Source organism: Macrotis lagotis, chromosome 8 (assembly GCF_037893015.1).
Source record: "Macrotis lagotis isolate mMagLag1 chromosome 8, bilby.v1.9.chrom.fasta, whole genome shotgun sequence".
NCBI classification, from domain to species: Eukaryota; Metazoa; Chordata; class Mammalia; order Peramelemorphia; family Peramelidae; genus Macrotis; species Macrotis lagotis.
Window position 1 is genome coordinate 183,267,402 of NC_133665.1, and position 141,763 is coordinate 183,409,164.

Below are 141,763 nucleotides of genomic sequence, written 5' to 3' on the forward strand. Positions count from 1 at the left end.
GGTTTTGGCAAGGCAAACGGGGTGAAGTGGCTTGCCCAAGGCCACACGGCTAGGTCATTATTAAGTGTCTGAAGCCAGATTTGAACCCAGGTCCTCCTGACTCCAGGGCCGGTGCTTTATCCACTACGCCACCTAGCCGCCCCTAAATTATATCATTCTAATTGGATTTATTTCAATACTTGAGATGATCAGATTTTTTTTTTTTTGGCAAGACTTAAGTGACTTGCCCAAGGTCATTCAGCTAAGTAAGAATTAAATGTCTGAGGCTGGATTTGAACGCAGGTCTCCCTGACTCCAGGGCCTGCGCTCTATCCACTGAGATGATCAGAGCTAAGCAAATTTTATGTGGCGTCTTGGATGAGCAATCGTTGGTGAGGAAAGAGGGTTCTCCCACTCTTCATCAGGTGAACTCAATGTCAGTCTCTGTTAGAGGGTTTTTCTCAGTCTCCCTGGGAGACATGCTTTCAGTTATTGTTTTGTCTGATTTAGTTGGACATGTATTCATAATACAATGGAATTTGCTGAAGGAATGGTTTAAAGGAGTCCTGAGTCATTTCTGTGGCAGCAAGATGGTGCTGAAGTCAGCCTCTTCCTGAGTTCAAATCTCGCCTCAGACACTTACTGGCTGTGTGACCCTGGACAAGTCCCAGTCCTCTGAGCTATAAAAATGGGCTTGGGAGCTCTTTGAGACTCTCAGTTCTAGTCCTGTCAAGGGGAATTTCCATGGCTAATATTCCATAAGGAGGAAATCAGAAGTCCCTGGCATGTTGTCCTTGAACCATGGGCAAGTCCCTTCTCCTGAGCCTCAGACAACTCTCTAGGATTTACTCTTTGAGTAATAGAGGGTAATTACCACACATGGGGGTGGAGGAACTGCCCCCATGGAGGACATCACTGATGAATAAACAAGATCACATTAGACCAGAGTTTGGAGAGACTAAGCAGAGCCTGCAGTTGGAATTCACTCCAGAATGCACCTCACACAAGGTCAATCTGCCTTGGTTTCAAGACCCCCAGTGAGGGCAGGCAACTGGGATTGTGGGAAAGTTTGCCTTGATGTCACACCTAAATCTGAAATCGCCCCCTAGTCCTCCAGGTTCTGCCCTAGGAGGTCAAGTAGAAAAGTTTATTTCATTTTGGAGACAAAACCCCTTCAAATACTTGGAGAGCATGAACATGGCCCTGGACCTTTCTCTTCTCAAGACTCACATTCTCTAGTTTCTTTAACCACCCAGCCATTTTCGTGTGGTCTGGGCTTGGGGCTCTCAGCCATCTGGGCTGTCTTCTGGACGCCGTCTGCTTTACCGAACTCCAAGCACATGGTCCCTGAGCTCCCCGCCAGACCGTAATCGCTCTGGACACAAGGGCCCTCTCATGGCTGGGGGAGCCGGACCTAGGTCTTCTCTGAATTTATGAGTCTTCTCTCCTTTGTCAATAAGTCTTCAAACAGGGTCAAAGTTGGCAGAAATTCCGGAACTTCCCGCAGACCTAGAAGGGGACATGGAACAAAAGCACTTTATTTCCTTCTTTGCTGTTTTTAAGTGTTTGGTTCTCCCTTTTTCTTTTCTTGGCAAAGGTAAGATTTTGATCCCTAATTTTTCTGTTTTGATTGGGGTTTTTTTGATAGACAGGAAATTTGTTATAAAATTAAAAAAATAAATCCTAGAAAATTCACTCGTGTAGTCTCAAGTGTGTGGTGACAGGGTTGGAGGCGGAGAGTTTTCTCTTAATCAGGATCATCGCTAACATTCATGAAACCCTTTTGTGGCAGGCGCTCTGCTGGTACTTACAGATAGGCTCTCATTAATAAACATTGATTGAGTGCTAGGCACTGGGCTTACCCAGGCTCACACAGCTAGTAAGAGTGAGGTACGATTTGAACCTAGTCCTTCTGGGGTCAGAACCAGTGTGCTTCCCAGCCCTCTTTCCATTATAGCCTACGACCTGCCTTCCATTGCCTCCAGGGCCACCTCCAGGGACCTTGATCCATAAGTGGACCCTGATGGCCCCAGCGGACAGTGTGAGGCTGGTGACGTGGCACAGCCCCCCCCCCAACTTACATCCAATTCACTTGCACATCCTGGCATCACCTCTCTGGTGTCACAGGCCTCTTTGAATGGACAAACAACATTAACAACAAATAATAATGATGATAATTACTACTACTACTACTACTACTCCTCTTACCAACTACTAGCACACACCACTAACTTGTACTACAACTATAGCCGCTGCTACCGCTGTTAGCTACTATCGCAGCTAGTTACTACGACCGCTAATCATTTCTACTTACTGCTACCTGCTCCGGCAGCAACTACAAGGATTCACTATGAGCACGGCCGACTACGGGCTACTACAGCCACTATAACTATTACTACTACTACTGACTGCTAACTACCACTGCTACTACTACTACCACCACTACTACTACTACTACTACTACTACTACTACTACTACTACTACCACCACTATTACCAATACCATTACCACTACCATTACTACTCCTATTACCTTCCCCGGTAGGCAGGTCCAGGGGCTCTAGCTGCCTCCTTTGTAGTGTTAAAGTCTATATTATCTGGTAGGGTCAGTGTGAGAGCTCAAGGAAGAGCCTAGGGCCCTAGTGGAGACTAACAATAATGTAATGAAAGCAGAGCTGGGAGCATCCTGGGGACCTCTTGACTTTCTCTGAGTGACTTCCCTCTGAGAGGCCCCTTCGGTTTCTACCCGATGACCATGCAGCCCCTGCTAGGGCCATTGGTGAGCCAACACTCTGGACTACCATGAGTGTTGGTTCTAGGGCCGGAGGTCTGGATTCTAATCCTGCACCTGACCTTTGCTAACTAGGTGTCTCTGGGCAAATCTGAGCCTCTATTTTCTCAGCTGCAAAATGGGAAGGATAACTTGGCACCCCCTCCCTCCCAGGGCTGCTTGGAGAGAAGCACTTGGTCTTTCTCAATTCTGAGTTGTCATGATGAGTATGACTTAGGTATCAGGAAATAATAGTTCATGACACGAGAGCTGGTAAAAATAGCATTTTGGTTCCACTGGATGGTGATGATCTCATCTGACCTTCACAGTGACCTTGGGAGGTCATCGCCATTGCCCAGTGGAGGAGCCTGAGGCTTATGAAGTGTCTTGCCCAGAGGAGCCCAATGAATAAGTGTCAGAGGTTGGATCATCACCACCCTGGTCTTCCTGGAGCCCAGTCCAGGCCTCTTCCTTCTCTGCCCTCTCTCTTTGTCAGGTCCTGGCTCCAGGAGTCCTCCCCAGCCTCAGGGCTGGCGTTTCAGGCTAGGCCTGCTCCTGCCCTGGTTTCTTGCCTTCAGGTGCCCTGGCCCATCCAACCCTACCTTGTGGACTGGGCAGCCCTGGCACTGGGAGGGAGCTAAGGATTCTGCGCTCCTAAGGATGAGGATGAGTGAGAGGGCAAGAATCCTTTTGGAAAGGGCAGCAAGGTCAGGTGGGTGTGGAGCCAGCTCCAAGAACTAGGGGAACCTGCCTAGCCAGCTCCTCTGGGGCCAAGCTCCCTAGGTGACTCCAGGGAGGCACGCCTCTTTCCAGTGCAAGTCCTCCTGAGCCCCTGCCCAGGGTCCTGTTCTCTAGGAAGGGAGTTTCTTTGTGAATTTATTTTTCATTTTTCATATTCATTTTTAAATTTTGAATCCCCTAACTCTCTCCTCAGCAGCCCCCTCTCCCCTCCTTTGAGAATGCAAGAAATGTGATATCTAAGGAAAGAAGCTTCTGAGAAACCTCCTGAACTTTGGGTGTTGAAGCTGGAATGTGATAGCAGGTGGCAGATTTTTACAAGTGGAGCCTGGAAACGGACATGGACATGCATTAGCTAAAGGAATGAAGCTCTAATGGGGCAATTTTAGGCCCCAGTGCAGGGAGAGATTTCGGAGAGAGGGGCCTTCTCTGAGCCCTTTAGTGACAGGTCACCCTCAGGAGGCCAGTCAGCTGCCACTAGCCCATAGCCTTGTTGAAGGGATGGGAGAAGTGGATGTGTCATAGGGAGGAATATACTGGGATCTTAGCCCTTGGTCATGTCCATCTTTAATGTTCCCCAGAATAAGTGAGGCTGTGTAGGAGGAGCAAGAGCTGATGCATTTGGACTTTGAAGGGTCCTCAGAGGAGATGGAGTCCACCCCTGATTTCATATGGGAGGAAACAGGCTCAGGGATTTACCCAGGGTCACACAGTTCCTAGGCTGGCTAACAGACTCACAGGGTGCAACAACTTTTTCTTTTTTCTTAATACAAGGAAACACTCAATGGTGGGGTAGAATTTGGGGGTTCAACTGGAACGATGTTCACGAGACAGTCAGATGTCTCAGGGACACTTACAAAAACATAAAAAATAAGTGGACAAGGGGCAGCTAGGTGGCGCAGTGGATAAAGCACCGGCCCTGGAGTCAGGAGGACCTGGGTTCAAATCCGGGCTCAGACACTTAATAATGACCTGGCTGTGTGGCCTTGGGCAAGCCACTTAACCCCATTTGCCTTGCAAAAAGCTAAAAACAAAAATAAGTGGACAGTTCTAGAGGCATGGGAGCTCCCTATTCCAACCTCCAGTGCCCACAGGTGCCCACTCCAACATCCCAGACAAGTATCACTCTACTGAAAGCCCCTTACCCATCGTGCTCTGCACACTTCTGCTCACAATGTTGGGGTGTCTGTCCTCCCAAGGGGACCCCTCATTCTGATGCTGGGGGACCACGCAGATAGCCCTTCATTCCTCTCAAAAATGGCAGCCTTTCAGACCCTACACATGCAACTACTCTTTTCTACATTAAACTAAACCTGCACAGCTCCATGACCTTCACAGATGATCTCAGGAAGGGGTCCAGTTCCCTCCCTCCCCCTCCAGCCCATCTGCCTCCTCTGACTCATGGCCCCATACCCACACCTTTCCTACCATGGGCCACCTGGGCCTGACCCCAACTGACCCGATATGGCCTGACTAGGACAGAATCAATGGGTGGGTGGCCTCCCTGATTCTGGACCCTCTAGATCCTGGGCCTCTCTTCATACAATGAGAAATTCTTAAAGATTTTATTGTTCTCATGGTAAACCAGGGACTCCTCTCAATCTCATTTGCCTTTTTTTAAAGATTTTATTTATTTTGAGTTTTACAATTTTTCCCCTACTCTTGCTTCCCTCCCCCCACCCCCCACAGAAGGCAGTCTGTTAGTCTTTACATTATTTCCATGTTATACATTGATCTCAGTTGAATGTGATGACAGAGAAATCATATCCTGAAGGAAGAAAAATAAAGTATGAGATAGTAAATTTACATAATAATATAATGCTAATCTCATTCACTTTTAAAAACACCTTTATTCACTCACTCATTCATTTGAAAACATTTAATGCACAAGACTCTAGGAAAGAAAGTTAAGTGAATTCTTGGTCCTTGCCTTGTTTAAATCCTGCCTTAGATGCTTATTAGCTGTGTGTGACCTTGGGTAAGTTACTTCACCTCTGTTTACCTCGGTTTCCCATCTATAAAATCTGGATAACAACAGGACCTATTTCTCTGGTTGTTTTGAGGATCACATCTATTTTTCTTGACTATTTAAATTTCTTTCAGCAAAAAAAAAATCTTGAGTGTCTTTACTCTTCATAGGTCCCAAACTTAGGGACAGTATCTCCTGTCTCAGGAGGGCTTCAATGGTGGACTTTCATCTGGAATGGACTGTTCCCTGGGGCAGGGTGTCCTAGGGGAGAGGGGAGGAAGAAGGGAAGAAGAGAAAGACCCAGAAGAAAGCTGTCGACCAAATGAGGCTATATTTGTAGAGTGAGGAGCAGAGTATTTGGCCCATGTAATCACCCAATAAGTGAGATATATATATATATATATATATATATATATATATATATATATATATATATGATATAGCGCTGGTACAATTACAATAGGGGAATGAGATATAAGCTGGGGTAACTAGGAGCCACAGCATTACACGAGGACCGAGAAACTCCTAAGGCCATTGAAAGGTAGGCAGAGCTCATTTCTCACAACTCAGTGAGGAAGATAGTCAGTCATCCAGTCAGACAAAAAACCTACTGTGGGGCGGACACTGCTCTAAAAGAGCTGGGGATGCAGAGAAAGTCACAAAGAGTTCCCAGTCTAATGAGAGGGATCACAAGTCAACAGCTAGGTATGAGCAGAAATAATCAGCAGAGGGAAGGGGAAGCCTGGAATGAAGAAGGCCTTGGAGGAAGCCTGAAGAGCCAGGAGGCTGACATGAGGAGAGAGGCATTCCCGGAGTTCTGGACAGTCTGAGAACATGCCCATAGGGGAGGGGCGGAGTTCTCGGGCTGGAGGCCAATGTCACTGTTCTGAACAGAATGTACATTTTGGGGATTAAGGTATGAGAAGACAGGAAAGGGAGGAGGGGGCTGGCTTCTGAAGGACTGAGTACCAGGCAGAAGATTTGTTATTTGATCCTAGAGGCGGTAGCAAACCATTGGGGTTTATTGAATATGGCCACCCTATACCTTACAGATGAGGAAACTGAGGCAAACAGGGAGGAAGTGATTTTCTCAGAAAGTCTTACAACTCTTGAGAACTTTCTTCATTAGAAGCTTCCAAACAAGTGCTATGGGAGGTTGGATGGGGAAGGTCACCATCTCCCAGAGTTGGAAAGGCTTCGTAAAGGGGGGTGAATTGTAAGGGAAAGAGAAGAATGCTATTGGCCTAATTACAGAGATGAAGACCAATGGGAGCAAAGTCAGGAAAATAAAAGACTATTAGGGTATAGTTTTATTTATTTTCCAGGGTTGAGGGACTTGCCCAGAATCTCACAGCTTCGAAGTATCTGAGATTAGATTTGAACTCAGATCCTCTTGACTCCAGGGCTGGTGTTCTCTCCACTTTACCACTTAGCTGCCCTTAGCCAAGTCGCAGCGGAAGATGTTAAGCAGGTGTAGCACCAGGGCTAGGGAGATAGGAAGACCTGAGTTCATATCACACCTCAGATACTTCCTGACTCCATGACCCTGGGCAAATCACAATGTCTTTGTGCCTCAGTTTCCTCCTCTGTACAATGAGATGGTCTCTAGGAGGGCACTCCAGGAGAGGTCTCCTGCTGACAGGACATCAAGTAGTGGCTGTTCTTTGGGTGGGACCATTCTCTAGCCCAGGACTCTTCATCTTCTCTAGGAGGACAGTGGGAAAGACCTGGCCAAATGCTTCACTACAAATCTAAGGAAGCTGGGGCTGGATTGACAAGTGGGCTAACCCCTACAACAAAAGGCAATGAGGTCAGTCTGGCCCGACCTGTTCTTGAGGAAGCCAGGCCGACTCTCTGACTCGCCCTCCCTTCTGTGTGTGACCCAGTCCTCCCCTGGAGTGATGATGGTGGAAGCCAGGGTGGGTAGTAAAGGAAGTCTGACCTGGTTTTGTAACAAGGTTTTGGAAGCTCCTGGAGGAGATAAAGGCTAAGACCAGGAAAAGAGCTGATTTGGATTTGTGACTCAAAAGGGCTGGTTTGAATTCTGATTCTTTCACTTCCCCCTTTCCTGGTGAAACAGTTAACTTCTCTTGGGCCTGAACTTCATCACCTATAAAGTGGGGAGGGGGTGTTGGGGAAAATCCCTTCCCCTCTGACTTTCTATGATCCCAGGGGTGGGCAATGGGAGAGGAAATCCGAATGAGACCCGTGTGACTGCCCTGGACGGGTCCCATGGTAGAGGGAAGGGTGAGAGAGCACCTGAGAGAAGAACTGGGGGTTGGTGGGCAGTGGTGAGTGGCCCTCATAGGGCTGAAAAGGATAGGGTAAAAGCAGAGTTTTACAGGAAGCAACTCTGTGTGTAGTTGAACCCTAGTTTTTTTGGCTGAAAACTCATCTTGGACATCCTATAATCTAAATTCGGTTCACAAATCAGAAAAGAGGCCTTAATTGACTCAAAGTCTCCTAGGGAGGAGCATCACAGGATAATGGATTCATAAAGTCTAGGTCTCTAAGGGACCTCTTAGAACAACTCCCTCTTTTAGGTGACTTATCCAAGGTCATACAAGTCATAGAATCTTAGATCTGGAAGAGGCCTCACAAGGCCCTCATGGCACAGATGATAAAATTGAGGAATGTTTGTTCTCCCTCCTCATCTGTACTTCCCTACTAGCTGCAGGTCCCAGCTCAAATCCCACCTTCTAAAGGAAATCTTTCCCAATCTCTGTAGTTTTTGTGTCTTCCTGCTATCATTTCCAGTTTGTCCTGCCTATAACATGCCTGTACATCTATTTGCATGTTGTATCCCCCTCTGGACTGTGTCATCCTCAAGGGCAGGCCTTTCACATAGTAGGTGCTTAATGTTTCTTGATTAATGTTTGTCCATTTTCATGTCATCAGGGAGGTGGCTAGGATGGGAGTGGGTGGGGTGGGGGTGGAGGGGCGCTGTGCTAAGTCCCCAGCCTCACTTTCTCCTCCGGAGAATCTAGGTCCAGTGGCCAGATAGGAATCAGGATGACTGAAGAAGACCTTGGGCACGAGGCAATCAGTGATAAGTGGATAACACGGCTAGTAAGAGTCAAGGGTTGGACTCCTGTCCTCTTACTTCAAGGTCAGTGTTCTATTCACTGCACCCCCTAGTTGCCCTTCCCCTAGCGCCTTCCCCAAGGTCATGAAAAATATAAACCAGGACTTTCTGACTCTGATTTCATGGCTCCACAAGGGATTGGAGTGGGAAGAGATCAAAGGTAGAACCATTCCTTTGGAATTTTCTGGACCTGGGTTATGGGGGTGGCGGGGAGAAAATAGCTGAATCCTGGAGATATTTGCAAGAAAGAAATAATAGATCTTTTTTTTTTTTGCAAGGCAATGGGATTAACACAGCTAGGTCATTATTATGTGTCTGAGGCTGGATTTGAACTCAGATCCTCCTGACTCCAGGGCCAGTGCTCTATCCACTGCGCCACCTAGCCACCTCTAATAATAGATCTTTGCTATTGTTTGGTCATTTCCAGGCATAGACTCCATTTGAAGTTTCTCTTGGCAAAGACACTTATTTTCCCAGTCCATTTTACAAATGAAGAAACTGAGGCAAACAGGGTGAAGTGACTTGTCCGGAGTCACATCATTAGTAGGTTTGTGAGACTGGATTCTTCCTGACTACAGGCCCCACGCTCTATCCACTATGGCACTGCCTGGCTGCCCCCAAAGTGGGGGATGAGGAAAAGAAAGCCATGCCTTCTAACATCCTCATCCTCTCCAAATTTCCTCACCCCTCTCAACATAGACATTTTCCTATGCTTCTCCACACCCCCTCCGAGCACTCGGAGACATCGGACTCCATCAACAAACATCCTGCCTTTTCTAGACAGGGAGAAGCCGACCAGACAAAACACCAGATGTCCTTAGAACAGAGAGTATTCTGGTGAGAGAGGCACACGGGCCCTGAAGGAGAGACCCAGAGAGACAGAGACAGCACCTGGACACACAGAGACAGGGAGAGAGGGGGCAGATACAAAGGGAACCTGGAGAGAGACAGAGATAAGGCTAGGAGACACAGAGGGAACCTGGAGATGGTGGAGAGATAGGGAGACAATGAAGCTGACACAGAGATTATCTCCAATTTCTCCAGAATGTAGCTTATTTATGCCTATGTTGTCCCCCGCTTTAGACCAAATTACTACAGACTGAATATAGCAACACATCGGAGAATCCAGATGTCTTCTCATGTCAGATTTTTAAAGAGATTTACAAAAATATGCAAAACAATGCCACTTGCTAATTTTTTTGAAAATGTATTTTTTACAGAACCATGTTTTTGTTAACATGTGAAGGGTGTTATTTTTAAATGAATAAATATTTTTAAATGGGCCAGTTTTAATTGCCAATATGGTAAATATTGATAGTTATAACTTCTATAAACAAAAGGTTTTTGAGATGCTCTGTAATGTTTAAGAGTTGAGATCTTGAGACCAAACAGTTCCAGAATCCCTGCCGGAAGGCTTGAAGGGACCCCAGGGTCCTTATTTTACAGATAGACAAAGACATTAAGGTCCAGGCAAAGCAAGATGAATTTATTAAGGTCTTCATATGTCCCAACTTTGTGCTAATGCTGAGGACAAATACAAGAAGCGAGGCAGTCTCTGCTCTCCAGGGGCTTACAGTTAAATGTAGGCAGAGGTGGGAAGTCAGTCAGTAAATAAACATTTATCAATGCTTATTAATAAATACTCCCAGGCTTGCTTTTATTACTCTCTTTATAGATGATCTTTTTTTTTTTTTTAAGTTTTTGCAAGGCAATGGGGTGACTTGCCCAAGGCCACACAGCTAGGTCATTATGAAGTGTCTGAGGTCGGATTGGAACTCAGGTCCTCCTGACTCCAGGGCCGGTGCTCTGTCCACTGCACCACCTAGCTGCCCCATAGGTGATCTATTTTATCATTGTATGTTATATTTTATTAATAAACATTACTCCTTTATCAGGAAGGTTAAAGGAAGTTATCTGGTAAAATTTGAACCCAATTCCTTTTGACTCTGGAACTCTTTCCCATTGTACTCCCTCATTTTATTTTCCTTTTTCCTTTCCTTTCACTTTCTTTTTTCCTTCCTTTCCTTTTTCCTTTCTGGGGCCCCTTTCAATTCTACAGCCTACGATTTTACGGTCTTCATTAAAGGAGCTGAGTAAACATACCATGGTCTCTTGGTCTCCTTGGGCCTCAGTTTCCCTCTCTGTGAAGGAGCAGCTGAATGAGCTAGGCTCCGAAGTGCCTGTGGGGCCTTTCTCTACGACCCGTGTCTGACCACATCGGGTGGTTTCTGCAGAGCTGTAAGGGAGGCGCTGTTGGCTTTGGGGATTCATTTCTTCTAAATCCAAACCTTTGCTGGTGGGAAACACTTCTATTTTCATTTTTTATAAAAGTCTCCTCTGACCTATAAACAGAGCTGCCCCAGCCCTGCCCCCACCTCCCCCTCGGACCGGAACTCTTGCACTTTTGTTGGTGGTCTGTTTGCCACAAAGCTGGCCTCCTGACTTACCTCTTTACTCATTTCTTCACTTCCTATTCTCTCTCTCTCTCTCTCTCTCTCTCTCTCTCTCTCTCTCTCTGTCTCTCTCTCTCTCTGTCTCCCTCTCTGTCTCTCTCTCTGTCTCTCTCTCTCTCTCTGTCTCTCTGTCTCTCTCTCTCTCCTCTCTCTTTCCCTCTCTCTGTCTGTCTCTGTCTCCACCCCCCCCCACTTTCCATCTGTTTCCTCTGCTTAATTAGCATTTCCCCGATTAACGGAGAGATCCATCGGATTTCCCACAAGTCAGGGACACTTTCTCTGCATTTGAATCCTATTCCTTACCTGGGGGGCCTAAGGGAAGCCATTCCCCCTCTCCGGGCCTCAGTTTCCCCTTCTGCAAAGCGAGCCAGCTGGCACCCCGGGGTCCCTTCCAGCTAGGATTCGACCTCCAGCCCCTCCTTTTCTAGACGGGGAGGTTGAGGCCCGGAGAGGACGAGTGACTTTGCCGGGGCCCCCACGGGCAGCTCGGGCCAGGGGCAGCCCTTGAACCCAGCTCCAGCGGCGCCGTTGCCGGGAGGGGGCCGGTTCCGGCAGGAATGCGGGGCCGGCTGCCAAGGCAGGGCTCGGCGAGCCGGGCCGGGCCGGGCCAGAACGGCGTGTCCCGGCGCCCGGGGCCAGCGGAAGCGGCGGCGCGGGATGCCTGCCAGGGCCGTCTCCTAGCAACCGGTCCCCAGCCTCCTGTATCACTATGCCTCCGTGACGTCACCGTCTCCATGGCGACTATCGCGCCCGGCCCGCCGCGGCTCCAGTGCCGCCAGCCTCTGGGGGGGGGAGGAAAGTGTGGGGGCACCTGGGGGGTCCTGGCCCGCCCGCAGCCCCCCTAGATGTTGCAATTCCCTCATCCTCGGACCCGCTTCTGAACTTGGTCGGGGAGGAGGGGAGAAAGGGCGGGGAAACCACAGGATTAAATCCCAGACGCTCCAAAGCAGCCTCAGCCCCCCCAAGAAGTGGCCTCGGGGTCACTGAGGCCCAGGGTCACAGGGCCACAGAGCAGAGCTGAAAGGAACCTCCAAGCTCCTTCAGTCCAGCCCTCCCTGCTCACTTTACAGATGGGGAAACTGGGGCTCCAGGACACCTGGGTAAGTGGCTGGACTAGGATTTGAATCCAGGACCCATGCCCAGTCTTCCAGCAATCCTTACGTGGCAGGACACACTCTTCCCCAAAGCATACTCAGCGTGTTCAAGGGCCATTTCCCAGGGGCAGCCAGCATAGTGGATAGGGCACAGACCCTGGAGTCAGGAGGACCTGAGTTCAAATCTGACCTCAGAAACTTAATAACGACCTAGCTGTGTGACCTTAGGCAGTCACTTAACCCCACTGCCTTGCAAAAACCAAAAAAAAAGTGGCTATTTCCCAATTCTGACCTGAATACTAAGGGAGAATAGGACCCCAAATTTGGAACTGATAGGGATTTGAGAGACCATCTGGATGCATCTTTGGGATGGTGGGAAGGAGGCTGATTTGGAAGCAAAGAACCTGGGTTCAAATCTAGGCCTGTCTGACCTTGGGCAAGACTCAACCTCTCTTCCAACCTCTCTCCTGTAAAAGGTGGGGGTTGGGCTAGCTCACTTCCAAGATACCTTCTAGTTCTCAACCCAGGAACCTGTAAACAGGAAACTGAGGCCCCTAGGGCTTGCCAAAAGTCCCCCAGCTTTTTAGTCAATCCAGGCCTTCCAGAGCACTGTTGCATGGTCTCTGGGCCCGGGGGAGCTGTGTCAGGATGCAGTTGTTAGTGGGAATGGGGAATTAGGGCAGAGAAAACCCCCTGGATTCTAGTCAGCACTGTGTGACTCCTTGCAGAGGCCCAGTTAGGTCACCTATAAAGTGGGGATAATGATGCCATTTTTGCCTTAACCAGTGCCAACAACTTTACAACTCAATAACCGTGAGTCATCGGTAAGTCACTTCCCCTCTGTGGATCTCGGTTTCCACTCGTGTAAAGCAGAGGCGTTGGCCTGGGTGATGTCCAAGGTCCCTTCCCTGTCTAGATGCGATGATCTCCTTATGAGCTAGCTTTTCCCCTGCCTCCTCCCTCCTCAGCCATCCCAGGCCTGAGAAGTGAAACCGAAACCGCAGCTGTTTGAGTTACATCTGAGTCATCCGTGGAGTTCAGGGGCCAAAAAAAAGCTAATTGGGGCTGAGGCTGCATTTAGAGAAGTCCAGTGTGTCCCAAGGATGGAGGGAGGTGATGGTTCTGCTGTCCCCTCTGCCCTGGCAGACCCCAGCTGGAGGGCCGTGTTGGCTTCTTGAGAAGGGCCGGGAGTCATCCAGGGTTCAAGTCCCATCTCTGGCAGATGCTAGCGTGGTGACCCTGGGCAAGTCACTCAACCTCCTTGGCCTCAGGCAACTCCCTAAGACTAGACATGGCAGAGAAGGTGCCAATAGGCACTGGCAGATGATTCCCCTCATCCATGCCCCTGACCTTTCCTGATGAAATCGCAAGCCCTGTCCCTCTGCCTATTGGCAACCAAAGGTGTGTGTGGAGGGGGCAGGGTGCTCAGGGAGTCAGAGCTGGAAGGGACCTTAGAGATCATAGGGTTCAACCCACTTCTTTCTCCACACCCAGAGAACTGAAGTCACACAGAAAGTGCCTGAGGCCGGGCTTCCTTGAACCTGGGTCTTCCAGGCTCCAAAGAAAATCCTCTCCCTACTAAATCACATTGCCTCACTAAGTTTTCCCTGAAGGAACTGAGTGTTGACCCTTTAGGAGAAGACAAGACTGAGACCCAGGAAGGAAGGGCTGCCTGGCTCAGAGAACTAGCCCCCTCCCCACCCCTGACTCCCACCCAGGCCCCTCCCCCCTCCTGCTTGAACCCAGGGGGCAGACCCAGGAACAAGGATTCAGAGAACCAGGTTGCTCCATGGACACTTCAGGTTCACCCAGCAATTTGAATTAGAGAAGCTCCAGAGTGGGAATGCACTGCCTGGAGGGGGGCTTCCCGAGGACTGGGGAAGGAGCTGGCTGCTCGGGGTGGCCTCTGCCCCCCAGAGTCCCTGCTTCCCCCTCCCCCACTCTCATGAATCTCAGAGGGCTAATAATAAGAATGACAAGGAGAGCTGAACTTGATGTAGACTTTGATGTCAGTGAGTCAAGAAACCATTTAAAAACTCGCTGTGTCCCAGGCTCACGGTCCCTGCCCTCGGGGCCTCCCAATCTGATGGGGAAGAATCCATTAATTTACCAACTTCATATATGAAAAGTAAGTTTTCAAAGAACCTGCCATCAATTTTCTCATTTAAATCCATTTTGTTTTGTTTTGTTTTTTGCAAGGCAGTGGGGTGAAGTGACTTGACCAAAGTCACACAGCTACATTATTGAGTGTCTGAGGTCAAATTTGAACTGGGGTCCTCCTGGCTCCGGGGTCAGTGCTCTGTCCTAGCTGCCCTTCTCCACTATTTTCCCACCACCCAGGATATCACTCTCTTCTAAGTCACCCAGGCTCCCTAAGCGTGTTCTCCTGAATGCCTACGCCCCTCTCCTTCCATTTTTGTTACCATCTTGTTTCTTTGGGGTTTTTTTGGCAAGGCACTGGGGTTAAGTGACCTGCCCAAGGTCACACAGCTACTTTATTAAGTGTCCGAGGCCAGATTTGAACTCAGGTCCTCCTGACTCCACGGCTGGTGCTCTATCCCCTGCGCCACCTCCCCGCCTCACACCATCCTGTTTCTAGCTTTGTAGCATCTGTCTTCTTGGTTGTAGGCCTTCATCATCTCATGCCTTGGCCATTACACACCCTTCGGGTGAATCTCCTTGCCTCGCCTCCCCTTCCTGTCTGTCCTTGGCTGGGTGAATCCAAACGATAATCTCAAGGCTCCAGTCTGACCGTGTCACTTCCAGTAAACTCCCCTGTCTCTCACCTCCAGGATCAACTGTAAAACCTCTGTTTGATTTGTAAAGTAAGCCATTTATAACCTGCCTGCCCTCCCAGCCCTTTAGAACCCTCCCACTGCCCCTTTGATCCTGCGACCCTGGCCTCTCCCCAACTTCAAACATTTTCTTGGTGTCCCCCGCGTCTCCCTGCCTCCTTCCAGCTTCAGCTCCAGTCCTGCGTTCTGCAGGAGACCTTTCCGGGGCTCTTCCCCCTGCTTCTGGTTCCCTTTACTTCCCCTAAGCTCTGGGAAGGCATCTTGCTTTGGCTTTTGCTTTTGTACCCCCGGCTCCCAGCACAGTATCAGGGCCCAGAAATGCTTGCTGTTTGACTCACTGATAAAGCATCTGAGGAGGCTAGTTGAGGCTGGAAGACATTTAGAAACTCTATTGTTCAACCTCCACATTTTCCTGACAGAGAAGCCAAATGATGGACCCAAGGTCATGCAAATAAGCAGCCGCAGGGCCGGGACTCCAGCACCGCAGCTAGAGGTAGGAGTGTAGGCCTTTGTCCCAGGTCACCAACATTGGGGTGGAAATGCGTCTTCTCCCCATGGGAATCCCCTGACCGGCTCTTCGGGTGCTATGGAGACATCCCTGCTCCCTCACTTGGCTCCAGGCTCTGCTCCTCATTAATGCTTCTCTTAAGCCTTCCTTCGCCCCACTTTTCCCTTTTCCCTTTCCTCTCGAGGGTTAGGGGGCTCAGGGTCACTGGGTAGAGTTGGAGGACAGACTGCTGTTATTGGGCCTGGGGACCCATTCCACATCTTTCTGAGACCCAGGATCCACAGGTCATGATGCCTGGGGCTAAGGTGGGCTCCAGTGTCTCTTCCCTGCCTCCTCCCCCACCTGCCACTCAGTTTTGTTTTTGTTTTTCCTACACAATGGGATTAAGTGACTTGGCCAAGGTCTCATAACTAGGTCATTATTAAGTGCCTGAGGTTGATTTGAACTCAGGTCCTCCTGACTCCAGGGCCACTGCACCACCTGGCTGCCCCTCCACTCAGTTTTGAGTTTTGAGGCTATATCTTACAGCTCAGCTGTCCAGGTTAGATAGTTAAGTGACTCCAGACACCCCACCCCATTGGTTCAGTCAGTAAGCATTTATCAAGCACCAGATACTAAGTGAAGTCCCAGAGATACCAAAAAAGGCCAAAGATAGTGCCTGTCCTCGGGGAGCTTGAAATCTAATGGGAGAAGACAACAAATAAGCAACTATCTACAAAGTGAAGGGTGCAAGTCCAGCTCTTCTGGGCCTCATGGGCCTCAAGGGTCACCTATAGAGTTGCACATTTATTTAGGACTACATGTAAGCCATACTACCAAGGAGCAGAATAATCCAATCTAATAATGCTACGTGAATGGGGTTTGCAGTCCTTGGGCCCTGATTGGACGGCTGGGTCTAGGAGCTGGCTTTTGAACCGGGAAGCCAAGGAGGTCATAGGGGGTGGAGAACGGGTGAGCCAGGAGGCTCATCCCTTGGCAGTGGGATGTGGGGGAGAGCACTAATGGAAGGCAGAAGAAGATTGGTTGCTGTTGAGTCTTTTTTTAGTCCTGTCTGAGACTTTTCTTGGCAAAGTAGATGAAGTGATTGGTCATTTCCTTCTCCAGTCCATTTTACAGATGAGAAAATTGAGGCAGGCAGGGTAGAGTGACTTGCCTAGGGTCCTAGCTAATGAGTGCCCGGGGCCAGATCTGAACTCTCTTGCAGAACCCCAATCTTATGTCTTAAGCTATTTGGTGCTTCTCTGAACAAATCACTTAACTTCTTCAGGCCTCAGTTTCCTGGACTATAAAATGAGGCAGCAGGACCAGCCCGGAGGCCCCTTGCAGCTCTGATCAGTGAGCCTTCCAGTCATCAGGGCAAGGCCTAGGGAATGTGGGCCTCTAGCCCAGCCTCCCCAGCCCCTCCCAGGTCCTCTTTCTCGAGAAACAATAATCCAATCAAAATTCCCGTGCCTCCTGGAAAGCGTGCGCACACCCTTTGGCCCTGTGGCTGCCGCCATCCTTGCTCATCACTTGCTCCCTAGACATGGAGTATAAGGTCTCTGAAGGCAGGAGCTTCACTTCGGGGGAGCCCAGGACCTGGCCCAGGGCAGGCCCATCTTCCCGGTTTTGGGTCTCCCCGACTTCCAATAGTCATCCTTGATGGGACAGTGTCCTCTCATTGCTCCATGGGTAAACCAGGAGAATTTTTGCTTTCTTAACTTCAGCCCTTGGAATTTTTTGAGGGGCTGGGCCATTCTTAGAGGGGGGGCGGGGACCAAGCTAATTAGCACCTGGGACTTTTCTTCCTTATCCATGGCTGGTGATTTGTATCCTGGGGCTCCCAGGAGGGGCAGGAGGGAGGAGCCCTGGACCAAGTGGCCCTCAGGGGGAGGCTACTGTCTAGTGAACAGCAGGATCAGCCTGGGAGGGCCATCAGGGTCTGGCCTCCTCCGGCCTCCTGGTCCCTGGGGAAGGGTCCCAGCAGCCTCCCCTTCCCCCTCTCCTGCTCACCAAGGGAATGCGTGGGGAATTCTGGGGAACAGAGAAGGGGTGGGGTGAAGAAGCCCAAATCAACAGATACCTATCTGAGCCCCAGCAGCAGCTCCTGGCTGTGTGGGAGGAGAGGAAGACATCTACTTTACTTTCACTTGAAATTTGACTCATATTAAACTACAGGAACCTCACCATTTCCTGCCTGGATTCATTGGGATTATGGGCCTGGCCCTGGGCTGGGGGCAGGGAAGAGAAACAGGCTGATTCCGAGGGAAGCAAAAGCCGGTGATTGACTGAGGCAAGATCTCTGAAGCAATTACTATTGAAAATATTCTTTAATATTAATACTAACAGGCAACCTTAGACGTGAGCTCCGGAAGCAGCAGGTTGGAATGGGGGTGGGGGGACAGCTCTCCAGTGACCCAAAGGGAAAGGCGAATTGGCCCGCGGCCACTGAAAGGAGCAGGTTGGACTCAGAGCGTCCTCTGGTGGCTAGAAGGGACAGAGCACGCTCATGGAAGGACAGGAATTGTTGAGTCGGTTTCAGTGGGGGCCGATTCTTCATGACCCCCATTGGGGTTTTCTTGGCAATGATACTGGGAAGCATTGCTATTTCCTTCTGTAGCTGATTTTTTTATAGATGAGGAAACTGAGGCAACCAAGGGGAAGTGACTTGCCCAGGGTCACAAAGCTACGTTTCTGAGGTCACATTTGGCGCCGGGTCTGGTACTCTATCCTCTCTACCACCTGGCTGCCCTTATGGAGCCATTCCCCAATGGACTGGTAGTCGAAGGATCTGATCGAACGTTATAAAAAAAAGGGTCTAAATCATTGGTAATCAGCAAAACTGAGGTTCCACTTCAGACTCACCAGGTTGCCAAAGATCACACAAGGTTAACAAGAGGCATATCAAGATCTGCTTGGTGCTGGGCAGCTAGTGACAGAGTGGAGAGAGCACCTACCCTGGAGTCAAGTCCGGCCTCAGACACTTCATAATTGCCTAGCTGTGTGACCTTGGACAAGTCACTTAACCCCATGACCTTGCAAACACACACACACACACACACACACACACAAAAGATACTGATGGAGCTGTAATGTGGGAATTGTGCTGAAAAGTGATCACAAAGCGAGTGTTCTCTGACCCCACCCAGCGATCCACTCCTGCACATAGAACCCAAGACAAAACAAGATCTCACGTACATTAAATAGGGATAGTGGCACGTTTTGTAATAGAAAAATTGGAGACAAAGGAGGTGCCCATCAGCCGAGGAGTGACTAAGAAAATGACTGGGCTGGAGTATCCTCTTTATTGAGCAAGACTTTAGAGCTACGTGCGTGGGGTGTGAACTGAGGCAGAGGCAAGTCAACAGAACCAGCAAAGCACCACCTGTAATGATTGTAACAATGCAAATGGACCGCAGCATCTCACACTGAAGGCTCTGCAATTTACCATGCTCGAGCCCGGCCTCAGAGAAGAGATGAGAAAATGCAGCTCCCCCTTGCCCCTTGCCCTGATTTATCATAGATTACGGGGAGGGAAAGTTAGGCGCGCTCTCATGGGATGGCTGGTTGGTTGGGCTTTTAAAGCCTGTGTTACAAGGGATGGATGGCTCAGTAGGAGAGAGGACAAGGACACAATTGGGAATAAAGATGGTCTGAAACCAAAAGGACTCAATGAAACAGATTTAGAAGAAATCTTCACCGTCCCCACAGATGGACAGGCGAGGAAGGGAACAGTGCGGCAGAGTGCCACCTGGTGGCCAAATCATGTATGACGGACTGAGTCACTAGAATTTATTTTTTATTTTTATTTGATTTTTTTTTGTTTGTTTTTGCAAGGCAATGGGGTTAAGTGACTTGTCCAAGATCACACAGCTAGGTAATTACTAAGTGTCTGGGGCTGGATTTGAACTCAGGTACTCCTGACTCCAGGGCCGGTGCACTATCCACTGTGCCACCTAGCTGCCCCCTTTGGCTTTATTCTAACTCAAGGGGGTCAGCTGCCCCCCTGGGTGTTTGAGAGAGACTGGATCAGTGTCAAACTTGTATCTGAGTAAGGATCATCTCCCCAATCATGCTTGGATTTCCCTGAGGACAAGGGCTGTGCTTTCTCCTCCTGTCTTCTCCCCTGTCCTGTATTTTATTTGTGGAGGGGGGCAGGGGGAGAAAGAGATTCTCATATGGCAGAATGTCCCCTGAAGGGCAGGATGCAACTCCCCTGTTTTTCAATCCATCTTCTACTCCAAGGCCAGCCGACTTATATTCTCATTTTTCTGCTCCCATAAAGCTAGAAGCATGGGGATGGGAAGGCTTGGGACCAGAACAAATGCTTCAATTTGGCTGAACATTCAGCCCATCCTTGGAGCTGTCCCCACAAGCCATTCTCCTCATTCCCTGCCCAAGTCCCAGAACTTTTTGCTTCCAGGAGGCCCCTGCTTCCACCTTGGGGCTTTTCATCTGGTCCCAGAATCTGGTCCTAGCTCTGTCACTAACCTTCTGTGTGACCTTCCACCAATCTGGTTACTTCTCTGGGCCTTTGATCCTCCCTTGTCAAGTGAAGGGGTTGCCCTAGATGGCCTCAGAGGTTCCATCCAATTCAAAGGATCTGAGTTTGGAGGCCAAGGAGCGCGGGTCTTTTTCAGGAGCAAAAGGACATTGGATGGAGAAAGGCAACAACAATGAGTCACAGACTTAGAGATGGGTGGAGGTACCTGTTCTACCTGGCCAGGAGCCTGAAAACTGCCCTCGGTCAGAGGTCGGGGTCAGGAAGAGAAGGGGCTGCCCTGAAGCTGTGGCATCTTGGTCTTTGGAAAGCCAGGTATGTCAGTAGACTGGCTCCCTGACAGGGGGTTACCCAGATGGGCCTGGGGCAGCTTTAGAGGAAGTGTTTGGGATTTCCCAGGAGCTGGGCTCCAAACTAACTCCCTTTCTTAGGAATCCCCCATAACCCAATTTCCCCTTTCTGGGAAATCTCCCCTCTCCTAAGCCCTGTGTGGGCCCCTACCATCATGCCTTAGTAGTTTCATCTAACAGTTTATAACTTAAAATTGAGTTTATGATTATTAGTGCTGGGGTCATACATTTTGTTGAAAAAGGTTTGTTTATAGTGGAAAATTATTCCATTATTCAGTTTGTGAGGATTTTTTAATAAAGTTTTTTAAATGTTCAAACACAAAAATGACAACCCCCAAATAGTTCAGTAATTCAGAAGATCCCTCACTCAGTCCCTCCTGTCCCTAAGGAGCTCTAGACTCTTCTATGTCTTAGTAGACTGATCACGAGATGCTCTGGGTACCCCGATTCCAAGCCCAATAATAGAGCACCCTCTTTATTTTTAGAACCAACCAAGGACTTGTAAAATGGTCCAGGAAATTCTGGATTCAGAAATCACCAAAATGCTCTTTGGATAGTTCTTTGGAACTATGATCTCATCACTCTGGAAGCTCCCTTCCCTCCACATCTGTCCAACCTGGGGGACTCTTCCAATCATAGCTTCCTGTGGGATCTCCCAGAGATCCACCCAAAGTGCTGGAGGCCTTCCTCTATTTCCCCTGAGATTGTGGGGGGAACAGCGGGGCACTCTGGCTTTCTGCCCGTCATTCTTTGCTCATGCTCTGTGGCCAGCCCATCTTTTCTGCCTATAGCAGGATTCCTTGATAAGAAATCTTTGTTGTTGGCCCGCTCACTGGGTACCTCCCCTTGCCATTTTGTGCTTGCCCTTTCCCACTCTTCTGAAACTCTCCAATTTCATGTCTTCCTTTACCAGTACAACCAAAGTTATACTGATTGGAGATGGAAGTCAATTAACAATCCAAACCAACCCACATTTATGCAGGTATGCCCAACCCACTGTGAGCAAGGCAGTGTGCCAGGCTCTGGGGATATGAAACCTGCCTGGGCAGGGAGAGAGCCCATCATGGGCCCCACACACGAAGCCTAGGGATAAATCCATGTAAGTTGGGAAGATGAAGCTATCTAAGTAGAGATGGGGTACGGACTGCCCAGAGGGACCCTTGGGAAAATGGTGACTGGCTCCTTGGACAAGACTGAGAAATCTGGTCCATTATGCAGCATCCTTCCATCTTTGTGACCAGTGATAAGGGTTGAGGTCCCTGCAGGAGGGGGTCACAGGGCAAACTGGTTGAAAACTGAAGAAGAAAGATTTGGGGGGAAACTGACCATCGTCCAATGGAAGAACTCCAATATTTTGTCTTCTTATCTATAGCATGCTGGGATGAAGGACTGAGAGCTCATGGAGGAGGTGTGGGTGGAAGGAGAGTTAATGTGAGGAGGGATTGAAGTGGGGGAAGAGGAGACCCTCCATTGCTCCCATCCTGGTCCAGGGACCTCAGGAGGAGGTGAGGTAGGAATGTTGCTTTTCATATTTAATCTATCCTTAGAGAGTTTTCAAATGTGACATCTTCTACTCATAGCCCTCTATTCCCCAGTCCCAGCATTCCTTTCACCCTTTTCCTCCAAATGTCCTGAGACACTCAAGAATTCATTCTCCATTGGGGAGGGGTCCAGAGTTTGGGTATACCAGAATTAGGTATGATGGGACAATGGCAGGGAGGGTCTGGAAACAAGGGAGTCCCAGGTGGCTCTTGGGTGTTATAGAGGGACAGATTCACTCTATGAGGTACAAAGAAAGTAGCTATAAAGGGGTAGAGAGAAGTTTTGAAGCATCCATGTTCCTCAGAGGAGCCAAGACTTTAAATGAACGCCATGGAACAACTGGGCCTTCAAGAGAAGTCTGGGTGTTTGAATAGAAGAGAAGGAGCCCAACCCCTCACGCATGACTCTGGCTAGCATTGGGACAGACAAGGCCTATGATTTCCCAGCAGGTAGAGGAAGGGAGGCTGAGAAGGGGGGATGCTGAGGATTGGGGCTCAGAAGAAATGTTGGGAGGGAGAGGAGAAAGGAGAAAAATCAGGTGGCAGACCCTGAGGGGCCTCCCCATTCCTGGAGATCTTAGTTCAGAGGGACATTGCGCAGATCCAGAAATGGTGGAGATGGTGATGTCAGTGATGGTGATGGTGTTGGCAGGGACCACACTTCTGCCCGGATCCTCCCCTCCAATCCATCCACAGCCAAACAAATGCAAACCCACCTCTTTCTACTCCCTCCCCCAGTGATACCTACTGACCATCAGAGATGGAAGGACAAAGTTCTACCCAAGGACAGAAAGATATGAAACATGTTTATGGAGAGGGAGTGCAGACTAGACTCGGTGGCCTGTGGGGCACCTTCTAACCTGGAGATTCTGTAACGGATGATGAGCTTGCTTCCTGTGGGTAACTGAAGCTGAGGGATATCACTACCTGGCAGCTGCAGGACTGGCCTTGGGACCTCCAAGTGGGAGCAGAGGATCGCTGACTTCAAGCCTGATTTTGAGGTCAATTCCCTCATTTTACAGATGAGAGAAACTGAAGCTGATACACCTAGAGTCAGCCAACTAGTAAGTGTCTAAGGCAGGATTTCAACCCAGATCTCCTTAACTCCAAACCCACTGCCTTATCTAGCTACTTGCAGCCTGCAGATGCAGGATGGGGCCAGGAATTAAACAAAATGTATGTTGGTAACTTCCTGTGTGAGAAGGGGGGAATCAGGGGAACCTTCTTCTGGGAGTGGCCACAGACCCGGGCTAGCCAGCGGCCCGAACTTAGGCTCCTTTGTGGTCTTGCTTGTAAGAAAAATAGGAAGAGGGTGGGAAGGGGACAAGAGGGGTTGATGGTACTTTTGAGCACAGACTCGGAATCTGAAAACATCATCAGTGACTAGAAAAGGGCCTGAATCTAAGAAGTTGGAACCTAATAGGTCCAGGCTAGGGAAGGGGTGGCAAGACACAGCTAATTTGGGTGAAAAAATATCCAGTGGTTTTAGCAGCTTGCAATCTCACAGCAGTGCCCTGGTCAGCTTGACTGTCAACAAGGAAATCCACTTAAGACTTCCTAGAGAAAGTTCCAGTAACTTAGAGATCCCTGATGGCTGGTTAACTGGGGGACTCCATGTGAAAACCAGAGGGAGGCCCTCTAATGTCTCAAAAGCCACAGACAAGAACAGTATGGGTGAGCAGGAGCTCTCGGCCTCATTGAACATTCCCATCGGTTTTTGGGGGTGTGGGGGTGCTCAGTGCAAGAGAAGCATTGACCCTAGTGCCTCGGCCTGATTATGATGACAAATAATTAATAACTGGAATTTATATGGAGCTTTAAGACTTGAAAAACTACAGATTTTGGTTGTTCAATCCCACCAGTTTATGGCTACCCCCCTTTAGGAAGGATGTGGGATGAAGTGGAGAGAAGAGTGGTGGGGCCCCAAGAGCGGCCGTTTGAGGATTGGTGGATACCTGGAGAAAGGGGAGACTTAGTCAGCCTAGGATGCTGCCTTTAGCCATCATGGGGGGCTGTTGGTTTATTCTGCCTGGCACCAGAAGGCAAGACCGAGAAGGATGGGTAGAAGGCACAGCGGGAGTCCCATGTTAGTTTGATGTCAGGACAAACTAGGCCACCAGGTGGTGCCATAGTGCACGGAGCAGGGGGCCTGGAAGATTCCATAGCTGGGTGACCCTGGACAAGTCTTTTCCCCCTGTTTGCCTCAGTTTCCTCATCTGTAAAATGAGTTGGAGAAGGAAGTGGTGAACCACTCCCATATCTCTGCCAAGAAAACCTCACATGGAGTCATGAAGAGTTGGACGCAACAGGACAGACTTCCTAACCACTGAAGCTATCCCAATGGAGAATGAGTTACTTCAGGGGGTGGTGGGTTGCCCTCCCTGGAGGTCTTTATACAAAGGCTGGATGGTCATTGGCGGAGAAGGGATCCTGAGTCAGGTGGGGGTTGGATTGTGCGGCCATTCAGAGATGATGGAGATAGTGGTGTCAGTGGTGATGCTTTGGGCAGAGAGACCATCCCTATGCTGGGGATCTGTGCAACTCCCTTCCCCTCCCCAATGCATCCAAACAAATGCACATCTTCCTCTTTCCACCCACCCCCAGGATCACCGCTCTCCATCAGAGATGGAGATGTAAGGAAAAAGTGGTACCCAAGGACAGAAAGCCGACAGCAGATGACATACAAAACATGTTTATAAAGAGTAAGAAAAGGGCCGTGACAGCATGGGGGGCTGGGGGGGAAGGATTTGGAGAGTTCGGTTTGGGGAAGGCTGAGCAGATGGGGAGGGTGGTGGGTAGACAGGCCTCCTGAAGCCTGGAGAGACAGCCAGACCCGAGCTGACCCCAGAGCAGGCAGATCCAACCTGCTAGGTTGGACCCATTCCTCTCTCCCTCCCTTTTCCCTTGGGGAGGGAGAAAACTCTTCAAATGAGGGGGCTTCCCTCAGAGAGAAGGTGTGAAGGAAAGAAAAAGATCATATAGGTGTGGGTATGTTGGGGGGACCCCTTCAAGAGGATGGGTGCCTAGGCCTATGTAGACATTTGTGTGAGTTCATGGGGATATATCTGGAAGAATACCAGGATTTGTATCTGTCAGTGTGTGTGCATGCGTGTGTGTGCGTGTGTGTGTGTGTGCGTGTGTGTGTGTGTGTGTGTGTGTGAGCTGGATGTGGGTGTATGAGGGTGGGAGGGTGGAGTGGACTGTCCAGAGCAGCCTCTGGTACTGCAGAGAGCCCTTCCTGACCTCTCCTCACCCAGTGGGGAAAAAGTCATCTCCCCCCCACCCCCACCTAGCAGAGAGTGAAAGACTGGAAAGAGGAGGAAAGGGAGACACCAAAGAACGTCCAAGAATCAACATTTCTCTTTGGTCTTTGGGCCCTGCCCGTCACCCATGTTAGCCTCAATCCCTCCTGAGGTGGTGGCTGGGAATCAAGGCATGATCTAGGTTGGGGTGACTTCTGGATACTCCCAGAGTGGCCTGGGGGCTCCCCTTGGTGGCGTAGGGTGGAAGGACCAAGGAAGGCATCACTTGGCCGTGGGTCGGGAATTTCCAAAGGTCACACACACCATGCCAGCCTCATGCAGGGTCCCGTTGGCCCTGGAGATGTTCTGCAGGTAGCGGCGGAGCAGAGGGGAGGCGCTGGCCTCGTAACTATGGCTCCTGCTGACCGGGTCGGCCTGCTTCGTGACTGTGGTGGAGGACGTGATGATCTTGTTCCCAAATGGGTCCACTTCTTCATATTGCTCCGTCACAGTCCGCGTGGCTCCATATAGCTGAGAGCCTCGTGGGCCCGTCTGCAGCTCCAAGACACTTTTCTGCCTCCTTGGGAACAGGGGACTGGCCCCGGGGCTGGGCTGAGACTGACCAAGGCCCGACCTGGCCTCCCTCTGACCGCGATCGGCTGGGGGGCCTTCAGGGGCCTCATCGGTCAGCTCCGGGGGTCTTCGGGGTGAAGAGTGGGCCATGTCCCAGGACCGGTGGGAGATGTCAGGACTGTCCCCAGGACTGGGAGACTCCGTCGGCTTCCTGGCTGCCGACTCGATGGTGATGAAGGACGGGGAGGAGGGGGAACTGACCCGGGATGGCAGGATTCTGGGGCTGCCCAGCTCCCGTTTCAGATTCTCTGACAGTCCTCTGGTCTGAACTCTCCCTGATTCTTGGTTTTCTACCTTCGGGAGACCCTGGGCCTTTGTCTGAAGCTTGACCTCAGTCTGACTCTTGACCTCAGCTTGCTCCCTGGCCTCTGGTCTAGTCTGCTCTGATTTGCCCTTACTACTAGATTGGATGGTGACCTTGCCAGGGCTGCTTTCCTTTGGAGTTGGAGGTGAAGGTCCGGCCTGTAGCGACTCCTCGAGGAGTCCTGAGAGCCCCGGGATGTCAGCCTCTGGCTTGAGGCTGGACACCGAGCTGAGGGCCTTTCGAATAGCCTTCTCGATGTCCAGTAGCCGGGCCAGGGTCTGCTCCTTCAGACAGGCCACTTCGGCACTGGCCCGGGCCAGGTCTCCGAAGGCCAGCTCCACCGAGGACACCCCTTTGGGGTCTGGAGGTGAGGTTTGCCCGGGACAGGTCCCCGGGGGATCAGAAGTCGGGGGCCTTTGTCCCACCCACTCAGGAACAGCCTCAAAGAGGCTCTGGAGGGCCTTCACGTCCACCCCACGCACAGCGTCCTCCTCGATGGCCTTCACACGACTCAAGATGGCCTGGAGCTCCTGCTGCTTCTTTAGGTTTTCAAAGATCTCTTTGGCTCCCTGCACGTGGCCCTGAGGAATCTCTTCTAGAGGCTTTTGCTGATCAGCCATGGGCTCCGGTTGGGGTTCCTGCCTGGGAGGTCCCCATGACCCCTGCAATGGGGCAGGGTCATCCTTAAGTGGAGTTGGGGTGCAGGGAGACCTTTTCAGACCCACTGTCTGCTTCTCAGAGGTCTTGGAGGTAGAGGTGACTGGGCTGGGGGGCTGCCTCTCATGGAGGCCATCTGGATGTCTGCTTGTTTGGCGTGGTGAGGTTAGGGTTATCGCCTCCCCTGGAGCCCCAGGGCCTCCTGGGCTGGTGGGGAGGGCTGGATACTTAGGGGGCAGGATCGGGGCTGGACCTCCGAGGTGTGCAGGTTTGGGGGGCAGAGTGGGCTTCTTCCTGGTGACCATCGCTGTGGTCTCCTGTTTGGGGGCCTCTGCCTCTGGTCTCTCTGGGTGTCTCTGGCCAGAGACAGGGCTGAGATGAACATTGGGCTTCAGAGGGGCAGCAGCACAGGAAGGGGTGTTGTCTTCAGGGCCAGGTGGGGGTGAGAACACGGGTCCAGTTACAGCAGCTGGGGGAGGAGGAGAGTCATTAAGGGGCTGCTGGCCAGGGCCAGCGACTTGACTTGGGGGGGGTCCCGAGACCCTGCGGGCTGCATCCTGGTAGATAAGAGCTGCTCGGATATCTCCTTTGCATACATTCACATTGGCCTTGCCCAAAGACTCCAGGGCGGCCTGCACACAGCCCTTGGTCCCTTCCCTCCCTGGGCCTGAGCCTACTTCCAGGCCCCCCGTACTTGGAGGGGTGGGGGCCTTTGGTGGGAAAGTCTCTGGCTCCCCCTTAGCCGGTGGGGGCCCAGTGGGGGGCATGAAGGTCCTCACAGGCTTAGCTGTGTAGACGCCATCCTGAATCGCCACCCTCCCCCTGGGCGACCCTGCAGTTGGCTCTTCCTGACTGACACTGACCTTACTGCGGACTATGGAGGACATGTGGATGTCAGGCATCACCACCCTGGAGATCCTGGGGGCCGGACTAGTCTGCGGGACCGGCTCCAGGTTCTGGCCATTCTGGAGGGGCTTCTGGGCTGGGGGGGTGTCCCTTGGCTTGTGTTTGTTCTGCACTTGGTGTTGGAGGCTCTGAGCCTCTGCAGTGGCCTGGCGGAGGTTCTGCAAGGCTACCTGGAGGTCAGGGCCTGGCTCCCCTGGCATCACAGATGGGGCTCCCTTGAGGTCTCTGGAGGCCCCTGGGGACTTCTGAGGTCCTCCGGGCTTCACCTGGTCCTGCGGCTCTGGGGAGACCCAAGCCTCCCTGGTCAGGACAGTGGTGGAGGTGGGTCCCACACTCCTCGGACAGGTTATCCCACCATCTGGCAAGGCCACATGGATGACCTTATTCGCTGAAGACGCCATCATGGGGGTTTGGCTTGGGGTGGCAGTCTCCTCTGCTAAACCATGGTTCTCGGTTGGCGGCTCCCATTGCAGGTTCTTCAAGGAATCAAGATCCCCCTTCTCGATACAACTGGCTAACAGCTGGACGCTGCCCCTCTCTGCAGTCCCGGTGGTCACCTGGGACCCCAGACGGAGCCGGAGTGAGTAGACGAGCAGCTTCACCAAGCCCTGCCCAGTCTCTTGGATCACCAGCCCAGTTCTGGTTCCGGCTGTGGTGTGGCTCCACCTCAGCAAGTCCCAGACCTTGTGTCCACGGCCATCTGTGAGGGCCGAGAGGGTCAGTGGCTCCGGCTTCAGGAGGCCGGTCTCATCCTCCAGCACCAGAAGGCCCTGGAGGTCCATGTCTGGCCCTTGCATTATGCGGCGGAGAATCCTTGGCAGCTCCCCCAGGACCACCTCCTCCTTTTGCACCTGAGGCTGCTCCTTGCCAGGACTGGGCAGCTGGTACTTGGCCATGCGGACAGTGCGGGCTGTGTGGGCTTCGATGAGGATGCCTCCCCTCTGCAGGACCCCAGGGGTGCTGTGCAGCCTCCTCAGGATCTCCCCCGCCTCTGGCTCTCCATCCTGCCGGTCGTTTAGGTGGTCCAGGGGCTTGCTCTCAAAAAGGCGGGTGGTAGCCTTCACATCTGCCTGGGGCACTGGCTCCTGAGTGGGTTCCTCCTGGGGGGCAGGGTCATGGAGCTGGTCTAGGGGGGTGCTCTCAAAGAGCCATGTGGTGCTCTTCACATCAGCCCGGGGCAGCTTCTCCCTGGGCACATCCTCTTGGGGTACTGGCTCCCTCAGCTGGTCCAGGGGCTGGCTCTCAAAGAGCCAGGTACAACGTTTGACGTCCCCCCGGCAACTGTCCTGCCTCTGTACTGCCAGGGTGGGTGTGGGGGTGCCCGAAACCTCTGGGTCCCCTTCCGAGGACTCGCTGCCCTTCAGGGAGTCCAAGGGGCGATTTTCAAAGAGCCAGGTGGAGGTGCGGACGCTCCCCTGTTGGACATCGCTCAGGCTCACTGTCCGCAGGTAGCGTGGGGTCTTGTTGGCAGGCTCGCCCTTGGCCATCTGACTGCCAGGCTTGCCTGCCATCAGCTCCAGAGGCTCTGTCTCAAACTTCCAACGGGCGGCCTTCAGTTCACCTTGACGGATGTCCTCCTGAGTCACGGCCCGAATGACAAAGATCTCCTCCCCAGCTCCCAGCCTGGGCATCAGCGGCCTGGTCTCAAAGATCCAGCGGGCCCCACAGCCATCTGCCTTCTGTACCTCTTCCTTCCTCACTGCTGTGACCTCGTGGAGCTGGCCCCGATGGTCCGTCAGCACATACAGGGGCTGGCTCTCAAAGCGGAGGGTCTGGGCAGAGCCGGGACTTCTCTCTGGGGCCTTCTTCTCAATTCTCTGCAGCGCAGTCTCGTCCACATCATCGGACAGCTCCCCCAGTGAGCAGGTCTCAAAGACAAACCTCTTTCCTGAGGCGGCACCTTTCTCTGGGGGCATCTCCTGGATGCCCCCACTTGTGGCCTTCTCTAGGCTGTCCATTGGACAGTTCTCAAAGAGCCAGGTGAATTTGCGGACAGAGCCTTCCCCTCCAGACTCAGTGGGCACCACTGGCCCCGGTAGTTTCTGGCCCGCAGTCTCAGCTGGGGCCTCAAAGGCCTCCTTCCTTCGTGAGACCTGCCCCACTGGAATCTCCACCCGGCTGCAGTAGTGAACGGGGTCCTTTCCCCCAGGGTGGTGAGGGGGGTGCAGGGGCTCTGTTTCAAAGACGTGAGCCTCCATCTGTTGGTCTTTGGTCTGGAGGGAGGCCTGTCTGACCCGGAGGTGCTGCTCTCCAGGGCCCACTGGGCCCTCTCGGGGCTGGGCCTCAAACATCCAAGTATATGACCGGACATCAGCCTGAGGACTGGTTCCTGGGACTTCTGGCCTTGATTCCTGAGCCAATGCGTGGATGGGGTGTGTCTCAAAGAGCCAGCGGATGGTCTGCACAGTACACTTAGGGGGCACCGCTGATGGGGGCTCATCCTCTTTAACCTTTTCCTCATTCTTCTGTCGGTGGATGACCTCCAGGGGCTGCGTCTCAAATAGCCAGCGAGCTCTGCCCACATCGCCGGCCACAACCTCCTGACGCGTGATGCCTCGGATGACGTCCACCTTCTCCGGATCCTGGCCCAGCCGGTCCAGGGGCTGGGTCTCAAACATCCACCTGGAGCCCTGAACATCCCCACCGACCACCTGCTCCCGGACGACTGAAGTCAGAGCGTGGAGGCCACCTTGGCCGTCCTGAATGGCGTACAGTGGCCATTTTTCAAACAGGGTCTGGTTGGCTTGGACTTGTCCAGCAGACACCACCCCCTTTAGCTCACTCTCATCTGGAGGGGCAGGGGACTTCTCCTGTCCAATGCTGTCCAGAGGAAGGGTCTCAAACAGCTTCTTGAAAGCCTTCACATCTCCCTTTTCCTCCTTAGCCCCAACAGGAAACTGACTGGGCGCCGTTTTGGAGGTGCACTTCTCCATCTCACGGCTGGTGTTCTCTGTGTCTCCCTTCTCACCCTCTGGCTGCCTCACCTGCTGTAGGCGCCCCACCTGCACCTCACTGCTGGGGGTGCCCAGCGCCTGCGTCTCAAACAGCCACAGGGTCGAACGGACATCTCCTCCGATCACCTCCTCCTTGGCCACGGCATCTTCTTCTGGCTCCTCCTCACCCTTCAGTGTGTCCAGGGCCCTGGTCTCAAACAGCATTCGCTGTTGTTGGACATCCGGGCCGGGGGGAATGAGGTCTGGGGAAGGCTGAAAGTCCTTCTCATCAATGGTAACTTCTCGGATGGCATCTAGCGGCTGGGTCTCAAAGAGCCAGCGGGTGTTGCTGACATCAGGCCGGGCTACCTCCTCCAGGGAGATCCCTCTGATCACTCGGACTTGGCTTGGGTCCCGATTGATGGCATCCAGCGGCTTGGTCTCAAACAGCCACCGGGCTGTCCTCACTGCTGTGCTCTGGATCTCCTCTCGGCAGGCAGCCTTGACCTCATGGATACCGCCCTCAGCATCCTGAATGGCACAGAGGGGCTCTGTCTGGAAGAGTTTCACGGTCTTCTTCACATCCCCCTTCAACTCTTGGATCTCTGAACGCAGCTGCAGGGGGCTTTGCTCCTGGGCAGAGACTTGGCCACCCAGGCTGTCCAGTGGCCTTGTCTCAAAGAGAGTCCTGGTGCCCCGGACGTCTCCGCCTGGTGGGGGTTCTCGTAGCACAGCTTTCTGTATATCAGTCTGACTGGTCAGTGCATCCATCGGTTGAGTCTCAAACAACCACCGGACTGTTCGAACATCCCCTTGGATTGGACCTGGCTTGGCTGGCGCCTGGCCCGTGGGACTAAAGGATCCATCTTCAAACTTTTTAGATGTGGCCCGCACATCCCCGCCAGGTACCGCCTCGCCATCTGTCAGCTTCTGAGGGGGCTGGTGGTCACCAATGGCGTCCAGACTCCAGTTCTCAAAGATCCAGCGCATGGACTGGACATCACCATCTGTGGACTCCTCCCCCTCCAGGACCTCAGCCAAGTCCTTGGCCACCTCTTCCTCTAGATTCTTGCGGAGTTCGGGGTGGATGTGGCGATAGAGCCTCCTGAGCTCATTGGCCTGGCGCTGCTGGTAGAATTTGGAGAAGGCCTCCTTGGGGGGAGGCAGGGGCAACTCATCCTGGGCAGGGGGTGGTGGCAATGGGAGCGTGTCTTCCTCTGTCTTTGGGAAGGTCATGGCAGATGCCTCCCGGACCTTGCCCTCAGCCATCCTTGTGGGGAAAGAAGGGAAGATAGATGAGGGGGTGGATGGGGGGGCATTAGTGAGGACACCACACACGGTTAAGATTGCCATGCTAGGGCCATAGGTTAAGAGAGATGATGCCCAATCCCAGGCCTGGCTTCACCAATTGTGAAGCTATCTTATGGTGCTTGGGACCACCAAGCTGAAGGCTTCTCCGCCTTCTTTGTGGATCTGGGTCAGCTCTTTACTGTAGTTGAGGGACCACAGTTACAGCTTGGAGTCCCCTGGCCTCTACAATGGGTCTCTCTGGTCCCAGTACTCAGCACATTACACACTTTTACACTTTTGGGAAATCCTCCCTTGCTGGTGCTGGGGTCATAGGGGGTGGTCTCTCTCAGATACTGTTGAAAGAAAGATGAAGAGAAGGCTAAGTACGTCTATCTTTCTTTTTTTTGGTTGGTTTTTGCAAGGCATTGGGGTTAAGTGATTTGCCCAAGGTCACACAGCTAGGTCATTATTAAGTGTCTGAGGCTGGATATGAACTCAGGTCCTCAGGGCTGGTGCTCTGTCCTCTATGCCACCTAGCTGCCCAGGGCTAAGATCCTTTCCTTGTGTTCTTTTCCCTTTCCTTCCAACTCTAGAACCCTCTTTCTTCCCTCAAGGGCCACCCAGTCTTCTCATCTTCCCTCCAACTGTGTGATCTCGGGCATCTTCCTGACCCTCCTTCTCTTTGTCTGCATCTGAGGGAGCTTTGGAAATTTCTCTCAGCCTTCTACATGACTTTCCCTGGGCCTCAGTCTCCTTTCCTATGAATCTCCCCTCCTGAGAAGGCTTCTCTTGGGGTAATGAGATTCTTCCAATGCTTCTCATCCCAGATGACATGACAATCATTCCTATAAAGGATCCTCAGCATTTCCGAAGAGACTGACCTGACCGTCCGGCCTGGAAATCTTCTCCCCACCCCCACTCCCCCCGCCCACCCTGCCATCCCTACTGTGGGTGACAAGTGCGAAAGTAGAAGCCAGAGCTCCCTGGGAAAGAATGAGAGGCATGTCACCTTCCCACCTCCCCCTCCCCACAGACCTTCCCTCGGTCACTAAATATAGTCTGAAACTCAGCCGCCAGGCTCCCATCCTGCCCTGGCACTTGGCTGAGGAATGCTAGGTTCAGATGGGCATCTCCTCCTTCCAACCCTCTCAGACAGAGGGTCCCTGACCCCTGGAGGGCCTGAGTGACTCCCCTCAGGATAGGGCCCCCCTTTTGGCCATAAGGATGGTTCCATTCTCACATCCCCCCAACAGACTTCTGTAAGCTGGCCTAGACAGTGATGGGGCATAGCTGGACAGCCATAGCACAGGTCATAAGGGGCAAGCCGATTACTCCCCCTCCCACCTGTCTCCCCACCCCCACTCCATGCCTCCAGTTCAGCTGGCTCCTCTCATCTCTGGTTTGGAAGCATTGCAATCTTGGAGACGAAGCTGGCGGATGCTGGGCATCCAGCCCCATGGGGCTGGGGGGAGGAGGGAGACATGAGAACAGAACTCAGGGAGTGGAGGGGGAGCTTGGGGCTCTTCTCACTCAACTTACAGAACTATAGCTACCAATCGCTTGTAGGTCTCCTGAAACTGCTTTTCAGAGCGGCTAGTGGATACAGCAACAGCCCTGGAGTCAGGAGGACCTGAGTTCAAATCCGGTCTCAGACACTTAATAATTACCTAGCTGTGTGGCCTTGGGCAAGCCACTTAACCCTGTTTGCCTTGCAAAATCCTAAAAAAAAAAATACTGCTTTTCTAAGGCAGATTCAGACACAGGGAGGACCAGAAAAGACTTTGAGCAAGGCCCTTTGGTGGGGTGGGGGAGACAGAGACCCCAGATTTCTGTGAAGCTGCTACAGAGATGACTGCCCCAGGGAGAGGGAGCAGGTTGGGACTTCTTCCTACTTTCATTGGTCTGAAGAGTTTGACGCCCTAGGACAAAGCACCAACTGTTGAACCCTATTTCCTGCACACCAACCTTAGTCTTGAGTCTTTTCTTTTCTTGTTCAGAAAACACTTCCAAGACCCCAGAATAATACATAAACAATACACATTTGCTGATTGGTTTCTTTAGATGGACATCAGCTTTCTCTATGACCAACAGCCCTAAAGGTCCCATCAAAGGGCCCCTTGGATTGAAAGTAGGTTAGATTTTTTCCTTTTTTTTTGCAAGGCAATGGGGTTAAGTGGCTTGTCCAAGGTCACACAGCTAAGCAATTATTAAGTGTCTGAGGCTGAATTTGAACTCAGGTCCTCCTGACTCCAGGGCTGTTGCCCTATTCACTGCACCACCTAGCCACCCTTGGATTGAAAGCCATCTCCTGGCTTTGAGATCCTCTTCCTCCTCCTCCTCCTCCTCCTCCTCCTCCTCCTCCTCCTCCTCCTCCTCCTCCTCCTCCTCCTCCTCCCCTTTCTCTAGTCTCCAAATACTAGGTAGACATTGAGGTAGATGGGAGGTCAAACAGGCCCTCTGCCATGCTCCAGGTAGACATCCTCATTGGGTTGCCAAGTCATACAATTACTCCCCAATTGTCATTCTAGGAAAATGGAGGAACTGGTCAGGAGCTTAAATACTTTACCTTTCTGGGACTCATTAGCTACAAAAATAGGAGACTTAGGGTCATGGGCTACCTGGTTCTGGAATTGTGGGTCCCCTACACCGGGTCCCCACTTGAGTGGCTAAACAGCCCTTTACATATCATCTACCCCTTCCTCTGCCATGGTCAAATCTGGTATCTGGTGAGTCACTCCAGTGTGGCCACCAGAGCTCCTGTCCTGGCCCACAACCTCTATGAGTCCAGCCTGGCACCAATTCTGCCCCCACTCTGCTGGTTTTCACACTCATTGAGCACTGACAATCACCCAGAAGAGCTTAATTTAGGCTCTAATGGCTGTGAGCTGAGGGTAGGGTCAGGGAGAGGGGGAATTTGCCATCAGAGTGATCCCAGGGGCCCCGAGTCCAGAGGACTGAGGCACCAAGAGGGGGAGCAACTGTCCCAAGGTCACCCAGGTAGTGACATGTGGCACCAGGATTGAATCTGGGTTCTCTGATTCCAAACCTGGCTGATGGTACCTAGAAGGAAGGTTCAGGAAGTTCCCCCTCCCCCATGGCAGCTTCCTTTGGGGTGGAGTAGGGGATACCAAGGGATCTATTCTTGGGGCCAGAAATGTAAAGACTTTTCACCCTGGACAGCTGGGAAGTTTGTGTGGCAGGGGAGGAGCCTGGGCCTAGGAGGGGGGCTTGCCCTTAGGGGACAGACAGCCAGGCCCCTCTGGGGCTGCCTAGACAGAATGGGCAACCTCCCTGCTGCCTCAGCAAATGCTAGGGGGCCCCAAAGCCTGCTCTTCCCCAGTTCCAATGGAGTTCAATGGCCAGGGCTGGAGAGAGATAGACCCTTCCAGGCTATCTTTGCCACTTCTCAGAGCAGGGGACGGCCAGGCCACAGTCCTAGCCAGGACCCCAGGGCTTTCCCCTCCTCATTGCTAATTTATGGAAAAGCCCAGAACACCTCAAGGGCCTAGGTGTCAGCTCATTTCCCCTTTCCTTCCAACTCTCGAACTCTAGGTCATTCCCATAAAGCCGCCCCAGTGGGATCCTCAGCATTCCCCAGTCCTCTGAATTCTTGGAGCATTCCAAAGATGGGAGGCTTCCTTCGGGGAGCTATCCTGGATTACACGGTATCTATCCCCCTCCTGCTCAGCCTCCGACATCCCCCTCTCCCAGCTCCCAAGTTCTTGTCTGCTCTTTAGCTAGCACTGCTGCCTTCTCTGGGGTTCACCCCCAGGGCCACAGCCAACCCATCTCGGTCACCTCTGAGGATAATCCACTTTTAAAAATGAACCAAAGCCCAGTCTATGGACATTGGTTTGCCCCTGGTTCCTCAGCTTCCTTTATGTCTGTGTCTTCTCTGAAACCAATAGAAACCCACACTGCCAATCTGGGCCTTTTGGCTATCTGGGCCTCTTCTCTCTTCATTGTAGGACAGATAATTGAGGCAAGTTACTCTATTTAATGAGAGTCAGAGAGACTAGAACCTGTATGCTGGGTCTGCTGATCCCAAGTCCTTCACTCTGACCTTTAATCCCATGAGCCCCTCACCCCCAAACCCAGGAGTGGAACAAGACTCAGACTGCCCTGCCACCCTCACCTGTCTGGTCCTGGCTTCCTGCTCTCAGTTCTTGAGTTGTTAGTCTCAGAGTCTTGGGGAGAATGAAGCCTTCAGAAGGAGATCAGAGTGGTCTCCCGATATCCCTGCCCCTTTCCCCTATCCCCACCCAGACTGGCACTTAACCTGACAGAACCGTGGCGGCCACCACTGATAGATGAGATACCGACTGGGTTTGCCCAAAGAGATGAAAGAATGGTACACTTACTTGGGGAGCCCTGGCAGCAATAAGGGCAGGGGTTTCTGGAGAGATGTTGGGCTCTTGGAGGGGTTTCTGGGGCCTTGAGCAAAGCCGCTTGTCGTGGATCTCTCCTTCTTCTGCTCTGGTCCCCCTCTGTGTCCTGGGGCTATATGGTCTGTGGCATCTGACAGCTGCTCTTATCTGGTTGGACCAGGCTAAGTTGGGAGCATGAAGCTGCTGGGTTATTTTTAGGGATTGTGGAAGTTGCTATTCCATCCGTCTGAATCAATCACGGGTCCCTGAGCTGGGCTGGGGGCCCAAGCACTGGGGGTGGGGGTGGAGGGCAGAGGGAGAGGGCCTCATTCATAGAAAGCCTAGTCACAGTCTGGTCACTGTCCCTGCCTGTTGGCCACACTCAAGCCAACAGTGACTCAAGTCCAGAAAAAGGGACCTGCTCAGATCCCAGGAGTGTCCCAGACTATTTGAGGGGGATGAATAAGAAGGGGCCTCCTTTGCCCAGGATGACCCATCTCCACCCCTCCCTGGGACAAATCCTAGCGCTCCCTCAGGACCCAGCCCAAACTTCTGCTGTTCAACAACAATTTGAAAAACGTATTTCATGCCTGCTATGTGTGTGGCCTCACTGAGAAAATGAGGATGGTAGCGTGTGGGGGAAGAAGGAAGCATGTGGAGCCTTCTGGGAACCCCAGCCCACGGCCTGCTCCTCCTTTGGTCCTGGCCCTCTTGGGCTGCCCAAAGAGGGGCATTTCTTCCAGGAATAAGAAGGTGATCATTTCACCTCAGGAGGACTGGGGTCAGGGGTGGGTGCCAGACTCAGTGAAGGACAGTGATTAACTGGACAATGTCCACAGAAGGACACTGGAGATGGTGAGGGGTCTGGAGGTGGAGCTGGGAGAAGACCCATGAGATAGGAGCTGTCTTCATGGATGAGAAATGCTGTTGTGGGGAGGAGTTAACTTGGTTCAGTTTGACCCCCGGGGGCAGAGCAAGGCCAAGTTTCAAAGAGCCCATTTAGGGTCAATGCCAGGAAACAAAGAGAGCTTCCCTAAAGTGAACCAGGCCATATTGGTAGGTAGAGAGCTCCCCCTTCACTGAAGTACTCAAGCAGAAGCTGGAGAATCATTCCTTGGGGGGGGGGGTTGTAGAGGGATTCTTAGGGGAGAGGGATCCTGGCTTCCAAGGACCTCAGAGGAAGAGTTCAATCCCTGGAACCCAAATGAGCAGGGATGACACTGAAGGTGACAGTGAGCATGGGACTCATATCTTCCTGCTCTCAGACCCATGTGCCCTGGAGTTGGTCTACTATTAATAACCCCCGGAGTCAGATTAGAGGAGGCTGGCACTAATGTTCCAGGAAATCCAGGCTCAGCCAGATTTGCCAAGGTCACACAGTGAGGCAAAAGAGAGCAGAGTTGGAATCCAGATCTGGGTCTTCTACTTCCTGTCTCCAAACCCTGACCTCCAGAACCTTCCTGGGACTCATCCACTGCATCTCTAACAACCTCAATAGCTGTTCATCATTGGTGGCTTCCCAGGTCATCCCTGAAGGGCCTCTGTGGCCGCTCTCCATGGACGTCCTTAAGCCTAATCTGCTAAATTCCCCAGACCAGGAGAGTGAATTTGGAGGGCTTTGTTCACTCAGGAAAGAGGAGTAACTGAGCACACTGAGGAATGCCAGGGAGGGGAGGGTAGATTGAGGGGAAGGGGAAGATCCTGAAGACAGTAGATTTGGGCTCTGCCCCATGCTGCCTGGGCAAAGTTGGCATCTTCTTGGAGCCACAAAACAAGGGGCCTTGGATTAGTCAGGCTCTGTTTCCTTCCAGCTATGAATGGGCAACCCGGGCAGGGGGGTCCCCAACCTTCCTTAACCTCAAGTTCACTCTTGTCCCCATGATTCATGGAAGGATAGTGGGAAGGGTGTTGGATTTACAGTCAAAACCGAGCTCTGATACTTTCCCCTGAATGATGTCAGCCGTCACCTCATCTCCCTGGGTTGCCACCACTACTGTCTGTAGGCCAATGAGATCACCAAGAAGAGAAAACGACCCATGTCTACAAGAATATCCATAGCAGCTTTTTTTTTTTGGTAGTGGCAGAGAATTGCACATTGGAGTGCTGCCCATCTGCTGGGGAATGGTTGAACAAGGAGTGGTATGAGGATATAATGGAATATTATTGCTCTATAAGAAACAATGAGCAGACTTTTCACAAAAATCTGGCAAGATTTGCCCGAACTGATGCTGGGTGAAAGGAGCAGAACCAGAAGAACATTGGATACATTAATAGCAACATTATTGCTGTGATTTTAGGGTGGATTTAGCTCTTGTTAGCAATCTAATGATCAAAGACAAGTCTAAGAGACCGGGCATGGGAAATACCATTCACACCCAGAGAAAGAATCATGGAATCTGAATGCCCAGAGAAGCATACTGTCTATCTTCACCTTTTTACTTTTTTCTTTCTTTTCCCTTCTTGTGGTTTTTCCTTTTTTGTTCTGATTCTTTATTGGCAGTGGGACAAATATGGAAATATGTGTAACCCGATTGTACACGTCTAAGATATTAGATTATCAGGGTGGGAGGAGGAAAGGGAGGAGGGAGAAAACTTCCCAGAAATGAATGTTGAAAATTATCTCCACATATAACTGGAAAAAGAAATGAATAAATGGGGGAGTGGAATTGGTTTCAAGTGTCACCTCCTATATTTGCTGTGTGACCCTGAGTAAATTAACTTCTCCAAATCTGACTTTCCTCACTGGCAAAATGGAGATATTAATATCTACATCATGGTTTCTGTAATGTAAGTTGCTATTATTCCCTATTGAGCCTGGTGTGGGGAAGAGATGGGGCAGGTGGGACAAAAGGACTTTGTCCTGGGCTCTGGGAAAGGAAGAAATCCACATTTTCCCTGGTGTAGGTGGGAGTCTCTTGATAAGAGACTCAGTGAGTTTCTTCCATCAATAACTGAATCACCTCCATCAGTCATGGGTGAATCAGTAACTCAAGACTTGAGGAAGCAGTGGGGAGCTGGGTAGGGAGAGAAATTGGTGAGGAGCGTTTATCAGAATCTGGCCCCATTTGATTTCATTTCCTCTCTCTTTTTGGTTTGGGTTTTTGGTTTTTTCCAAGGCAATGGGGTTAAGTGGCTTGCCCAAGGCCACACAGTTAGGTAATTATTAAGTGTCTGAGATCGGATTTGAACCCAGGTCCTCCTGACTCCAGGGCTGGTGCTTTATCCACTGCGCCACCTAGCTGCCCCTGCTTTCATTCTCTAAACTAAATCTTGGATAATACAGTGCCAAGGATAATCCCAGATTAATTTCCCAAGGGAGGAAGATGCCAGTTTTAGAGAGGAGACAAAGGATCTCTTCCTCTTCCCTTCCCCTTCCCCTCTCCCCTCAACAGTTCTGGGGGAAGGTGTATGGGAAAAGATTATAAGTTCAGTGCTGGATGTGCTGAGTTCAAGATGTCTGCGAAACCTCTGCACTGAGATGTCCAGTAGAGAGTTGGAGATTGGAGATTGGAGGCTCAATCTGAGAATCACCTGTTTAGAAATGATCATTGAACTCGGGCTGCTGGTGAGATCACCAAACCTGTTTTCCATCCTGAGAGCCTGCATCTTCCTTTCGTTGTCCTTCCTCATTCTCTCCTCCTTCCCTCCAGTCACAAAGGATGAGGTGTCCTTCCTTCTGGGTAAAGCTAACGCTTCCACTCCTCTATATTGTTCCTGTATCTACTCTTGTTTTATCATCTCCTTAGATGACTCATTTACCTCTTATGACCCTTCAAATAAAGGAATCTCCTTAATTCTCCTCCCTTTCCCTTCTCCCCTCCCCTCCCCTCCCCTCCCCTCTCTCCCTACTTCTCTCTCCTCTCTTTTTCCTCTTCTCCTCCTCCTTTTTTCTCCTTTCTCCTCTCCTCTCCTTTCTCCTCTCTCCTTTCCTTCTCTTTTCTCCTCTTTCTCCTCTCCTCTTTCTCCTCTCTCCTTTCCTTCTTTTTCTCCTCTCTCTCCTCTCCTTCTTTTTCTCCTCTCCTCTCCTCTTTCTCCTCTCTTCTCTTTTTCTCCTCTCTCTCCTCTTCTCTTTTTCTCCCCTCTCGCCTCTCCTCTCCTCTTTTTCTCTGACTTTTCAGGTATATGGCTTCCTGAAAAAAAAATGGCAGAAATCTGAAAGTCTGTGTCATCTTTCAAAAAGAAAAATGCTTTTATCTTCTCCTTGGAGGAAAAGCAAGCTGGAGCTGGTAGGGCTCTCCATGTTAATGATTCAAAAGAAGGAAAAAAAAACCACTCCACCAAACCAGAAATAGTTCTACCCATGATGACGAGCTTAGCCTAGCCAGGGTGCAGCCCATTTGCCCCTTCTTCACACACTAGTCTAGGGTGACAGCCTGGAGGGAAGAATCCAGCTGGCCTTTTCTGCTTCTATCCCCAATGTCCTAGCACATAATTTAGAAACACTCATTCATTCATCATTCACACTTTCCTTTCTCTTTCTTATCTTCAAGGGTTCCCTCCCTCTGTTTACAAACAGTCCCCCAAGGATCTTGTCTTTGCCCTGCGTAGTCAGCACCTGGCTAGCATCCTCGGTTTCTCTTTCCTTTCACTGCTCAGCTTCCCAGAAGAGTGACCTCTCCAGATCCCCTCCCCACACCGGTGGCTCCTCAGGCCCTCCCCTTGATCTGTCCTCCACCAGTCAGTTCCTACTGTCACTGCTCCCTCCAGCGTCTCTCTCCAAGGGGATCAGATCCAGGGGCTTTTTCTCCTTCCTCCCTCACACACTCTGATCTCTTGGCCTCATTGAACACTCCTAGGATTTGGCTGAAGGAATTGTGTCTGTAGAATCCCCAGAAGACAAGGGGATGGGGCAGGCATCCACCACATGGGGAGGGGAAGGGGGCACCTCAGGGTGCCAAATACTACTTGAAACTGGAAAGAAAAGTACTTGGAAGATTGAGTTGCATTCATCAGCCCCAGCTTGATATTCTTTGTGACACTGCTTGTTCCTATATCTACTCTTTTTATCATCTCCTTTGACAACTATTTACCTCTTATGACCCCTTAAATAAAGGAATCTCCTTAACTCAACTCCCCTCCCCTCCCTTCCCCTCCCCTCCTCTCCTTTCCTCTCTCCTCTCTTCTGTCCTCTCCTCACTCTTCCATCCTACCCTGTCCTCTCCTCTCTTCTCCTTTTCCTTTCCTCCCCCTTTTAGAGGACCAACATCATCATGAGGGTGATGTCTTGCCTTCTGAATGAAGTGGATTTAAATGAAGCAGAGCTGGCAAAGCCATTAGCCTCACTCTCTCTTCCAGTGGCAAGACAAAAGTCAAAATGACTGGTGATGGCCCAGGATGCAGTGGGTGACCTTGGCTGGTCTTTCCCGGGTCTGTTTTTCTAAGGCCGTGTGTGTGTGTGTGTGTGTGTGTGTTGTGATTGAACCTGTGCTTTATAAAAATCATTTTAATGTCTGAATGTATGGGAGTGGGGAGAGTCTTGAGCTATTTTAATTCAGGTGTGAGGTGATGGGGGCCTCTATCAGGCATGACAGTGTCAAAGGAGAGAAGGAGATACTGTAAAGACAAAATAGGCCTTGGCAATAATTTGGTATATGGGGGTGAGTAGTAGGGTGGAGTCCAGGGTGACTTCCAGCTTGTGATTCTGCCTTCCACAGTGACAGGGTGGTGGTGGTGGTGTTCAGGGGAATATAATGAGCTGTGCTCTGTGCACATTGAGTTTAAGATGTCTACAGGACATCCAGTTTGGAATTTGAAGGACTTGGAGTGAAGGAGGGATTAGCCTTACTCAGTTTGACTTCAGTGACAATCAGTAGAAATTGCAAGGGGGGTGGGTGGGGTGGATGGATGAGTGAGATGGGTTGCAAAGAGGAAGATTTCATTGATGTCAGGAGAAATTTCCTAGAAACCTGAGCTATCCAAAGATGGAATGAAGTCTCCGGCTCAGGCTGAATGAAACATGAATATGCTTTTTTTTGTATAATTGACTTGCCCAAGGTCACATAGCTAATGTCTAAAGTCAAATTTGAACTTGGGTCCTCCTGCCTCCAGTCTGTTCTTTATCCAGTGTGCTACCTAAGTGCCCCATCAAACTTGACTTATAAAGGATACCAAGGGATAGAGGGAAGTCAGCATCTCTAGATGATCCCATACAGACATAGCTACCCCTCCATGGTCTTCAACATACTGGCTGACCCTGACCCAAAGATGTGCCAGCAGATATCTCCACAGAGATCTGGACTTTAGGTTGAACCAATAGACCTGCTGCTTAGGAGAATAGTTTGTGGCCCAAGTATCTCTCAGCAAAGCACCATGTCTGAAGGGGAATTAGGTTCAATGCCTCCTGGTCCAGATTTAGTGGATCCTTGAATGTTTCTCCAACTTCTGACCCAAGGCTGGGGAAACTGGAATGACTGGGGGAGGGGGAATCTGGGTCATTACTTCCACAGGTTATTAGGACAATTCACATGCTGTCCTTCACATAGTAGAGAAGAGTTATGGGACTCATTGCCCAGAGCTTCTAGGCATCATAGTACAATCGTGGAGGTCAGCTGGTGCTAGGGAAGTTCAGAGCCTCTATCTCAACTGGCAATGGGTGTCTTCCCTCAAACTAGCCCCTTGATGTTTCTATCACAAGTGGATATGGTTGGCCTAAAATCTCTTTCCTGGGATCAATCAGCCTTGGTCCTCCATTCTATCAAGGCCAGGTCACATTGTACTTCAACCCAGGAGCTCTGGACCTGGGCTCTTCCTTCTCTGAACACTCGGTCCTGAGAATCTAGACCCCTTCTTTCCCCTTGGGGTAACGTAGGGAACCTCACATCTTTCTCACCTTTCATCCACTGAGGTCTCATTGCCCTAGCTGAATGCCCCTGGGGCAGGTTACATTTCTCTGAGGAGTGCTGGGTAGATAGGTCCCAAGGAAGACATTTTTCTTGATTGGACGATGCCTGAAAGTTTGAGCCTAACCAAGTACTGGGAGTATCCTTGCCCTATAGGCAGCATGGGATAGTGGCTTGGCGGCAGCGGGGTCAAAATTCCCCAGGGTGAGGTCCTCTGACTGAAACTGGTCACACATGTGCTCCTGGGCAAGTCATTTCATCTCTTATGGACCCAGGTAGCTCTTTGGAAAGGTAGGGACTGACCTCCTAGGTAGAACAAATGCCTCCCTGGAATCTGCCTGAATTGAGTACATTTGGGGGGGAGGGTTGCAAGGCAAGTGACTTGCCCAAGCTAGGCAATTATTAAGTGTCTGAGGCTACATTTGAACTCAGGTCATCCTGACTCCAGTGCTCTATTCACTGAGCCTAGTTGACCCTTGAACTGAGGAAATTTAATAAAACATAATAAAGTATATAAAATAAAATAGACTGAATAATAAAATGCCTGTCATTGCCAAGTTAAGATCATGGAATCATAGATTTAGAACTGAAGGAATATGAGATGTCATGTACTTTCATTTTACAGATGGGGCAACTGAGATTCATGGAAATGACCAAAGAGAAGTAAAGGACAGAGCCAAGGCTTCTGCCTTCTGGTCAGAGGGTCCCTGCTAGTATGTTCCTTGTCTCTGAGAATGCCATCTTGCTTGCACCTTGCTGAGGAGTAGGAGTGCTTCCACCTCAGGGCCCACAGCAGGAGCCCAAGTCTCACCCTCCCACTATGTTTGTTATTGGGTACCTTGCATACTTCCAAATAGATTGTGTGGGAAGAGAAGCTTCTCTATATCTCTGGTGGTCCAGTAGGTTGAGGGTGACAGTGGGGAGATGGGTCAGCAAGACAGTTTGGGTGCCTCTTCTGCCTTCCCTGGCCTTTGGGAGCACTAGGAAGCTCTGGTTATCCACCAGGGGGAGATTTCCAAGGATGCCCAGATGACCATGTCCTGGCTGTTTGGAAATCTGCTTATCCCAACCACTTGGCTGTTATGATTTAATAAACTTAGGGACCTTTATTAATATGATTCATCTTGGGATCCCCCTTTGAAGGGCTGCTTTGTAGCACATCTGTATCCTGATACAGGAGTGAAGTCGAGGCTGGTTTGGGTCAGGCTGGCATCCTGGCATGCATCACTTGTACTTCAGGCCCCAGGTGCTCTTGCCAAGGCTCTGGAAAGTGTAGATAGAGGGTTTGTTTTTTGTACAACCTCTGTGGATCCAGTCCTCTGTCTGTCTGTCTGCTAAGCTGAAAGTATTACTTCCGTCTTCCAAGGACCCTTGATCTCCTTTAGCCATCGAAGATTTGTATCACTCCTCGAGTTCTTACCATTGGGTTTGGTGCTTAATCTGTGGGGTAAAGCAAGGCAGACAGCAGGCCAGATCTGATGAATGTGCAACCCACTGCTCTTGAATGACTCCCCCCCCCCCCATATACAACAATCTGCCCTGGAGACAGCAGTGTAATATTCATTTCTATTTCTTACAGAAGGGAACTGGGGTGACTAGGTGGCACAGTGGATAGAGCACCGGCCCTGGAGTCAGGAGGACCTGGGTTCAAATCCAGCCTCAGACACTTAATAATAATCTAGCTGTGTGGCCCTGGGCAAGCCACTTAACCCTATTTGCCTTGCAAAAACCTAAAAAAAAAAAAAACCCAAGAAATCTTATAGAAGGGAACTTGCTCAATCTTCCCCAGGACCTCCCAAGGCCCTCATTCCTTTTCCCAAGATACTCTAGACAATTTGAGGGAAGAAAGAGCACAAATGGCAATTTTCCAAGTCCCCTGGGAGAAAGAAAGCATTCCAACATGGTAAGTTTGGCCTTTTTAGAATCCAAAATGCATTTCTCTTCCAAGAGAAGTCTACTAATTTTATTTTTTTGCAAGGCAATGGGGTTAAGTGATTTGCCTAAGGTCACACAGCTAGGTTGTTATTAAGTGTCTGAGGCTGGATTTGAACTCAGATCCTCCTGACTCCAGGGCTGGTGCTCTATCCACTGTGCCCGCTAGCTGCCCCCCAAGAGAAGTCTAAGGTAGGAAGGTAGTGTTAAGACCAGAGGCCTTGAAAAGATCTTTCATCCCGTGTTGAAAGGTCTCTAGTAACCTTAAGCAAGTTCCCTTCCATGGGAAATAGAAACCATTATTTTTTTGCTGTGAGTCTGGGGCAAGATGGGGACTCACCTTGCAAGGGAGGATTGTATCACATGTTTATGGGTTGCTGGGAGAACCTTATGTTTTCAGAATTCTTTTTGGTAGAGAGAGGAGTGATGGTAAGCTAAAGACTTCACAATATTCATTGTGACCGCAAGTGCTAGTATGAGAGGAACCCTTTTACTTAGATTTGTAGAGTCCTACACTGGAAGAAAAATGGTGCTGTATTCTGAGATTTCTCAGAGAAAAATAAAGTGAGGACAAAAGAAGCTAAAGAGAAAGAAGGTTTGGGTTTACCTGGTCCATATAAACCCTGAGCTTGAGACCCTGGACCAATTTAATTGAAAAACAAATTCCAGTCTATTTTCATACCGTTTCTGAAATGTTGAAAGTGCCCATTGCTGTCTTTGGATCTCTTAAATGTTTCTCTCTCTGAGGTGGAGAGTCCTTGTCTGAGTCGACCAGAGTAGGGACTTTCCATTGGAATCATCTAGAGAATCCCTACAGAGATGTATAAGCCATGCTTACAGCTATTCTCTCCTCATCTCAAGAAACTCAGTTTTAAATCCCAATCCATACATGAAGGGCCATTTGGTCCAATATGGTGACCAGCTCTTGGTCTTTCTAAGCTGTCTTTGCTTATAGGTGAAGAACCGAACTGATACCCAACTGCCAGGCTGGGGTTCTGAATGTCATAGTAAACTATTCTCCTCTTTGTGAGGAAGGCCAAGCCTCCTCATCCCCCTTTCGGCCGCACCCCAGAGACCAAAGGATGTGTATCCACAGGTCACCTACCTTTTCCTTCAGGAGGGTATCCCTTCTCATCAAAGAGTTTCCCATCTTAATTCTGAGGAAATAGGAAGCTGAGGAATCCCCCACTTGTGGCTAATACTCCACAGATGATCCTGAACATTTTTGGATGGTCTGGAACCATATTCTTAACCAGGGAGTAGAAAATGGCTCCAAGACTAAAGAACAGAGACACAAAACAGAAGCCAGGCTGCCTGCAGGAGGAGAAGACCGATGGCAAATCAATCTGGTGACCCATCATAGAGATGACTGCCCCCACATGGTAATTATGGCTAGGGAACTGTTTCAGAGTCTGTAGAAATGATGATGGCTAGTATTTGTATGGAGCAAGTCATCAAATGGAGTCAGGAAGACTCAACTGTGAGTTCAAATTTAGCCTCAGACATTTACTGGCTGTAACACCTGGACAAGTCACTCAACCCTGTTTTGCCTCAGTTTCATGAGAGGAAACTTTGTTGAGAAAAACCCAAATAGGGTCACAAAGAGTCAGACACAACTGGAAAGTGATCGAACAATTAAGTATTCACATGGCATTATAAGGTTTCCAGAGTTTTACAGATATCTTCTCATTTTTAGACTCATAAGAACCCATGAATATTTCCATTTTGTAGAAAGACTGAGACAGATAGGTTGAGTGAGTTGCCCAGGGTCACACAGTCTTCCTGATTGTAGGTCCCAGCACCATAAAACTACAGAGGATCTACAAAGGGGGGGGGTCTTAAGTTTAAAGACTTTGACTGGGTTTCTTGACCCTACCCAAAGATTTTTCCAGAACTTTGTTCTGCCATCCTGTGGTGCTGATCCTCATCACCTTCTGCTAGGATCACTGGAACAGCTGCTAGTGGGTCTCTCTAGCTTAGCTCCAGTCCTTCTCTAATGGATAATCTGACCATATCATTCCTCTCCCTCCCTTTAAATAACCTCCAAGGTCTCTCTGTCGCTCCAAAATCAAATAGAAAGTTCTTTGCTGGATGGTCAACACTCTCCGTAACCTCCCCACCAACTTCCCAGGCTTCTTTCCCTGGCTGCAGACACACAACCCTATCGGGGATCTTCTCCCATACTCTTGGTTGGGATCTAGGCCCATCAGCTTCATGGGACCCCCAATTCACAGAATGTCCCTAATTCTCACAAAGCAACAATTTGGTTCCATTGAGCAAGTATTCCTTAAGACCCTACCATGTCCTAGCCCTGAGGACACCCAAGTTGGGGTCATTGCTGAATCCTTTTCATCCATGTCCAACTACTCATGAGTCCATTTGGGAGGGTTTTTGGGTGGGGATGGAGTCTTGTGCTCATCCCAGTGACCTTGGCCTCCCAGCTCTTTTGAGAACTAGCCTCTCCATCTCCCATGGCAGATGCTTTTTCGTGGCTATTCCTAATGCCTAGAATGTTCTTGCTTGTCTCTGCCTCTTGGCTGTCATTTTTCTTCAATTCCCAGCTAAGCTCTCATCTTCTCTAGGAAGCCTTTCTCACTCAATCTGTTTTAATTCCAGGGCTTCCTTTGCTGCTGATTTCCAATTTATTCCATCTACACTTTGCCTATATGTTTTTTTCCTCTTTAGACTGGGAGCTCCTCAAGAGCAGGGACTTTTACCTTTTGTTTAAATCTCCAGGGGTCAGAATAGTGCCAGAACGGAGTAGGTGCTTAGGACAGGGTTTTTGGGTAATGAGTTCAGCCTCCTCACTTTACAGGTATGAAGAGGGCTGAAGTCCGAGGCCACAGGTAGTGTGTGCCACTCACTAATTCTTTTTGCCCCCAGGGCTACTTTTTATTTTTTCTCAATTAGATGTAAAAACAATTTTTATCATTTTTTAAAAACTTTTGAGTTCCAAATTCTCTGCCTCCTTCCCCTCCCCCCCAAGGCAGTAAGCAGTTAAAATTTTTTTTTAATTTAAGGCACTGGGGTTAAGTGACTTGCCCAAGGTCACACAGCTAGGTAATTATGACGTATCTGAGGTCAGATTTGAACTCAGGTCCTCCTGACTCCAGGGCCAGTGCTCTATCCACTGCACCACCCAGCTGCCCCAGTAAGCAGTTTGATATAGGTTATTCATATGTAGTCATGCAAAATATATTCCCAAATTCGTTAAATAATCTATTCTTAAGCACCCATTATGTGACAGGCTCAAAGAGAAACAAAGAAAGGCAAAAAGAGTCCCTGTCCTCAAGGAGCTCCCAATCTAACTGGGGGGAGGCAACATACAAACCACTATGTACAAATAGGCTATAACCAGGTTAAATGGAGGAAATCTCAGAGGGAAAACCAGAAGGGTAGGAAGAGATGGAGCCCTTGGGAAGGTCTCCTGTAGAGATGGCCTTCAAACCCAATGTCCGGACTTCCGGTCAAGTGCCATGATACTTCTCATCTTTAGAAGACATTGAGTCGATGGAAGATTTATGTGAAATCTTTGTTTGAGTCCATACACCCCAGCCTGGCCAGAGTCAGATGGAGATCCCTGCATTGGCCGTCCAGCACCACGGTATCCAGGTCACTAGCCCCCTCGCAGTTACCAGTCATTTCCCAAATGTTTGATCTGGGTTCCATCCAAGCCCCATCAAGGTCTGGGCTAGAGCCCAGACTGGTAATACCTTCTTGGACTCACAACTTATTGCTTGAAGGTTAATTAGCTCCTGGCCATGGATTTAGAGCTGAAAGGATTACTCACATACTGCCCCTGCCTCCCTTGTGCAGAGGAGGAAACGGAAGCAGGGATAGATGAAGTGCTTTATCTAGGGTTACACAGCTAGTGTCTGAAGCAAGATTTGAACTCAGGTCTACCTGACCCCAATCCCAGAGTCTCATCCATTACTTCTGCCTCTCTGGTTTTCCCTCCCCTTTTACACTTTAAGGCTTGCCTTGCTTTTTTGTGCCTCCCCCAAGGGGAATGCCAGAAGGCCCTTGCACCAATCTGTAGCAAGCTTGGGTTATTGGTCTAAAAATGGAGTAAAGGGATTTCTGGAGTCGGAGAGAGAAGCTTCCGGTCTGAGTCCCACTTCACCACTGACTGACTATTTGACCTTAGGTGAGGGACTTAATCTTTTTCTCTTTTTTTTTTAGGTTTTTGCAAGGCAAACGTGGTTAAGTGACTTGCCCAAGGCCACACAGCTAGGTCATTATGAAGTGTCTGAGACCGGATTTGAACCCAGGTCCTCCTGACTCCAGGGCCGGTGCTCTATCCACTCCACCACCTAGCTGCCCCAACTTAATCTTTCTCAATCTCAATAACCTCATCTGTAAAATGCAAATAGTTAACAATCCCTACTTTACAGACCTCAACAAGCTGGGAATCTACAGCAACATGCTCCATAGGAAAACACTTTGTTCCCAATCCAAAGAAGAGATTGTTTGGTGGCAAAGAACCATGGTCCCAGAGAGGCCTGCCCTGGACTTAGGAAGACCTAGCTTCCTAGCTTTGGATCCTGGGCAAGTCACGTCACTCTCTTTGCCTCAGTTTCCTTATCTGTCAAGTGAGCTGGAGAAGGAAATGGCAAAGCACTCTATTATATCTGCCACCAACCCCCCCCCCATGAACTCATGAAGAGTTGGACATGGATGAAAAGGATTCACCAATGGCAACTTTGGGTTCTCAGACAGTTCCTAGGGCATGGTGGGGCCTTAAGGATTACTTGCTGAATGATACCAAATTGTTATGGGAGAATTAGGGGCATTCTGGGCATTCCTATGGGGTTGATGGACCTAGAACCCAACCCAAAGTGTGGGAGGAGATCCCAGAATGGGTTGTGTGGGTGAAACCAGGAGGGTCAGAGACTGAATGCACCCCCATATGCCAACCATCCCCTCCAATACCTGAAGGCAATGGGGAAAAGGTCAGCTGAGTAGATAAAGGCGACAGTGATAGCAGCAGACATCCCTATTTGACTCAGCAGGCTCAAAGATAGGTGGATGGACAGATATTCTGGAGGGAGACAAACATGGGCACCAGGTGAGCAGCCCAGCATGGCACGCTTGGGGGTAAGGGAGAGTCTCAAACTAGAGGCTGAATAAATAAGAGTACTGGACTTGGAGTCAACAAGAACAGGTTGCAAATCCCAACTCCCTGCGTGATCCTAGGCAAGGCATGTAGTCTCTCAGTGCCTCAGTTTACCTCTCAGCCTCATTTCTTTGTCAGACCTCCCAGCATGTGGTGGCAATTTCAGCTATCTTAAGATAAGACACTCCAGGGAGTGGTGCTTGGTTTTTTGTTTGTCTTTGTTTTAGGGGGGTTTTTTGAAGGCAATGGGTTTTAAGTGACTTGCCCAAGAACACACAGCTAAGCAATAAGTGTCTGAGGTCACATTTGAACTCAGGTCCTCCTGACTTCAGGGCTGGTGCTCTATCCACCGAGCCACCTAGCCACCCCTTTCCCTGGGACTTGTAACAAAAGAGCAATGATTGGTTTAATGTGCAAAGTTATTGAATCACACTCTCAAAATGGTGTGCACCTTCCTCTTCACAAGTCCTCTTAGCCCCGCACCTTAGCTCAGTGAGAAGGACTGATGTTTGCCCTTCATTCTTGAAGACCACAACAGCAAGGAGGTGGCGCCATGACAAGCACATGAATTGGATTTGAGTGAGGGGGGCTGTGCCAAGTCACCAGCCTCAGTTTCTCCTCCAGAGCCATCTGGGTCCAGTGGCCAGATAGGAATCAGGATGACCGGAGATGGCCCTGGAGGCGAGTCAGTCAGGGTGAAGTGAGTTGCCCAAGATCACACAGCTAGTGAGTGGCAAGTGTCTGAGGCTGGATTAGAACTCCCATCCTCCTGACCCCAGGGACAGTGCTCCATTCACTGCACCATTTAGCCACCCTGTGAGAAGTAGTATAATGGGGGGAGTGAATAGTCTCATTTAACTGAAGAGGTTTGGAAAAACCTTTACTTTTTTCCCCTTTAGGATAGGATTTTGTGATTCATGAGGTCTTGGAAGTCCCAGGTAGGAAAATCCCTCCCTCAATGCAGTTCATTGCCTGCTTAGTAGTGTCTGGTTCTGGACAGTGAGGTGGTGCAGTGAATAGAGCACTGGCTTTGGAGTCAGGATGACGGGAGTTCGAATCCAGCCTCAGACACTTGCCACTCACTAGCTGTGTGACCTTGGGCAAGTCACTTCACCCTGACTGCCTCACATCCAGGGCCATCTCCAGTTGGCCTGATTCCTATCTGACCACTGGACCCAGATGGTCCTGGAGGAGAAAGTGAGGCTGGGGACTTAGCATAGCCTTCCTCGCTGAAATCCAATTCATGTGCTTGTCCTCACATCCCCTCCCCTGATGACCATGACCTTCTTCAAGAACAAAGGACAATGGGGGCTAGGTAGCACAGTGAATAGAGCACTGGCCCTTGGAGTCAGGAGGACCTGAGTTCAAATCCGACCTCAGACACTTAATAATTACTTAACTGTGTGGTCTTGGGTAAGCCACTTAACCCCATTGTCTTGCAAAAACCTAAAAAAAGGAAGAAAGAAGGAAGGACAAGCATTACTAATATCTGGTTTTAGAGACTTGCTTGAGGGATTAAGTGACTTGCACCAGGTCTTTGAGATTCCAAGACCAGTCTTGAGCCAATAAACTTCAGGATTCCAAGAGCACCCCAGCTTATTGGTGTGCTTCACTGGTGAAGTGAGGGGTTACTGGGCCCTCTTCCCGATATTATTACCATATCTGCTACTAGAGTTAGGGAGAGGGCATTAGGCACTCTTTGAGGGCAAGGCTTTTGTGGCACTGTGGGTCAGTAGGGGAGGGATCAAAGAGGGAGATGGAGGGATGCGATTGGGGGCACCATCCAGAGAGGACCATTACATGGCTGTGAGTTCTGTTCGTCGGGGTATTCTGGAGGTGGGGAGGGAGGGTGAAGACGTTCCATGAATACATTTCCCCCGGATTATTGAGTTGAAGTTGCCCAAACCCAAAGAGGGAGAAAATGTTCCAAAGTGAGGAGAGAGAGGTAGGATGGGAGAGTGACTTAGGGTACTAGATTTGGAGTGAGGAACATTTGGGGTTGGAATCCTGCCTCTGATCTTTAGTAGTGCTGTGTCTCGAGGCTAATCATCTCCATAAAACTTTTCCCTCATTTTTTAAAATTTAAATACTTTAATTTTTCCAACTTCACTTAATGGTATTCTTCATCTTTTAAAAGGGAATCATGACTCCTGTCTTGCCTATTCCCTGAAATGAGAGAGAAATGCTGTGTAATAGTGTCATTTCATTGACTTTATTTAATCTTATCATTCAGTTTTTTGTGTCCCCATTCAGGATTTTCTTGGCAACAATACTGGGGTGGTTTTTATCATTTATCATTTCCTTCTCCAGCTCATTTGACAAATAAGGAAACTGAGGCCAATAGGATGTAGTGACTTACAAATAAGATGTAGAGCCACACTCTAGGAAGTGTCAGACCAGATTTAAATTCAGAAAAAAGTATTCTTCCTGACTCCAGGGCCAGAGACTCCCACCTGTCCCAGCAACAAGAACAAAAACATCCACTCCCTCACTTTACTGTGAGCTCAAATGAGACAATGTATATAAAGTTCATTTAATGACTCTACAGTTCTATGTAATAAAATGCTGCTTAGTAAATTATTATTTACAATATATGTATATATATATACACAAAGTAGCAAACGTCTATCATATCAATATATAATAAATATTTTATATACTGCTTTATGTACTTTACATATAAACTCAGGAAGTCCTGAGTTCAAATTTGGCCTCAGATCCTTCCTATTTGTGCGACCCGGGGCAAATCCCTTGAAATGTTTGCCTCATATGACAAACCTCTCCAATATCTTTCCAAGACAACTCCCATGGGATCACAAAGAGACATGTCTGAAAATGATAGCAACACACACACACACACAAAGCTTTAGTAACCTCTCCCACAAAGACTAGAGAGTTACTCTGTCTTCAAGAGAGAATAGGTTTTTAAGAGATTGAGAATTTAATTGTCATTCTAGAGAGGAGATAATGACAATAATAGCAGTAGATGGCATTTATTTTTTTTAAATTTGGCATCTTGCAAAATACATGTTAATTCATCATATATGTAATACATGAAACTTATAACAACTCTCTGAAGTAGATGCCATTATTCCCATTTTGCAGATGAGGAAACTGAGTTTAAGTGATTTGCCCAGGGTAACACAGGTATTAAGTATCTGAGGCTGGATTTGAACTCAGGGCTTCCTGACTTCCAGTTTAATGCTCTAACTATTGTTCCACCAGGGACCCAAAGGAGAGGGCTGTAAAGGAGAGGGCTCCCCAGCATGAGGCAGCAGTTGACTTGAGTCTCCAAAGAAGCTAAAGGGAAGAGGAGAGGAAAGAAAGCATTCAGGTAGAGAGTTCAGCCAGTATAAAATCATGGTAATAGGAGATAGAATATAGCATGTGTTTGAATCGTTGAGTTTCAGAGAGGAATAATGAGTTAAAAGATGGAAAAAAACCAAGCCCAGGAAGATGTTTCTATCCGATCTGAGATGTAGTAGGGAGCCATAGCAGTTTAATGAATGGTGCAATTAGATATAAGCTTTAGGAAAATCACTTTGAGAGTTGACCAGAGGATGGATTGGAATGAGAAAGGAGAGCAGTCATAAAGATACAAGCAGAGTGTGATCTAGAAAAGCGGTTGTGTGAATGGGACACAGGGGATCAACATCATAAAATTTAGTAAATGATTGAAAAGGAAGAGGAGTTGAATTTCAGTAACAGGGAAATTCAGAAGGGGGGGAAGCTATATTTGTACAGAAATCAAATAGCTGGCTGATTCCATACAAACCTGGAAAGACTCAATTGAACTGATGCAAAATGAAATGAGCAGAACCAGGAGAAAATTGTACACAGTAACATTGTACACCGATCAACTGTGAATGACTTTGCTATCCTCAGCAATACAATGATCCAAGAGAATTCAGAAGGACTCAAGGAAAAAAGTTCTCCACTACCAGAGGAAAAAATATGAATGGAGATCTCAAAGTCTACCATCTTTCATTTTTCTGTATTTCTTTCATGCTTTTTTGGGGTTCTGTGTCTTCTTTAATAACTTGTAGCATTGAACATGTTTAACTTAGATCAAATAGATTACTATCTCAGGGGGAGGTGAGGACTATATAGGGAATATTTGGAACTCAAATTTTTTTAAATGGCTGTTTAAAATTGTCTTTATATGTACCTGGGGAAAAATAAATTAATATATTTTTTAGGTTTTTGCAAGGCAAATGGAGTTAATTGACTTGCCCAAGGCCACACAGCTAGGTAATTATAAGTGTCTGAGACCAGATTTGAACCCAGGTACTCCTGACTTCAGGGCCGGTGCTTTATCCACTGTGCCACCTAGCAGCCCCTAATAAATTAATATTTTAAAAAAATTTTAATTTTTTTGAAACATTGAGTATGGGATGTCTTCAGGACATCCAGTTTGAACTGCTCATTGAAATGCAATCTGTGATGGGTATTAGAACCCAGCAAAGTGGTTCTACAGGCATAAGAATCATTCTCCTGGAGATAATAAATTGAATCTAGGGACACTGGAGAGATCACCAAATGAGAGAATAAAGGTAGAAATGGGAAGAGAGGGCAGAACCTTGGGAAATAGTCATGATTGTTGGTTGGCATGGGTGAAGAGCCATCAAAGGAAACTGAGGAGCAGTCAGTCACTTAAGAGAATAAATGCAGTCATGAAAACCCAGAGAGAAGAGATTATTCAGCAGGAGACCATGACTGACCAAGTGAAATACTGCAGAGAAGTGAAGAAGTCTGAGGATAGAGATGATCTTCAAAGATCATTGGCACGTCAACAAGTCAACGGGCATGTATTAAACACCTACCCTGTATCAGGTACAATAAGAATATTAAAAAAAAAAAGGCAAAAACAGCCCCTGCCCTCAAGGAGCATACATTCCAATGGGGGACTCATAGAAACCACTGTGGACAGATCAAGATGTATACAGGATGGATTTGATGTCGTCTTAGATTGAAGACACTGGCATGAGGCAAAGATTAGGAAAAACTTTTAGCAGATACTGGGATTTGGGTTCAGACTTGAAAGAAACCAAGGGAAGTAGGTAAGGTGGAAAAAATGTCAGATTTTAAAGAGAGAGCACCTTCAGGTGAATGATGACATCAGAAATCAGATTAAGGATTTAGAAGACACTGAGAGGAAAGGAAATGTAGGCAAGGAGTTCAGAGAGGACAGAAAGGAGGAGAGATGTAAGCATGGAACCCCTAGACCCCAAATCATTACCCAGCTTTCTAAGCTGCAGAGTTTTTCTGATATGATCTCACCAGCCATGTGGGGGTGGGGGAATGGGGAATGAGGAGAACTCCCAGAATGCAGAAGGTTGACCTCTCCGGAGAGTGGACAAATCTGGATGGGGGGAGGGGGGTTAGGCAGGAGGACACTTGGAGAAAAAGGGAAATCTGTACCATTGGGGATGAAGACCTGAAGCAGACACGTGATGCCTCCCAGGAGGAGCATTAAGACCTGGCTACTTCTCTTCCCCAGCTTTTCCACGAGGATGATGCAGGAGAGACGGGCAACCAACTCCACAAGTGCCAGTGCTATATAGGTTCCATACATGTTGGTCTGAAGCTTCTGAATTTGGAAAGTCAGCCCTAAATAGCTGAAACTGATGGAGAACCTAGAACCCACAGAGGTACTGCTTCAGAGGATCATCCTGGAGGATACTTTCTGGGTATTCCCCTGCCATGTTCTGAGCTCCCCAGGCTTACACCAGAGCAGGTCATCTGGCTACCCAAGAGGGCAGTCAGGGTACCTGCATTCTGATCCCCCCCCAACTTTTCACCATCTGTGATGTGGGAGAAGTCAGGTCTCTCCTTCAAGACAATGAGGTTTGGACTAAACAGCGTAGTCTCCCATTTTTTCAAGCTATAAATGGACAATTCCCCAAGAGGAAGATGCTTGTAGACTTTTAAATAAGGACATGTTAACATTGATCTGTTCCTTAATAGAAAAGTGGGGCCATTTGGGGAGTTAAGAAGACCCAGGTTCAAGTCTAGCCTCTGACACATGTCTTAGTGACTCTGGGTCACAATCTTGCATAGACCTCAGTTTCCTCACCTGTAAAATGGGGGAGTTAGGGTTCCTTCATTTGTCGGTCCCAGGTGATTTCCTAGGATTAGTACCCACATAGGTGTAGGGGGTTAGTATTTGGGAGTTTTCAGGGCACAGTGAAACTGGTCCAGCATCTTTTTTATGATTGTTTTTCCTGATGTTGGGGAGAGGGGAACTTCTTCGTAAGTCATTACTTAAGATCCCAAAAACTTCTTCCTGCTCCAGAGGATTTGAGACTCTCTACACCTGGCTGTAGGGACCTGCCCTTTGAACTACAACGTCCCCCGGGGAAGGGTTTAAGAAAAAAGGCCAGATTGGGACTGAATAGGGAGGCTGCTGGCCTAGAAGTCCAAAGCCCTGATTCTATAAATTTTCCAAGTTCTTTCCCCTGCCTTGTGACAACAAGGATATTAAGTGAGGAGTCAAGGGTCCTGGGTGTGAATCTCGATTATGCCACTAATCGAGTAACTTTGGGCAACTCATTTACTTTCACTTAGTTTTAGTTTCTTCACTTAACAAAGGAGAGGATTGGACTAAATGGCTTTTAAGAGATTACCTAGAACTACCTTTTCATTTGACAGAAGAGACCCTGAGGCCTAGAGGGTCCAGTGATTCATCCAAGGTCATATATAAAGGAAGCGATAGCCAGATAATAGATAAGGTCTCTTTGAACATTTTCATTCTGCAAAATGGGAGACTGACCTGGGAGACCTAGAAAACTGTGAGTGGCCTTTATAAATGTTTATCAACTGTCTAATTGGACTGGCCCAAGGGGGGTATAGGAAAAATAGACTTGCAGAAAGGGTTAAGGACTAACTGACGTGAACTGCAGAGAACTTGTGACCTGTTCTCCTTACCTCACCTTAGCCAACTCTGATATTTCTGAACTGATATTCCCCTTTTCCTTGTAATTATTCTTGATTAAGGTTGCCCATGGAAAGAGGGAGTGGCTACTCAGAAAGGACATCTTGTCCTGGGGAAGAGGCAGAAGAAAGGGAGATGTGTGGGATCCTAGCCCTGGGGCTGGAATGGACCTCAGAGGCTACCTGATCTAACGATTCCCATTTTACAAAGAGGAAACTGAGGCCAAGAAATGTGAAGAGGTAGGAATCAAAGCCAGATGCTTTGCCTCCAGCCCTTACACTCTCGTTGGTGCATCCCAGTGAAATGTTTGCCCAAGAGCATTGGAGACAGGATTTGAAGCCAGGTCTCTTGACTTCAAAGCCAGTGTTCTTCCCACTATACCAGGTATCTTCTGGGATTAAGGGCCAGTATTCATTAGCTCCAGAGGGGCAAAAGCTGAATTAGGGAGTAATGTAGGGTCAAGGCTCTGACCCAGAGATTAGATATGAACTAAATAGAGAAATGGGGCAAGGGATCCCCCAGACAGTTGAGAGGTTGCTGGGGCCTTGGAAGTTTAACAAGGCCTGAAGCTTTTATAGAGAACTGGAACCAGGGAATGGAAGGGTTTGCAAGGGGCCTTGGAGAACATCTGGGCCAACCCAATTCATTTGACCTCATTTGAGGAAAAGAACTCAAGTGACTTGAAGTATCAAAGCAAATTGGCATGTGAGTCTAAATCTACACAGATGTCTTCCAACCCTTCCTTCTTTCTCCTTTCTTCCTTTTCCTCATTTCCTTCTCCCTTCTATTCTTCCCTCCTTCCTACTCCTCTTACATACTTTTCCTTCTGCTTCTCTTCTTCCTCATTTCTCCTCTACTTCCTGCTCTTTTTCCTTCATCCTATTTTTCTTCCTTCCCTTTCACTCTCCCCATCCTTTTATCTGCCTTCTCTGCTCCCCAGGGCCCCAGGGATTCCCAGTTCCCCTTTTCCCAAGCTTCCTAATCTGTTTTCTTAACATCTCTCCAGGATGCCCAGAACTCTCCCCTCTTTTCCCTTCTACCTAAAAAAATGATAGGAAAGGAATGAGTTTCCGCCCTTTGAGAACAAGAACATACCACACATAGCCCATGATCATGGTGATCTTCCTCATGGGAGCCTCTTTTAGCAAGCCCAGCATTGTTCCATAGGGAATCTTCTCAACATTCAGCTGTAAGAGGTGAAGGCAAAGAGGGCATTAAAGATTCTGACTTGCCCTTCTATGACTCCCCTCTCTTCCTGGCCTTCGTCTGTTAGTAGGAATCCTCATTAATAAAGCATTCATCAAGTGCCTACTGTGTGCCAAGCATTGTGGAAATAATCAATCCATTCATCTGTCCATTGATCCATCCATCCATCCATCCATCCATCTATCCATCCACCAACCTTCTATTTGTCCATCTGTCCATCCATCCATCCATCCATCCATCCATCCATCCATCCATCCATCAATCCATCCATCCATCCATCCATCTATCCATCCACCCAACCTTCTATTTGTCCATCTGTCCATCCATCCATCCATCCATCCGTCTATCCATCCACCCAACCTTCTATTTGTCCATCTGTCCATCCATCCATCCATCCATCCGTCTATCCATCCACCCAACCTTCTATTTGTCCATCTGTCCATCCATCCATCCACCCAACCTTCTATCCATCCATCCATCTGTCCATTCATTAATCTACTTCCTCTCCTCTCACTACCCTCTAAATCCTCTGCAGTCTGACTTCCAGCCTCCATCAACTGAAATGTCTGCCTACAGAATTCCTGATGATCGCTTAATCGCCACATCTCATGACTTGTTCCCAGTCCTCACCCTTCTTGGCCACTTTGTACTCTTTAACACTCCCTTCTCTTGGTTTCTGTGACCTTCCTCTCCTCTCCGTCTGCCTGTTCCTTCTCAGTCTCCTTGGATAGACCCTCATCCCTCCTCTACCCACTATCAGAGGCATCCCCCAAGGCTCTTGGCCTGATGACTTTTCTCCCTTCCATCCAAACTTGCTCTCTTTTTCTTGAGGAATTTCTCTTCTAAGATCTAGTCCCACCTCACACAGCGCTGGAGCAGATGTTTCGAAACCTTTAGACCCTATGTGAAAGGTAGCTATTCTTAGGGTTCTCTAAAGGGAGGAGTCTGTACTGTTTGCTCTGGCAAGTCTTGTTCCACCTCTAAAGCATTAATTCTCAAAGTCCATACTGTATACTTAGACAAACAAAAACCCAACACTGATCACCTCTGAGTGTGCATGTTGCAATCTGGATTCTGAAGCCTGGACTTTCTCCTAGAAAGGGGGGGGGGGGAGAGAGAGAGAGAGAGAGAGAGAGAGAGAGAGAGAGAGAGAGAGAGAGAGAAGAGAAAGAGACAGACAGACAGAGATTTCCCAGGAAGTCTGCCCTTGCCCAATCACACTCAGGTGGCATTTGCTGGTTTAACTCCTGGAGGTCAGGAAGACAAGGACTCTGCAAAGCCCCTAAGAGCAGAAGCTCTTTTGACATTTTTCCTTTGTATCGCCAGCAGTGAATAATGCTTCCTAAAGACTAGCCAATGGTTCATTGAACTGAATTGATTCTTCATTTTATTCATAGACAAAATCAGAGCTTGCCCAGGCTCATGTGGTGACCGGTGGTAGAGGCATATGGAATTGCATCTTAAATTGAGGTCTTCTAACTTCACATTGAGTAGTGCCACCCACTACCCCAGACTGCCTTAGCTCTTGTGTATCCATCTCTCTCTTCCCAAGAGTCTGGGCCACGTGGCCTTCATTATGTTCTATTCTGCATTTTGGTTCAGTTCTTTTTTCCCTTTCCTCACAGTGCCTAGGCCAGGGCTGGGCAGGTCGCTACCTGACTTTGGACTTTGGGTGTTATGCTATCTTGACTTTGGCTTAGTTGTTCTGTCCCCCTCAATGGCAGCCTTGCCTTCTCTTCCAACAGACAGCCGCTGGTGCAGTGCTAGGTCTGCAGTCAGGAAGGCCAGAGTTCCTATTTGGCTTCAGACACTCTCACGAGCTGTGTGACCCTGGACAAGTCATTGACCTTCTGTTTGCATCAGTTTCCTCCACTGTGAAGTGGTTATGAATGGATAGGAAAGCACCTTCCTGCCTCCCATGGTTATTTAAAAGGTCAAATGAGGTATTTGTAGAAAGTAATTAGCCCAGTGCCATGCTGCTTCTTTTCCTTTCCCTTCCTCTCATCCCTCAAATAATCAGATTCATCTGATCCTTCTGTGTAGACCTCATAGCATGGCAATGGACCCAGATGCGAATGGTGCTGAGGTTATAAAGGCAAAAACCTCAACATCACATGCTCTCAGAGAGTTATGACAAGATCATAGATTGAGGTTAGAAAGGATCTTAGAGGATATCAACCCCAATCCTCTCATTTTACAAATGGGGAAACCAAGGCACAGAAAGATCCTGAAAGATCCTTTTAGCTGAAAGGACCTAAAGAGTCATCCAGTCCATTCATTTGATAGATAAAGAAACTGAGACTAAGAGTAGTTAAGTGACTTTCCCAAAGCAATACTAGTCTTTCTTTATTCGAATCCAGTGCTCTCTTCTTTAAACCACAGAGATGACATACTAAGATGCACAAGCAAACTACAGAGAAGATAAATTGGAGAAATCACAGAGGGAAGGGGCCATGGTTAATGGGATAGAAAAACGCTTCCTGTAGCAGGTGGACTTTTATTTGGAAATTGCAGGAAGGCAGAGATGAGGAAGAAGAGCATTTCAGGCATTGTATAAAGTCAGTGAAGAGGATTGTGTGAAGAATAGCAAAGGAGGCCAACATCAATTGATCTTAGAGTCCATGAAGAAGAGAAAGGTGTAAGAAAACTGAAAGGGGAGGAGGGAGTCAGCTTATGAAAGACTTTGGACACCAAACAGAGAATTTCGTATTTGATCCTGGAGGTGAAAGGGAGCCATTGGAGTTTCTTGAGCATGGGTGTGAATGGATCATGCAGAGAGATTTGAGACAGGTAGTTATTGCAGCAATCACGACTGATGAGGATCTACCAAAGGGTGGGGACAGTGTTAGAGAGAAGTAAGCCAATTGGGGAGATATATATTGTTGATGATGGTGTAGTGATGATGGTGGTGGTGATGATGATGATGATGGTGGTGGTGGTGAGGATGATGATGGTGGTGGTGGTGAGGATGATGATGGCGGTGGTGATGGTGATGACGATGATGATGGTGGTGAGGATGATAGCAGTGATGGTGATGATAAGGATGGTGGTAATGATGATGATGAGGGTGATGATGGTGGTGGTGGTGGTGGTGGTTAGTAGTAGAGAAAAAGGAGGAGGAGGATCCTGTCAGTTCATAGTCCACTCTCTTCATGAAGTCTCCTAACTCAACAAGACTTGACTGCAAATTGGATATGGGATTAGATCATAGCAAAGCCTTTACCAGCTCCTTTGTATTGGACCTAGGCAGTCACAGACTTCTGTGCAATCAACTTATCAATAAACATGTTTACCAAAAGTGCCTAGGGATACAAGAAGAAAGTCCTTTGTCTTCAAAGGACTTATGTTCTGCCCAACTTTCTTCTTCATCCATTCTGGCTAATTCATTTTTTTGGGAATGCCTCTGGTCCTTTCTTGATGTCATCCCTCATTTTCATTCTGTAATTTCTGCCCTAATTTCATCTTGTGTTCATCTTTCAAGGCCCAGATTGAATCCCACATCCCCTGTGAAACCATCCTTTATAGCTCATCCTTTTATAATTTCCTATGACATCTTCTTCCTTTCAATGAATTGCAATTATCATTACCATTAATACTACTAATAATTAGAGCAGCCCACACTGATTCAGTGTTCTATTGTTGGCAAACTATGTTTCTCAGTATCACTTTGTGAGCAAGGCAGTGCCAGTATTATTAGCCAGTTATATCTGAGACATGTCTGTGATTGAAAATTAGATGATCCAGGAGGGACTATAGGTCTTATTTATCTTGTAGAGAAACAATGAAGTTTTCTCAAAAATCATCTGTGGAGTAAGGTTTGTATCTCCTCCACATACTAGCTTTCTGACCCTTAGAAAGTCACTTAACCTCCTGGTACCAGCCAGCTTTCAAGACCATGTGTTACAGAAGAGGTATGGGGAGTTTCCTATACCATGAAAATTATCATCTAATAAATAAACCGCAAGAGGCAGTGCCAGAATTTGATGGATTTGCTGCTATTCATTAATGAAGGGTGATCTGGTCAACTACCTTGAGTTAGAAATTCTCAAGCTTCTCCCTGAAAATGAAAATGAATTTGAGGTAAAAATGAAATTCAAGTGATGGAGAGGAATCTCCCTTCATTTTGCTTTCATTCCTGCCTTCATATCTGTCAACTACAAAGCCCAGTATTTGATGTTTCATTTCAAAAGCATAAAAATCTCTTGATTTTCCACAGGTTTGTTTGTTTTTTTTGTCTGTACTATCATCTGGCAGGAAACCTATCATGTCCTGAAGGCAAAGGGCTCATGTCTTATTCACCTTTATCCCTAGAGCCAAGCTAGAAGCTACTCATTAAATTTCTGTTGGCTGATGGATAGAAAGTTCCAAACAAAGCAAGCTGAGCCTTGACAACTACCCTACTAGGGTAGAATGCTAAATGGAGTGATTCAGGATAGTTAAAATTTGTCATTCTCCTTCCCTTTCTCTTCCCCACTCTAGGAATATCTCCTTTCTTTGTGCTCCATCTGGATTCCCTATTTCCAGAACCAAGATACAGAGGTACTGTATCCAGAGGCTGGTTAGGTATCAAAAGCACAACTTCCATGAATAGGGATGGAGGCAGGGAGGATAATGAGTGGCAGTTCAACTTACCTGCTTTAGGAGCTCAGGGGGTATGGTTCTTTTATTGATAGAGGCTGCTGTACATAAGACAAACTTTGCCTTTTCCATTTGTCCACTCATCATCAGCCACAGTGGGGACTCGGGAAGAATCCTATGTAGGGGGTGCGGGGATGAAGGTTTTCCTGAGAAGGAGTCAGAGAAGGCATCTCTTCACCTAGGCAAGATTCCTGTTCTTTCCCCAATCTTTCCACCCCATGAGGACAGCTGGTTCTCTCTCACCTTGATCCTTGTGGGGATGATCACGTGAGAAGGCATTGTCCTGAGAAGCCTCTAGTCCACTCCTCACTCAAGGACTCAACTCCCCCCCCCCCACCCCTGCCAAGAACTAACCTGATCTTTCCCCTGGTCCTCCCTTCCATCCACATCCCTCAGACCCCTCACCAGATATAAGACACCAAGAAGATCACCGGGGCACTTCCAGTCAGATAGAGCAGTCTCCAGTGAGGAATGGAGTAGTCTAGGGCAGAAAGGAGTAAGAGGCCCAGGGCAAAAAAGCAATGTGCCAAGGCGATGGCATGGGTTCTTTGCGAGATGAGTAACCATTCTGAAACTGGAGAAAGAGTCCATAGGAGATCATCATTGGTTCTGCCATTTCTTCTGCAGCCTTGATCTCCCTCAAACCACACTCTCATGGGTGCACAATTCCCTGACTTTGCAAACCTGCAGAAATGGTCTTTGAAAATCCACATGGGACCAGTTCCATGACTAGCACTTAAGCATGGTGGTTTGTACCATGCTCAAGGCTGACCAAGATCCAGGCACCACTTATCCCTTGGGAACTAGGAACTCCAAATGAGTCCGCCCAGCCCAGTCTGCCCTTCTCATTTCTTCCATAGGATTATCTAAGTGCCAACTGCCTTATACCTGGGCCAAGGGGCCCATTTGGTCAAGGTAGCAGCCAGCAGAGCAGGGAAGCTCAGGAAAGACTGAAGACCAGAAGTAGTCAATGCTTTGATCTATTTCTGGAAGCCAAAGGACTGGAAAGGACCTCAGAGGTCATCAAGTTTGGCCCCATTATCTCTGATGCTTTGTATTTCAGGCAATGGACTTGAAGTTGGAGGGACCTGATCTGATCCAAATGCCACCACTGCTATTAACTAGCTGTATGCCCTTGGGGAGGTCCAAGTGACCTCAAGTAAGGAATTGAACCAAGAGATCATTAAGGTTCCTTTTTGCTCTGAATCCTTGGACACTCTGAGTAATGGTGGCCCTGAATTATCAAAATGAAAACTTACATTCTTTCTTATCTTTCTGCCAATAACTGGTATTGGCATTACTAGTCTGAATCATTCTCATGACATTTTTCATTGGGCAATCACCTTTGTAGAGGTTTCTTTGGGTTAATTAAATTTGAATAGCAAATTTTTTTTAAAAAACCACCCCCCAGGTATCTCTGGGGGTGTCAGATAATGAGGACAAGGGTGAAAGTTTAGTCATTGGAGGTGCCATACATTTATCTGAGAGAAGCCTTGGGGGCTAGGTTATGAAAGGACAGACTTAGGAAGGTGCTGCTCTCTGCATCAGCTTGGTATGTTTGGTTTTTGGTTGGTGAGATGGAGAATAATTTGCTAACTGTTCATGGAGGAGGTGGGGTGCTGAAAGGGCCGTTCTTGAGGATTATGTGCCTCTCCCCTTTCCATGGATCTCCTTAGTTTCTCCCAGGTGGAAAGGAAAAGAGGTCCCAGTCAGGAGGGGCTCACCTAATGTGACACTGCTTATTACATAGCCTGTGATGGCAATGCCAATGCCAAACTGGAAGGTCTTGTAGATGATGAAGCTGGGCACAAATGTTGTACCAAATCCAAACACACCATAGAACAATAGCATGATCAGAATGGTTTTATAACGACCGATCCTACAGGAAAAAGGGTCATAAAAAAGTTTCAAGGTGGTTTCCTCGTTTTCCCATCAGCCCTACCCAAGTTCTGAAAGAGCTACATGTCCCAAAGAATGGCATTCGAGGCAACTTTTGAGGGGGATTGTAGCCATAGGGCTACTTCCTCTATCCTAATGTAAGCCATAAACCCATAGTATCACAGCAAACAATGCTCTTTGGGCTCACAAAAACTCCAAAACAATAGCATGTGAACAATACCAATTTTTTTAAAAACATAAACACCCAACTAAATCATCCCTAAGGCATTTAAAGACAACAAATAATAAAAGATGGAAAAGATCTGCAACATTCAGTGGTACTTTCACATTTGGTCTCTAACACTACAGTCTTGGATGTGTTTACAGAAGAAATGAAAATGGTTTAAAAAAAATATGGAAAAAGCAACTCGATTTGGAGGTGCTGTAGACAGTATAACTTCATGGGAAGTGAGTGACCAATCTTCAATGCATTTGAAGAAGGGGAAAGATATTAAATGTGTAGAAAAGTCTCAGAACTTATTTTGATATGCAAAAAATAGGAAACCAAGGGAAAATCAGTTAACTACTGAGCCATATACCTATCTGAGAAGGGAAAGGAACAGGCAAGCATCATTCCTTGGTAGGAGATATTTGAGGATTATGGAATCCTATATAGAGAGTTAGAAGAGACCTGAGAAGTTATTTTTTTTAGGTTTTTGCAAGGCAAATGGGGTTAAATGACTTGCCTAAGGCCACACAACTAGGTAATTATTAAGTATCTGAGGCCGGATTTGAACTTAATTACTCCTGACTTCAGAACCAGTGCTCTATCCACTGCACCACCTAGCCACCCCCTCCCTTCTCCTTTTAAAGAAAGGAAATGCAGGTTTAGTAAGGTTAGAAATAAATGAGCCAAGGTCACAAAGGTAGGAAGTAGGAAAGCCCAGAATGTAGATCTAATCTGGTCATTTTTTCCAAGAGACCATGAACTATCTTATGTTCTGATGATGTGTAAATACCATAAGCCTTCCAAGAGAGAATAAGAGTAGTTGTAACTTAAGCTATTGAACTGTTGTAAGTTATATCGTCAATGGACATCATCTATGTCTCACTTAGCATCTCTTGTGTATGTAGGGATTATCTGCCCAGTGATTTATAGTGTTTTAACCTAAGTTATCAGTAACTTGTCCTTGGGGTCCCAGGGTGCAGATTTAATGAGTTAAAGAGTGGAAGAGAAGAGAACCTCACCTCACTTTCATTATCAATCAGGGTCCTCAGGATTAACCCAGTATAGACTATGTAAGTGGGTCCAGAGCAGATGAACCCCAAAGGAATTGGCCATGGTATCTCTTGGACACAGTTTTCTCTGAACATAGGAAACATCATAAAGATAACTAGGTTCTAAACATTTCTGATTATGGATAACCCAAGAGGCTTAAGACAGGGAGACCTGCGCTTGCCAAAAGTCTTCACCACTGGAGTGGAGGATAGTTTAGGGTTGAAGGAGGGTCCCCTTTTGCTTGCAATGGCATTGTGTTGACTGCAGTATGACAGAGCCTCCTGAAAGAAATCTGTAATCTGAGTTTTGCCTCATCATTCACATAAGAAAGACCAAGTGGATGAAGGTCTTTTGTCCAAACTATGTCCTGAAACTTGATGGAAAACATAGGTGTTGTCCTGCTTCTGCTTTTAAGTCATTTTTCAGTCATGTCTGACTCCTCATGACCCCATTTAGGGTTCTTTTTGGAATGATTTGTCATTTTCTTTTCCAGATCATTTTATAGATGAGAAAACTGAAGCAAATAGGATTAAGTGACTTGTTCTGGGACACCCAGGTCCAGTATTTAGGACCAGATTTGAACTCAGGGAGATGACTCCAAGTCTGGCATTCTATCCACTTTGCCACCTAACTACACATCAGCAGAGTCTGTCCATTGGCATGCAAATATCTTGGATAGACATTGCAAACGGACAATAAATTGAGTCCAGAGCTGAACTGGAGCAGAAAAGTGAACCATTTTACTTTGGGGGAAATGATTAATTTGGGGGGGGGCTCAATTCTTTTAATGGATCAAATTTCTTCCTGAAATAAAAGCCTATCATTTTAAGAAGACTGTTCTTTTGGTGGCACTGGATTCAAGTCAAATACTATAGACTTCCAAAACTGAAAATGCGTAACATCAAGAGAGTAGTGAAAAACCACATGATGATTGTGAAACAAATTACACAAGAAAGGAGGATGAAAATGAAAAATGAAAGCTATCACCAAGAAAGGTTATGCTTGGAAAAGAAGATGGACTGTTCGCAAATGTAAAAACAAAGGAGAGCCAAGGGACAATCCATAAGATCTACCAGTATCATCATGATATTGAGACAGAGAGAAGATGGACCCCACTTCATTGGGTGGGGTCCATCTGCAGCACACTTATGCAAAGACATGTACCAGTGTCACATAGGATGGGCAGATAGGGATGATTTATGGTCTGCATCTTTGAGGGAAACATTCACACTGATGAGACCCCAGGACTATTGGAGTATTGGGGCATTGGGCATTCCATCCACTGGTGCAGAGCATATCCAATCAGATTAGTGATTTCAAGCAAATTAGTGATTTTAAGGAGTTTCTAGGGTCAAGGAATTCAGCACCTTGTGGTCAACCTGATGATCAGCATCTCCAGGCTTGGCCAAGCTGGCTCATAAATGGGACGCATGGGCTATCATTGATCCATATGAAAAATCTTTTCAATTTGTAAAAACCTTCAGAAGAAGCTTCAGCGACTGCCTATTGCCTCAAGGATAAAATAGAAACTTTTGGAGCCCTTCTCCAACCTACCTTTCTAAACTGACTTCATAAGATTGCTCCCTAGCTGGAATGCCCTCCCTCCTCATTGCTCCCTCTTTCAAATAGGATGGCAGGCTTTAGGAGATGTGGAACCCTACTTAGACCACTTGACTAATAGTTAATCAGCAAACATTCATGAAAAGCCGGGCATTCTCTCTTCCCCAGTTAGAGTAGTCCACTGATGTACCTAAGAGGGTAAGCAAGAGTGCGATCCCTGAGGCTTTGTCTCAAGGTAGGAATTTAGAAGGCAATAGATTCAATCTGGAGGTTGCTTTCTCTCTGAGGCAATCATTCTCTCTTCAGCACCTAAAAATCTTGGAGAGTTCCAGGATACTCTCCACCATCTTCTAATAGTCACAATCAAAAGATCTTTCTTTCCTCTCATGACCTACCATTTGCCCTGGGGTCTCAAATGGCTAGTTATAGCTCTGGGAAGACTTCATTTCACTTCATTCTATCAGAGCATTTGCCAAGGCAAGGAGTGAATCCTCTGACCTAGCATCCCTGGGTGGGTCTATCTAGCTCATTCCAAGTCTCTAAGATTCTCCCTCAGAGGCCCAGATTTGGAAGAGAATCCCAGGGATCCATGAGTTGCCTGTAGGTTTCTAGGTTTGCTCAACCTCAGGATTTCATGGTATATTCCAGTGGCCCTTTTTCTGTCAATCAGATGCTATCCCAAGGGGGCAGGAATGAAACTCTTGTGAAGACCAAGAGCCAGAATCACCTCTGAACCACTTCAGATCATTCCCAATGCTCTGTCACACTCCACCTGGCTTACCTGTCACACATGATCCCAATGATAAAAGATCCCAGCAGCAGGCCAGCCTTAAAAATATCCCCTGCCTTTGAGGGTTCCGAGGCTCTGTTACAGACCAGGTCAAACTGGAAGGGATGAAAAAACATTTGAAGGTTGTTTTTTCACACTTATTCTACTGTTCAGGCAGTTGGGAATAGATGAAGCTTTTATCTGATATATGAATATGAGGCAAAGGATGTAGTAGTAAAACCACTGTGAAAAGACTTGTGCTCAAATCTTTTTTATGTCATTACTATCTGCATGGCCTTGATGGACAAGTCATTGAACTTTTCTGGACCTCAGTTTCCATCTTGGTAAAATGAGAGGGTTGGTTTATCTATCTTTTGAAGTCCTTGAAGTTTCTGACCCTATGCTCCTAAGCATTATATCCAGGGGCTTGCTCCTGTAAATGTTCAGACTTTAGAAACCTACCTTATTAGAGACCATCCCATCTAGCCCTTGGCATGAAATCCCTCAGTCAGGTCTAGCTCTCTTCTGGCAGACCACCGAGCCAATCAGCCCTTCAAGGCATTACCTTGGCTTCATGGAATGGAAGGGCAAGAGCCTCAAGTTCAAATCTCAGTTCATCCATCAACTCCCTGGGCCAACTTGAGTTTGTTCCTCTATAAAATGAGGGGCTTGGGTGGACTTGAGCATCTCTGAGGTAGGCCTCAAGAATTCTAGAGTGTAAAGTGGGTTTATGTGGACATGGGGAGAAAGCATACCTCACTGACCAGGGAGATCTTTGTGAGTTTTATATAAATCCAGCCATACTGGCACTCTTGGGTGTCATTTAAGCCATACTTGACAATAGAGTCAAAGTCCCACTGGACCGGTGAGTACATCCGGCATGACTCAAAGTGCCCATCCGCTTTCTTGGGCAGGGTCAGGCTAAAGAGTTCTTGCCTGGTCAAGTTGGGTCTGATGGCCAAGAGCCATGAGGTGTCGCAGTAATGAGGCAGCTTCTTAAACAAGATCACTCTACTAGATAGAAAAAAAGCAGACAGGATATTGGGGATAAAGGTGAGGGCCACCAGTCTTCTCTGAAATGTCCCAAACTCTCCAGCTGCCTGGAGAATGTTTGTATATGTGACCATACAATCGTCGTCTTCACTCTGGGAATGCAGCTGCTCAGAGAACCCAACTCTCTTTGCGCAGGAACCCTTTTGTAACTTGGTCTCCTCTGGGTGTCCCGGCTGGGAACTACTGTCCATGCTTGCGCGGGGCTGCTCCTCAGGGCCTTGGTTTATTTACCTGTAAATAGAGGGGGTTTGGACTAACTTATTTCTGAGATCCCATCTAACTTTGTCATTTTGTGAGTCAGGTCAAAGCCAGTTGGAGGGATGGGTAACCTGCATGGATTTGTGACACTTTGGACCTTCATTCACTCTCCCCCTTCCGCTCCCTAACCAACCAGTTCTGAATGACTCCTCATAAACAAGAAGCCTAGAGGGACAGGCAGTCAGCACCAGGAAACTCTGGGTTTAGGTCTATCTCTAACCCAGACTAGCTAGGTGACCCTAGGAAAATCCCAAGCAACTCTCTAAGGCTGGAATTTGCAGAAGAAAATGTCAACTTTCGGCAGTGAAGGGCATTTCCTAAGTCAACACAACCCTATGTCCAGTCCCTCCCTACTTTTATTCTCCCACATCCTATGGCAGAATGAGGAGATCTCCTTTGGGACTCATCTTCCAAATTGGAATCTGTTAGTGGTGTGAGGTGATCCTGGGCAAGTCATCATGCCTCTGACTCCCCTACTAGTGATCTTACCAGGCTACCGAGCATGGGGTAGAGCTAGGCTTGCTCCTAGTCTGTTGGATTCCACTTTCATCACAAACCTGTGAGATGGGAAGGGCAAGTGATATCATTTTACTAAGTGAAGTAGGCTGGAGAGCTCAGTGGTTTGCCTCCAGGTTAGAGAGCTTGTAATTGTCACCCTTGAATCTGAAACAGGTCCTCTTAATCCAGGGCTCTCTTCTCTTCACTAAACTATACTTGTTTTCCCAGGACGAAAGCAAAGGGGATTTTGATTAGGGACAGAAAATGACTCAAAGTATGTGACTTGGGGAGGAATACTGCGTACTCTAAAGAGAGTCACTTGGAAACAGAACCAGCAGTAATGGCAACCTTGTGTGGTGTTAAATGCCTTGGAGCATAGGTGTTGTAACAGAGAGTGCACCAGTTCTGGAGTCAGGAGGACCTGAGTTCAAATGTGAAATCAGACCTTGACAATTATTAGCTGTGTGACCTTGGGCAAGTCACTTCACCCTGATTGCCTCCTACCCAGGGCCATCTCCAGTCATCCTGATTTATTATTTTTTTTTTAGATTTTTCAAGGCAATGGGGTTAAGTGGCTTGCCCAAGGCCACACAGCTAGGTGATTGTCTGAGGTTGGATTTGAACCCAGGTGCTCCTGACTCCAAGGCCAGTGCTCTATTCACTGAGCCACCTAGCCGCCCCAAGTCATCCTGATTTAGATCTGGCTACTGGACCCAGATGGTTCTGGAGAACAAAGTGAGGCCAGTGACTTAGCTCAGTCCCCCTCACTCAAATCCAATCTATGTGCTTGTCATGGCATCACTTCCCTGATGTCATGTCTTCTTCGCGAACAGAAAGCAAGCACCACCATCAGCTGTTCAAGGAAGTACAATGATCAAAGACAATTTCCAAAGACTTGTGATGGAAAATGCCACCCACATCCAGAGAAGGAGCTTCGGTGTCTGAATGCAGATCGAAGCAGACTATTTTCACTTAAAAAAAAATTGGGGTTTTACTTTCTTGTGGTTTTCCCCTTTTGTCTGAATTCTTCTTTCACAACATGACTAATATGGAGATGTGTTTGACATGATTGTACATGAACAATCTAGATCAGATTGCTTGCTGTCTTGGGGAGAGGGAAGGGAAGTGAGGGAGAGAGGGAAAAAATTTGGAACTCAAAGTTTTACAAAAATTGAAATTTTATCAATTATTCAATTATTAAAAATTATACAAAAAGTTAAAAACTATCTTTACATGTAATTGGGAAAATACTATTAAGGCAAAAAAGAAAAAAGAGAGCTATTTGGATCAAAGATATATCAGATCATTTTTGTTTTCATTTTTTCATTTTCCTTTTTTTTAAAAAAAAGATGGCTAGGAGAGAGAGAGAGAGAAGAGGCTGATGTGAACATGAAGGTGATATAAAAAAGTTACATCAAATTAAAAAAATTTATATCTGAAAAGAATTCAATCACCCAAAGAGCATTCATCAATACCTCTTAATAGCTGCTGCGCTAGACATTGGGGATACAGGAATATTTTTCCCAAGACACTTTATGAGTTGGTCCAAGGGAATCCAGAATCCAAGGGAATGCAGATTCAAGGAACTGTTTCCTCTGTCTCTCTCTCCTCCCTCCCCTTTAGAGGATTTCACCGAACATCTGGTATCATTGATCTCAGATTTGGCTTACCTAGGGCTTATCCTATTGGGAGAGCTCAACCAGCCTTGTATACCTTGGCTTCCTATTCCCATGGACACCATTTATTTGGTAATTAATAAACACCCATTAGAGGTGAAATGCCAGGGGACCCAAGCGATGCCATATCTGAAAACTCACTTCTCCTACTAAGAGAATGTTTCTGGTGTCAGAGACAGGATAGGAGCTATTACTACCTGGTCAGAAGGAAGTCAAGGGTCTTGCTGTCAACCATGTCCAAAATTTTACCAGAACTGCTGAGTCTATCAATGTTCACTCTCTTCAAGTCACTTCACACTGGTCATCAAACTGCAAAACAAAGACAAGGCTTTCCCAGAATACAGCTCCATCAGAAGATTCTCTGGGTTTGAGGTGACTTCATAATGGACTGGAAGAGCAGGAAGTATGGGAAGGTAATTCCATCCATGCAGAGTCTACTGACCTCAGTGAGCCATGACTAGGCCTCAGCAGCTGAAAGGACCAGCCATTGGCCCTTGGCCAACAAAGTCCATGTTGGGACAAGGATTCTCCATTCAATGATCAGGAAGAGTCATCTTCCACTGACTCCAGTTTATTCTGCCTTTAGATATAGGGGAGCAAGTTCACAGATGCCACAAGTTAGAGGGGATCCTACCACCCAAGGCTTAGGTAAAGAAATTCCAAATGTTACCAGAGCCCAGAAAGAGATTAGAGCTAGTCAAGGTCCAGAGGTTGGCAAATTTTTTCTATAAAGGGCCAGATAGTAAATATTTTAAGTTTTGCAGGCCACCAAGCAAAGACAAGGATGGTTAAGTAGGGACTTAGGTAACAAGAGCAAAAACAAATATGTTACTAATGAGATTCAAAATACAACAGCAACAATATTTGGTGGGTTAATCAAGTCGATGAATGAGAAGAATGGAATTCTTTATTGAGAGGAGGACAACATTTCTCTTAATCAGGATTCCTATCATCAAAATCAGTTGCAGGGGGCAGCTAGGTGGCAGAGTAGATAGCACACCAGCCCTGGAGTCAGGAGTACCTGAGTTCAAATGTGACCTCAGACACTTAATAATTACCTCGCCCTGTGGTCTTGGGCAAGTCACTTAACCCCATTGCCTTGTAAAAAAAATGTTATTTATTTTAGGTTTTTTGCAAGGCAATGGGGTTAAGTGGCTTGCCCAAGGTCACAGGGCGAGGTAATTATTAAGTGTCTGAGAAGGGATTTGAACCCAGGTACTCCTGACTCCAAGGCCAGTGCTTTATCCACTGTACCACCTAGCTGCCCCAAAAAATGTTATTTAAAAAAATAAAAATAAATGAGGCCCTGGAGAAACTTAATTCGATTGTAGTCTCATTTTCATTTTTTTTATTTTTTTTCAGGAGATTCTGTTGTGAATCTCTCCTTTCTTCCCCCTTCCTCTCCCTCTTCACTTGGCTGTACCAAAGTTCAGTTCCACTAATAGCCTACATATATTTGTCTTCCATCCAATATGCACTCGCTCCATCTTTTGTGAACTTTTCAAACTTTTAGGGTCTAAAAGGGAACCCCATGATTGTTTTGATTTGCTCTTTTCGTGATTTGAAGCAATCTTTTATATGATTGTTTCTAGTTTCTAATTATTCTTTAAGAAGTCTTTGTTTCCTCTGACCACTTGATCATTAGGAATTGTGTCCAAAAAAAAGTTAATGGGAATACTGTACTCTGTGTTTTTCCACTCAAGTCTGCCAGAAACAATTTGACTCAATATTATCCAAGGATTTCTGACTTGGAGAGAATTCCAAACTGGCATAGTACCCCTATCCCTTAGACATGATTCCTAGCCCTGATGATTTCTGGTAACATTTATAGGAATCTTAAACAAGAAAAAGATCACAATATATATAAAAATACAGTGTGGGTTAACATTCTAGAATTGTTGAATAATCAAACCATTATTTCACTTCTCTGAGAACCACTCTAGGAGTAAACAAGGGTACCCCTTCCTTTATTGGATATCATTCTTCTTTCTCAATGGAGAGAAGTGGGTCAAGACACCGGTCGCTTCAGGTGGGTGGAGAAGCAATGATTGTAAACTGAGACAAAGACTGGGTAGTAACCTTAATTCATTTCCTTAAGAAAAGTCTTTTTTGGTCCTATCCTATTGTCCACCTTTTCAGGGACTTTTGAAAGAATTTCAAAAGGACTTTGGTGAAAACTATGATTTCCTAATATTTCCAATTTTACTAAAAAGGTTTTTAATATGCTTCCACAAATGGATTTAGGACCTATTTGTGTTAATTCTTCATATAGTTTGAATACCAGATCTTATTAAAGATAGGTAATGAAAATATTTGCTGAATTGGGTTGCCTTTTTTATCCTAGCCATTTTGATTTTGTTCATACAAAAAGAAAAATATCCTGACATTATTCACACCTCCTCAAGCGTATAAAAAGGCATTCTTCTATAGATTCATAGGCTACTAGTTCAAAATGGAACACTTATAGCCTCCATAATTCAAATTCCTATTCTGTTTCCAGAAATTGATAGACTCAGAGTAAGAATTGAAGGATATTTTTTTCTCTTTCTTTCTCCTCAGCTTTTGCCCCTGGCCCCTAGCCCCTCCCAACTCCAAAAATGTCTTTTGTTCCTTATCTGTGGAATGGCTACACCAGCCTCTAGTTCTCTAATGGGACTGATGCTAAGCAGCATCTCTGATGAGTACCAATAATCTCTCTTAGGTGGCTTCTTCCCTATAGGGAGCATTTTTAGCTCTTTTGTGAGTCAGATCCACAATCAAGCCCAGGAATACTGAGTCTCTTAAGTCAAGTTTGTCTTTATGACTACTTCACTTCATCTCAGTAGAAATTGCTTCTAGTTAAAGGTTTCATATTCTGCCCCAGCTATCTTCTTGCCATCTGTCTTGCTTTCCGTAGCAGCCTCAGAACTAGTGGATCTTTCTAGCTTATTTACAGTTAGTCTATATCTTTCTATCTAATTTCCTATTTGACAAACTATTTGGAAAACTGGAAAGAAGTCTACCAGAAAGTAGACAGAAACGAACATCTTCTACTATTTTCTAAGATAAACTCTTTTTTTTTTTTAGATTTTTCAAGGCAGTGGGGTTAAGTTAAGCCCAAGGCCACACAGCTAGGTAATTATGAAGTGTCTGAGCATGGATTTGAACCCAGGTCCTCCTGACTCCAGGGCCAGTGCTTTATCCACTGCGCCACCTAGCTGCCCCCCAAGATAAACTCTTAATGTGTATATGATCTAGATATAAAGATAGATCATAGAGTAGTGGATCATGGAAGAAATTACCTGTCAGATTTATGGATGGGGGAAATCACAGCTGAGATATAGAGATTCACAGGAGGTAAAATAAATACTTTTGATTACATAAAACAAATTTTTTTTTCTAGTTTATTTATCTATTTATTTATTTTTAAGGTTTTTCTTTTTTTGCAAGGTAATGGGGTTAAGTGGCTTGCCCAAGGCCACACAACTAGGTAATTATGAAGTGTCTGAGCATGGATTTGAACCCAGGTACTCCTGACTCCAGGGCCAGTACTCTATCCACTGAGCCACCAAACTGCCCAAAAATACAAATGTTTTTTGCGCAACCCATGTGGTTAAAATGAGAGGAAAAGAAGAAAATGGGGTTGGGGGAAGAAATTTGAAGCAATTTTTCTGATAAAGCTCTCATTTCTAAAATACATAAGGAATTGGACCAAATTTATAAAACTAAAAGTCTTTTTCAACTGATAAATGATCAAATGAAATGAATAGGCAGTTTTCAGGGGAAGAGAACAAAGCTATCAATAGCTATATGATTGTATTCATCAAAAATCAGAGAAATACAAATTAGAGCAACTCAGAGGTCCCACCCTTCAGATTGACTAAGATAACAGAAAAGAAAAATGACAAATGCTCAAGAGGATGTGAGAAAATCGTGTACTAATGCATTGTTGGTAGAGTTGTGAACCAGACCAGTAATTCTGGAAAACAATTTGGAGTGCTTCCAAAAAACTATTAAACTGTACATGTCTTTGACAAAGCATAAGGGCTTCTAGGTCTATATGCCAGAGATCAAAGAGAAAAAGGACTGACCCATAGGTACAAAAATATTTATAGCAACTCCTTTTGTGATGGCAAAGAATTGGAAACTGAGGGAATGCCCATCAATTGGGGAATGGCTGAAGAAGTTGTAGTTTATGAATGGGGTGGAGCACTATTGTTCTGTAAGAAATGGTGAAGGAGGTAGTTCTGGGAAGAATTAGATAAGATAAACTGAAGCAAAGCAAAGTGAGCAGAACCAGAATATTGTTCACAGGCACAACAGCATTGTACAATGATCAATTAACTGTGAATGACTTAGTAACTCTGAGCAACACAATGATTCAACCCAATCCCTAAGGACTCATGATGAAAATACCATCTAGTTTCAGAAAAAAAAATTGATAGACTCAGAATAAGAATTGAAGGATATTTTTTTCTTTCTTTCTCCTCAGCTTTTGCCCCCAGCCCCTCCCCCACTCTAAAAAAGGCTAATGTGGAAATTTATTTAGCTTGACTTCATTTTTGTTTTAAGTTTTTTTTTTCCAACTACATATACTGGTAGTTTTCAAAAATCATGTTTTGGTAAGGTTTTGTGTTTTATATTTTTTCCCCTGTGTCCCTTCCCTACTCTTACCCCTAACAGAAAGAAGTCTAACATAGGCTATACATTGTATAATCATGCTAAACATAAATTCATATCAATCATGTTATAAAAGAAGAATCAAATCCAAATGGGGGAAATCATTAGAGAGAAGCAAACATAATACATAAAACAACTTTTAAAAATTGAAGATAATGGGGGCGGCTAGGTGGCATAGTGGATAAAGCACCACCCCTGAAGTCAGGAGTACCTGGGTTCAAATCCGGTCTCAGACATTTAATAATTACCTAGCTGTGTGGTCTTGGGCAAGCCACTTAACCCCATTTACCTTGCAAAAAACCTAAAAAAAAAGCAAGAAAAATTGAAGATAATAAGGTTTGGTTTCCATTTAAACTCCACAGTTCCTTCTCTGGATAGGGACGGTATTTTCCATCACAAATCTTTTAGAATTGTCATTGATCATTGTATTGCTGAAATGAGCAAGTCTGTCATAGTCATCACCCAATGTTAATGTGTTCAGTGTTCTCCTGGTTCTGCTCACTTCACTCAGCATCAGTTCATGCAAGTCTTTCCAGGTTATTCTGAAATGACTTCATATTTGTAATGACTTTTGAGTGTCTTGCCTTCTCAGTGGATGGGAGAAGAGAGAATTTAAAACTGGGAAAAAAAGTTCAAAAAATATACGTAAGTTTACAGATGGTAACCTTTCTCAGAATAAGCCTGCTTCATTCCTATGAAAATTTTGTGAACCAATGTTGACCTTCCATTATTTTCTTCAAAATTATAAGGCAATTTATCAGTTGAAACTTCATTTGTACTGGCCGTCTCCCTGGTAATTTGAACATGATGCAAATAAGGTCAGTTACAAAACTATGAAAGTTTGCATGCTTGCATGCTTGCATGCTTGCAATGAAAGTTTCTTCCTTATCCCCTTCACTTCCATTTTCTTTCTCTGCTTTAAACAGACTTAAACTACATATACTGGTAGTTTTCAACAATCATTTTTCATAAGGTTTTGTGATTTAAATTTTTTTCCTCTCTGTCCCTTCCCTACCCCTACCCCTAATAGAAAGAAATCTCACATAGGCTCTACATGTATAATCATTGGTCCAAATGGTCCAAATGACTGTATTACTTAGAAAAAAGGTGTACTTGCAATTTTCAATTCATACAGCTAAAAGGCTCTCTATTTCACTCACTGTCGCATTTGTATTCCTTGTATTTCTTTGAAAACCACAAGAAGTTGATGCCACTTTGCCTTTTCCCTTTTTTTTCATCTGCCTGTTTTACAATATTCTGTACTAATAGATTCAGGTATCCTCATATCTTGTCCTATTTTAGAGGTATTATGATCATATTTGAGCTCTTCGATTACATCCAATTTTTGCTCTCATGTAATAAATAACAAACTTCTTTTTTTTGCATGGACAGTGTTTCCATTTGATATATTCTTCCTTCTGTCCATTTTTGTTAAAGAGCTTTAAAAAAAAAAACCATCCCAATGTGGTATGAGCAACTAATCACGCTCACCCTTAAGGCTAGGTGAGTACAAACTGACAGACAGCCTCTTAAAACCCTCAAATAACTCTTGAATTAAATGAGACCTGTGATCATTTTATAATTTGCACTAAAACAAATTTGGAATTGTTTGAATGCCATGAATTGGGACCTACTTATAGATGACCCTGCAGAAAACAGTAAGCCCACCCACTCTCTCTTTCCCTAGAGAATTCTTTTTTTTTTTAGTTTTTGCAAGGCAATGGGGTTAAGTGGCTTGCCCAAGGCCACACGACTAGGTAATTATTAAGTGTCTGAGGCCGAATTTGAACTCAGGTACTCCTGACTCCAAGGCCAGTGCTCTATCCACTGCGCCACCTAGCCACCCCCCTCCAGAGAATTCTTTATAGAATCTTGTAAATCAGAAAAAAACCCACCCCTACTTCATTTACATACAGACATAGACATAGACATAGACACAGACACACATTATACAAACACAAACACCTCCTTTCTCCCTTATTCCTTAGGGAGAGGGGAGATGCTGTCCAAAGCAACTATCTCCTCCACCATTTTGGAGAAACATACAGTCTTTGGTCTCCGAGATACAGACATTGGAAGTAAGAGTGACATTAAACAATCCTGGAGGAGCAAAGTAGACCTGGTGACCTTTGTTCTCCATTCATTGATTGTCCCCCAAGCCTGGAATGCTCTCTCTCTCTCTCTCTCTCTCCTCATCTCTACTTCCTTCTGCCTTCCCTAGTTTCCTTCACGTTCCAGTGAAAATCTCACTTAGTACAGGAAGCCTTTTCCAATCCCTCTTAATTTCAGTACCTTCCTGCGACAATTATTTCCAATTACTTGTATCTATAAAGATAATTGTTTATGCTCTATTAGACTGTGAGCTCCTTGAGGGCAGGCATTGTCTTTTGCTTTCCTTCTTATGCCTAGAGTTTTGAACAATACCGGACTACACTACATATATTCAATTCAAATGATAACTTTTTTTTTTTAGAAGGGACTGGATGGTCTCTGGGGCTCCTTCTAATTCTGTGCTTCTATGACAGGAACATTAAATTGTTAATAAGAAATTCTGTTTTCCTCTCACTTAGGCTGTGGCCTGCTCCTCCAAATCACGTTACTTATTTGCTCAGAAGAAAGAACACTGGCCTAAGGACATAAATGACATTCCTGAAACTCTTGATCCTTGGAAACTTGGGCTTCTCTGTCTCCCAAAACAACCAGTTTCTCAAAGCTTAACAAGACCTCCTTAACAAAAGAAATTCAGTTCAACTCAATATACTTTTTACTAAGCTCATATAACACAGGGATGCAAGGTTGGAAGAAAAGCCAGTTTGTGGCTTCAAGAAACTTATAATCCATGTATAGAAAAATAGCTAAGACATTTATTTCCTTTGGTTTGAAATGTCATTGGACTTCCCAGGAGATAGCAGACTGAGAGGCTGAAAAGCAGTCAGGATTCTCTCATCAGAAGCACCTGAAAAACATAATTTGAAAAATAAAATTGAAGCTTTACCAAAAAATAATTAAAAAACTAAATGAAAGCTCTGTTACAAAAAAAAAATTAGGATGAAGAGAATCATGAGATGAAACACTGGAAAAAAATTCCTTTTTCCATGGCAGTCAATCAGTGAGATTACATGAAGTACCAACTATGAACAAGTACTGTGCTAAAGGCTGGGTATAGAAAGGGGAAAAAAAAAACCACAGCCCCTATGTTTAAAGAAGAGGAAGAAGCTTTGTTAAAGTATCTACTATGTACTATGGACACAGCTAGGTGGCGCAATGGATAAAGCACAGGCCCTGGAGTCAGGAGGACCTGAGTTCAAATCTGCCTTCAGACACTTAGTAATTACCTAGCTGTATGGCCTTGGGCAAGCCACTTAACCCCATTGCCTTGCAAAAACCTAATCTCTCTCTCTCTCTCTCTCTCTCTCTCTCTCTCTCTCTCTCTCTCTCTCTCTCTCTCTCTCTATTATATATATATATATATATATATATATATATATATATATATGTATATATATATATATATATAGCATCCACTACATACTGGACCCTGGGTTAAGCATGGTTGATCCTTATAACAGTCCTGGAAGGCAAACGCCATAATTATCCACATTTTACATTTGAGAAAAATAAAGAAAACAGAGGTTAAGTAACTTGCCCAGGGACTCAAAGCTTGGAAGTGACCAAGGCTGGATTTGAACTCAGGTCTTTCTTCTGTACTGTCTTCATTATGGTGCCATTCAGCTGTTTCAGGGATACATTGTTTTGTGCATTCCTTAGTGATTCCTTAAAGACATTTTTTTTAGGTTTTTGCAAGGCAAATGGGGTGAAGTGGCTTGCCCAAGGCCACACAGCTAAGTAATTATTAAGTGTCTGAGGTCAGATTTGAACTCAGGTCCTCCTGACTCCAGGACCGGTGCTCTATCCACTGCGCCACCTAGCCACCTGCTCCCCCTTTTTTCAAAGAAAACATTGGGGTCATTCCAAGAACCTTAATTTTCCAGAGGTAATCCAGTGGCTGAGCTGTTCCTGTTCAATTATAAGTCTTCTCAATATATAATATCGTTTGTCCAATATTTATATACTGATAGCCAAGCTCTGCATGTTCCCTATCCAACGATAGAGCACATGTTCGACAATAGAACTTCATCTCCTGGATATGTTTCCTCCACAAGGATAAACTTTTCAAACGACAGCCAGGCTATGGATTTGAGTTCCAGAGCTTAATGAAGCTGGTGCTAGTAATCTGCAAATAGGGGCTTTTGGAAGACTTTACCATCATTAGGAAAGTCCTCTTCTCCACTGGATTTCCTGCATGCTGTGGCAAATGGGCAGAGGGGAAGTTAGCTGATGCAATGGACAGAGCATCAGACCTGAGTTCAAATCCAACTTCAGATACTTACTAAGCTGTGTGACCCTGGGCAAGTCACTTCACCCTGCTGCCCCAGTTTCTCATCAGTAAAATGAACTGGAGAAGAAAATGTCAAATCCTTTAAAAAATGTCTGCCAAGAAAATCCCATGACATGACTGAAGTGATTCAGCCACAAAGTGGCAAATATCTTTTCTGTTTTTTTAAGCTCCTTTGATGCTAAGATGTAGAGGATTATCAAACAAGAGCTATTTTTCTTCTCTTACATCTTTCATGGAGCCTTGAATGCTTTTTGTCTATTCATGGATTGGAAGAAAGTCTTTAAGGCAGTGCAGTACTCTAACAAAGCTAAATGTTTGGGGGTTTGTTTGTTTTTTAAAGAAATCAGACAATAAATAGAAAGACATTTTCTATTCCCCTCAACTTTCAGTTACTTACTTGATGGTAAATATATAATGGTAATATATAATGGAACATCACTTGAGCTAGTTATCTTCTAATACTTAATAAGAATGTTCTCAGTTAATATGTAATGCATGAATGGCACCAATTCCATCTCTCAGTTCTTTCCTTGGTCTTGAGACTCGGCTCTTTCCTTGGCCATTTTCTTATCCTATTGACACCCACACTGGCAGGTTAGGGAGGAAAGGAAGTCACATTAGTGTTCTCACATTCAGCATTCTAGAGGGTACCCATTGTGGGTGACAGTTCCCATCAACTCGATAGCCCATGAGCCCCCATTGTGTATTTCCCACTAAATAATCAGGCACTACTATTCAAGAACTCTTCACCAGAACATGGCCAGAAAATGCAGAGCAAACGCATATGATTTACATAACAATCATTATTCCCTTTATAACATTATATAATATGGCCTTTCATTAGACAATTAATCTGCCTGATAAGTAATGACAGCAAAAAGTTTTGAAATCTGTTCTTCTACCTCCAGTAATTTTCTTGGCCCAGCCATTGAGTCTTCTCTGATAACAATTCCACCTAAGCTTATGGTTTATAACCAAATTGCTAGTTTCTCCCTATAATGTAAATTTCACATGTCCCATAATAATAAAATGGTTCTGGTTGTTATATTCCTCATATTAACCTAAAAGTATTTCAGTTTTCCATTAGCAATTCACTAAAGCAGATTGCTTGCCATTTATGCTCTCTGACAATAGTGTATTTTGAGAGTTGACCCACATGTAGGGAATACATGTGGCCAGAGTGATCTGTAAACTGGTGTTTTCTTTATGTCTCCGGAAATGTCCATAAGAATGTAGTTCTGTGTTGAACAGATAGACACTTCCACTGCTAAGCAGAGTTGACCCATGTTGTTTTTAAGTAACTCTACCCTGGACAAATCACTTAGAATTTATCATTCATCTGGATTGCTTCTCTGACTCTACCTCTAAGCTTTTCCTCTGCTCAGCAACTGTGGTATCTATCACTTTCAGATTCATGTTTAGGGCAGCTAGGTGGCACAGTGGATAGAGCATGGGCCCTGGAGTCAGGTGGACCTGAGGTCAAATCCGACCTCAGACGCTTCATAATTACCTAGCTGTGTGGCCTTGGGCAAGTCACTTAAACCCATTGCCTTGCAAAAAAAACTAAGAAAAAAAGATTTATGTTTAGCAGATGACCAGTTGAAATAGTGATTTGTTCATTTAGGAAAAGACAATGACATTTGTTCCAAAGTGGGCAAAAATTTCACCAATTCTGATTTTTTTTTTTGCAGGATTCTTTTCCTCTACCCCTGAGCAACACTAGGTGGCAATGCACCTTCACCTTGGAAGCAAATCATATCGTGTATATTCTCTCTACCCTTCTTGGTCTTCTGTCAACAGCAGGTGGCAACAGAGAGCACTCTGGTCTTTGATGGACAATTCTGAAATCTGTTCCTGTGGGTTAGCACCTGAGTCCTCTCTGTTAACAGCTTCATCTAAGGTTAGGATCAGTTAACCAAATTGCTATTGACTATTTACACTTAGGTGATGAGGTTTGTTCTTCATTCTCAAAGTAAACCCAGACATCAGAGAGGGAATGATTAGCAAGTGAATTGGATTGGGGGTGGTGCTGTGCTAAGTCACCAGCCTCACTTTCTCCCCAAGAGCCATGTGGAATGAGGTTAAGTGATTTACCCAAGGTCACACAATTAATAAGTATCTGAAGTCAAATTTGAACTCAGGACCTCTTGATTTCAGGGCTGACACTTTAGTTATTGCATTATCTAGCTGTCCTACTCTCATTTTACACTCAGGAAGATTAAATTTGTCCCATAATCATAAATTAGTTCTGATATCCTCAGGTCTTAAGCTAAAGACATTTTAATTATCTACAGGTGATTCATTGAAACAGACTGTTTTTCATTCATTCTACAATTCTATATATAGCTTATTATTTCTTCTTCGCTATCTATCTATCTATCTATCTATCTATCTATCTATCTATCTATCTATCTATCTAATTTGCCAAGAACAATGGCTGTCTCAAAACAGAACTCCAAGTCTTAGTTCAGTAACTGCATCTCTTTGAACCCTAAATCAGACTTCTTTTTTGTTGTTGTTTTTGCAAGGCTATGGGGTTAAGTGACTTGCCCAAGGTCACACAGCTAAGTCAGTCTTCTAACTCAGATAAATAGATTGTCAGCCAAACGACTGTTTGTTTTTTTCAGAACCCATAGCAGATTTAATGCTTCTGATGAATGAATCTGTCACAAAATCATCCCCTTCCATATGTATGGGTTACTTTCCTAAAATATCACCTGTTTAGGAAAGTAGTTCTATCCATCCTTGCCATTTCCTTGGTTGCCTTCTCTTGATAATAACAAGCTCAGAGATTTCCTTCCCCCCACACCCATTTTTGGTACAGTACGTTCCCCTGCTTCAGGGCAGCTCCATGGTACAGTAGAAAAAGTGCTAGTCATGGAATTTGGAAGACCTAAGTTCACATCTACCCCCAGGGACTTACTGTCTGTGTGAGCCGGAACAAGTCATTTTACCTTGTCTCCTCATCTATAAAATGAACTGGAGAAGGAAATGGCAAACTTCTGGATCTCTACTAAGAAAATCCTAATGGAGGTCTTTAAGAGTCAGACACAGGGGCAGCTAGGTGGTACAGTGGATAGAGCACCGGCCTTGGAGTCAGGAGTACCTGGGTTCAAATCTGACCTCAGACACTTAATAATTACCTAGCTGTGTGGCCTTGGGCAAGCCACTTAACCCCATTGCCTTGCAAAAACCTAAAAAAAAAAAAAAGAGTCAGACACAACTGAAAGGACTGAGCAACAGTGACCAACTTCAAATACCTTGGGAAGTGAATTCTCAAAGACCTAAAATTTGCATTAGTGCCAACACAGACCTTTACATTAGATTTTACAAATGAGGAGTGACTAGGTGGCACAGTGGATAGAGCACCGGCCCTGGAGTCAGGAGGACCTGAGTTCAAATTCAGTCTCAGACACTTAATAATGACCTAGCTGGGTGGCCTTGGGCAAGCCACTTAACCCCATTGCCTTGCAAAAAAAAAAAAAGATTTTACAAATGAGTTTTTCTCCAAAACTTCAAGGCATTACCCTGCCTTCAAATATTTGCTAGCTCTTCTGTTTTCTTTGTTATGGCAACTTATTTGCATTAATGAAATTTCTGAACAAATTGTTAAAAATCAATGTTTCTATCAGAATAGCTAGGTCCTATAATGGATAGAGAATGCTAGACTTAGAGTCAGGAGGACTGGAGTTCAAATCCAGGCTTGGATAGCTACATGACCCTGGGCAAGTCATATAGCCTTCATGTCTATAAAATAGGGGTAACAACATGTATCTTTCAGGGGGTGTTTTGGGGATTAAATAAAATAGTATTTGCAGCAATATTTGCGAACGACGATGATGATGATGACAATTTCTGTCCCTTGATCTATCTCTCATTTATTGTATTGGCATTCATCATTTGCCTAAATGAGTCAGTTGTGTACATATTACTAGGATAGCTGGTACATGTACAGATTCTATAAGCTTGCTTGGCCGATTCCATTTCCCACAGGGAGAGCCTAAGGAACTCATTTCCAGAAGAGTCCTGATGACTGTGAAGCGCCAGTGGGTATTCTTGGAATTAGTTCTGGCTGATCACGCAGTGAAGAGAAGGTTGAGTGGTTAGGGTTGAGTTGTTTTTAAGTAGTCTCAGACTCTTCCCGATCCCATTTGGGATTTTCTTGGTGGAGATGCTGGAGTGGTTTGCCATTTCCTTCCCCAGATCTTTTTTACAGATGAAGAAACTGAGGCAAAAAGGGTGAAGGAAAAAATTTGCCCAGGGTTACACAGCTAGGAAGTGTCTGAGACCAGATTTGAACTCATGAATTTGAGTCTTCCTGACTCCAGGCTATGTATTCTATCCACTGAACCAACTGGCTGCCCTGATGAGAAAGGCTTTTAAATTCATTAAACCTTCTGTTCCCTTTTAATTCCTTTGCCTTGTCAGTGTGGGAATGACATCCTATGAGGGTCGGCAACTTTCTCTTGACTGCATTTGGTTACTCCTCTTATGGTGACTGATTAGAGACAACACTTTAAGGGACGAGAATGGAGGATGTGAGGACTTCTCCCCTCTGGAGTTCTGCCTCCTCTGGATTGGTTCTTTTCTCTTTTAGTTGAAGGAGATTGGAACCTAGACCTTGTTTGTTCAAAAGGCCAGGAGACCTTGATGTTCTGGAATCAATACAATCTCTTCCCTGAGAATCAAAGAATGACCTACAATCCAGTTCAGATGCACCTGGACTAAGAGACTAGAACTCATCTAGCAGAGACGCTCCATTTGTACATAGTCTTTGTGGGACCAGTACTTTGTAGGCATGGGGCTAAGGGAAGCTTCTTCCTCCTTCCTGTATCTCCTCCTCTGACTAAGGAAAAGGAGAGGATGCCCTACAACACTCCAGGAAATACTGGTATATTTGTTCTTGCTGTACCTTTTCAAATAATTATCCATTTGTAAAAGTCAACCAATGTTATGTAGTTAAATGGTTTTGAAATGCTGGTCAGTGACCCTGCTAACCATGGAGAAGGGGGCACACATTCAATGGGAGCTTGAGCCAATAACAATGGAGAAGAGACATTCCTAGAACCAGGGCCCTATGGTGAAGGGGTGGCAGGTGAGGCAGAGTTGAGCCTCACTTCTGGTGGTGAAGGTTATGAGCTCAACACTTTCACAATCAGAGGTGAGGCTCAGTTTTGCCTCACCTGCCACCCTCTCACCTAGAACACTAGCCTAAAATGTTGATGTAGCAACCTAGTTCCAGGAGATAAGGTCAGAGCATGTAAGCTACACACACATGTGCGCACACGCACGCACACACACACATCTTTTTCATATTTTTTCTAACTTTGTATTAATTTTGACGTTAGTTCTAACAAATCAGGGGACTAACCTACACAGTCACTAACTTAAGAATGACTGGAGGCATTAAAACCAAGTCATTTCTTGCTTGTTAGAATCTAATAAATTTAAACAAAAATTTGTTCATTTCTGACCATGTCCAAGGTCTTCAAGACACTGAGGTTTATGCAGATAAAGGTTTTTGAACGTGGGAATTTTCCCTGGTCATTGATCACTAACCCCTCACATACCTGAGCTCTGCTCCTCGCAAAAGATGGACCTGTCTGACAATGGTTCGTTAACTGTGAACGTGGAAAACGAGCTTCTCCCTCCTTGTTCTTTGCCTTAACCAACTGTAGGGGGAGCTCTTGATGCTCATGCCCAAGAATAGTCCCAGATGTGTTCCTTGCATCAATTCCTCAGTTCAGGAGGGAATGCTGCCTCTTGTTTTCCTTTCCCATCTACCAACCAAAGGCCCCCCAAAGGATTGGCAGATTCTGGGAGCTGCAGCCTGGAAAAGCTCTTTGTGCAGGAGCCAATGGAAAGAAGTTGATGTCAAGTGTGTGTTGCCTCCATTTGAATGACCATGGAGGAATTTCATGAGGATGCATGGGAGTTGCTCTTTTCTTTAAAGGATTCAGAAGTGAACCCATCCCCTGAGACCCTTGATTTTCAGTGTTATAACTGTTGACAATGATACGTCAAGAAAACGGACCCATGGACATGTACAGAAGGACTGATATGAAACCTCGCTGTCTGGACATTGGCACTGCAGTGAATGTGTGGTTTGGGGAACATTCCCTGCACATTATGCAATATATCATGTCCTAGGTCATTGGGAGGTGATCAAAGTGGGATGTGAAGGGATCAACATTTACTGGGTGGAAAAAGAATAAAAGCTTTGTTTTGAAAAAAAAAAAAGGAAAAACATCAGTCAGTCACTCAATAATTGACACTCTGTGTGTCAAATAACCAAAAACAGCCTTTGTCTTTCAGAACTTTATATCCCAATGAGCCTCCATTACTAGGTTGGAAGCAAAGAGAAATATGGAGGACAGAGAAGGAAAGAGTGAATGGGGAAGGAGGTGAGAATAAAAAAACAGGCCTATGGTGTTTCAGGCAGTGATCTGAATAGGCAGATTAAATGACAACCTCTATGAACATTAGGGTTTAGGGTGATGAGATCAACAGATTGTGAGACCTGGGTCCCAGGTGAACAAATGACATAATATATGCAAATAAAAAGTGAGCTTCTTGAGGGCAAGAACATCTTTATTAATCTGTGTCTAGCATATGACCTTACACATGAGACAATTATTTAAATAGTGTTTATTGATATAAAACAAGAAATAAGTGATCTAAAATTCAGATCATAAGTTGGCCTCCAAGGCATGACATCGTAGGGATGGGAGATTTCCAATATCCTGGTATCTGCTAGACTTCTTTCTCTGACTAGAAGTGTGGCTAATTAGACGCTCCTTGACTTGTTTTTAATAATAATTACATTCTTCAAAAGATGAAAGGATCTACTCTGTGTGTGTGTGTGTGTGTGTGTGTGTGATGGGAGGGTAAGGAAATTCAATTTTGAATCTGATTCTCATTAATGTGTGGGAACTGGTGATTGGAGGGGAGACAATGGGAAGTTTATGAGAGAGGAGAGTTTGTGATTGAGAGGTGAAAGGAAAATGATGCACAGTCTTCCTAAATTTGGAAAAGCTGATTTTAAGGGGTTCAGCAGATAAGGAGGAAGGAGAGCCATAGACTAATAGTCTAAGAAGAGCTCCAACCCGGAGGGAGAGAAAATCTCAGAAATGAAATTCCAAGGATTGAGGAAGCAAAATGGAAGTCATATGAATTTTAAAAGGATATTTGTAGAAGATGGAAGCAAGGGAAGGTAAAAGAGAACAAAGTCAAAAGGATGGTTTAGTTCTATAAAAAAAGATTCAGGAATGCTAGAGATGAGAATGGAAACTGGAGAGGAAAGCTAAAGAGAGAGAGAATCATTTTTGTTATTTTAACCCTCTTAAGAATAGGACTTTTGCTCTGGGGAGGACAGAACAGTGATCCCTGCGTCACAGAGAAGGCAGAGCTGGTCACACTTTTTGATTTGTTTTTGTTTTCTGTAGCAAGGAGGATGACCTTTGGACCTTTGGAGAGATTAAAACAAAAATGATTAAAAGGGAGTTGACACCCAAGATCAGTAGGAAGAAAGAAAGAAAACTTGGTGAATTTAATCACCTGACTCCAATGAACTACGGCCTGTAAGCGATAGAGAATGTCATTGCTACACCACCATTGGGGTGGGGGTTCATGTGAAAGATGATGGACAAAAGAAGAAGTATTATCACCACATGGAGAAAGGGGAAATGTCCCATTTGTCCAAAAAAATAAATAAATAAAGAGAACAAAGTCTGCAAACCATGGGCCAGTGAACTTGACTTTGAATCTTGGCAAAAGAATAGAATACATTAGTAAAGACATAGTGAGCATTTAGAAAAGAAAGATGAACATTGTCAGCCATCATGGCTTCCTCAAGAACTGACTTCAGTTCCTTCGATGGCAATTACTATCCTGATTGATAAGTGACAAATCTATCACACCTGGATTTTAGTGAGTTTTTTGACACAACTTACTCTTGTAGAAAAGGAGAGTTGAGAGATAGATCACAATTGGGTAGATTCACGATGAACTGAAATGTCTGGTCTTGGAGGACCTGGGGCCATTGGCAGGTCTCCAGTGGAGTGCCCCAGGGAACTTTCCTTGGTCCTGGATTCTTTAACACTTTATTAGCGATGTGGACAAAGCACAAGGGAATACTTCTTGCCTTTGACAAAAGACACAAATTTGGGGAAATAATAGCAAGATTTCTATTGTCTTTAAGATTTACAAAACATTTTATCCATATTGTCTAATTTGAGCCTCTCAGTAACCCTGAGGGATTGGTGCTATTATCTATTTTATAGATGAGGAAACTGAGCAACAGAGAGGTCAAATGACTTGCCTAAGATCACACAGTTAGTGTCTGAGGCATTTGAACTTGGGTTTTATTGACTTCAGATTCAGCACTTCATGCACCTCACCACCCAGTTGCTTAAGTTGTTATCTGAGGTTATAGTAGATAAAAAGAGGGAGATACTTGAAAACAAGGCTAATGTAATCCAAGGAAGTGACGTTCCTACTCCTTCTCTTTTAACCCTCAGCCTCTGACCTCATCTTTCCACTGAAATGGTTCTTTACTGTGGGGGTTTAAAAGGTTTAAGAAACATAGTTTCTGGATAACTGATTCACTTTATCAATAAGGCAAGCATATAATTAATATTGCCTGACTCTCTTAGACCAAAGACCATCATGGCAGCAGGCTCAGAGATATGTAGGGTTTTTGGGGGAAAAGAGTGGAAATCATCTCTGATTGATTAACACAATGGGAGGTGTTAGGCTGAGAGAGGCATCATGTCACCCTTGGACAAAGAGTCTTATCTTTGACTCCAGCCTTGGGCTTTCTAGACAAAATAAAATATGAGGGCAGCTAGGTGGCAAAGTGGATAGACCACCAACCCTGAGTCAGGAGGATGGGAGATCGAATCTAGCCTCAGATTCTGAACACTTACTACTTGTATGACCTTGGGCAAGTCACTTAATCCTGATTGCCTCACATCCTGGTTCATCTCCAGTTGATATCTGGACTCCACCCCCCCCCCCCCAGGGACCTAGATGATTCTGGAGGAGAAACTGAGACTGGTGACTTAGTATAGCCCCCCTCATTCAAATCCAATTCACATACTTGTCATAACATTACCTCCCTGACACCAGGGCCTTTTTCAAGAATGAAGGACAAGGGGTAGCACAAGTGGATAGAGCACCAGCCCTGGAATCAGGAGGACCTGAGTTCAAATACGGCCTCAGACACTTAAGATACTTAATAATTACCTAGCTGTGTGGCCTTGGGCAGGCCACTTAACCCCATTGCCTTGAAAAAAAACAAAACAAAACAAAAAAGAATGAAGGACAAAATAACAGCATCTACACAAAAGGATCTGTCTCCACTCAAGCTGGCTTGAATAGAATTCACCTGAGACTAGAGAGTCCTTGTAAGGTTGGATTGGGTCAGAGAAGTTTAGGAGAAGGTAAAGAAGTTTAGCTTGACCTTTAGAGACTAAAGTCTTGAAAGTAGAAAAGAACAGGGGAACTCTGAATCTCCTAAAATCATTAGGTTGGGGTTTTTTTTAAGACAAGAGGGACTAAATGGTTTGGTTTTTTTTTTGTTTTTTTCAAGGCAATGGGGTTAAGTGGCCTGCCCAAGGCCACACAGCTAGGTAATTATTAAGTGTTTGAGACCAGATTTGAACCCAGGTACTCCTGACTCCAGGGCCAGTGCTTTATCCACTGCAACATCTAGCTGCCCCTGGGACTAAATGGTTTGACCAAGATCACACAGCTAGGCCATATTTAAATTCAGGTCTTCCTGACTCCAGGAGGATACACTGATACACTAAACACTGCCTCAGATTATTAGTGATTAATAATCATTTTTTTTTCACTACAAAGTTCCCAATTATCTCTTTACCAGCAAATCCAATGACTTTTGCTCAGTCCTCAACCTTCATGACCCTTCTGCAGATTTTGACAATCATCCTTTTCTCCTGAATATCCTCTTTTCTCTAAGTTGTCATGACACGGCCCTCCTCCTACCTATCTGCACATTCCTCAGTCTCCTTTGCTGGACCTTCATCCAGGTCTCTGAGTATCCTCCAAGGTTCTGTCCTGGATTCCTCTTCTCTTCCTCTTCTCAGCTGTAAACAACAATATCTCACTGTACTAGTCATTTTATCAGCTCCATTCTCATCTCTGTGCAGACAATTCTCAGATGTAGACATTGAGCCCTAACTTCTCTCCAATCTCCCATTGCCAATTCCGTTTTAGATATCTTGAATTGCATTTTCTATAGGCGTCTCAAATTTAACCTGAATAAAACAGAATTTATTATCTCTTCCCCCAAATCTTCTCATCTTCTTAAGTTTCTTACTACCACTGAGGACGATCCTTCTAATCTCTTAGACTTATAACCTTGGTGTCTTCTACAATACTTCTCTCACATTCTAACCACAGTATGTTGTCAAGTCTATTATTTCTACCTTCACCATATCTCTAGTTAATCTATCTTCTTCTCTCCATTCACTTAATTGTCACACTGGTATCACCTCACACCTAGACTACTGCAACATTCTGGTGGTTCTCCCCACCTCAAGTCCCCACTCAAATCCATTCTCCATTTAGTCATGAATGTGATTTTCTTGAAGTTCAGGTCCAATTGTTGAAAGAGAAATAATCTGTCTAGTTGTTTTAATATTAAGAAAATCTTACTTGTACCTCTCTGATATTTTCTGAGGGTTTCCTCTGCAGCATAAGTCCCTGCTGGATGCAAATTCCCCTCTAATTGTTCAATGTAATTTCATTGTTAAATGTAAAATTCTACAGGATAAGAGCAACCTGAGCCCATCCCTCTACTCCTCCAGGTTCCTGTCTCTCAGCCTTCCAACTTGGGTACCTGAGTCCCATCGCTTCCCTGCTCAGGAAATGGGCAAGACTATTAATAGTTGGTCCCCATTGCCCTTCAGGCCTGACTCACTCACTCAAGTCTGAACTCAGCTCCTTCTTTTGGATGTTTTCCTTTCTCTCTTTCCCTTAGGCATTCTTGCCTAGGCCTTTGTTTTTTAGTCTGTCCTTAAGTGACTTACTATCCCTCCAGTAAAACTTTAATCTGTGAAATTGCTTGAACTTTGCAGACCTCTGATGCACTTTGCTGGCTTGTGAGGTAAAGAATCTAAGCTTTTCACCTCCAGAGGCAGTTTTGAGCTCTTCATCATTGGAGTAGCACTGCCCCAAATTCCCCACTGTCACAATTGTGTCTCTTTCCAACTCAATAAACTTCACTGGCTTCCTATTACATCCAGGATCAAAAATAAATTCCTCTGTGGGTGTACTACATCCTTCACAACTATCCCATTCTTCCTATTCCTTATTCGCCCTGTGTCCTTTATTATCAGTGATACTGGCCTCCTTAAAACCTACCCTCTATCTCTCATGTCCAAATCTATTTGGTGGTTGCCTTTCTTCCTTGGAATGTTTTCCCTTCTCATCTCCAACTCTTGGCTTTCTTGACTTACTTCAAGATTTAATTCAAATCCAATTTTCTTCGAGAAGCATCCCCAGGGGAAACTAGGTAGCAGAGAGGGGTGGCTAGGTGGCCCAGTGGATAGAGCCCCAGTCCTGGAGTCAGGAGGACCTGAGTTCAAATCCTAACTCAGGCATTTAATAATTATCTAGCTACGTGACCGACCTTGGGCAAGTCACTTAACCCCATTGCCTTACAAAAACCAAAAAAAAAAAAAAGCATCCTCATTCTAAACTTTCTCCTCTTGTTTTCTCTCTGAGATGATTTCCTGCTTACATGCTATAGATCCTATTTTGAATTAATTAATTTTATTTTTAAAAATTACTCCCCCAGCTACACGCAAATGGAAATTTCAACAATTACTTCCAAAACCTTGAATTTCAAATTCTCTCCCTTCCACCCACCCTACTCCCCCCATTGAAAGAGCAAGTTACTTGGTGTAGGTTAAAAATGTATAGCCACGAAACATATTATTATAATATAATAGTCATGTTGGAAAAGCAAACATAGCCCCCCCCCAAACAAAGAGAAACCTCAAGAAAAATAGAGGGAAAAAAGTATGCTTCAGTCTGTATTCAGGAACTATCAGCTCTGTCTTTGGGATGAATGGTATTCTTTATCCTAAGTCCAGCAGAAAAATTGATTCAAAATTTTTCCCCTGTATTCCCCTCCATCCTGTTCCTCCCCTTATTCTATTCTCTCTTTCCTCTTTTTCCTATCCCTCCTCAAAAGTGCACTGTATCTGACACTCTCCCCCAAGATCTTCCCTCTCTTCTATCATCTACACCCTACCTCCCTTCCCCTCTCCCCTTTTCCCCATCCCTTTCCTCTCCTATTTTCTTCTAGGGTAAGACAGATTTCACTCAAATCCAATTGAGTATGTATGTTATTTCCTCACTAAGCCACTTCTGATGAGAATAAAGCACATTCAATCCCTTTCACCTTCCCCCTTTTCCACTCCAACTGCCTCTTTGGATTCAGAAGCTTTGACTTTGTTATATTCTGAATGTGTATTTGATCCTCCATAGACCCAAAGTATTGTGTATGATCAGATTTTTCTTCTTCCGTTGCTTGCTCATTTCATTGCTCATTTAAGCTTATGACTTAATTTTAACTCTTTGTTGTGGGGCTCTGTTCCTGGGGGGGGGGGACACACTGTCCCAAGCTTTTGAGGGTTTCTGCAGCTAGTTTCAGGGATTCCCCCCAACCCAGGACCTGCAAGTTATCAATTCCTCTAAGGTCTTAGGTCTGACTGCTCTCCTGGCCTGAGCTCTGGTCTGTGGACAATCACAAGCACTCCCCTCTTCCCTGGAGCTGTGAGGAGGGTCCTTGCCCCACTGCAGACAGTAAGTTCTATTGTGCTTCTGCTCCTTTTCCTGAGGTGGGGCCCCAGACTTCGACCTATATCTGAGTAGGGTGAATCCACAGAATCCTACCTCAGGGATAATGGAGAGATCTTGGCAATCTGCCTTAATTTCCTTAGCATTAGTGTCCTGAGATCTCCAGATAGCTGTCAGGTGGCTTCTCAGGCCTGCTCCTGGTCCCCTGGGACTGGGTCTCTGCTAAAGGCTGCATTGGACTGGGTTCCATTCTCACTCTGGTGCAGCAGAGTTTTCCTGATGACCTTCCAAGGTGTCTTTGGCAACGCCTGGGCTGAGAGATCTGGAAACCGTCACCATTGCCCTGGACCCCAGCATCCTCATGGGCCCAGGTACCCTTTGAGCTGTTCCTGGATGGTTGGAGCCATTTGCTCTGGTGCAACCTGGGCTGTGCTGCAGCCCTTTCCAATCCCAATGTAATAGACCCTTCTCAAGGATCTTCCAAGTTGTCTTGGACTGAAAAATTGTTTCACTAATCTTTTTGTGGGTTCTGCCACTCTGGAATTTGGTTAGAGTCATTACTTAAAGATATTTGGAGTGGTTTAGAGGAGAGCTCAGGTGAGTGAGTCCCTGCCTTTACACCATCATTTTGATTCCACCTCCCATTATAGATATTGAAGTTATTCAGTTTTCTGTATGTTGTCTTCCTCACTGGAGGGAGTTTGAGCAGGGACTGCTTCTTTGTAAACTCAGTGTGGAACACACTGCATTAGAGCACAATATACACACATGTTTCATACATGCTCTTTGGCTGACTAATCACCCACTATGTGAAATAATCAGGTTGATTCTTTTTTTCTGTAATTGAGTTGATCTATAGTTAATTGATTTTGTCCCGTAACAGCCCGAGTCATGATTTTTTGTCTCTGAACTTAATTCAGAAATTTAACTGGCTTGTAATGAATCAAGTTTAGAAATCAAGTTCTCCTGTTAATCACTGTTCTTTTCTTGTGACAAGAAATTTTCTTAGGGGTGGCTATGTGGTGCAGTAGATAGTGCACTGGCCTTGGAGTAAGGAGTACCTGAGTTCAAGTCCAACCTCAGACATTTAATAATTACCTAGATGTGTGGCCTTGGGCAAACTCACTTGACCCCATTGCCTTGCAAAAAAAAAAAAAACCCTAAAAAAGAAAGAAAAAAGAAACCTGAGCATCCACATAGGCAGTTGAGAAGGGGTCAGTGGATCGTGGTAAACTGAAGATGCACAAGAGAGTTCTGGGCAAGTTCTGACTCTGTGTGTGCCTCACTTTCCCTTAAAATGCAACACCTTTCCAGGACTCAGCATTCCCATCTGCAAAATGGGAACACCACAAAATGCTACCTATCTCTTGCAGGTTGCTATTAAGAGGATCAGATTCGATAATGGATGGAGCCAGAACTGGCCAAGTTCTGATTATTACTCATCCTACTCCTGGACAGAAAAGATCTGAGCAGGTATTTCGTAAAGTGGTTGAGGTTTTGCCTGTGGTTTTTAGCAGATTTTTAAAAAAGACATTAATCTTAATATTAGTTTTCTAATGCCATACCATTTTTATTTTGGACCATAAACAAGGGTACACAAATGAACTACAATCATTCTGGAGTAGCCAGGCAGACACTTCATATATTTGCTCCCATATGTACACAGCACACACTCGTTTTATTCGTTGCTCAGAGACTGTACTTTCAAAACATGAGCATCTATATTTTAATTACAATAACTGATGGGGTTTTTTCCTTATAAACACAGCACACACCAACAAATGTACATATATCTAAATACAGAAAAGAAAAGATTGTATATATGAACCTGTGAATTTCTAGAATTATATATAGCCTTTAGGTATATACTAAATTTGCAGGGCAGGACCCATAAGGTCTTGCTTCTTTGAGTCCTCCGATCATACTTCCTCCGCTCATTTCTGTGTATTTAAAAATATATTTCACTGACACCTTTTTTCTTTGTTTTTATGATGTCATTATAATCACCCTTACTCCTCCCTCTTAAAAAAAAAACTCTTCCCTGTTTGTAACAGATGGGTATAATCATTCGAACAAGTCAAACAGTGGCCACATCTCAATCCAACATGCTAATCTAGGAACTCTCAGCCAAGAGATGGGCCGCATGCTGCATCCTTCCATCTGGAAGTAGGGTTAGGGTTCATTTCATGGGATAGCTCCCTCATCATAAATCAGGGTTGTCTCAAATGCAGCCTGTGGGCCGCACGTGGCCCTTAGGGTGATTTTATGTGGCCAGCTTATGGGTTTATTAAATGCTTTAGTAAATGAAGCAGAGCTCTTGTTAAAGTAGTAAATAAAAATATAATGTCTATTGTTTCAATAAAAACTTTTAAAAGTAAGATTGGACAGCCTGCTATAAATGGACTCCTAGCTGCTGAACCACAACCATTCATGACTGATATATATAGATGTGTAGTTGCCATTAGCCCAGCATAATCCTGTCTCTATTTCCAAGGCAAATCTTGCCTATCCCCAAAGAGGGAATCTAACCTGTTCCCAAATGCCAAATGAACAACTCGAGAATTTCTCTGAAAGCAGACAATGATAACCCCAGTGATCAGGGAGGGTTTCATCTCTATCCCCAATATCGACATTGCTGTGTTGCTCAGTCCATAATGGACACCTGAGTCTGTGTCCCAGACCACATGTAACAGGAATCAAAGGAACCAGTGGATCTCTGGGGCAAAGTTGGGTTGCTCCTGGGTGAGGCTGGGACTTAGAGTCAGGTAAAGCTGGTATTACAATGATGTGATACCTTCTGGAATATAAAGCCTGAAGATGAAGAAGGCAGACAGGTCATTAGAGATGGCAACCTCCACCAGCAGCCACACTAAGAAGGGTCTATCATCCCCTACCACCCTCAAGCAAAGCCCGACAAGACCCTAGCCAAGACTTCGTTCCAAATACATGTTATCAGTTGAACAGAGCCAAGGGCCGAAGAAAAATAAAATTATGCCATTATTTGAATTCACCAAGTTTAAGGGATATTGTTTGCTTTTGTCCCATATAGGAAAATGACCTATGGTCCCTTATGGGCGGGCAGGTTGTGTGATGGCAGGGCTTTCGAGGTACTGTATCCCTGTCAGAAGGAGGGGAAGGGCTATAACTTGAACATTATCAGACGTGACAGAGGACCTATGCCCAAGCCTTCACCTTAACCCTGCCCACGTGTAAGAGGAAAATCCTGTAAGAGAGAAGGAAATATATGGGAGATTATTGAAGGGGGGAGCCATGGAAAGGGCTGTGGGAGAAGGGTGACAGGAAGTGGAGGTCAGTAGACACAAAGGTCATCAAGCAACCTTTTTGCTCTGCAAGCCTGCTGATTCTCATAAATTGGTGGCATTTCTTTTTCCACCACCACACCTTTCTCCTTTTTGTTTAGTTGTTTTGTTTTGTTTTTTGGCAAGGCAATGGGGTTAAGTGGCTTGCCCATGGCCACACAGTTAGGTAATTATGAAGTGTCTGAGGCTGGATTTGAACTCAGGTACTCCTGACTCCAGGGCCGGTGCTCTATCCACAGTGCCACCTAGCTGCCCCTTCCTTTTTCTTTTTAAAGTCTCACACCTCTTCGTGTACAAACCTTGAGACTTGTCGCCCAGAGGGGCAGGACCCCCAGAAGGGCTGGGAAGAGGAAGTGGGGAGCAGGGCAGCTGCAGCATCAAGACCAATTCTAGGACCTGGAGAGTCAGCAAAGCTGAGACTGGAGAGCCCTTAGAAGTCCTCTACACATCCAAATCCACTATTTTATAAATGAAGAAACAGAGGTCCGGAGAGGGAGTGTATATTTTAGAAATGGAAGGGATATCCAGTCCAGCACCTTCATTTTAACAGATGAGGAAACTGAGGTCCATGGAGTGGAAATAACCTGTCTGAGGTCTCATAGTGAGTTTTCCAGTCTAATATGAGTCAGAGCAATAGGATTTGACAACAGAGCCCTAGCTTGTTCCCTAGAGGAGCGGTCCATAGAGACTCAGCTAGATGGGACTCGAGGGGTTATGGAATCTGATTCATGTTCCAAAGTATGGAACACTACAATATCCCTGATGATAGGGCACCCAGCCTTTGCTCAGAAAGAAATCTAGGGAGGCAGCTTGCTCTAGCTGTCAGGAAGTTTTATCTCACGTTAAGCCTAGTGATCTGGAACCAAGTGGAGTATGTTCATTTCCCCTCTCTGTATCTATGTTGTCTTCTTCATTAGACTGTGAGATCCTTAAGAATGTATTCCCAGCACTTAGTTCACATAGTAAGGTGCTTAATAAATCATTATTAATTTGATTTCCACTGGGTTAACTACCAAGAACCTGTACTCAGGTTCATCATCTAATACCCTCTCCCCTTTCTTCCCTTCTCCAGTTTAAATATGTTCAGTTTCAGGGGCGGCTAGGTGGTGTAGTGGATAAAGCACCGGCCCTGGAGTCAGGAGTACCTGGGTTCAAATCCGGTCTCAGACACTTAATAATTACCTAGCTGTGTGGCCTTGGGCAAGCCACTTAACCTCACTTGCCTTGCAAAAACCTAAAAAAAAAATGTTCAATTTCTTCAACTGATCCTCATCTGATGATGCTCTCAAGGTCCTTCTTCATTTTGGCCATGTTCATCAGGATTTTTTCCAACTTGTCAGTGTCCTTCCTACAATGTGATGTCCAGAACTGAACACAATATTTAAAGTATGGTCTGACCAGGGCAGAGGACAATAGGGAAAAACATCATCTTTTTCTAGTCCTGGACATTGTGCCTTTTAATGAAGCCTATTGTTGTGTTAACTTTTTTTTTTACAAAAACACCATCACCACCCCCACTTTCATCCTGGTTATTTGCTGTTGACTTTTATTGAGTTTACAAGCCACCAAAATCTTTAGAACTTTTTATTTTAATGAACTATTGTCTAGCTACGTGTCTCATTTTTCAAGGATATGAAGTTTATTTTTTGAACCCAAGTATGCACTTTACATTTGATCTCATTAAGTTTCATTAGACTCAGAATAACCCCAAAATCCTAGCCTTTCTGGACCCTGACGACTCTATCATCTAACACAATAAACCTCTGGGTCTCTATTTCCAGCCCTTTGTCTCCAAGAGGCAAACCTGTTGCTTGCCATTTGTAGATTTCTGTAATTAAGAAAGATGTCTCATCAGAGGATGGAATAAGATGACTGTATTAGAGACAACCAGTGACATGATAGGTTAGGGTCAAAGATTGATTCAGAAAATCACCATTTTGATAGAGTTTCCAGAAGCCTTTATCTTTCCCACACTGATCATCTTGTCAATCAGAATATTTCAGGGGCAGCTAGGTGGCGTAGTAGATAAAGCACCGGCCTTGGAGTCAGGAGTACCTGGGTTCAAATCCGGTCTCAGACACTTAATAATTACCTAGCTGTGTGGCCTTGGGCAAGCCACTTAACCCCATTTGCCTTGCAAAAAAAAAAAGAATATTTCAGTCATTATCATCTCCTGGGATAGATACAATGCAGGGCTTTCCAAGATAATCCTGGGACTCCCTTCTCTAATCTTCATTTGCCCGCACCCAGTCCAAGGTCAGGTAATTGCTACAGAATGTACGGCATTTGTTGTTTATTTTATATAAGAAATAATAATGGAAAGCATAGTTCATGGGACAGTCAGTCCCATAAATTTCTTTTGCTAACCCTAGAAGATGATGTAGTTCAAGTCAATAAGATTCAATAATTACTTAAAATGTACTAGACTTTGGGGCTACAAGGAAAAAACCCACAGTTGCTCCTCTTGAGGACCCTGTGTTCTATTAGGGCACAGGGATACAGCAGCTACACAGGTAATTAAATTCAAGTAATTTGGGGAGGGTACTAGTGACTGGGGAGATAAGAAAAGGCTACCAAAAGAAAGGAGCATCTGAGGCAAGCTTTGAAGGAAGCATGGTATAGTGGAGAAAGTCTCTATTAGGAATCAGAGGACCTGGGTTCAAATTCTGCCACTTACTTACCTTTGTGACCTTGGGAAGAGGTAGTGCATTCCAGACATAGAGTACAGCCTGAGCAAACACTTGGAGACAGGAAATGGAATTGGAATATATAGAGAACATTACAGGCTAGTCTGGTGGGAATGTAGAGTGCATAAAGGAGGATATTGTTCCATAAAACTGGAAAGATAGTTTGCAAAACTCTGAATAGTATATTATCCTGCATAGGGAAGTGATGTAGTCAACATGTTATAAAAGGATTGCTGGTATAACGTCAACTCAAGGTGGTTTTTTCTGAGGATTTCTCTTAAGGGTTGTCTTCCTAAGTCTCCGGCCAATTGTGAAGCCCAGATTCCTCCAAGTGGTTTATGTCCTAGAACAATAATCTCATCACCATCTAAGTGCCAGGAAATCCCACCACTCAAAAACATTTCTCTCCCTTAAAGCATTAAATTCCATCCCTCTCCAGTCTACCTTTTTTTTCCTTTTTTTTTGTAAGGCAAATGGGGTTAAGTGGCTTACCCAAGGCCACACAGCTAGGTAATGATTAAGTGTCTGTCTGAGACTGGATTTGAACCCAGGTACTCCTGACTCCAAGGCTGGTGCTTTATCCACTACACCTCCAAGGTTGGTGCTTTATCCACTACACCGCCTAGCCGCCCCGAACGCCACCTAGCCGTCCCTCCAGTCTACTTTAACCTTTTTTTTTTTTAGATTTTTCAAGGCAATGGGGTTAAGTGGCTTGCCACACAGCTAGGTAATTATTAAAGTGTCTGAGGTCGGATTTGAACCCAGGTCCTCCTGACTCCAAGGCCGGTGCTCTATCCACTGTGCCACCTAGCCGCCCCTCCAGTCTACTTAAAAAAAATGTTCATTCATTTATTAATCTGGTTCTTGAGTTTATTTATTTATTCTACACTTATAACCTGTGGTTCAAACTCTTCCTGGATTAAATTCTCCTTATTGGTGGAGATTGATTACTCAGTGTTCCTCACCTGCAGGAAGGGAAGAGTTATCAAGAGCTTGGAGAGAGATCTGGTCTTCTGGCTTCCAGCTTCGAGAAAGGAGACATGGAGCTTCAGAAGATTCTCTTCGGGTTCCTGAAGAGAGAGAGATAGACTCTGGGAAGAAAATGACATGGAGAAGAGTCTGCAACCTGATCCCGGCTCTAGTCCCAGTTTTCTACATTACAAAGTGGCAAATTTCCCCTTTGAGATCTCTTGGCTAAATGAAGCACTTCCAATAGGAGATCTCATTCACTCTCTATTGTCTGGTATATTGTCATCTGAATATCTTCTCTGATTTCTGGTCACTATTGGTTTATTGGTTTTTTGTTTTTGTTTTTGTTTTTTAGGTTTTTGCAAGGCAAACAGGGTTAAGTGGCTTGCCCAAGGCCACACAACTTCGTAATTATTAAGTGTCTGAGACCGGATTTGAACCCAGGTACTCCTGACTCCAAGGCCGGTGCTTTATCCACTGCGCCACCTAGCCGCCCCCACTATTGGCTTATTGGATAAAAGAGTTTATTTATATTCACTATGTGTGTTCTTTTGTGTGTTCTTTGGCATTTAAAAGGAAGGGAGTCGAGCTTGGAGACATTCCTTGCCCATTAAAGGATAGCAATCAAGAATTCAGTTTGAACATAGAAAATATCTTCTCTAGAAAAAAATTGAGGGAGGGGGCAGAAAGATATTCTACTCTGGTACTCTCTTTTACTGAGGAAAGCCTCTCAATCCAACCTCTTGGTTCTCCTTCTGAAAGGAATTAAAGTCACCCTTGGAGAAAGATGAATGGAGGCTATTTTGAAGAGTCCATTCCTGCCTCCTGATGAGCCAAATCTGGTCAGATTTATGTGGATATACATAAACTTACATGGGCAACACATATACCACTCCCTGATACTAATGCATTGTTGGTGGAGTTGTGAACTGATCCAACCATTCTAGCAAACAATTTAGAACTCTGCCCAAAAAGGCTATAAAACTGTGTATGTCCTTTAATCTAGCAATACTATGATAGTTATCCCCTCCATATCCCCACAAACTGGAAAGTCCATATAAAATTTTTTGGCCTTCCCTTTATATCAGAAGGGAAGAAGATGTCTAATTTTTTTCTTTTATGAGATGTTTATAGTATAAAAAGATAAAATATATTGATATTATTCAATACTATACATATATCATGTATTTCTGAGTTTCTAAACTTTTTCTGTATCATTTGCTGGCCTTTGTGTATCATTCATGCATCTGAAGCATCTGCAAAACTCCCCCCAAATTCCCATGTAATTTCTTATGTTGATTCACAGTCATGATGTGGATGGGGTAACTTTACTAGGTCTGTCCTCCAAAAGATAAAATATAAGGGGAAAGGACTTCTATGTTCAAAGCTATTTATCACAGTTCTTTTTGTGGCAGTAAAGAACCAAAAATTGAGGGGATGTCCATTAATTAGGGAATGACTGAACAAGTTATAGTATGTATTTGTGATGGAATTCTATTGTGCTATAAAAATGATGAGGAAGATGGATTCAGAAAAAACTGGAAAAACTTACATAAACTGCTTCAAATGAAGTGAGCAGAACCAGGAGAACATTGTACACAGTAACAGCAATATTGTAAGGATGAACAGTGAAAGACTTAGCTACTCTAATCAAGATGATGGTTCAAGATGGTTTCAAAGGACCCATGATGAAAAATACTATCCTTTTCCAAGGAAATAAGTGATGAACTCTGAGTGTAGACTGAAGCAGACTTTAAAAAACTGTTTTTATTGTTTTATTTTGTGGAGTTTTTTCCAACATGGCTAATATGGAATTATGTTTTGCATTATTCATTTGTAAAATCAATACCAAATTCCTTGCCTTTCTCAATGAAGGGAGAAAGGAAAGAGGGAAGGAGAAAATTTGAAATTGAAATTAAAAAAATTATTCTTAAAATTATTTTACATATAATTGGTAAATATTTAACAAAATAAATAAAAACAAATTTAAACATATATACATTGCTGATTGATAGTTGATTACATTGATAATATCTAGTAAAACATTAAAAAAAATTTAAATTTATTTTTATTAAAGATGTTATTTGAGTTTTACAGTTTTCCCCCCAATCTTACTCCCCCCCATGGAAAGCAATCTGTCAGTCTTTACTTTGTTTCCATGTCGTACCTTGATCCAAATTGGGTGTGATGAGAGAGAAATCATATCCTTAAAGAAGAGACAAGAAGTCTAAGAGGTAACAAGATCAGACAATAAGATATCTGTTTTTTTTCTAAATTAAAGGGAATAGTTTGAACTTTGTTCAAACTCCACATCTCCTTATCTGGACACAGATGGTACTCTCCTTTGCAGACAGCCCAAAATTTTTCCCAATTATTGCACTGATGGAATGGGCGAGTCCTTCAAGGTTGAGCATCACTCCCATGTTGCTGTTAGGGTGTACAGTGTTTTTCTGGTTCTGCTCATCTCACTCAGCATCAGTTCATGCAAATCCCTCCAGGCTTCCCTGAATTCCCATCCCTCCTGGTTTCTAATAGAACAATAGTGTTCCATGACATACATAGACCACAGTTTGCTAAGCCATTCCCCAACTGAAGGACATTTACTTGATTTCCAGTTCTTTGCCACCACAAACAGGGCTGCTATAAATATTTTTGTACAAGTGATGTTTTTACCCTTTTTAATCATCTCTTCAGGGTATAGAGCCAGTAGTGGTATTGCTGGGTCATAGGGCATGCACATTTTTGTTGCCCTTTGGGCATAGTTCCAAATAGCTCTCCAGAAGGGTTGGATGAGTTCACAGCTCCACCAACAGTGTAATAGTGTCCCAGATTTCCCACAACCCTTCCAACAATGATCATTATCCTTCCTGGTCATATTGGCCAATCTGAGAGGTGTGAGGTCGTACCTCAGAGAAGCTTTAATTTGCATTTCTCTAATAATTAATGATTTAGAGCTTTTTTTTGTATGGCTATGGATTGCTTTGATCTCCTCATCTGCAAATTGCCTTTGCATATCTTTGACCATTTGTCAATTGGGGAATGGCTTTTTGTTTTAAAAATATGATTCAGTTCTCTGTATATTTTAGAAATGAGTCCTTTGTCGGAATCATTAGCTGTAAAGATTGTTTCCCAATTTGCTACATTTCTTTTGATCTTGGTTACAGTGGTTTTATCTGTGCAAAAGCTTTTTAATTTAACGTAATCGAAATCAGCTAGTTGGTTTTTGGTGATGTTCTCCAACTCTTCCTTAGTCACAAACTGCTCTCCCTTTCCATAGACCTCACAGGTAAACTAGTCCTCGATCTTCTAATTTGCTTATAGTATTGAAAAAACATTAAAACTTTTTTTTAAAGATTATATGTGAAACAGAAATTGTTAACAACTAATTAAAAGTAGCTATATTAACTTCAATGATAGCTAACATTTATATCATACTTATTAAGTGCCAAACACTAGATGGAGTGCATTATAATTGTTGTCTCATTGGATCTTCGATTCAAATTTGAGAACCCTAGGAGGTAGGTGGTATTATTATCCACATTGTATACATGAGGAAACTGAGGCAAACTAATAAATGTCTGAGACTAGATTCAACTTCATGTTTTCTTGTCTCCAGATCTGGTGCTATCTTCCATACCACCTAACTATCTCACAAAATTATATTGGTTGGGGGTGGCAGTGGGGAGATGTCTTTATTCCATAACTTAGCACACAGCCTAGGGATATGGTAAATACTTAATAATGCTTCCTTGCTAGCTCAGATGCACTGTTTGCTTCCATGTCCCTTTTGGCCTCTTTTTTCTTCCATGTCCCTAAACCACACTCAATCTTTTTCCATTTGATAATTGCAATGTGGGTAATCATGGCATTCCATTTAATTTACCAATAGACTGGTCAATGACAATGTTCAATACCTTTTGGGTGTTTGTGGATCTCAGTGAGGAGGCCCACTGGTGTACATTGGAATCAGAAAGACTTGGGGAAAATATACTGTATTGTCAAGGACATTATGATGAGAATTCTTATTCAGGTGTGGTTTGAACCAGACTAGATGGCTCTTCTGGTTCTGACATTCCTTGTCCTCATACTATGGCAGAAATTGAAGAAGACGTAATGGTAAACTGGTCAATGAGAACCCAGATCTTATGAGTATGAGAGGGATGGAGAATGAGGAAAGGATGAGTGAGAGGGAGTGAGAAAGGGAAAGGGTTATGTGCTTCTATTTCTATGATGCCTATCCTTTTCAACTCTAGGTAAAAGAGGACTGGTGACAAGGATGACTGTCTTAAGTTCCATCCGAGAAGTTTCAGCAAACATTTAAAGACCTTCCATGACCCAGACTCTTTGATAGGTACTGATGAGACAGAGACAAAAAGAAAGTAGATCCTATCCTCCAGAAGCTTATACTCTACTTATGATAATACCTCACGTTAGTATAGATCAGGACCTGGTGAAGGCTGGGCTTCAGGTCATCTAAACAATCCTGTAGAGACATCCTTTGCCTCCTCTGCACTGAAGAAGTTAAGAGTCTGCCAGACAGGAAAGATTTTCATGACTAATTGGAACAATAAGAGTGACAATAGAAGTAAAAAATAAATATAACCAAAAGGATAGCTGGGGGTGCTATAATACTGGGCCTAGAGTCAGAAAGATCTGAGTTCAAATTGGGCCTCAGACACCTACTATATCACAGACTCCCAGAACTAACTCTGAAAAGAACTGCACAAAAACCCCTGAAGCTCTATCTAGTGCTCCACCACCCTAGGAGCAGAGTTGAATTCTAATATAAAGTTAAAAGTCAAAAGTGAGCTGAAAAAATGAGAAGGTAAAAAAAAATAAAACCCAAACAAAAATCTGGTCATAGAAAGTTACTATGGTGACAAGGAAAATCAAAACACAAAATGGGAAGACAATAAAGTCAAAACTGCTTCATCTAAGCTCTTAGGCTTCCCCAAAAAAATTCCTGGAAAAGTTCAGAACATATCTTAAAAATCAAATAAGTGAGATAAAGGAAAAATCGGGGTGGGGGGGAATGAGAGTGATGCAAGGAAATCATGAAAAAGAGGCAACAACTTGGCAAAGGAAGCTTAAAAAGATTGAAGAAAATAACAATGCAAAGAAAGAATAAGCCAAATGGTAAAAGAAGCACCAAAAAACCCACTGAAGATAACTCCTTAAAAAGGAATTAGACATATGGAAAGATGTAAAAAAAATTCACTCAAGAAAAGAATTCCTTAAAAAGTAGAATTACCCAAATGGAGAAAAAAAAATGGTACAAAAGTTCATTAAAAATAGATTCCTGGGGTGGCTAGGTGGTGCAGTGGATAAAGCACTGGCCCTGGAGTCAGGAGTACCTGGGTTCAAATCCAGTCTCTGACACTTAATAATTACCTAGCTGCGTGGCCCTGGGCAAGCCACTTAACCCCATTTGCCTTGCAAAAAAAAAACCTAAAAAAAAAGATTCCTTAAAAACTAGATGGGCTATTGGAAACTAATTACTCCAAGCAAAAGAATGAAAAAAAAAGAGAATGTGAAATATACCATCAGAAAAACAACAGATCTGGAAAATAGATCCAGGAAAGATAATTTGACTGTACTTGAAAGCCATAATGATATTTTTTTTCAAAAGAGCCTGGAAAACATCTTTTTTAAATTTAGTATCTTACTGTAAAAACAATTTTAACATTCATTTGGAAATTTTTTAAAGTTTCAAAATCTCTTCTCCTGCCTCTCTCCCTACCTTGAGAAGGAAAGCAATTTGATATTGGTTATACATATGCAAACATGTTAGTTCCATGTTAGTCATGTTGTGAAAGAAAACACAGTCAACTAAAAGGAAACAAGAAAAATTTTAGAAAGAAAAAGTAAACTTTGATCTGTATTCAGACTCCATCAGTTCTTTCTCTAGAGATAGACAGCCTTTTTCACACAATCTTTCAGAATTCTCTTGGATTACTGTATTGCTAAGAATAGCTAAGTCATTCACAGAGGCATCATTTTTCCAGAAATTTTCAAGAAAAACTGCCTTGACTCTCTAGAAGCAGAGGGTAAAAAAATAGAAACTGGAAAAATCTACTGAATATCTCCTAAAAAAGATTCCCTAGGGACAGCTAGGTGGCACAGTGGATAGAGCACTGGCCCTGGAGTCAGGAGGACCTGAGTTCACATCCAGCCTCAGACAAGTAATAATTGCCTAGCTGTGTGGCCTTGGGCAAGTCACTTAACCCCATTGTCTTCAATAGAAAAAAAGATTCCCTAAAGGAAAACACCTTATGGTTAAATTTCAGAATTCCAGGTCAAGGAGAAAATATTGCAAGCAGGCAGAAAGAAATAATATAAATGTTATGGAGGCATACTCAGGACAATAAGATTTAGAACTTCTACCTTAAAGGATCAGAGGGCTTGGAATGTGATATTCTGGAGGGTAAAAATTCTAGGGTTATAATAAAAAAAAAGTCACCCACCCAGAAAAATTGAGCATAATCTTTCAGGGGGAAAATAGATAACCAGTGAAATAGAAAACTTTCAAGCATTCCTGAGGAAAAGAACAGAGCTGTATAGAAAATCTGACTTTCAAATACAAGAGTCAAGGGAAGCATAAAAAAGGTAAACAGGAAAGAGAAATCATAAGGGATTCAATAATGCTTGTATTTCTACATGGAAGATGATATTTGCAAATCCTAAGAACTTTCATTAGGTCAGTTAGGAGAAGTGTAAATAGAGGGCATGGGTTTGAGCTAAATATGATGAGATGATATTTAAAAAATAAAATTAAAGGATGAGAAAGAGGAATACAACAGGATAAGGGGAAAGGGGGAGGTAGAATCAGGTAAATTTTTTCCCATGAAAGAGGTGAAGACACTTTTACAGTGTAAAGAGTGATGTGAGAGATGGGGCCAGGGAACACTTGAACTTTACTCTTCTCAGAATTGGCTCAAAGAGGGAATAACACATCATTTAGTTGGGTTCAGAGATCTTATTCTATCTCACAGATAAGGGAAGGTGGGGAAATAGATAAGAGAAGGGTGGAGGTTGATAGAAGGAGAGATGGTTTAGGAAAGGCTATAGAGAGAAGCGAAACACTTTTGAGGATGACTAGGTGAAAGAGGAGAGAATAGGATAGACTTGGGGAATAATACATGGAAGTGACTACACAATAATCATAATTATGAAAAAATTTAATTTTTTTTGTTAAAGGCCTCATTTCTCAAACATATAGAGAATGAGTCAAATTCATAAAAATACAAGTCATCCCCAGTTGATAAATAGTCAAAGGATATGAACGTAAAATTTTCAGGTGAAGAAATTAAAGTTATCTATAATCATATAAAAATACTCTAAATCACAGCTGATTAGAGAAATGATCATTAAAACAATACTGTGGTCCCCATCAGACTGGCTAATATGAAAGGAAAGGGAAATGGCAAATGTTCAAAGGGATGTGGGAAAATTGGGAAACAAAAGTATCATTTTTGGAGTTGTGAATTAATCCAACCATTCTCAAAAACAATTGGATCCATGCCCAAAGGAACTACAAAATCCATGCATACCCTTTGATCCCGTAATACCATTTATAAGGTCTGTATCTCAGAGAAGATTAAAAAGAAAAGGACCTTTTTATTGCATTTCATTTTGTTGGGATAAAGAACTGGAAATTGATAGGATGTTCATCAATTGGAGAATGACTGATCATGTTGTAGTTTATGATTGGGGTGGAATACTATTGGACTTTAAGAAATGAAGAGCAAGATGCTCTCAGAAAAACCTGGAAAGACTTACATGAACTGATACAAAAGTGAAGTGAGCAGAACCAGGAGATCATTGTATACACTGCCAGCAATCTTTTACAATGATCAACTATGAATGACTTGGCCATTCTCAGCAACAAAATGATCCAAGACAATTCTGAAGGACTTATGATGAAAAATACTAGCCACCACCAGACAAAGAACTGATCGAATCTAAACATAGATTAATACATACTTTTAAAAAAACTGTATTTTTCTTGGGTTTTTGTTTGTATTTTCATTCACATGAGTGATATGGGAATATATTTTGCATAATTGCATATGTAAAATCTATATCAACTTACTTGCTTTATTAAGGAGAGAGGAGGGAAGGAAGAGAGAAAATTTGGAACTCAATTTTTTTTAGGAGTTTTGTATCCTTTCTTACTTTTTTTTAATTAAAGATATTATTTGAATTTTACAATTTCCCCCCCAGTCTTACTTCCCTCTCCCACCCCCCCCACAGAAAGCAATTTGTCAGTCTTTTGTTTCCATGTTGTACCTTGATCCAAATTGAGTGTGATGAGAGAGAAATCATATCCTTAAGGAAGAGACAAGAAGTCTAAGAGATAATAAGATGAGACAATAAGACAGCAGTTTTTTCCTAAATTAAAGGGAATAGTCCTTGAACTTTGTTCAAACACCATGGCTCTTTATCTGGATACAGATGGCACTCTCCTTTTCAGACAGCCCCATATTGTTCCTGATTGTTCCACTGATGGAATGAGCGAGTCCTTCAAGGTTGAACATCACCCTTATGTTGCTGTTTTTCTGGTTCTGCTCATCTCACTCAGCATCAGTCCATGCAAATCCCTCCAGACTTCTCTGAATTCCCATCCCTCCTGGTTTCTAATAGAAACAATAGTGTTCCATAACATTACATATACCACAGTTTGCTAAGCCATTCCCCAATTGAAGGACATTTACTTGATTTCCAATTCTTTGCCACCACAAACAGGGCTGCTATAAATATTTTTGTACAAGTGATGTTTTTACCCTTTTTCATCATCTCTTCAGGGTATAGACCCAGTAGTGGTTTTTCTGGGTCAAAGGGTATGCTCATTTTTGTTGCCCTTTGGGTGTAGAACTCAAAATTTTTAAAAAGTGAATGTTAAAAATGTTTTTATATGTAATTGGGGAAAATATGAAATTCAAAAAGGAAACCCTGGATATATCATAATCATTAAAAAAAATCCTAAAGGAATCTTAAAAAGTAGCTATCCAAGGCAGCTAAGTAGTACACTGGATAGAGCACTGGCCCTGGAATCAGGGGGACCTGAGTTCAAATTTGGCCTCAGACACTTAATAATTACCTAGTTGTGTGACTTAGGCAAGTCTCAACCCCATTGTCTTTCCAAAAAAAAAAAGTGATAGCCCAGTCTCCTAGTATCAAAAATTGCCTTACTTTCTGCTTAGGAGACTGACCTCAGGCTAGAGGTCTTGGTTTCAGCCCTGAGAGGGGAGTGGGAAATAATACAAATCTCCAATTTCACATATTTTTATTAAGGGGCACATGGGTGCCAGACATTGTTCTAAGTGATAAGGACAGGAAAGGGTAAAGAGTTTCCTGCTCTCAAAGAGCTTCCATTCTATTGGGAGAGTCCCAGAGTAAGAGAAGGAATGGATCTCCCCAGGCTAGCTGTATAAACATTACTCAAGTGACTTTCCAGGACTTTTCTGTGAATTTAAAGATAATATAGACTTCCTAGATTTTCCATACTTTAGATGCAGATTCATACTAACATTTCTCTTTCAAGTGCATGTACAATAGGGATTGATTTAGGCACCATTTTTCAAGTAACTGTGTCCACCAAGGTGATAGGTCTCTGAGATTTAATAAGGTTGTTTTGGAGTCAGAGGGCTTGGGTTCAAATCTCACATCTTATTTATTACCATGTGACCTTTTCCTCTCTGTGGAGGAAAATTAGCAGCTTAAATTAGGTGATGTCAAAAGTCCCTTTTAATTTGTACATTCTGTGCATGGTGAGTCTACAAAAGGAATTCCTCTTAAGCAGAGTCAGTGGCTTCAGAAAATCTTTGCCCTGTTATTAAATAACTTCTAATAATAGTAAATAAAATTCAACAAAAATGCAAGAGCTTACTATGTTTGAGGTGTTGTGCTAGGCCCTAATGGTACAAGAGCAACAGTCCTGCCCTCAAGGAGGTTCCATTTTATTGAGAGGAGGGGCCCAACACAGATGTAAAACTCAAAGCTCTGGGGAGATCAGAAAAGGCTTTGAGGAGAAAGCCTTCTGCTTTGAGTACTGCATTGGGTTGTGTTAGAGAAAGCTGGGGACTCCAAGATAAGGTGAGGAGTGAGTGCATTCCAAGCATATAGCACTGCCAAGACAAAGGTGTGATAGGTAGAGATGAAGGGTCCTCATAGGGAATAGCCCAAATGAATTCCTAAGGAAACAGAATTTCTGCTCCTATGTCTGAGAGGAGAGAGGACACAGAACCCTTGGCTGTGATGCTGGAGAAGTAAGGCTTGAAATGCTATTTCTTTCTTTGAGAAAGTATCAACCCCTTCCCATTTGGAGCAAGAACAGCTGCCCTCTCCCCTACCCCTGTGTCCAACCCTGCAGGGATCAGTAAGATGTAAGACAGTGACATTTCCACCTGCCATCTGAGCCCCACAGCTCTTCAGAAGTAGGTGGTGTTGGGATGTACCACAGTGCCATTCTCCTGGGCTGCCACTGCTCCTTTCTCAAGGGAATCAGGCTCTGGATTCTGGGGCCTGGAGAATGTCAAGTCAACAAGCATTAATTATGCCCCTACTATTTATCAATATAGGGTATACAAAGAAAGGCAGAAACCAGTCCCTGCCCCCATGGAGCTCACGATCTCATGTAGGAGAGAGAGGGTCCAAGACCACGAGGAGGCTCTAGGATCACCTGATGGTGATGGGGAAATATCAACTTTAGGACTGAAGGAATCATGGGAAAAGAAGTCATCTTGTGAACAGAGGAGCTTCTTCTCCCCCTCTCCTCCAGACCACACTCACAGTCTCCTCTTTCCCTTCCGCTCCAGAAGCTCATTCTTCACCTTCCCCTCCCTCCTCTCAACACCTTTTCTCCAAGTTGAAAATATTCCAGTAGCCTCAAGCACATTGAGATATTAATAATTAAAAAGGGTTCCCCAAAAGGGGATAATTTCATCCCCAAGGATGTATCTAATTGTAGTATTCCAGATACTTTCCAAAGAGACTTTCCCCAGGAATCTATCTACCCCTCATACTTTGACCAAGATCCAGGGAGGACTTGCCCTTTGGAGGGTTTTGGCTCCAAGACCCAGGGGGAGGACTCACCCTTTGGGAGGTATTGACTCCAGGTCATCTATACTGTCCTGTAGGGTCTTTCCTTTAGTTTCAGGAAGCATCACACAGAGGATCCCAACCAGGGCTGGTAAGGTCCCATAGATGGCCATGGGAATAGCAGAATGGTATTCTCCCAGGAGGCTCACCAGGGGTGTGAGGATGCCGGCAATTCGAGAGAAGATGGCCACCAGCCCCATTCCTGTTTGCCTAAAGAGACATAAGAACATAAACTGTCATGGGAAGCAAGCTCTAGGTTTGGAGTGATGTAAAACATGGAGCCCTGTATTTGGAATGAGGAAGACAGGGGTTCAAATACCTTCTTGAACATTTAAAAACTGTGACCCTAAACAGGTGACCGAGACTCTCTGAGCCTCATTTTCTTCAGGGATAATAACGCCTACCCCTTAAGGATATGGGAATCAAATGTTATTTAGGTTCTGGGATTCAGGACCTGGGCTCTGACTTACCTGATGATGGTGGGGAAAAGCTCTGCTGAGTACACATAGGAGATTGTGAAACCAGCAGCTGTGGCGAACTTCCCCACCACAGCTAGCACCGTGGTGATGGTGGGATAATCTGGGAGATAGGGAGAAAAGCCAGTCAGTGGATGATGGAGCTGGGAGGGGTGATGGGGGACAATCTGGGATACAGGGGAGGAGAGCCAGTCAGTGAAGGATGGAGTTGAGCAGATGGATGATGGAGCCAGGGTGTAGGGTCCGGGATAAATCAAGGATGGACCTGGCCTGTTCTCGAGTAGGAGAGAGGACTCCTTCAAAGCCTTGGGTACCACTATCTCCCCTAGACTTTTCCCTACCATCCTGCCATCTTGATTCTCCCTTCTGATAGCAAGTCTATAAGCTCTGATTTCCAAACTCAGCTGCTGCTCCAGGATTTGAGTCTGATTATAGTATTCATAGTTAAAGAGGCTCTGTGTGTCTCCCCCACCCTTGCAGAAGATCTGCTTTCAATGCTATATCCCCAAAGAATAACCCATTAAAGGGAGAATTTCAGCACAGAGATGTACTGGATAGGCTTGGACTCCAATGAGTAAACCTCTCCAGATTTGGGTAACAAGGGCATTCTTGGAATGTCTCTTAGAGTTGTTTTATATTATTCTTAGCCATGGTCCCTTTGAAGGACAACTCTGTACTTTGGTTTCTTTGGAATATTTCTTTGGAACCCAAAGGTTCTGGGGGTCAACCTCATATACGGACTGCCCTCCCAAAGGCTTCATACTTGAGGGGATGAAGATGATGATGAGGCACATGAGGCCACCCGTGATCAGTGTCCCCATCTGGCTCTTCCTCCTGCCAAACTTTTGCATCATGAAGATACTGGACATGCGAGCAGGCACCTCCACAACTCCAAAGATCAGCTGTGTCAGGTAGATGTCCAGGCCAAAACCTCCAACATTGAGACTCAGGCCATAGTAGCCAAGACTATCCACGAACCTGTCAGCAAGATAGCTTTGGTTACTTCAGGCCTAGGGACATTGCCCTCCCCACCCCTAGAGGATGTGGCTTCCAGCCTCCTGAGGACAGGGGCATGGGCCCCCTAAGAGTGCACTCCTGAATCAGAGCAAGTGTGTGACTCCCCAAACCCAGGCAGCACCCCCTCCAAGTCCAAATTCCAGGGACAGGTACCCTGGAGCCCATGCCTGGGTTGGAAGAACCCAGTTCTCTGCCCCTGGACCCTGGCCCAGAAGTCTGGCCTCCTGGGATTGGCTGATGGCTTGAGGGTGGTAGTTATTCAGGGAGTGATACAAAGTAACCAAGGACACATGAAAGACAAGGCTTCTCTTTCAGGCACATGATACATTGTGTCTATATGATATAAACATTTACACACTGTTTCCTTTCTCCTTAAGGACAGTAACTTTGTATCTGCAGGGTTTAGGTCTGGGCCTGGCCCATCGTAGGCACCTAACAAGCCGCTAGAGGGCGCCACAGTTCCGCAAGCTCTCAGCCTGGAGACTGGAAGATCCGAGTTCAAATCTGTCCCGTACCTTGCTAGTTGTTTGATGATGGATAAGTTACTTAACCTCTCTTGCCTCCGTCTCCTTAACTATAAAAAAGTCAAGACTTCCTAAGCAGCAGGAAGGTCAAATGTGGTTGTGAAGGTCAAATGAGATAAAGACCGCACTAGCCCTGCTGTGAGAAGCTAGGACAAATTGCACCAAATGGGCACAATGCTCACGCTTACTTTCCAGGGTGCAAGTGAGATTCAATAGAAAATGCAGGCCTTTCCAAAAAAAATCTTAGTGCCGTCTTCAGCATTAAGAACTTGTGAAATATAAAAACTATAAACAAAAATGTCATTTGAAGTTTTAATTATTTAATTTTTTATTCTTGCTTGTTTGGGACATTCTCTCCTCATGCAGGGGTGAGCGGCAGTTTGGGGATACCATGTTCTTACACCTGCAAATAGAGGAGGATCTCTTGGCTGGTCCCCTGCCCCACATTCATTAGATTATTTTTCTGCCGTCTCTTAGGTGAATTCTCTTTCTTCAGCCAATGGTAAGGCTAGGATTACAAATGTCACTCTTTCAGATACTGAGCACCAGAGATGAAAGGTTTTTTGCAAAATTCTAAAATTGCCTAGATTATTGTATAGTATAAGACAGGCAAGTTGGTTGGACTTTCATCAGAAACAAATCGACATTTTAAAATTTCATTCATTTCCCTTTGAAAGGCTGGTTTTTAAAAGTTGTAGCATTTATTTTTCTGAAGCAATCACAGTTTCAGACTGCCCTCAGACTCTGGGGATAGCCCAAATGCGTAAGGGAAGAACATCGTCCAGGAGAGCATTGCAGAAATGCCAATTGTTCTTAAGAAGTTGGGGTCACTCATAGTGAGCAGGCCCCCAGACTAGGTCTTGTCAAGGCAAAGTTGAAAAGGAAGGCCTTCCAGGGGCATCCAGGCCCTCTGAATTTTTTCCTCCTTTTCCCGAAGCCTCATTCTAGCCTGGCAATCACACAGTACAAGTCCCTGTGCCTCTCTTGGGGGCTCCTCCCCAAAGCACCATTTACAAGGAGTCCCCAAGCCAACCAGTTCTCATTCCTCTCCAAGCTACTGAGAGCCTCTACCATGGCCCTAGTTAAATACTCCCCCTCAGCTTCTTTATATGTGTTGTCTTTCCCAATTATAACAGAAGTTGTCTGAGGGCAAGATCTATCCATCTTTCTTTTTTTTAAGGTTTTTTGGCAAGGCAAATGGGGTTAAGTGGCTTGCCCAAGGCCGCACAGCTAGGTAATTATTAAGTGTCTGAGACCGGATTTGAACCCAGGTACTCCTGACTCCAGGGCCGGTGCTTTATCCACTTAGCCACCTAGCTGCCCCATCTATCCATCTTTCTACTTGTATTTGTATTCTCAGCCCTTGACACAGTGTCTGGTATACAGCAAGCATTTAATAGATGCCAGCTAACAGACTGTATGAGAGGCCAGGTGGGATAACATGTGGTACAGGAGGGACATAGGCATGCCAGTCTAATCATCATGGAGAATGTACTAAGGGAAGTGGCAGGCAACAGTGCTGTAGAGAAAGGTGGAAGTAGAGAGGGTCCAAGGTATTTCCCATGGCTGCTGTCTTCTCAGGAGCTAGACCCCAGGGAGCCAGAAGTACTTTATCCTGGGGTGGCAGGGAGCTGTTTGAGTAGCAGAGTGCTGTGGACAGATCTGTGTTTTAGGAATATTATTCTGGCAGCTTGTGGATGATGAATGGAAGCAGGGAGGCCAGGGGGCATCCTCCAGTGGGGTGGGCCATGACATTCCTCATCCCTTGCAAAGGTAGGAATCATCACTGAGAATTGGCCAAAGAAAAAACAGATAGGCAGACAAGTCTCCACTCAACTCAGTATCCATCAGAATAAAGGCCCACACTGACTCACCAGACACAGAACAGAATGAGGGTCACCTTCCGGAGCCGAGGGTGCCGTAACAAGTCCAGAGCATTTCCCCTGGGAGCCGTCTTCTCTGGAGTCAGCTGAGGAGGGGAGACACAGAAGCATGAAGCCCATAGTCCCTGTGATGGAAGCCCAGCAGTCACGACTCCACTAAATTCAACTAACCTGGGCGAGGGTCTCTGAAGACACGCTGCGTTTGTTTATCGAGGCTACTTTCTGGATCAAGTCCTTGGCCTCCTCCACTCTTCCTCGGGTCAGAAGCCACCTTGCAGATTCAGGAAGCAACCTGCAGGATAGAAGGAAGGATTTTCCCACTGTCCTTTGCTCATAGCCCCGTCATGGGCATGCAAATCCAAGGCACTGAGCCACTAGGGATGGGAATTCTGTCCCCCTCCAGCAAGGCCTGGGCTTGGGGAAAATGTGGTAGAGTATGTCACTTCCTTGCACTCCCTCGGTCATCAGCTGCTCTCTGACTGGGCCATGAGGCAAGGATCAGTGAAGGTGAGAGAGGGCAGAAGAGTCATGGTGGGGAGAAGGGTTTATAGAGGTAACATGAGAGGAAGAGAGCAGGCTCTGCAGCTTTGGGTAGCCTTCTTCAAGGTCTCACAGGAAGAAGAATCCCTGCTCTCATTCCCTCAAAGGAGGCTGGCAGGAGCCGTGCACACAGCCACAAGTCCATGACTAATTAGAAGCCCTGTGTCTGAGGTGAGGCCTCGGCACCAGTGTGAGCTCCTTCAGGCAGGCATTGGTTCACTTCTATCTATCTATCTCCCCAGCGTCTAAGACAGCACTTAATAAATGATCTTGAATTACTACTGATTTCACTGGCCAATGACTGTGAGGAGAAGGCCGGACCTGAAGTCAGGAAGTTGTCATTGTTCAGACGTGTCCAACTCTTCATGACCCCATCTGGGGATTTCTGGTGGTTTTCTTGGGAGAGAATCACTGGAGTGGTTCACCATTTCCTTCTTCAGGTCATCTTTTCAGAGGAGGAAACTGAGGTAAACAGGGTGAACAGACTTGTCCGGGTCACATGTGTAGGAGACTGGATTTGAACTCTGGACTTTCTGACTCTAAGAAAAGCACCTTGCAGTACTACTTTGTATTAATTTCCTAGCTTTGTAGAGGATGAGTGTCATGGGCCATCCCACTGGAGGATGCCCCCTGGCCTCCCTGCTTCCATTCATCGTCCACAAGCTGCCAGAATAATATTCCTAAAACACAGACCTGTCCACGATACTCTCCTACTCAAACAGCTGGCTCCCTGGGGTCTGGTTCCTGAGAAGGCAGCAGCCATGGAAACGTGAAGATGATGTCCCCCCCCCCCAAAAGGAAAGTTTCTTGACAAGAGATACATCCTCAGGTTTCAACACAAGCCTTGATGCATAATACACTTAAGTCCTTGTTGATCAATCGATTGGTTTGCAAATCTAATAGAACCAGATAATAGGAAGCTGTCTTCATGATTTCAAGACCTCCTCATCTTCATCCTCCCCTTCCTTCTCCCTGTCTTCTCCCTTTCCTTCACCCCACTCTTCCTCCTTTCTTTCCTTTCCTTTCCCTCTTCCAATTCTTTTTTCTCCTTCCTCCTTTCTTTCCCCCTTCATTTCTTCCTCCCCCTCTCTCCCCTTTTCCTGTTCTTCTCCCTTTCTCTTCCTTCTCCCTCTCCTCCCCTCTCTTCTGTATTTTCTGGGGGTTTTTGTTAGGTTTTTGCAAGGCACTGGGGTTAAGTGACTTGCCCAAGGCCACACAGCTAGGTAATTATTAAGTGTCTGAGGCTGGATTTGAACTCAGGTCCTCCTGACTCCAAGGCCGGTGCTCTATCCACTGCGCCACCTAGCTGCCACCCCTTCTTCTTCCTCTTCTCTCCTCTCTCTCCCTTCCATGCTTTCTCTTCCATTTCTCCCCTCTGCCCCACTCCTCCTCCTTCCCCAGGTGCCTTTTATTCTTTCTAGGGACAAGAACTCTCAGTTCTCTTTTATTCTCCTCCCCTGAACTCTCTCTTCTGCCCCAACAGAGACTTGGCACAAATAGCTCCAGGTACGAAACTAACCTGATAATCCAAGCCATTGGCTTCCTCTCCTCAAATTCATCCAGGTTTTGCTCCCCTTCCCCAACCCAGGAGCTTAAAGGTCTGAGCCCCAACTTCAGTCCTTAACCACACACTCTCCTGAACTGGCCCCCTATGTGCGCCTCGGGACCATCTTGCCATTCACTGGACTGTGAGTCCCCAGTGTCAGAGTCTGGGATTTCTTCTCCTGAGCCCTCACACATTAAAGAATAACAGAAAGACCACTGACCTGGACCAGACTCCCACTCACCGTTGGCAATGTTAGACATCAACTGCAATAATCAGTTTTCAGTTTAGTCATTTTCCCCGCATCGTGTCCAACTCTTTGTGATCCTACGCGGGGTTGGATCCTACTCATTTTTACAGATGAGGACACTGAGGCAAACACGGTGAAGTGATTTGCCCAGGGTCCCACGGCAAGTAAGTGTCTGAGGCCAGATTTGAACTCAGGAAGATGAGTCTTCCCAACTCCAGTCTGAGACTTTATCCACTGTCGTGCTACCTTAGTCATCCTTGACCTGCATATACTTGAGTCTAAAAATACAGTGGTAGGTTCTAGGAAGAGGGAGAAAAGGGGTAGAGGGCAGGGGAGTGGAAAGCAAACGTGGGAGGGTGAGAGAAGCTGAGCTGTAGGGTGTGGAGGGGATTTAGGGCCCACCCAGAAGAGAGGAGCATGCTGGGACTGCTGGGAGGGTCACAGTCCTCCCTTGCTCTGCCCTTGCTCACCACCAATAGAAGAACAGCAGTAAGATTGGGGAGGTGCCCACAATCTGGAATAGCCTCCAGTTTCGAATTCCATAGGCCAGGCCGGCCAGGGCTATCTGCCCCACTGAGAAGCAGCACTGGGAGAGGACCACGGCCTGGGTCCGCTTGGAGGCACTGACCCACTCTGTAGCTGGGGAGGAGAGAGAGAGAGGACCAGAGACCAGTCACAGCTGGGCAGGACACACAGAGCTGCCCCTCATTCTTTCATTTCCAACCTTCCCCCTCAGATGACCTCCCATCTACTTTGTATAGGTCCTGCATGGCCACAGCTGGCTGCCTGGGATCTCCCCTTTAGAGTGGGAGCTCCTTGAGGGCAGGGACTCTGTGTCTTTCTTTGTATTTCCGAGCTTAGCACAGTCCCAGACCCAGGGTAAGCACTTAGAAATTCTTGTTGATGGATGGATGGATATCACCTCTTGTTTCCATCACATGACACACATGTGTGCACACACCATACATGTGGATGTACATAAAACATATACATGCTATACACATATATTCACATATACGTACACATTTTCTATCTTCCTATCTATCCAACTGTCAGTCCATCCATCCATCCGTCATTTTTCCATCCATCTATCTATCCATCTATCCATCCATCCATCCATCTATCTATCTATCTATCTATCTATCTATCTACCCATCCATCTATTAATCTAGCTAGCTAGCTATCATCTTATATACCCATCACAATGATCTGAGAGACTGGTCTTGCCTTTCTTTGTATCCCTAGCTACCTAGTGTCTGACACATAGTAAATGTGTAATTATTGATTGATTGCTGTTGACTGGTTCTCAGAAGAATCTTGAGAGGAAGGCAAAATAAGCAAATTGAGGCTTCAAGACTGCCAGGATTCTCCCAGGGTCATACAGCTAAAGCAGAGTCAGGACAAGAACAAAGGTTTCCTGAGCCCCCATTTTTATCATTTTTATCCAACCAAGGCACTTGCCTATGTCAAAGAAATAAATAATATTTAGGGTGTAAGAGGAAGAAACCTGCAGCTTGGAGGACTTCCTGGAGAAAGCAGAGGGGTGAGGGTGGCTGAATGTGCTTCCTGGCTGCATTGCCAAGCAAAAAATGAATAATATTAGGTTGCTATATATAGTTCCTACTAGTGGGGGCAATCCCTTACTGAAGATATTGTCTCAACTTTATGGTAACCATTACATGTTTAATGCTCAGGAACATTTTGTCTCCTCTTTGCTTCTGATTAGCTTCAAATTATCTAGTCTTAATGCTAATCACTATATTTCTAGATCTGTGTCAAATCAAGTGTAGGTAACCCATTTTTGACCATCTCCAGATTAAATTCTGGTTGATTACCCTCCTCCCCTTAAATGCCTTTAATGGCTTCAGTGATTTGAGTGTTCAGGGAGGAGCCCTCCGGTTTATCCACAGAGATCCTCAGACATGGGAAGGGTCTCAGAATGGGTCCCTTTGGCCAGTTCTCTCAGAGGTGCTGGGGACCTGCTCAGGACACTCACTCAAGGTCACGTTGCTGATGGCATAGCCAGCCACTGCCGAGGCCACAGCAAACCGGAGAGCCATATAGAGGTAGAAGTTAGGGACAAAGGCTGTCCCGATGCCAAACACAGCATGGAGAAGCAGCAAGATGAGGATGGTGGGCCTGCGGCCAATCCTGAGGGGACAACAGAGACAGGGAGGCAGGTGCCATTGTGAGCCTTGGGGAGCCTCTGGTATGAGGAAGGAGCTCTGGCATCAACCCTGAGGGATGCCCTCCCAAGGGTGAGATGCTAATCTTGGGCATTCCCAGGGGAGGTAATGACCAAGGAAGGGAACTGGTAGTTGAATCTCAGGTGAGAGGAAGAGGACTTACCTGTCACAGAGGGGTCCAAAGATGACTGCCCCAATCAGAAGTCCTGCCATGTATACAGACTGGGAGGTCTCCTTTTCATACTTTCGGTCACAGACCAGGTCAAACTGAAGGGAGCAAAGGAAATTGTTGTAGGTACTTGCCCACCCATGGGGTAGGTGGATGAGGTCAGTAGCCTACAGAGGTTGCTGACCTCTCCCTTTGAGCTGCCTTTCCTGACTTAATGGCCAAAACTCTCCTGAAGTGGAGGCCATTTATTTTTTATTTTCTTTTAGGTTTTTGCAAGGCAATGGGGTGAAGTGGCTTGCCCAAGGCCACACAGCTAGGTAATTATGCAGTATCTCAGGCCAAATTTGAACTCAGGTCCTCCTGACTCCAGGGCTGGTGCTCTATCCACTGTGCCCCTTAACCGCCCCACATGGAGACCATTTATAAGTATTATGAAGTGAATGAATGTTTGGGAGAAGAATTTCTTGAACTATATCTTAGTACATCAACTTTTAAAACTTAGATGTCTCTTCTGTCTTTACATCTTATTTTTAAAGACCTTCTCATTCTCCCAACCCAGTGAGAATTTCCCTTATATTAAAGGATAAAAAAAGAAAGTGTATATTTGTGCGTGTGTGCATGTGTGTGTGTGTGTGTGTGTGTGTGTGTGGGTGTGAGAGAGAGAGAGAGAGAGAGAGAGAGAGAGAGAATATGAATGTTTTCATGTCCTCTTAGACACCATTTAGTCTGGGTTTGTTTTATTGTTCTTTCAATTCACATCATTTTAGTCCTTGTTGTAGATAGAATTCATTATGCAAAACTTCATAGATTTCGAAGGGAAACAAGCATTGTTCAATATGTCTGCCACGTTCCACTGTATTTAACAAACATTATTTTATTTGATCTTCACAACAACCCTGGGGATGTCAGTGTTGTTACTTTCCTCTTTTTACAATAGAGGGAAAAGAGGCACAGAAGTGAAGTGACTTGCCCAGGGTCACACAGACAGTGTCTGAGGCTAGATTCAAACTCAGCTCTAACACTAACTGGCTACTTTATCTTGGGCAAATCCCTTAGTTTCTCTCTGCTTCAGGTTTCTTTTTCTCTTTCGTAAAGCCTCTGGGTATTCTTGCCTTGTCCTCTTTCTTTGTGCTTATCCTGCATGTGCTCACACAGTCATGTGTGGTTCCCCCTGATAGTGAGCCCTTTGATTCCATGAGCAGATTTCACCTTTCTTCATGTCTCTAGAGTCTAATGATAAGAGTGACCTCTCAGACTCAGTTCTGCCAGACTCAAGAACCACTGTTCTACCCAGTGGGCTATCTAAATGCCTTAGAGCTAGAAGGGGACCCAGATCATCTGGTCCAATCCCTTGATGTTATAGATGAGGGAACCGAGTGCTATTGAGATTAAACAACTCATGCAGATAGTATGTGGCAGAGTCAGGTCTTCCAGTGCTCCACTCGAGAGTCTTTCTGCAGGGCTCCTGCTCCTATGGCCTCTTTCACTCTGAAGACTCCAAAAGTTCAAAAGTCACTTGTTTCAACTTTAGTCCAGCAAGACATCCTCATATTGCATTCCAAACAAGTGGGGGGTTTTTTTGTAGCTGACCAGTGATGGGAAGCTCACTACCATATAACTTCTGAATAATTTGCATTGTTCAATTCTATTGAATTCTACAAATGGATCTGAAGCACCTACTTTTTGCCAAGTACTTTGCTAAGTAAAATAGTGTACAGACTACAGGAGAGAGAGAGAGAGAGAGAGAGAGAGAGAGAGAGAGAGAGAGAGAGAGAGAGAGAGACAACATCCACATAGACAAGTAAATAGGAAATAATCCAAGGAGAGAGAGATCATTAATAACTGGGGAAGGAGATGCTACTTGGGCATTGAAGGATGATGATTTAGCAAAGTAGAATGAATGGGGAAATGTATTCTAGAAAGGGGCTGCATGAGTAAAGACATGAAGGTGGAAATGGAAGACCAAGTGTGGGAACTAGCAAGATTGTGAAGTTTATGTTTTATTTTATAGAATCTTGGAAGGATTGAGGGCGGGGGGCAACACTGTCAGAACAGTGTGTTCAGGAAATTATATTTTTATATTTTATTTTTTGTTTTAGGTTTTTGCAAGGCAAACGGGGTTAAGTGGCTTGCCCAAGGCCACACAGCTGGGTCATTATTAAGTGTCTGAATCTGGATTTGAACTCAGGTCCTCCTGACTCCAGGGCCAGTGCTCTATCCACTATGCCACCTAGCCACCCCTAGGAAATTATTTTGGTAGCTACAAAGAGAATGGATTGGAGAAGGGACTAGAAGTTGGGAGACCAATAGGAAGGTCCTTATCACAGCAAGGGGGGACGACAACAGAGGAAAGGTGTAATATTGTGGAGATTTAATCAATAGGCCTTAATATGCAGTTCAGTTGATTGATGGGCAATATATCAGGAAAGGGAAAGGAGTCAATGAAGATTTCCAGAGTATGGGGTCAGGAAACCAGTAGAACAGTGGCACCCTCGATATAAACAGGGAACATTCAGAAAGCATTTGACTTTTAGCAGGGGATGAGTTTTGGGGGTTTTTTGGTAAAAAAAAAACCCAAGTTTGAGAAGCTAACAGGACATCCAGGTGAAGATGTCCAGCAGGTGTCTCCTGGCATCCAGGAGAGAGATAGGAATTAGTTCTGTATGTAACCCAAAGCTCCTGAACACTCTTTATTGGCAAAGATTGATTATTCAATAGTCTCTGCCTTTCTTTTAGGGGCAGAGTTGGTGAGAAGTAGGGATCCTGATCTTCCTGCTTCTGGTTTCAAAAGAGAAGACACGGGATGGCAGGCCCCCTTCAGGTCCCTGAAAGGAGAAACAGTTCTGGGAAGGAGCTGACCTAGAGGGGCTGGCACCTGGACGTGTCCCTCTGTCCAATTCACTATACTAGGAGCTTGGGATGAGATCAGGGACGCTCCTTCTTGGTTGAGCGGAAACATCCTTCTCATTGGGGAGATTCACTATTATCTAGGACACATGTTCCTTTGCACACTTTATTTAGATCAGTTTCACTGTCAATAAATGAGTTTATTTGGTGCGTGTATTTTTTGTGGAATTAGCATCTGTTGAAAAGGAATCCAGTGGGGTGGCTAGGTGGCACAGTGGATAGAGCACCAGCCCTGGAGTCAGGAGGACTTGAGTTCAAATCCGACCTCAGACACTTAATAATGACCTAGCTGTGTGACTTTGGACAAGTCACTCAAAACCCTGTTGCCTTAATTAAATAAAAATTTAAAAAAAGAAAAGGAATCTAGCTTTGGATATGCTGCTTGGGGTTCTCCTTTCCCTTTAAGTAATAGTGATCAGATTTGCAGCTTGGATCTAAAAAATATTTCCCCTAGATTAATATTTAAGAGTCCAGAAAGATAGAATTCAGGCTCAGAACCTTCTCTCCCTGAGGAGAACAAAATGACCAGCTTCTGGCCTCAACCTCCTGGCAAGGTATGAAAGAGAGGTTCATTCTTGCCTCCCCATGGGTTACATCTAGGCAGACCCATGTGGACAACACAAAATGGTACAAACTCCCTCTCCTAGAGTTTTAGGAATCATTCACATTGGGCCAAAGTCATGGACTTTGGAGCTGATGAAATCACATGAAAGAAGAAAGGAGGGCCAAATCTGAACTCCTGGGGCACCTATCTTTAAGGTTCTCTATTGCAAACAGAAATGGAGGCAGAGGAGTGGTCAGAGATGTGGGAGGCTCATAGAATTCACAGAATCATAGACTCAGAACTGGAAGAGACTTGAAGTTATCTAATCCAAATCTCTCATTTTGACAGATGAGGAAACTAAGGTCCAAGGAAATGAAGTGATTCACCTGGGACACGGGCACTTAGTGAAGACTTGTTGATTAGCTGATTATCCAAGGTCACATAAGGACTGAATGAGAGTATTGAAATTGGGTCTTCTGACTTGAAATGCAGGTCTCTGTCCATGACTACGTTGCTCCAAAGGGAGCAGTGTGAAAGCAGTGAGGGAGGAGAGAATTTCCCTGGATCAGTTTTTTTTTAGGTTTTTGCAAGGCAAATGGGGTTAAGTGGCTTGCCCAAGGCCACACAGCTAGGTCATTATTAAGTGTCTGAGACCAGATTTGAACCCAGGTACTCCTGACTCCAGGGCCGGTGCTTTATCCACTGCGCCACCTAGCCGCTCCGAGGAGAGAATTTCCAAAGGAAATAAGGAGTCAGAGAATCAGACCCTGCAGAGAGATGGAGGAGGATGAAGACTGAGCCAAGTCCATCAGTTTGAGTGGTGAAGAGATCATTGTTAACCTTTAAGGCAGCAGTTTCAGCCTAGTGCTTATGCTGAAAGACAGTCTATAAAAGGGAATGAGGAATGAGAGAGGTGATGCAGATCAGAGGAGATGACACTTTCTTTTTTGGTAGTTTAGCAATGAAACAGAGGAGAGATATGAAGATAACTTGTGTCAATTGACTACAAGGTCAATTGAAAACAATATTTTTTTTTACCATCAAGGAAGACCAGAACATGCTGGTCTTAGACTGAAGGAAAGGAGCCAATATAAATAGATAAGAAGAGATCCAATCTAGGAGAGACAGAGGGGCAACATCTCAATGGAGGAAGGCTGAATGGATCAAAGGCACTTGTAAAGAAATTGGCCTCGGAAGGGAGAAAGGACATTATTTCTTCAGAAACTGAATCAAAGGAGGAGGAAAGGTTAAAGAATCTTGTGTCTGAGTCTGGATTTGAACTCAGGTCCTCCTGACTCCAGGGCCGGTGCTCTATCCACTATGCCACCTAGCCACCCCTAGGAAATTATTTTGAAGACCAAAGGAGGATCTGCGCTCATTGGAGGGAGTACCCACATCAGAAATCTGTTGAAACACTAGAGAATGATCTTGTTCTCATTTTGCTACCATGATTCACTACTAATGCATATATACTTATTTTATGGTGCACTAAAAAACCCAAATAGATCTTCACATGGCCTGTGCTTGTTTAGATGACTTTTGGGTTTTTGTACGGTGATGGGTTAAGTGATTTGTCCAAGATCACATAGTTAGGCAATTATGAAGTGTCTGAGGCTAGATTTGAACTCAGTTACTCCTGACTTCAGGGATGGTGCTCTATCCACTTTGCTACTTAACCACCCCCTAGATGACTTTTTATTTATTTTTCTTAAAGATTTTATTTATTTGGATTTTAATTTATTTTTAATTTTAATTTTTTTTTTAGGTTTTTGCAAGGCAAATGGGGTTAAGTGACTTGCCCAAAGCTAGGTAATTATGAAGTGTCTGAGACCAAATTTGAACTCAGGTCCTCCTGACTCCAGGGCCAGTGCTCTATCCACTGTGCCACCTAGCTGCCCCCTAGATGACTTTTTAAGATTGGTAATAGGACTTTATATTTATCTCTATTAATTCTTGTTACACCTGGCCCATTATTCTAATCTGTTGAGACTAACCATTCAATCTATTACCTATACCTACATAGTGGAAGCAGCAGATGGTGAAAGAAAGAAAGATGGTTGTGATAGTCCTGGCAGACTGGAAGAAAAAGCCCATAACAAACCCAGAGGAAAAAAATACTTTTTTTAAGGAAGTAAAACTTGGATCACTCAACCTCTTTAGGTCTTACATTTTTTCCTCTGTAAAATGAAGGGACTGGAATCAATGACCTCTAAAGACCCCTTCTGGCTCTATATTGAGAATCCCATGACACTCTCAATAGAATCTTGGGAAATCATTTAATCTCTCTGTGGCTCAGGTTCATCCTCTATAAAATAAGCTTGACCTTGATGGCTTCTGAAGCCCATGATTTTCTAAGGGTATTAGAATAGGGAGGTCTGGAAGAGGACTGATCTGGACTTTGGGGACTGGCAGAGGCTGGGCAACCCTGTAGTAGCCATCTTGGCTACAGTCTATGGTTTCATCCTCGTTTGTGCTATGGGGCTGGACTGAAAGTCACTGTTTTCTCCAACAGGACCTGCCTTCCTCCTACTTTCCCAGCTGCTTAATGCTCTTGTTATGATGAGTGATGAGCAATTATTTCTTTGCTGAAAGTAAATATCAAGGTGCTGAGGGAAAACATCTCTACAAGGCTGTTACTTACTCTTAGGGATCATCTGCAAGTCATGCAATGCAGTCAGTAAGCATTTATGAAGTGCCTATAGTATGCTAAACTTTGGGGGATACAAAGAAAGCAAGAGACAGACGGTCCCTGCCCTCAAGGAGCTCCCATTCTATTGAGGAAGAGAGCATGGCAACAACTATGTTAAAACAATATAGAGACAGGAGAGATTGGAAATAATCCACAGAGACGAGGCACCAGGGTTAAGGGGAACCAGACAAGCTTCTTGTAGAACCAAGGTGTCAACAATGTGACCCCTGGGTCACATGCAGCCCACAACATTCCAAAAAGAAACCCAAACCAGATGAAAATTAATTGGGAAATAAATAAAATAAAAATGTAACAAAATACAGATACTATGTGTTTTCCAAGTCAACTAGAGGCCCACAGAGATCCTTATGTATGATTTAGTGGCCCTGGTTTCCAGTTCACACCACTGCTGGAGAAGGGAGGGTGTTCAGGCAGCCAGGGAGGCCAGGAGATGGAGAGAATGTTAGTGAAAATTCCTGGAGATGGGCTATGGAGTGTCTTATTTGAGGAATGAGGGGTGTTATTGCATCACAGACTCAGTGGGTGGGGGTGACAGGGAAGCGAGATGTAAGGAGGTTAGAAAGGTGGGATCCATGATGAAGGACTTGGAATGCCAACCAGCATGTTATATATGATTATGGAAACAAGGGGGACTCACTGGCATTGAATGAATGGGGGGGAGGGGAGCTGGGTTTTAAGAAACTGGGTTTACCAGCAGGGTAGAGGCTCTGGAGAGCAGGGACTTATTGATGATTTAGCCATGAGCTGCTGAGAAGCCAGGGGTCCAGCCCCTGCCCTCACATGTACATTTTTCACTCCTTGCAACCCCTCCCTCTAAAGCTTAGCTTCCTTCCTGGGCTGAGGCTTCGGAGATGAATCCATTCACCAGCTTCTCCCCACCTTATCTTACAAAAATCATAAAACCACAGAACATCAGAGCTGTATGGGAGCTCATTGTAATAAATAAACTATAGCTAAAAATGCATGTAGCCTTGCCAGTCATTGCACCAAACTTTACATTCTCATCTGATCCTCACAATCCTGAAGGTGGTATTATCACCATTTTACATGTGAGGAACCCGAGGCATGCAGAACCTAGGTGACTTGTCCAGGATCACACAACCAGTGTCTGAGGTCACATTTGAATTTGGGTCTAAATGCTGTACCACCCAGTCACCTCTAGGTCATAGGTCACCTTGTCCATCCCCAACTGCTTCATTTTCCAAATAAAGGAACTGAGCCCCCAAATTGAAAACTGATGTGCCCAAAGTTAACGTAAGATAGTTGCCAAGGCAGAATTTGAACTAGATCTGGCACCCAACAAAGGGCTCCTTCTATGGTACTGGCTCCTGATATTAGCTGACTTAGTCCCCAAATAACATTGGAGACCCTCAAAGGGAGCATTCACAGCTCCAGGTGAGTGAAGTATTTTTAAAGATTAGAAAAAGCAATTGCCACAGTGAGAAACAACCCGCTGGAATTCGGGGTGATATGGTCCATTGAGGAAGAAAGGAAACTATCTCCTTTGAGTTTTACAACAACCCTGGAGGTAGGGGCAAATTTCAAGTTGAGGAAACTGAGGCAGGTGGTGATTAAGTGGCCTTTTTCCAGGGCCAGTGATCTCTCTACTGTGGCACTCAGCTGCCTGGGACCAGGAGTCAGGGGACATTCTAGCTCTGTCACTTGGGGAGGGGGGGGGGTTGCATGGGTTTCCCTTGAAAATCTTCAGACTCCAAGCCTAGGAATCCATCTCTCAATCACATCAATGCTCCAGGCGCTGTCCAAGGTAGTGAGACCCAAAGCTAAAAATGGAGGTAGTCTTCACCCTGAAGGAGCTTACATTCTGTCAGTGGGTGGGACAAGGAGATGCTTGGGAAGTTCTGACCCAGGACTTGAGTTCAAATCCTCATTCTTGTTCCATCTACTGGCTGAACTAGTTTCCTACTCTTAGGTCCCTTTCAGCTCCAGATCTATGACCCTATCATCTCACTGGATCCCTCCTTGGCATGCTAGATTGATCACTACTCCATCATGGTACTTTGGGAATGCTGGGGAAGATGTGGATGAATACACATTATTCTTGGCCATGAATGTGAAGGTATGAGAAATGTTACAACCGATTTGTCTTTTGACAAAAATGATCTTTTTTTTAAAGCTTTACAAATCACTTTACAAGATCATAGGAGGACTGGGTAATAAGGATCAAGTCTACAATATGTGTAGCCTGAGGCTAACCCATTTGGGGGTCTGGTGAGCTTGCTTCTGGGTGTGTGAAATAGAGAGCCCCTTCCAGACCCCTCCCCACTTCAGAAAATGAGCAGTTTTCTTCTTGGCTTACTGTGTGGTGACAAAAACTTTTAATTGGTCTGCAAGTCAGAAAACAGTGCCTACAAAAGGTTCAAGAGGGTGACCCTGATTCTCTTTCTAAGTAAACGCTCTCTTGCTCTTTTCTCTGGAGGCAAGTGAAGCAAAGAATTGCCGTGAACAGGGAATGCCTCCTCAGCTTGCCACCATTTGTCCATGACTTCATGGATCCTCTATTTTTCCTGTTCCTATTGTGCTAGGTGAATGGGTATCTAGGAGTGAGAGTGCCCAGTGGCACTTGGATACCTACCAGTCATCTGAGGTCATCCATTGACAACTGGAGGTCTTGATGTGGTGGCTACAGAATCCAGGTCCAATAAAGACCAATTTGACCCAGAAGTCAGCTCGGTGGTGACTTCATAAGGGGCAAAAAAGGACTACTGCCTTTCACAAGCTGTATTCTGCAGCAGCATCCTCGTGGAGGCTACTCTCCTTGAGGACAGTGAGGGTGTGTGGTGGGGAAATGTTCCTATAGATTTGGAGGGGATGCCACTCTATTTTGGTTCTTGCTGGCCCTGGGCAGTACATTTTCTTTTGTAAATGCTATTTGATGTTAACTGTTGACTGGTAATGGGAAAATATTAAGTTAGTAAGTGAAACTGGGGAGTCCTCTGATAGGGGCTCAAAAACTGTAGGTTAGGAAACACTCCCACAATGCTGAGAACAGAGGGAATAGCCACTTTCCTACACCACGAACCAAGAGAGGTGCTCCAGAGGCTGCACGAATGGAATCTTTTAAAATTCTGGACTTAAGATGCTAGAGTAAGAAGCCATGGTTCAAATCCTATTATCTTTGAGGTCTAATATCTGTGTGGTCTTGGGCAATTCATTTAATCTTCTTGAGTCCAGGAGAGTAAAGTGCTTTTTTTTTAGGGGTTTTTTTTTGTTTCTTAGGTTTTTGCAAGGCAATGGGGTTAAGTGGCTTGCCCAAGGCCACACAGCTAGGTAATTATTAAGTGTCTGAGGTCGGATTTGAACTCAGGCACTCCTGACTCCAAGGCCAGTGCTCTATCTACTGTGGCACCTAGCTGCTCAAATAATTCATTTTTAACAAATTTATTTCAGCTCAGCTCAGGAAATAAGGCTCACTTAGATACCCGTGGGACCTGTGGACTGTGGCTTAGCTTCCCAGCTCAGCCAGCTCTCTCAAGTTCACTGAAAGAACCATTGCCTGATTTCTGCTTCTGTTGGCTGAAAGCAAACTTTTCTGGCACTCCTTTGACCTTAGAATAAGCCTGTCCCTTCTGTTGGCCCTCTTGCTCACTTGCCTGGTCCCCTTCTGATGGCACATTAGCCTCCCCCTCCCCCTCCTCTCTCCCAGTGTTGGCCATTTGCTGGCCATTTTTCCATTTCTGTTGGATGTACTAATTTCTCCTTCCCCGGAATCTCACCATGGGGTATTTCTCTTCTTTGATCTCTTCTGGTCTCATGCCAGACTCTCTAAGCCATGTGGTCACCTGTTAAAACATCAGTACACACAGGCCCCATCACTGGCAGGGAGCATGACGGCCAGGCTTCTTGGAGTGCCCAAGAAGTCATTTAGTCCCAATGGCTTTGCTAAAAACTTACTGGAAGTGGATCAAAGTCACAGAGAGTTAATGGAAAACTTATGTTGGGGAAACTAACCAACAAGGCCAATGGGATCCTCTATTCTAGTGAGGCCTTGGTCAAGACCCCTATTCAGCAGAATGTGTCTGAGAGACTTTCTATACTGTAGAATCCCCTTGGTCAACAACAAACTGCTATACCGCGTTTGTCCACGATGATGGTGGTGGAATGAATCCAGAACCACCTTTATCTCCTGGGGGAAGAATTAGCAGGCAGCCCTTCAATCTGGAGGAATTAGGGAAATGAGCTAGACTGAGGTTGTGGTGGTCAACAGTGTTGAATCTATAGGTAGGAAGGATAAGGGCTAAGAAAAGACATTTAGATTCGCCAATTAAGAGATCACCTTTTCAGGAGAGTTTCAGTTAAGTGAGGAGTTCTAACTAGATATCTGGGGTTCAAGAAGTAAATGTGAAATGAGGAAAAGATGGCAATGAGTGTAAAGAGTTGTTTACAACTCTTTCAATGGATTTAACTGAGAAAGGAAAGGAAAAATAAAGGATGATATGGGTTGAGGGGATATTGGGGTTGGCAAGTGACAGGTTCTGAGGGTGAGGGAAATGTAATTAGGCAACAGGGAACAAGTGAAACAATAGCGGCAAATGGAGATTAAAGATGGGGAATAATGGGTGGGATAAGTTGGCAAGATTGGGTTGATACCAATGGGTGACCATTTATTTGGTATATTGTAATGAAGATTCCTTTCATGGGCTTTATAGCCTTTGGGTTTCCTTATAGCTCTCAGATCCTGTGATTCTGTGGGTAGGGAGGGAGAGGTAAAAAGGCAAGGAGAATGTGTCTGGGAAATGAGTTCATGCTCATGTAGCTGAAAAAGAGGAGAGAGGCATCTTCAACCTCTTACTCAACACATCTCAGGGAGCAGGAGGCAACTGCTAATGAAGAGGAAACCAAAATCAAAATAGCCCATGCTATTCCCTCCTCTCCTCTACCTCTTCTGGCCCTGAAGTTCCACCACACCCTTGAAGTCTTCCAAAGCTACTGTGTAGTAGAGAATGAGCAAAGCAGATGACTTGGGTTCAACGGTCTTGGCTCAGGTGGCTGAGCAACTGTGTGACCTTGGCCAAACCAATTAAAATCTAGGTACATATTAGGTACAAGACCTCAGTTTCCCTATCTGTAAAAGGAGTCCATTGAGGTAGATGATCACACCCACAACTCTTGTTCCCCATCTCTGTTTAGGGCACTGTTGCCCATCTCCCAGTCTAATCTTTGGTACTGCCTTGTGGCTTCATTTGATTATTCTGTGTGTATCTTGCCTTTCCCATGAGGCTCTAGGGTCCTTGAGACCAAAGTCCAGGTCAATGAATAAACAAGCTTTATTGATCAATGCCTGCAAGGAGCTAAGAGCTGGGAGACAAAATGAAATGGTCCCTGATGTTAAGGAATTGAAGTTCTGCTGAGGGAGACAACAGGAACACACAAGTAAGTAAACTGTGTAAAACAAGTACAAAGTAATGGCAGGGATGGGGGAGCCTTGTTAAGGAGGTGGCATTGGAGCTGAAACCAGGGGGTACAAGAGGCAAAGGTGAGAAGGGAAGGGGAAGCCCTCAGAGGGAGAGAGGATGGGAACAAATATACACCAGCAGGCATTGACAGCCCCTCCATTAGAATTAGCCATGACTAAGATACACCTACATGGGCTCCCCTAACATCATAGTGACAATCTAGAGACAATCAACAAAATACTATGAATTCATACTTTAGTCACCATTCTGGCACTCCCCAATGGGCTTTTACCAACTAAAGGGAGACTGAGCCATGAGAGATCCTCTCCTCCTCTATTTTCCTCCCAAATTGCAAGCTCCCTAAGGGAGGTCCTCATATTGGTATCCAGCAAATTATCCTATATGTGCATGTAGCTTATGCAGCTAAACAAGACTGGGAGCTCCTTGAAGGCAGGAATTATTTTTGCCTTTCTTGGTATTCCCAGCTCTTTCCACATCCCAGTCAAAGTGGTCCCATCACCCTGCCAGGGCTCTATCCCTTTCTGCTGTGTTGGCTCTTGGTGAAGCAAGGAGACAAAAGAATTCAGATATGATGGAGTCACCCTTTAATGACTGGACCTGATCCATAATGTTTCTTGAGTTGATAAAACTACAGTTATGTGAGAAATCCTCCTCAGAGTTTCCTCCCAATCATCGGTCTTCCCCAACAGTTAAGTTTTGTCTATTTCTATTTGAGTAAAAGCCCTGATTTCCACCCCGCACCTGAGCTTAGCCAGATTTAAGATCAACTCAATAGTCCCAGGGTTCCCTAGCAGCCACCCCAGATGCATCTGCCTTTGGGTCTTGGTGGATCCTGGAGGCGTCCTGCCATATTTAAGTAGTCGGAATGCTGGCTAGGTCTTCTGGGATCACTGGCATTAAATCACGGGAAGAAGAGCTTCTCATAATCATTCTCATCCCCAAAGTGAAACAACGGACTCTACAGGCCAAGGATCCTCACTCCAGAGCCTCAGACATCCTTTGGTTTAACCCCCTCCTCTTCCAGATTAAGAAACAGGTCCAGGGAAATAAAAAAACTAGACCAAGGTCACACAGGTGACCAGTGGCAGGGCTGGGATCTGAACCCATTCATCTCTTAATTTGGGGATTAAGAACAAGATGTGATTGGGGCCTTACACCCCATTAGAGCTGGAAGGACCCAAAGACTGAGGCCATCTTGCCCAGATCCCTCTATCACATGAGCATTCTCATCTAATCACAGCAGAAAGACTGCTAAGAGTTTATACTTTACAAATATGAACTCATTCAATCCCATGACAACTCAGCAAGGTAATGCCACAACTGTCCCCATTTTACAGGAATCAGACAAAGAGAGGTTAAGTGATTTTCTCTGGGTCACAATGTTGATTAAGTCTGACTTAGGCCTTCCTGATTCCATATACGAATGCTCCATCCACTGAGTCACCCAGAGGAGTGAGGACACAAGTCCAGTCAGGGGAAGAGAGAGTCAGAGGGGTGGGAATAGGAATGGGTGAGTTGGGAGGGTGAGGCAGAAGTAGCCAGCCAGAGAATGGAACAGCTATAGCAGTTTTTGAATGCCTGGCTGACCCCGGAGAGGACGTAGGTTCTGTTTTATAAAGTGTCCCAATCCTCTGGAGTGGGGCCCATTCTGGGCCCTCTAAGACTGTACTTGGGACTCAGGGGGTTTAACCCAGGGTGGCATGAGGCCCTTCCAACCCTGGGAAGCCTCAGAAGACATTCATGCTAGAAATGGCCAGGCATTCATAACTAGAGCTGATGCCAACTCTTCTCGCTAAGTCACACCATCTAAGTGGCCTCGCTCTCCCCGTGAGTAGAGGGATTTGGACAAGATGAACTCACTCTTCAAGTCCTTCCAGCTCTAATCTATGATCTGACATTACCCATTTGGGCTCCCAGGAAGCCTTGACCATCCAGGTGGATCCCCAGGGGAACGCCACAAGATTGAGGCTGCCTTCCTGGGTTGGCTTGCGGCCCCGACCATCAAACAATTCGTCAACTCAAATGGCAACCTTGCCTGCCCAACCTCATGCGAGGCTATGGTGTACCGGAGAAAAGAGGGCAAGATAATCCCCAAGACAGAGGTTGAAGACAGAAAGCACCGACAGACCTATGCACCTTAGTGAATGTTTAATCTCTGGAGGCTTTCCACCTTCCCCCACCCCAGGACCCCTTCTCTGCATTGCCTTGCTGGCAAGAGCAGAGAGAAAACAAACATGGTAGCAAAGAGAAGTTGGGGGAGCTGGCCTGGAGGGTGGGGTTGGTCAAGAGAAGCATCATTTCTGGTTGGGAGATCAGGGCTGGGCTCGATGAGAGAATCTCTGAAGGTCAGTCACTCTGAGTCTACGTGCCTTAACTATGACGTCGTTCTCCTTCCAAGGAGAGACCCACCAAGTCACAGAAGATAGGAAGCTTCTGTCTCTGGGGACAAGTGTGATGAAAGATGGTTGGAAAAGTAAGAGATGGATCACTGGGAACAGAAAAGCTGGGGTGAGGAAGGAGGAGGAGGAGAGCCAGAGCTCAAGTTAATCAATGGATTGGGAGAAGGGTTGGGATGAGAGTCCCATGGTAAGATGGTTCCAGGGAGATAAAAAGGGATCCCAGGGCTGTTCCCCCACATTGACTGAACTTAGTCAACTCTAGGGTTTCAGGAAGGGCCCAAAGGACAAAGGTTGGGGGTAGAAATGTGTCTCACTGACTCCTGGTGAGACCCCCCCCAACCCAAACTACCCAGGAGAAGGGCTATAACTGACTCCAAGAACCCCCAGAGCCCCCCCATGATCCTGGATCATCCAGGTCTACTGTCTCCCATTTTGCAGAACAGGAAAGGGCAGAGAGGATGCTCTGCCCAAGGGAGACAGACACAGGTAGGCAGAGAAAGGGAGGGAGGCAGACAGAGGAGAAGGGATAGCAGGAGACTCCACCTCATTCTCCAGGGAAAGTGGCTTCTTCTCTGGGTACACCCAGCCCTCCTGGCAAGGCTGGGTCTCATTGAGGCCGTAGTGGTGGATGTCCTCAAGGCTCCAGTCCTCAGGGGGTGGCACATACATGAGGCAGGACTCCCAGTCTCCAGTCTCCGTCCTGGGCACACTGAGATTCAGCTTCTCCTCAGCAGTCAGGTTCAGTCCATAGCTCTGGAGCCAGCCAGGAGGGGCACAGTGATGTGGCTCATCCAAAACCATGAAGACCTGGGCAAACATGTAGTAGGCTGACAAGAAGTTGGGGATGCAGAGAAGTAGGAGGAGCCGGACCTGGAAGAGACCGAAGCCTCCGATCTCTGCCAGGACCTGGGCAAAGTCAGCAGCCATCGTCAGCCGTGCTCTGCTCTGCTCTGCTCTGCTCTGGGCTGGGCTGGGCTGTTCCACTAGATGCTCTGGGGCCCGGCCCAGCCCACGAGCACGTCTGCTGAGACTGGCAACAGGCTGCATTTAATGTTTAATCTGGCCTGGCTTAAGCCTTATCAGCCCCGACTTGTAAAACTGGTGGCCTTAGTGGACCTCGGCCAGGGATGGGAAGCAGAGAGAAAGTGATGGGGGGCAGAGATTAGGACCAAGGGGGTCAAGTTAGGGAAGGGGGGCTGGGATCACATGGAGCCCCAGAGGCCTCAACCCCAGCCACTTGGAGAGATGAAGGGCTCCCTGAAGCCTGCAAGATTCCCGGGCCATAGGCTTAGACAATGCCCTCCACCTTACCAGGAAGTCAGCCCCCATCCATGACCTCATCCACCTCACAAACACAAGCTGCGGTTTTTACAATCCGACTATCTCCAAAGTTATCTCCCAAGTAATCTTATCTTGCCTTGCTGCTCGGTCCCATGGAGTTCTCAGGCCCCATCCCAGGCCTGGTGCTCCCAGATGCTGGCATTCTCAAACCCTTCATCTGAAGCACTGGCGCCTCCCTGGGCCAAAGGATGGAGACACGTCACATTTAGCAGGGAGACTGTGTGTGATACACTCTCAGAATTCAGAAGCGGGAGAAGGGAGCTCCTCTTTCAGCCTGGGCCTCAGAGTCCATGGGGCTAGCTCCCACGGAGCAGTCCAGAGCCTTCCCCAACAAAGGGGCCAAGAGGGGGCCCGGGCCAGTAACCTCCTCTGGGTAGTGGTGCTAGAGACCCTGGACTGGGACTAGGGAGGAACCAGAGGCCCAGGTGGATGTAGTTCCTTGGTCAAAGCCTCCTGGGAGGAACGAGGCAGGCAGAATGCGAACTCAGATCTTCTGACTCAATAGCTCTCACTCGACGCAGATCAAGAGAATTCTGGTGAAAACTTCCCACCTGATTTAGGGCCTCCCCACCATCAGTCCCTTTAGCCAGGTCAGAAAGGTGTCCACGGACCCCACCACGATGGGCATAGGCGATGCAATGAGGCCACGGACCCTTCAGCCCGGGCCTCTTCTTGGCAGGACAGGACAGCCAACTCCCACCGGCCTCACTTGGCCACAATAAAGAGCGTCAGCCTCGGCCATGGACAATTTGTTCTTTATTGATTAAAAATGAGGGGAACGTGCAGTAAAATACAAAGTCAAAAAATAAAAGGGGGGGGGGGACCGGCTGAATAGTTGACATCTTTTGTCCTTTCCCGTCCACACCGGTGTAGAGGAGCCTCCTTCTAGTTCTCCGAGAAGTAACTCCAGGTCTCGGAGCTGCCTCTAGGTTTGGTTCAGAACTTACCAACCACAAAAACCCTAACAAATCCATTAGCCGTGTTAGAAAACCCCACCATTCCGTGACTACCTGTTGGCACTGATTCTGGGCCTGGTCCAAACGCAGGCCCTCGTGCTGCTCCCCAGCCCAGCCAGAGAGGGTGGGTTTGGAGGAAGGAGCCCCTCCCTCACTGGATCAGCCAGTGTCCCTCCTGCGCCATTCCCCATCCTATGGTTTCTCAGCACCACCACACAACAAATCAACGAGGCATGTGTGCATGCCCCAAGAAATAAGAGTAATAATACTGTCCCAGGGCTTGCTAGTTGTTTCCTTAGACCTCAGTTAGGCAAAATTATTAAAAAAAAAAAGAGACAAATAGTGCCCTTCCTACCTTCTCAACTAAATGGAATTGCAGAACCAGGGAGAGGTGCCCTAGGATGTCGAGGCAGAGAGGCCACTCCTGACCCCCCTCCTGCCTGAGGCTGGCTTTCAATGAAGAGGGCTCCCATGGGACTGCACTTGTCCCAAACAATCTCATTCTCTCCCCCTTCCTCACCTCAAGCTCGAGATCCTCCCAGTCCTGTGCCCCCCCCTTCCCATTTCCACCGGGGTCTCCAGCCCTCATCAGATCTGCCCCTTCCCTACCCCAGAGCCTAAAAAGGGGCTGGGGAGCTCCAAGGCTCCCAGGACTGTGTGCTCCAGTTTGGGAATGACCTGAAAAGGCAGGAGGATCTCCAGTCATTTGCAGGAAGCAGCCCTCCCCAGCTTTTCACATCTGGGAAAGGGGAGGTTGTGCTGGCGACCCCAACAGCCAAGAGCAGGATACAAAGGCCTGTTGTGAATTTGTAGAAAAAGCCCCAAGCCCAGGGATTCCACCCCTATTGTGTTCTAAGTGTCTCCTTTATATGATTCCTGTAGAAATCTCTCCTAAAACCTCGCTGGCCTGGGCACATTTCAGAGGAGGGCTGAGCTGGGGAAGGGGGCTGGGAGGCTCCTCTACACTAAGCAGACAGTGGGGGGGGGGGGTGCTGGAGGCAGGCCGGGCTGGCTTCATGCCTCTTTTTATTGCTATGAAAGCCTCAGCCTTGTTCCCCCCAGACCCTTTCCCAGTCTACTGAGAGGGTCAACTCATGGGAGGAGAGAGGCTGGGATCAAGGAGTTTCTTTTCATTTAATCTCAGTGGTAACAATCACCACTTCCCCAATGATCTCCGTAATGACACAGCCTGAGGTTCTCAGGGCCTCCCCACTCTGCCCAACCTCAGGCTGGGCAGGAAGCCCGGGGGAAGGCCAGTGGCCCTCCAGGAGGAGGGGGAGGCCATGGGGCCTCAGGAAAATTATCAAGAACATGAGCAGTAAAACTGGAAAATTTCAGGCCAATTACACGGAAAACTGTGCTTATTATGTCCTTCTATAGTTGCTAGGAGTTACACCAGGACCAAAGGAAATAATCTGCAATTAAATTCTCTGGTCATCCACTGACCAATCTTTCATGGCTATAGTGCCCCAGTCTCTGGGGAGGGTGTGCCCAATGACAAGGAACACCAGTGGAGACCGCAGAAGCTGGGCATCCCACGGTGCCGGGAGGAGGAGGGCCTCGAGCTCCGTGGCACTGTCAAGTAAGGCAATAATAGCCTGACAGGCCCCACAGGACCCACAGGCTGCGGGCATCCAGTCCACGTGTCCGAGACGAAGGGGAAGACACGACTTGGGCAGGTGATCAGCTTATACACGGAGCGTGTCATGGCGACTTTGGTGAGCTGAGGCCAGACAGTGGTGATCCAACAGGGGGGAGGGGGAAGGGCAGACCCGGGTTCTTTGGCAGTAGTGAATTTTAGGCCAACAGAGCAATAGAAATATGAAGTGTGGGTTCTCCGTGGGGAAGCTTCCTCTGCGACTGTGGTTTAGCTGATGCTGAGTTGTGCAAATCCTATAAGTTTGCCATCATCAGGAATATCTGAGCCTTCCACACCAGATGCCTGAGGACCAAAGAGAATGAGAGTCTGGATTTTGGGGGCACCATCACTGGACTCTAAAGGGGGCAATGAGAATTAACCTAGGGCCTGGAAGAGAAGCTCAGCTCAGGTGCGGGGCTGCTGAGGGAGTGGAAGGGAATCTAATGCGAGTGTCTTCTCAAGGAGCAACGGGGACAGAACAAAAGTCTTATGCCTTCGGGAAAAGAGGGAAACCGATGGGGAACAGACCAGCCAGGGGAGGATTTGAGGACCCGAGGGGACCTTGCAGGATCACTCCATCCTCTTCCCTGAGAGCAGCAGGGACAGGGTTTGGGGAAGAGGTCTCTGGGGAAGAAGAGCTGAGGCCTGCAGGAGGGAAGGCCTGGCTCCTGCTACTCTCACAATCTCCGTAGGGAGTGGGGCCGCCCAACTACGGAGCCCAAGTCTGTGAAGAGAGACGACTTCCCACAGGGGAGGGAGGGGAGAGGAGGAGGAGGAGGTGGAAGAGGAGGAGGAGGGAGAAGGAAGGAATACCAGTTTGAAAGTGACAGAGCGATTTGACTGAGGTTCTTCCACAATTTTCTGCAAATTAGCTGCCACTGTAATCACACAAAGAAACAATGTTAGGCCAAGCAGTTCCACGCTCATGAGGGAACCAGAACCAGACTCAGGTGCGCAGCCAGAGGGCCCTTTCCTCCAACCCCTCTCAGAGTGGTCCTACCTGGAACTGAGGCATTCCCAAACTGGGCCAAGTCAGATGGCTGGGAGGCTCAGGCTCGAGTGCCCACTGTGTGGGATGGAGAAGCCTCTGGCCCAAAACAAAGCTGCCCAGGTGGATGGCCCCCACCCCCATTTCCTAGACCATGGCCCTGCTGGTTCTGATCTCCTTGGTATTCAGGCCAGGCTCCTTTACTACAGATCAGATAGTTCCAAACTCATTTCTATCTGTGACTTGGTTAAGGTCTCCCATGGGCCTCAAGGGCTGGAGTCATCTAATAAATAGCCTAACAGAGTCTGTCCACCCATCTGCAACTGTCCCCAGGTGCCCAGCAAAGGCCGGTCACCCACCTCCTCCCAGACAAGGAGTCACACAATCACAGGCGCCCAAGTGTGAACAAGTTACCTATGACTAGGTCTCTGCCATCCACGAGGCCGGCAGAGATGAGTTCCTGTGATACACCATCAGCTGTGTCTGTGAAGACAAGAGAAGGTGATGTTTGGTGCCCATCTGACAGCTGGATGCCGACCATCTGGCCCTGCTCAGCCCAAACCTCTCCCTTCATCTGTCAAGTGGAGTACCCGCTGCCCACTAAGCCAACGTAAAACATGCAAATGTCTGAAGCTGAGAAGGTGCCATTGATTTTGAAGTGAGACCAATGCTGACTTGGATTTTTCAAAGGTGTCTATTAAAAAGGAAAGGAGGTAGCTAGGTGGCACAGTAGATAAAGTATGGGCTGGAGGAAGGAGAACCTGAGTTCAAATCTAGTCTGGCCTCAGACACTTAATAATTACCTAATTGTGTGACTTTGGGCAAGTCACTTAACCCCACTACCTTGCAAAACACACACAGACACACATACATAGCAAAGCACAGTCAGCCAAGCCCAGGAGAACTGGGTGGTCCCACCAGCACCATGACCAGAGTTTAGGCTAAGACCCAGAATGAGCCATGGACCACAAAAAGTTTTTTTTAAAATGATCATGGGACAAGAGAAAGAAGAGGTTTCGAAGAAAATCTCCAAACCCAAAGCAGCCTGGCCTCAACGAGCTGACATCCGGCATGGGGAACTAGCATATGCCAACTCGGTGACCAAAATCCATGCAAAGCAAGCATGTGGTCACTTTGAGGGGCAGGGGGCAGAGGTCTGGAGTATGAAGGACAGTCAGGAGAGGCCCATCTAGAAAGACGGGGGGCTCCAGGCCAAGAAGAGTCTCCATGCCAAACAGAGAGCTAATAGGGACTCTGAGATGCTTGCTCCAAGCCAACTCATCAAGGTCAGACTTGCATCTAAGTCAGATGAAATGGGGAAGCATGGGGAGGGTAGCCTGGAATCAACAGAGGTCTAAAGCCCTAAAAGGGGCTGTGAGAATGGAGGGAGGTGGACAGAGATGAGATGTTCAATAGGATTTGGTAAATGACAGGATATAGGGGGAGCGGGAAAGCCAAGAGAATGATTCCCAGCTTGTTCACTGAATGATTGGAAAGATGGTGCTGTCCTCCCTAGAGGGAAGGAAGTCAGGGACAAGAGTGAGTTGGGGTTTTTCGGGAGGGTAAAGGGGGGGGGGGGTTGATGACTTCCACTGTGGATTTTCTGACTTTGAGATGTCTATGGGGCAGCCAGGTGGGATGATCCAGCAGGTTGGTGATGTGGAATTACAGCTCAGAAAACAGATAAGGGCTAGATATAGATATGTGGGAACTACCTGGATAGAGGGGAGAACTGGTCCACAGGAACTGATGAGTCACCCAAAGAGAGGCTACAGGGAGAGGGTCCAGAACAAAGCCTAAGGACACTTAGGTAAAAGGCACAGGATGTGCAAAAGAACTTGAGAAAGACTGGTCAGGCAGTAAGGAGAAACAAGAGAGTCTGGCATTGTGAAAATCCATGGAAGACAAACTGTCCAGGAAGAGGAAGTGGTCAACAGATCAGAAATCACAGAGAAGGAAAAGAAGATGAGGTCTGAGTGAGAAGCCAATTAAGAGATCAATCCTTGGTGACCCCAGAGAAACCAATTTCAGTTGAGTGATGGGAATGAAAGCCAAAAAATTGAGCGATGAGTGGGGTATTAGAAGTTGGGGGAATGAGCCCCCCCCAAACCCCACCCTGTGGCCATACTCCTCCCCTGGTGCCCCTCTGCTCCCCCCAGTGAGTACGTAGAAGTTTCTCCACTCCAGTTTGTATTGTTTTCTCTTTTCATGGAGAATGCTCTTTGAATTGGGAAAGATAGACAAGGAATGTTTGTCAGGATGGGAAACACCAGCTAAGAGAGGGGACACTCCGAAAGCATGGAGCGACTGTCACCGGATCAGGCCGAACTGCATCCTCGAGTCCACAGAGAAGCAGCAGATGGTCAAGGGAAGTCAACAAGCCTTTATTAAACATCTACCACAGCCAGGCTCTTGTGCTGAGCCCATGGGATTGCTGGTGATCTTTGAAACATTCTGGGGAATGGAAACATTCCCAGACTCAGGCCATCAGACATGCGAGCCTAAATGCTGATACTCAGGGAAGGTGAGGCAATCTCTCCTCTGAGAAGGGGAGGCAAGAG

The 141,763-nt window shown here is 45.8% G+C and overlaps 4 protein-coding genes and 3 long non-coding RNA genes across 16 annotated transcripts in view; 2 read left to right on the top strand and 5 right to left on the bottom strand.

Moving 5' to 3' along the window:
- Positions 1-5,168: 5,168 nt before the first annotated feature.
- On the bottom strand, positions 5,169-11,635 carry LOC141496612 (uncharacterized). The gene is made up of 3 exons (XR_012471069.1): positions 11,298-11,635; positions 10,645-10,834; positions 5,169-5,255 (listed from the first exon to the last, which is right to left on the bottom strand). It is a non-coding gene; the product is annotated as an uncharacterized LOC141496612 (long non-coding RNA).
- Positions 11,636-11,830: 195 nt separating this feature from the next.
- LOC141496611 (uncharacterized) lies at positions 11,831-33,262 on the top strand. 4 transcript variants are annotated; one of them, XR_012471065.1, is made up of 8 exons: positions 11,831-12,094; positions 14,717-15,376; positions 20,011-20,186; positions 21,135-21,203; positions 21,594-21,726; positions 22,501-22,826; positions 24,367-24,464; positions 32,321-33,262. It is a non-coding gene; the product is annotated as an uncharacterized LOC141496611 (long non-coding RNA). The 4 variants fall into 4 exon arrangements; XR_012471068.1 differs by having other exon boundaries at positions 32,342-33,262; XR_012471066.1 differs by having other exon boundaries at positions 15,303-15,376.
- Positions 21,291-36,294, bottom strand: XIRP1 (xin actin binding repeat containing 1). 2 transcript variants are annotated; one of them, XM_074199120.1, is made up of 2 exons: positions 36,089-36,294; positions 21,291-31,707 (listed from the first exon to the last, which is right to left on the bottom strand). In XM_074199120.1, exon 2 carries the CDS (start codon positions 31,704-31,706, stop codon positions 25,287-25,289), a length of 6,420 nt encoding a protein of 2,139 aa, XP_074055221.1. In that variant the 5' UTR covers position 31,707; positions 36,089-36,294; the 3' UTR covers positions 21,291-25,286. The 2 variants fall into 2 exon arrangements, with proteins under 2 accessions (XP_074055221.1, XP_074055222.1); XM_074199121.1 differs by lacking the exon at positions 36,089-36,294 and having other exon boundaries at positions 26,979-27,067; positions 27,462-32,632.
- Positions 36,295-44,049: 7,755 nt separating this feature from the next.
- On the bottom strand, positions 44,050-72,062 carry LOC141495052 (solute carrier family 22 member 14-like). Of its 4 annotated transcripts, none has more exons than XM_074196098.1 (11): positions 71,928-72,062; positions 69,001-69,529; positions 68,258-68,361; positions 64,484-64,638; positions 63,165-63,333; positions 62,754-62,874; positions 58,011-58,102; positions 55,403-55,617; positions 49,798-49,906; positions 45,971-46,179; positions 44,050-44,196 (listed from the first exon to the last, which is right to left on the bottom strand). In XM_074196098.1, exons 2-10 carry the CDS (start codon positions 69,487-69,489, stop codon positions 46,017-46,019), a joined length of 1,617 nt encoding a protein of 538 aa, XP_074052199.1. In that variant the 5' UTR covers positions 69,490-69,529; positions 71,928-72,062; the 3' UTR covers positions 44,050-44,196; positions 45,971-46,016. The 4 variants fall into 4 exon arrangements, with proteins under 4 accessions (XP_074052199.1, XP_074052200.1, XP_074052201.1 ...); XM_074196100.1 differs by lacking the exon at positions 44,050-44,196 and adding an exon at positions 44,287-44,373 and having other exon boundaries at positions 63,165-63,240; XM_074196097.1 differs by lacking the exon at positions 44,050-44,196 and adding an exon at positions 44,287-44,373.
- A 1,656-nt stretch (positions 72,063-73,718) lies between these two features.
- Positions 73,719-88,463, top strand: LOC141495054 (uncharacterized). Its single transcript, XR_012470648.1, has 3 exons — positions 73,719-73,759; positions 82,480-82,688; positions 88,234-88,463. It is a non-coding gene; the product is annotated as an uncharacterized LOC141495054 (long non-coding RNA).
- Positions 88,464-100,470: 12,007 nt separating this feature from the next.
- LOC141496613 (solute carrier family 22 member 13-like) lies at positions 100,471-136,247 on the bottom strand. Of its 2 annotated transcripts, XM_074199123.1 has the most exons (11): positions 134,822-136,247; positions 120,278-120,381; positions 119,925-120,079; positions 118,399-118,567; positions 115,767-115,887; positions 115,587-115,681; positions 112,935-113,149; positions 112,166-112,274; positions 111,690-111,905; positions 111,002-111,119; positions 100,471-100,696 (listed from the first exon to the last, which is right to left on the bottom strand). In XM_074199123.1, the coding sequence occupies exons 1-10, from the start codon at positions 135,323-135,325 to the stop codon at positions 111,026-111,028; spliced, it is 1,782 nt and encodes a 593-aa protein (XP_074055224.1). In that variant the 5' UTR covers positions 135,326-136,247; the 3' UTR covers positions 100,471-100,696; positions 111,002-111,025. The 2 variants fall into 2 exon arrangements, with proteins under 2 accessions (XP_074055224.1, XP_074055223.1); XM_074199122.1 differs by lacking the exon at positions 100,471-100,696 and having other exon boundaries at positions 108,862-111,119.
- Positions 136,248-136,355: 108 nt separating this feature from the next.
- OXSR1 (oxidative stress responsive kinase 1) overlaps positions 136,356-141,763 on the bottom strand; it is a 94,492-nt gene continuing 89,084 nt past the window's right edge. The window contains exons 16-18 of one of the 2 annotated variants that reach the window (XM_074199125.1): positions 139,617-139,685; positions 139,028-139,092; positions 136,356-138,517 (exon numbers count right to left, since the gene is read on the bottom strand). In XM_074199125.1, the coding sequence (XP_074055226.1) occupies positions 138,443-138,517; positions 139,028-139,092; positions 139,617-139,685 (209 nt within the window). In that variant the 3' untranslated portion in view covers positions 136,356-138,442. The remainder of the gene's footprint in view (positions 138,518-139,027; positions 139,093-139,616; positions 139,686-141,763) is intronic. The other variant, XM_074199126.1, reaches the window with a different exon arrangement.

Coding starts and splice junctions, on each gene's coding strand:
- LOC141496613 (XM_074199123.1), bottom strand. CDS start 135,325: ATGCAGCCTGTTGCCAGTCTCAGCAGACGTGCTCGTGGGCTGGGCCGG. Junction 120,382..134,821: donor CACTTTCCCTGGAGAATGAG/GTGGAGTCTCCT, acceptor TGCTCCCTTCAG/TTTGACCTGGTCTGTGACCG. Junction 120,080..120,277: donor TTTGGACCCCTCTGTGACAG/GTAAGTCCTCTT, acceptor TTGTCCCCTCAG/GATTGGCCGCAGGCCCACCA.
- LOC141495052 (XM_074196098.1), bottom strand. CDS start 69,489: ATGGACAGTAGTTCCCAGCCGGGACACCCAGAGGAGACCAAGTTACAA. Junction 64,639..68,257: donor ATTGGGATCATGTGTGACAG/GTAAGCCAGGTG, acceptor TTTTTCCTGTAG/GATCGGTCGTTATAAAACCA. Junction 46,180..49,797: donor CTTTTCCCCATTGCCTTCAG/GTATTGGAGGGG, acceptor CTCCTCCTGCAG/GCAGCCTGGCTTCTGTTTTG.
- XIRP1 (XM_074199120.1), bottom strand. CDS start 31,706: ATGGCTGAGGGCAAGGTCCGGGAGGCATCTGCCATGACCTTCCCAAAG.